This window comes from Lampetra planeri, chromosome 5 (assembly GCF_965212315.1).
Source record: "Lampetra planeri chromosome 5, kcLamPlan1.2.h2, whole genome shotgun sequence".
Taxonomy (NCBI): domain Eukaryota; kingdom Metazoa; phylum Chordata; class Hyperoartia; order Petromyzontiformes; family Petromyzontidae; genus Lampetra; species Lampetra planeri.
In genome coordinates, this window is record NC_136111.1 from 10,385,343 (window position 1) to 10,529,521 (window position 144,179).

General features: G+C 43.6%; 6 protein-coding genes across 9 annotated transcripts; all 6 read right to left on the reverse strand.

Moving 5' to 3' along the window:
• Positions 1–515: 515 nt before the first annotated feature.
• LOC144718831 (myelin and lymphocyte protein-like) lies at positions 516–11,471 on the reverse strand. The gene is made up of 4 exons (XM_078594391.1): positions 11,151–11,471; positions 8,371–8,544; positions 7,436–7,555; positions 516–6,309 (listed from the first exon to the last, which is right to left on the reverse strand). The coding sequence occupies exons 1-4, from the start codon at positions 11,454–11,456 to the stop codon at positions 6,175–6,177; spliced, it is 735 nt and encodes a 244-aa protein (XP_078450517.1). The 5' UTR covers positions 11,457–11,471; the 3' UTR covers positions 516–6,174.
• A 7,597-nt stretch (positions 11,472–19,068) lies between these two features.
• Positions 19,069–35,869, reverse strand: LOC144718832 (uncharacterized). Its single transcript, XM_078594392.1, has 5 exons — positions 35,787–35,869; positions 35,314–35,423; positions 25,666–25,836; positions 24,083–24,691; positions 19,069–20,438 (listed from the first exon to the last, which is right to left on the reverse strand). The coding sequence occupies exons 2-5, from the start codon at positions 35,413–35,415 to the stop codon at positions 20,364–20,366; spliced, it is 957 nt and encodes a 318-aa protein (XP_078450518.1). The 5' UTR covers positions 35,416–35,423; positions 35,787–35,869; the 3' UTR covers positions 19,069–20,363.
• A 7,101-nt stretch (positions 35,870–42,970) lies between these two features.
• Positions 42,971–55,026, reverse strand: LOC144718840 (myelin and lymphocyte protein-like). The gene is made up of 4 exons (XM_078594407.1): positions 54,797–55,026; positions 48,391–48,561; positions 46,974–47,141; positions 42,971–45,692 (listed from the first exon to the last, which is right to left on the reverse strand). Exons 1-4 carry the CDS (start codon positions 54,914–54,916, stop codon positions 45,618–45,620), a joined length of 534 nt encoding a protein of 177 aa, XP_078450533.1. The 5' UTR covers positions 54,917–55,026; the 3' UTR covers positions 42,971–45,617.
• Positions 55,027–57,877: 2,851 nt separating this feature from the next.
• Positions 57,878–71,029, reverse strand: LOC144718839 (tRNA selenocysteine 1-associated protein 1-like). 2 transcript variants are annotated; one of them, XM_078594406.1, is made up of 10 exons: positions 70,835–71,029; positions 69,264–69,361; positions 67,861–67,960; positions 67,336–67,388; positions 66,914–67,045; positions 65,063–65,182; positions 61,038–61,055; positions 60,383–60,557; positions 59,784–59,814; positions 57,878–59,513 (listed from the first exon to the last, which is right to left on the reverse strand). In XM_078594406.1, the coding sequence occupies exons 1-10, from the start codon at positions 70,856–70,858 to the stop codon at positions 59,368–59,370; spliced, it is 897 nt and encodes a 298-aa protein (XP_078450532.1). In that variant the 5' UTR covers positions 70,859–71,029; the 3' UTR covers positions 57,878–59,367. The 2 variants fall into 2 exon arrangements, with proteins under 2 accessions (XP_078450532.1, XP_078450531.1); XM_078594405.1 differs by lacking the exon at positions 70,835–71,029 and adding an exon at positions 70,737–70,824.
• Positions 71,030–74,191: 3,162 nt separating this feature from the next.
• LOC144718833 (serine/threonine-protein kinase MAK-like) lies at positions 74,192–108,636 on the reverse strand. 3 transcript variants are annotated; one of them, XM_078594394.1, is made up of 14 exons: positions 108,497–108,636; positions 94,689–95,033; positions 93,264–93,318; positions 88,364–88,485; positions 85,993–86,072; positions 84,046–84,178; positions 81,122–81,293; positions 79,940–80,107; positions 78,996–79,247; positions 78,201–78,391; positions 77,812–77,930; positions 76,934–77,065; positions 76,128–76,244; positions 74,192–75,021 (listed from the first exon to the last, which is right to left on the reverse strand). In XM_078594394.1, exons 2-14 carry the CDS (start codon positions 94,787–94,789, stop codon positions 74,864–74,866), a joined length of 1,800 nt encoding a protein of 599 aa, XP_078450520.1. In that variant the 5' UTR covers positions 94,790–95,033; positions 108,497–108,636; the 3' UTR covers positions 74,192–74,863. The 3 variants fall into 3 exon arrangements, with proteins under 3 accessions (XP_078450520.1, XP_078450521.1, XP_078450519.1); XM_078594395.1 differs by lacking the exon at positions 108,497–108,636 and adding an exon at positions 103,038–103,126 and having other exon boundaries at positions 76,128–76,235; XM_078594393.1 differs by lacking the exon at positions 108,497–108,636 and adding an exon at positions 103,038–103,126.
• Positions 108,637–120,009: 11,373 nt separating this feature from the next.
• On the reverse strand, positions 120,010–141,584 carry LOC144718835 (chorion-specific transcription factor GCMb-like). The gene is made up of 6 exons (XM_078594396.1): positions 141,429–141,584; positions 136,737–136,854; positions 135,976–136,228; positions 126,905–127,017; positions 125,543–125,674; positions 120,010–124,078 (listed from the first exon to the last, which is right to left on the reverse strand). Exons 1-6 carry the CDS (start codon positions 141,506–141,508, stop codon positions 123,113–123,115), a joined length of 1,662 nt encoding a protein of 553 aa, XP_078450522.1. The 5' UTR covers positions 141,509–141,584; the 3' UTR covers positions 120,010–123,112.
• Between the last annotated feature and the right edge of the window lie 2,595 nt (positions 141,585–144,179).

A 144,179-nucleotide genomic window follows, 5' to 3' on the forward strand; every position in this document is an offset into this window, starting at 1 on the left:
GGAGAGTGGGGAGGGGCTGGTCACCCCGTGGTGCCCTTATAAAACTCAACGTTTAACCTACTCACGCCGGCTTGTGCCCGCCCTCACAGTCGGCCGTATTTGCGGAATACACCACGCCGCCGTTGACCCTGGCCATTTACCGAGCAACCCAACGTTCCTACCAGCTCCCTCCGCAGGAATGTGTTTTCTTGCTGAATTATTTTAAAAAAAATGTCTCATCTTGTTATTTCGGTTGGGGACCCCTGATCCGGGGTAACAGCAGGGGAAGCAGCTTGGATAAAACAAAAGCACAGAAAATGCATAACGTATATAAGGTAGGCTGTAAAACCACGTGTATTGTTTCGCTCTGTCGAATGCGGGTGAAGATAGAGGATGTGTGATCTGTTATTATTGTTCATTCAAATGTTTACTTGCCGAAACGTCTGCGCCCATGTAGTCACCAACCCACAGACTCAAACAACAAACACATAATGTTTCATCAGAGCATGTGTGATAGGCAAAAATAGCACAGTTAATGAAGAGGTATCTTTCGTTTATTGAGCCATCTCACTGCTTTTAATGCAACACGTTAGGCCAGTTCAGATCTTTATGGAGCAATACATACAGTATATTTCTGGTAAAAAGAAAAACTTTTTAATTACAATAAGATTAATATTTTATAGCCATTTGTCAATCCATTGCTGGATGAAGTCTGGGAATAATAACATTGCCAAGGGAGTACGGTGGCACGGTCATTATTCAGGCAGTGCGCTATGAGCTCAGCAATCTGAGTATGATTTCCAACCATGGCTATAGCATCACCGACCCACATTAACCAGGGTGGTGAAGTACGGTCAAACAACCCTTGTGACTAGCAGAGTGTGGCGAGGCCTTCAGCAGAGGATTGACAAATGGGCTGTAACAGCAACATTTCACAATAAGGTTAATGGAATTATTGTAAATACAAGTTTTCAGAAGAACAATCCTTTCTTGGCTAAAAAGCATAGGCAAAGCATAGTGCAGAGCAGTGCTTGATAGGTACTGCCTGCCTTAGACAATCTATTATTCTCACTACTGTACTGTGCCAAGCTCTCTGGATCAGTGGTTGAAACTGATGTCACATCACCAGACCAACTGACCATACAAGATGCATTGCAAGCACGTCCTACGCAGCATGCATGCAAACACTCATTTGCACAATGACGAGTGTGATGCAATAATTCACGATTCCCGTACAACGGGATGGAGAACTTACGGCTTGGGTTGCCACCACTTTCCACAGACCAAATCCAGACATATTTCTCAGTTTGCCACCTGTGTGGGTTTGACACGGACAGGTGGTAACCATACCTGTGGAACCTCGAGTCATATCAGCCCGCGCGACTTCATTTCCAATGGTAGGCAGCCAAACGATGCCTACCACTTTAAAAACGGCAATCAAGCAAAAAACAACTACTGGGTCTGTATGTATGTTGAACTTCTTTCGCACCGTACGTAGCCAACCGTGCTAATCGGGAGGTGCGCGGGAAGGACAACAAACTAAATATAAAAAGCAGTTTTAAAGAAATTAGTTTTCAATCTAGATTTAAAAGTGCATAGCTCCAGTGGCTTCCTAATATCGGAAGAAAGAGCATTCCACACGGCCGCACAAGCGCACCCAAAAGCGCGATGCAGTGACCGTCTTTGTTCTATGGCGAGCCAAAAGCGAGGATGACTGGAGTTCGCGTCATGGTTTATGTTCCTTGACGAGATCAGCAAGGTATTGTGGTTCATTTGTGGGAAGCACTTTGTGTCTACTTGGACACTGTGACCAGACATCAACGTTTTCCCGAGAGGAAATCGTGAGCGGGCATGGTGTTGTGTTTACTGCGGTAAATGCATTATTATTATTGTTTAACAACAAAGAGACAGAAAAAGCGTGTTTAATGTGGGGTCTGCCAAAGGTATCTGAAAGTCCTATGCAGTAAGAACAACGTTCCTCACCCCTGCTGTAAGCCGTGGCTAATTCTGGCACTGTACAAACCCAGTTTGGCAACCCAGCAGTGCATTCCAAATAAAGCAATGCCAACAGACGTAATGTCTATTTGTTTGATGCTAAGGCCACATTCATATATATACACAGTGCACTCAATGGGGCGTTGCCCATCCTGGGCTTGAAATCTATCCCGCTTTTCCCAAAAAGTGTCCTTTTTTCTTGAGGCGATAGCTTGTCGTGGGAAAACCGCAAGTCTTCTCGGGACTTTCATTGTGCCGGCGTCCACTCAAAAAATGCATTAACGTGTCGTTCTCCGCCCTTCTGTTATTCCGAGATATTATTCTTCCCGTGAATTGCCCAGTTGTTTTTGTACCTCAAAGGTGGCAACCCAGCCTCGTCCCCAATGGTGGCCCTCAGCCAATTGTGACAACTCCACGTTTCTATAGAACGGTAAAGTCTCTCCACACAACAACCACTGCTGACTTTCCACAAATTGGTACCCATTTTATTAACCTCAGAGTGACGCTATAGCCATGTTAACCCCCCACCCAGCCAGGTTTTGTACTCACAACCTTCTCACAATTGCGAGTTGAACATCCTACCACAATGCCACCCAATTAGATGGATAAAATAAACAGGGCTTCATTTCAGCCAGGTCTGTTTGGACCAAAGGACCTGTAAAATAGTTCTGGACACGGAACATCACATCCAGTATGCATCATGCCATGGCTGCGGTTACTAGTGCCACTCGCTAGGCCATTGGTGATGCGGAAAATATTTGTTTGATAAATCTAGCACTGAATATAAAACACACACCGTTAAAAGTGTGTGCGTTAGGTATGAATGCACGTATGTGTGTACGTACGTATGTGTGTGCGCGTGCCTCCCTATTTGCATGGTTGACACGCCAGTGAGTGTATTTCCACCCACATGCACGAAAAGGCTAAAACACAACCCTAGTGCTCGTGCACGCTGGGGTCAATCCACCTTGCCAAGATGCACATGGCGAATGGCAGGCCAGGTGTTCACATCAAACAATGCACACACGGTAACGCCCGCTGCACAGACGACTCTTCATGGGTGACATTGGGTGCTGCCTGCTCAAGCGAGCACTCGGGCGGTGTTCATCTCCATTGGTGCTCCTCAGCCAGCCGTGGGTCCACTGTCCTATGGACATGGCCAGATAATTATCGACGGGAAAGCAACTGTCCACTTTGACTTCAAACGACGTCTTGTATACGCTTTGAATTCCAACACCAAACATCGTTTGGAGAGATCCATCAAGTGAAATATTCCTTAAGGGGCAATGACGAATTGAATAATGGATGAATAATGATTCTTAAGTTCACAATACAAGCATCAAATCGTGTCTGTAAGAGTCAATGTTTTTCCATCCGGATATATTTTGTTTGTAATGGGTCCACGTGTATCCTCCAGCCACGAGAGGCCGCATCAGTCACCGCAATGCAATAAAAACAAATCTCATCTTGAGTCGCATTGAACATTGCGAGCCAGGCGAATCGTTACAGCCCTACTTATTAGCGAGTTGGGCCAATATAGCCGTGCAAACATGCGCACAAGGGCACGCCGCTGTTGCTTTTCAGCGCATCATACGAAGTACGCCGCTAAATACACGACACACGAATGCATGGAAACGTGCACACAAACCATTCTTCCTAAAACCTTTTACGCACCATTACATTCCAGCCCGACTGTTTCTATAGGACCGACACAAAGCTGCCTACTGAGCTCAGTATGCCGAAGGCACCTGGTGATTTATATATATATGGCTCTTTATAGAACATGGCGCTTGGCCAACAAAGATCACAAAAAACCACGTGACTTGGACCGCCCTCAACGTCACGGTAGAAAATATGAAAACAACTTGAAGAATGGTGCGATTCACGTGTGCCAGGACATTGGTCTTCATAACACCTCAACGCCGATAGCGCTACAAAGTTCCAGGATGTTTGGTTAAATCTGAAAAGAAAAGGTCATTTAAAAATACAAAAACAGAACTTATCGTGCAGTAAACGATGTTTCACTTTGATATCGCAATGTGTGTGGTATGCGGTGTCGGCTGTTTAAAAATATTTTACCATGATGAGGTCAAAGCACCCATTCTTGTCAGATTAGAGTTGGATTACGCAGATTTTATGGTGTTATATAATTAATACAAATTAGAACGTAGCATTTATGTTTCTATAATGATGTCATACCAAAGTATGACTTTATAGACTGTGTAAATTACTTTTGTAAATTACTTTCGCAAGCAAACACCACCACTGGGTTAAATAATAATAATAAAAATGTCACAATGCATAATCACCCTTTGTCAGTCCACTGCTGGATGAAGGCCTCCCCACGCTATTGGCTTCTTTGACCATATTTTAACACCGTTAGCTGCATGGGATGATGAATGAAGGATACCCAGGCCTGCTTCAGATTATCACCTGCCACCAATGTCAGCAGTGGACCGGAATCAAATACTGTACCTCGTCTCTAAGGACAACCAATTTGAGTCAACTCGAGTTTACCTGAACTGAAAAGACAACCTCATTTGGTTAAAAAAAAAGTTGTGCTACCAAGATTTTCCAATACGTTAGCTGGGCAGGTCTTTTCCCAGAAATAAGTAACGGCTTTCCCAGAAATACTTGCGAGTGTAAGGTCAAGGACTGCCTACGTGACTTTACCGAAAAAACCTAAGAATAAGGACTGCCTTGTTGACAAAATTAAATATTTAATGTTAAATGTTAAACTAAAGGTTGCTGCTACCTACAACATTTTTGAAGTATAAAAAGTCCAAAGAGGAATATTTGCTCAGCCCGAATTCAAGTTAGCCTGTAAAGCAAAATGATAAACTATTATAATTTTTTTACCAGGTAAGGCCCACTTAGCTATCTAGCTCTTTTACATAAGCGACCCGACCATAAATGATAGCTCAACAAAGTGGCTTATCATGTGGAAATTTATAGCAGGCAAATACTCTAAACGCATGATTATAAATGTGGAGGGAAAAACCGGAGTACCCAGACAAAAATCCACGCGACCACGGGGAGAACGTGCAAACTCTAAATAAACAGGCGTCAGGGTCGGGATGAAACCCACAACCTCCTGTATACCAGCCAACTTGAGTTTACATAAAACAAAAATGGAGTTCTGTGGCATAAGGGAAAGCGGTCAAAACTCAGGTCGCCGGGTTTAGAGCACTCGTTGCACGAACCATTGCATGACCACTCCCTCTCGATGTTTAACAAACAGGGTACCAAGGGCTTAACGTGCATGCCAGGACATTGTACCCAAGTGCAAAGGTTTGTGTAGACGAATGGCAGTGTTATGCAAGCCCAATATCAGAGGAAGGATAATTTGCTGGAAACCAATGCATATAGCGATTATCTAATTGGAAAAAAAATATTTTTGTTAAAAAATATATATCCGTACGACAGGTGTTAAGGTACTGAGGGTTTTGACATCAGCTGCCTTTAAAAGTGACTAATTATTAAAAAGTTCATGAAAATCTTAGATTTTGCCAGTTAGTGCCATTCGTGTACATGAACCATTTTTCCCACACGGCTACAGAGATTGAACATCATAAGGGGGCAGAGTAGTAGGGCATTGGTTCGCAACGCTGCACTAAACTCCAGCCTCCCGAGCTCAATTTCTGGCCATAGCTACCAACATCAGCAGCGGGTGGTGATATCTGAACTGGGCCTGCCCCCCCCCCACTCTCTCCACCAGCCAGCAGTGACCACATGCAGTGAAGTGTGTTCAAGACAAATCAACATGCTGGCAGTGCACGAGGAGACCATCACTCTGCAGTGTATTCACAGGAATGTACTTTTTTTTTAAAACCTGCAAAACACGAGTGGTATTCGTCGATAAGGAGCACAGATCTAACTCTGAAGGAATTGCGGGAGGGAGTGGGTGAGTGGGATTTTTTTTAGCAGGGACCTCTGTGCGATGCTTTGAGGAAGCCTTGGTGGAGAGTTTTTTCAATCCCTGTGCCAAGGACAGAGAGGAGCACCCTTGAGTCTGAGTGTTTGGGAGAGGTGGCTGCTGGGAAGAAGAGAGTTATCTTGACAGCGGCAACAGAAAGATGGTGATCGGGCACACCTATGGGCGAGACTGTGATTAATGACGCGGCAAGAGCTTCCGAACATCCTACAAGATTGTCGATGGAACTTAACCAAAGGTAAGAGTTTATCCGCCGTTTGTGAGCGTCACGGCTTGGCGGGGCTCTCCGAGGCTTGCCGCGCCGCTTTCATCGCGTCGGTGCCTGCCCTTGTGTCTTTCCACCTCTTGAGGCTGATGAGGAAGCTGAAGCCGTAGAGGGTCACCACCGCAAATATAAAAACCTGTGCAAAAGAAAACGGCAACATGAACACAGCATTAACCCCCCCTCCCCTCCCCTCCGCCGCTACACACACAAAAAAATTCGCATTCAAATATACATCACTTCATATGTCCCAAGCGTCACATATCCGACCTGGCCAATTTTGCCACCCACACTCGCTGCAGTATTTGTCCGTGGCGAGACAGTCACACGTGGGTAATGTGACCCCGTGAACATTCACTGCCCCGATAAAGGTACAGTACATAATGTTTTCCAATGTGTAAAGCGATCTGCATTTATTTTTTGTTTATCGATATTTATAACGTCGATAAGCATGACAATGTTTTGTTTTTTATCAGGTTTGCTAAGTACAGGTCCACATGGCTCTAACACTAAGCGCCCAGCAACAAACAGCACTATTGCAGTTGTCATAGATAAGAGTCAGAGGAATTTGTTTTTGAATGGAACAAGTTTACAGCAACTTTGGAAAAGAGACAATGGGAAGGAATTACAAAGTTGAGCAGTGTGAGCAAAGGAGCAGAGCGAGAAAGAGAGGTGTTTGGCTGACGATGTTGATGTCCTTTAAACTATGAGAATGTACCAAGGCCATAATTATAATATATATTGGGGGGGGGGGGGGATACCCCCCCCCCCCCAATATTCAAATATGCTCAAAATGTCCCCCCCAATATATTGCTATAAAAATATTTAAAAAGTAATCATAATTGCTATCCTATGTAGATAAAAACAACAATTTGCTAAATCTTGGTCACAATATCTGGACTTGTCTTCATATAAATCAATGAATAGATTTCTCTTTATATGATTGTGGTTATGGTTGTACTTTATTAATCCCTAATCTAAAACATTACATTCAGTGAAACAAGAAATGGTAAAAAAAGTAAAAACAAAGCAATGTAATACAATACACTATTAGACATTATTGTAATAAATAAATAAATAAATAAAAAGTCCATCCTATGTGTTAGTGATTTTTTAAAATATTTTAGGCAGGAAATGGCAGGAAATGAGTTTTCAAATTTAGATATTTTTCTGGGTTGGGACCCCCAGACCCCCTGGAAGATTTGGTTCCCCCCCAATGTTGACTCCATGACTACGGACTTGGAATGTACCAAGGAGATACTTACAGTTGCTGCGGTATTGAGCCTCAACCGTACATCTTGTGAGCTCCCCGATGCAGTGAAATTCGCCTGCAGAGTTGCTGCACTGAAGTAAAGAGCAAAAGCTGCTCCGTAGTAGGCCGTCTCCTGCACGAGACGCGTTATAACAATGTCAGATTCAGTATTGTGGCAATCACTCGACAGCCGACTAATTCCACAACAAGTATAACCCGTAAAAACTCAGTTTTTCACTATAAATCCTTTATATGCGTGGCGGCTAGAGTCCTCTCGTCCTCTGGCTTGAGATGGATGCCACCTATGGGTCAGATGATTGCATGGCAGCATTAAGCAATTAGTAATTAAATATAATATTTTTGTCCTAAAAAGTGTAAAATTTAGGAAAAAAATTTTCACGAACATTAATCGTCACGCACAACGAGTCTGTGTGGAAAATGTCAGCTCGATTGGATCACGGGAAGTGGGTTAAAAAACGAACGAAAGATTTGCACGGTCCTAAAAAAGAGTTTGTCTTAAACCATTGTGAATATACTCTTGCAAAATCATGTTCAGGCCTGCGGCCTTTTGTCAATCTACTGCTAGGCGAAGGCCTCTGCACTCGGGTTGCCACCTCTGGACATGTCATGGGAAGAAGAAGAATATCTCACAATACCAGACGTATGGAGAACTACATGTACAGTAAATGTATTCACCATTTTCCTACTTAGTTGGAAATTAAAAAACAATTATTTCAAACGAATAAATGCCAGTCAACCAGAGTTTCTAATTTTAATCATACAAAACACTTAATTACATTGCAGTAGGACCGCAGTGTGGTTAAATTGGCGTTCGTAACCGAAAAAAAACTCACAACTATGAACATTGTGGGGACTATCTTGCGTCTCCTGACACCGTCATCATCTGGAAAACTGGGTGAGTGAAGCGCGAGAAGGCGAATCGCTCACCAGGCACACCCACGCGGTCGTCTGCTCGGGGATGGCCAGCAGATAGAGGGTGAGCTGTGCCATGGAGCACAGGAACACGGTCACCGACACGAACATGACCCAGCCCTGGCTAAGCCGAGCTTCTTGTGGGATCCCTGTGCCCGCTATGAGCAAGCACACCAGCAAGCCTAGCACCTGCATGAAAACCAGCGTTAGTTCTTTTCTTTCTGCCGCTCATTTTGTGTGTATTGTTTGATGCCACAATCTCGTTCAAGGGCTCTAGGATGCCTCTGGGACCCATTGGTGCTGCCCCCCCCCCAGCCCCCCCCCCACCGTCCCGTACCCGTGGATGACCTGGGGTTCGTTGGTGCTGCCCTGGCTGCCCAGGCCCGCCCACAAATTCCCTGGGACTCGTTGATCCTGCCCCAGATACCTCTGAGAATGATCATCATTGATGCTCAGCGTTGGTTCCTTAATCCCTGGTTGGGACACATTGTTGCGCTTGCACCTCTCTCCCAGATTTACTTGGCTTGACACCCGCCACGCCTATCACCTTCTGCTCTTATTCAGTTTCTTCTCTGCCTCTTAAGATGCGGTTGCATTTAGACACAATATCAGTCAAAATTATTGTTTTTGTTGGTGTTCATGAAATCTCAGCTCCTTTAAGCGAGTGGAGATGACATTTAATTTCCATGGATCGTCAGGATTCCTGTAATTTTTTGCTTTTGTAAGGCACAACTTTGCGTATATGTTCTCGCAAGCGCTGTCAACAAGCCAAAATACCACGATCTTTCAGTGCAGTATTGGACTGCACTCCTCACCATTGGTGACCCAATATTATGGTCATTTAAAAGGGTTGATAATCCACATTCCTACAATTCGAGGCGACAGTGACAAAGCAAGACATTGTGGAACCCACATGGACGATGGGCTTTGCAAACTCCGGACAAGGTCATTGCGTGGTTGATGAAGCCAAATGGGGAATCCAGGACAGCTCAAGCTGTGAATGCGGACAGGTCCAGATTACGATACATTGTGGTGGAGGAGGGGAGAGGAAGGGGAGGAGGAGGAGGGAGTAAGATTGCCCTTTGACTCGACTGGATGGAGGACAGAGCACTGAACAATGCAGATGACGTACTGTCGTCACCTGGCTCGGCCAAGTCGAATACGCGAGAAGAATTCCCGACCGGGATTTGAACTCTCGACCTACCGCCTATCAGCCAAACGTCCTTGCCATCGTGTCATTGGTGTCACTCGGAGGAATAATAGCGTGGCGCCCATCAGTTCACCTGCGCAAATACTGCCTGTGTGAGCCCCTGCAAGGCCTATTGTGATGGTTAGTTACAAACAAATATGGGCGGCGTTAAAACGACAAATGTTCAGTGATAAAGTAGGAGTTATTATATATTGACAGTGTAGGTTTATAATCCAGCTTTGTAAACGCTGTAGCTATTGCTCTGTGTGCTGTAACTTCGTGCCATATACTTATATGAACACATAACAGAGCCTTCTGATCAGTGGTACACATGCCCTTACAATTGGCCCTGAACCCTTAAATTACACAAAAGGGTAAAGGGGAGGATCTGTCGCAGCTAGTGTATTACACACTTTCAGACTAAAGATACGTTTCATTGCCACTTGCAAAATAACAAATATCAAATATATCATGTTAACTACCTCGCCTGGTATACAGGTTGTCGTGAGTTCGATCCCATCCCTGATGTCTACTGTATTTTTGAAGTTTGAATGTTCTCCCTGGGTTCACGTGGATTTTTCTCTGAGTCCTCCAGTTTTCCCCTCCAAATTTAGAAACGTACGTTTAGAGCATTTGCCTGCTATACATTTCCACATGATGAGCCACTTCCTTGAGCGATCATGTGTGGCCAGGTCGCTTCTGAAAAGAGCTATATAGCTCAGCGGGCCTTACCTGGTAAAATAAAATAAAAATGGTTTCGTATTTATCGTGGCCAGTGATATAGACTCCGTCACAATTGCTTCCTTACTTCTACAAGATCCAGCAACTGTCGCGCAGCGAACAGCTGACCTTCAATGACCGCTCGTGCAATCTCCTGCAAGCTGGGCTTTACGTCTTCCCCCTTGGCTGCTGATTTATCGGTGTCACTGCAGTGACCGTCTCGGTAAGCTGCCCTCCCCGGTTCTGCACCATTGTCCCACTCGTCCTTTCAAAGAGCTCAATACAGGAGAACACCTCTTCCTCTTACCAGCGACCTTATTGCCCAAGAATTATATTATCCATGGCAGCTCTTGCAACCGTGAAACGACTATTATCAGCGACCATAGCATCCAATTAGCTGGGCATTTTCCCCCGTCGATAAGTGGAGTACATTCGCGGGTAACCCGTGGATAATGGGCACCTCTGCCCGCCCAAAATGCTGCGGATAAGTGGCGTTCGCCTTCAAGATTGCAATACCCCGTGAGACATTCAAATGTTTATTTGGGAACCTGTTGCGAAATAAGAAACCGTCCTGCATCTCATTGTCACCAACTACTGTGCTGTATGTAACTTTACATTTTGCACGAATTTGTGGTGTAAACACGTTTAATATGCACACTGATTAGACATATGCTGTAGATGTACTGGAATTCTGTTGGGAAGATTTTTTTTGTAATTGTAACATATATTCTATGACAATAAAAGGCACAACTGCACAATTTACTGTTTGTATTAAAATGTGGATTTTAGTATCAAACGCTCAAATATATATAAAAACGAAATATACATATTTACTTTACAGGATTTCAATTCAACTCATTATGATGCTTCTGAGGTGCATGCTTACCAGTTGTGGGATAATAACCAGTCCTGAAGTCCTTCGGAATAACTCACTTGTGCCAAGAGGCAGCTTAGGAGACACGGAAATCGAAAATGGAAGCAACATATTTGCAAACTTATTTATGCCAAACACCAAAAAAAATAGGTTTACTAAAGTTAGGTCAGATTGACTTACAAAGAGAGAAAGAGAGAAATCTTGGATCACGAAGAATTGACGGAGTCGAGTAAAACTATTTTCTGGGCGGAGGTGGAATTTAAACGTATGGCAACAGATTCGACTACTCACAGGGACAAAGCCACACGTAGGAGCCATGGCCACAGAAAAAAAAATGGTACAGTTTCCGTTCCCAAAAAAACCACACACTTCCCCACATGACCTTCTATGTGTGGACTGTACTTGTTTGCATAATGTGAAAACACTCCAGGTATTCACAATTTCCCCCGGAAAACAACAATGAGGTAGAAAACGATTGACAACCCCCCCCCCCCCCCCAAAAGAAAATCAGTTGTACAACAATGGAAAGTCTATATGCTACGAAAAGAATTTACAAATTTGAGATGAAACATCGGGCAGCACAAATACGAGGTGGGGACATGCTCATAAAAGGTGCATGCAGTATGCGATATTTTAACCCAGCGCGTCGAATAATTTCTGCAACACATTGAGATTTGTCCGGCACTATTTTTGTATAGAAAGGCAAAAGCTTGTGGTCTCATGCCACACACGACGTACACATTCATGGTGCAGTCAGCACGGAGGAAGGAACCAATATTTAAAAAATGCAAACCTGGACAAGCTTAGTAACCATTTCATGATCTGTGAACCCACCAGTAAGTATTCAACAGTATTTCACATTGTGGCATGCAAATAAAAGTATAAATTAATAATTCATGATTTGACAATGTCAGTCAGTTGTTGTAGTGAAGGCCTCCCCGTGCAATGTCAATCGTTGGGCTCATGTCACCATGCTTAGCCACATAGGCTTGGTGAAGAGGCGGGAGAGTGAGGATTGGTTGAAATACCATGATTTGCCGCTGATGCCATCTCTGGCCGGGAATGGACCGAGATTTGGCGGATTAATTGCCAAGCGCGCGAACCGCTGTGCCGCCACTCCCCTCCCAGATTAAGTGTGTGCCAGCTTAACTTTCCAGCTCAGTATACTCACCACAATGAGGAGTGCTGACAAATACCATTTCATTGAGCAATACAACAACTTACTCAGGCTGTTAAATGTTCACTCTCATGCCTTTTTAATTCTCATGAGTCACTCCCATTTTATATGCTGTATTACCATGATTATTTAAACCTGATAATTATATAATTGATCCATGCAAAAGGGCAGGGATTTAAGTGGAGTCCAACGATAGCACAAACTTATTTTTGTATACTATTGTCACACTGTTTTAACATCTACATCATCCTCAATCATGATCAATCCGCTGCTAGATGACGGTCTCCCCAAGCCATCGACATTTCTCACGATCCTACGACGTAATGAATCCATCTAGTGCCTAGGCACGAGCTGATTTCATCGTTCCATCTCCCTGTTGGAAGCCCGGTTGGACCCATTCCATTCATTGGTTGCCACCGTCATTATTATCGGCCATTGCCCCTGGGAACGACGTGTCTTGCTCAAGCCCGCTTCGTTTGAGTAACAATTTGAATAGTCTTTAACATACCTTTATAACCAACATTGTCATGAAAATTACGAAGCAAACAAATAATGCAAGCCACCTATAAATCTCTTTTTTAAAAATATATACCTTTAACATGTCCACAATAATTGTGTTGTCTGATACTCTTCATATTATTTTTTGGCATCAGAACTAAGTAGTTAGCAGAAAGACTGGCCAAACCGCAACCACCCTCTTCACATTAATGCCAAGTCTAGGAAATTACTCATTCACATTTCCTTGTACTGTACGACTGCCCACACGGCATGTAGGCGAATGTTAGTTCCGTACATGTAGCTTACATGGTAAGTAGCTTAACAAGTGCACGCAAAAGCACTAACGATTCGAAATAAATGAGACACACGCGGAGGCCAGGCTCCCCGTTCGTGCTCTTTAACCATTAGCGTCGTATTTTATTTTTATTTTACGTGGCGGGACAGATTATATGAAGAGTATATACAGTCTGCTTATTTGTTTCGTTATGTAAATACTGCAGTTAAATTCGATCATTGGGGAAAATATGGTGTGTTCACACCTATTGCATACAGTAGCTTTATATTTATTGGGTTACCAATTCAAATGTGATGTCGGTTTTTGGGTTCGATCGCGTAAGCATGTGTCGTAACTCTCCACCACCCGACACAGCCAATTAGTAAGGGAGTTGTCAGTGATGACGTAGTCCTGCTCTGTTTAAGATCTTTAGCAGGTCGATGGCTTCACTATTCTGGCAATTCGCCCGATGATGCTAGATGTAATTACCAGCGAAACGTCGTATTACTCAAATTGTAAATGTGGATTTATTCTCCAACACACCGGTGGGCTGAAGTAGTAACTGATTGGCGTTTTGTTTACGTGACATCCCTTACTAATCGGCTGTGTCGGGTGGTGGAGGGTTACGACACATTTATACTTACGCGATCGAACCCAAACCCCTTCATTGTAAATTATATTGGTCGAGAAAGCCTGCTACGTATTAAACCAATTCTAATGTATTGCAATGTGCCACTCTCGCACCGGCTACCCACGCAAAACCGTCATCCACGAATGAAACCTCCCACCTCCAAACTTCAGACGCTGCTCCTCCTATTACATTCACCAGCTGCCAAGTGATGGCTCTGCCGTGCGCTGCTCAGGACAGCGACGTTGCCCTCTGGGTTTCCCAACGTTGACTCGACGTCTTTCGAGGTGGCTCAGTGTGAACGTTTCAAGCGTAGCGCTCGGGATATTCCACCGCACCTCCGATTAGCACGGTTCGCTAGGTACGGTGTGAGAACAAGTTCAACACACATTCTCCCCCTTCACGGTGTATGATCACACATACATACGCTGTATAGCAAGGTGTTGTAGGGTGCCGTGCGGATACATTATCAGCTGAGGGCAGTGCTGCAAAATTCCAATTGTACTGAACGATGCTTCGACGCCGATGTTTCCCTTGCAAAGAAACATGGAACAAAAGCCGAGTACTGAAAAATGTCTAACGAGATGCATGTTGGAATTACGCTGGGAGATGAACACGTGGTTCAGAGAGCAAACGCACAAATTAGATGCATCACATATTATCAATTAAGAATAAAGTTGGGCTTGGCCATGGCGCATTGCTTGAAGGGGCTGTGGTTGACGGATGGACAAACACAAATTGTCCGAAGTTTACGAGGTGTAGTGTTCTATTAATTTCACGACTTCCTTGCTGGTTGGAGAGTTCCTTGGAATTGGAAACCATTTGCAAATTAAACCACAGCTTTCCCGCATACCGATTTTCCCCTCAACATTTCGTTGCCAAATATCAATAAAATGCAAACTGTGCTCAATTTTAAAACGACGCACACGATGTTGCACCACACCATTCAGTATCACGTGTACAATTCACAGGTACTGTTAATTTTTTCCATAATATTGTGGGGGGGGTTTTCTTTTGGCGGCGGGGGGGGGGGAGGCAGAAATGCTTTCCAAGAAAACTACAGTACTTAACAAAAAGTTAATTTAGGGCAGTTGTACATTTAGGGTGCTATACGCGCCTAGCCATTACAGCAAAGACGCTGCCACGATGTAATTGTTAGCAAACTGGACTTGCCATCCAGAGGTCGCCAGTTCAATTCGACCTCTCTCGAAATTTAGGGGTGGGGGGGGGAGATCTGTCCTCGTAGAAATGGGTTGAGCAGAGCTGGACATGGGAATAAATTACTGGGGGAACTCACACACGATTGCCCCACCCCCACAAGATCTGAGGAACGGGAGGAAGAGGATATTTGCTCCATGTGTGGGTCTCTGTGCGTCTAGGGGTCCATCTGGTAGTCAAACACATCTAAAGAAACATAATAATCCTTGATTCTTTCCGGAACGCAGTCGGGTTCAGTTTTTCACTCCCACCGTGTGGCGTTCTGGCCCCCATTTCCACCACTGACCGGTTCAGTCGATCAGCAGGTCGTGGTGTGTGGTGGGATGTGGGTTGCTCCCACCTCTTACAAGACGCCTGGCCATTGTGGAAGAGTAGACCAAATACCCTGCAGCCTCTCGACAGCTTCTGCTATTGTAGGCCCTTCTGCCAGCAAGTGAGAGCAAGACGTTGCAAGGCTGCACCTTTAGTCTGGAAGTTTTACAATGCTGTGTGATAGCATGTACGGGCACAACAAACCCACACGCTTGCTCGTCTCAACAATTGCCCCGTTTCAATAATTATGATGTTTAGACCTACACGAGTAGTTCATCATTTTTGTTATGGAGGTCCCCTACAATCAAGACCACTGGTACCCACCCCTGCAGGGCATTAAAACATCCATTATTGGCTGCACGAGTTGCTCCAACTGACAGCCGCCGCACATGTCTCTAATCAACGCGATGTTTCACGAGGAATCGGTGTCATATTGCCGAGCGTGTTGTTAGCAAGGCATGCGTCACGTTGAGCGTTTTGTTGCCCCAACATGGTGCTGCTGTTCTCCCACGCACATTTCTCCAGCACGGTATCCACGCCGCAGTCTGCGCTTCCTCTGCAAGACATTTTGTGCCCAATAGGGTAAGAACTGCTTGGCCGACAAATGTACAATTTCCTTTCCAGGACAAAATTGGCTTTCCAAAATGGTTTCATAATTTGTTTAGGCACGAAATACTTTTAAAAGGCCCCCCAACTACCTCTACGGTTAATACATGAACTCAAGGTTCGTGATTCCATTGTACTGCAGAGTTGTACAATGCAGAGTAAGCCTGGATAAGTGCTTAAAATGGGCCACCGCTATGCGCAAAAGGTAGAGGGCAGTGCGGCAAAAATTCGGTTGTATTGTCCTGTACGGTGATGCCTTTGCACCCCACCACCTTCATCCACACGCACTGGCAAGGGTGCAGAGGACCAAATAACCCCCCCCCCCCCCATAACATACGCAGCCTGAAGAGGCTCTCGTCCAGCAGTGGATTAACACAACCAACGGCTATTGCATCAAGTTATTGAAAGCAATGGTCCAGCTGTACCTTGCAGCAGCACATAATTATTGAACGTATATTATTATTATTCATGGAACGCCACTGTCGTGTTAACAATATCGTACATTCAATCTATTATTTTTTTTATATAATACAATGGGAAAGAAAGAGGCCATTATTTATGGATTATTTTAAAAAAAAAATGTGTCTTTATAATATTAACACACGAATGACCGAGGCAACATCAGCAGGCGTAAGGGAAGCTCAAATAAGCAAAGGGAGTTTTGATCACAACTGTTGCCAACCTGCATGTAGGGCAGCGAACTCGCGCCTGACTACCAACAGTTGGTTCCCGAACCTTCGGGTCACTTTCAACCTGAAACTAAAATATGCGGGCAACTGTGTAGAGTCAATAAGTAAAAAATTAACCCGTAAAAACAAAGTTTTTCACTATAAAAATCCTTTATATGCGTGGCGGCTAGAGTCCTCTCGTCCTCTGGCTTGAGATGGCTGCCACCTATGGGTCAGATGATTGCCTAAAAAGTGTACAATTTTGGAAAAATTTTTTCACGAAAATACATTGTCACGCACAACGAGTCTGTGTGCAAAATGTTAGCTCGATTGGATCACGGGAAGTGGGTTAAAAAACGACCGAAAGATTTGCACGGTCGTAAGCGCGCAAGCAAGTGAACTTAATATAAAGGATTTAAAAAGGGATTTTATGAAAGAAAAACATTTGTGTCTGCAACAATTTGGCAGACCACTACCCACGGGGTCTTGTCAACCACAGGTTGGGAACCGCTGATGTAAGGGTCGCAGATATGCACACAATCTCCCCAATGAGGTTTCACATGCAACCGAGACATGCCCAATCGTGCTCCATGGAATTGTGTGCCTTCCACAGCTAAATTTTGTCTGCATAACCCCACAAATCGATGCATTGTAATAAAAAAATTGCTCAAGTAAAAAAACAGACCATTGTTTTCCAATGCCTACTTAAAAAACACATTTATGGTATATTTAGTTTTACTAATATTGAATCCTAGGTTGGAGATAACCAATTACAACTAAAATCAGATGTTATATGGCTAAATTATTGATTAGGTTGGACACCAGCAATTAATGGTGTAGTAAAAGTGGAATGTATAGAGCATGTTTCCAAATTGTCAGCCGTTTGCGCAAGCAAATACACCTCGACTTTTAAAAGTTTAAACGTGAAAAGGCATTTCAATACAAAGAAAAGCTTTAAACAATGAAGTAGGAACGGGAACTGAAATAAGGCTTCAAATGGCAACATACAAGCAAAGGGATGAACACCAAACGTAAACAGGATCGTTTAAAAGGGCAGGGCAGAATGCAGGCGACCACTTGCACAACGGCAGTTAAGTACAGGTCAGACAATGCATAGACCCGAACAATCTCTACATCTGGGAAGGACGTTAGCCCTTCTGTTAGCATGTTCATTCGACGATACTGACAGGTAAGCAATTGTTGTTAAAAGCGGTGCAGACTAAAAATGTCATTGTTGCGTAAACCTAAAAATCCGCATTAAATACGTGCATCAAGTCAATCTCCACCATCGCTTAAAAGCTTTAGGTGTTAAAGTCTACAACCAATGGAATAGTTTCTCATTTGGACGACAGAAGGTGGCGCCCAAAGAGTCCACAAAGCAATCAAACGTGCTTCGCAATGTTTTCCAAGAGGATGTATTGCAAAAAGAGTACAAATTGTCAAAACCAAGCCGTGACCAAAGCGACAGATTCTTCAAAAAACACAGAAACGGTGCTTGTCGTCAACAGTTGAACGTTTTGCATCTTTTCACCGTCAAGCCGGCAGAGCGATGCGGTTTAAAAAGAAAGTAAAGCCTGTGAAAACACGATATGAACACCACCATGCAAGAAGGACAACAGTATCTCAGCCGTCGGGAGTCCGTGACGAAAGAAGAAAAGTAGGCGACGACCCGTAAGACTGGAGTTCGCTTTCATACGATGCGAGAAGCGTGGCAGAGGAAACGAGAGCAATTCTGGGAACCGAAGAAATTTGCGCGAGCAATAAAAGGGAGACATTTGCCACAACTAAAAAAAACAGCCAAAAGGTGCAATTTATTTTTAGTTAAGCAACCGGGTAGCAAGGAGCAGAGGACCCATCAAGTGAACACCACGCAACTGTTCTGGGTGAAGATAATCTGTCGGTTGCCGGATTTAAAAACATGCAGTATACTTAATATAAACCGATCACTGCAGACAGCAGAGGAAGCCAGTGCGGGACTACACCCGGAAGATAACTCCAATAAGTATGCGGGTGATGTCATAAGCGCAGAGATGACACGAGGCCCATTCATCTGGGAGTGTTGGCACGGTTGGCTATGTAGGGTACAAAATAATTTCAAAAGACAAAAAGACAAACCGCTTACGGCCCCAAAATGGCTCAAGGGACCCCATATTTAAATGAAATGTAAATTTCAGCAACAGGTTAAAATTCTAAAAATGGGAGAAAATTAAGATAAAGACAGTTAATGTATTCTGTTGTCTCACTACAGTCTCATGTCGACATTTCACGAAGAGGAGATTGGAAACAAGAGCCCCGGAAATAGTCGTCTGCTTTTGGACAGCAGCACCTCTGCACCTACTCTAATTAAGGGCATAAAAGCAATGTTGAAGAATGCAGCAGATTTTATTGCTTAGATCTTTTTACGTGCATCCATTTCGTCAATTCAAGTTCCAGAAGATAAGACACATTACAACTAGGTAATGGAATGCCGGAAGAGATGCCCAAACTCTAGTGGTCAGTGTGACAAAGGAGCTACGTTACTCAAAAAACAGCACATGTTAAGGGAGAAGCTGTATCAAACCATTTATTATTTGAAAAAAAAATCATGAAAAACGGTACAGACGGCAGGAAAAACATATTTAAAATATAGACAAAGGCACCCCCGCACAAAGTTCGGTATAGCACCCAAATTTGTATAGCATTGAAGAACAGATGCGTTTAATGTCATTTGACACCTAACAATGATTTGAAGCTTCTTGGGAGACAACTGAAACTCACTGCTAACGAATTGAAAAAGGATTTCACAAAGCACCAGGTAAACCACATGTTCGGCCTTGTACAAACTTATTTTTAAAAAAGTATTTGTGGAATGTAATGCGTTTACTAATGAGGGTGTGGTAATGCTGCAACTAATCCTGCGTGCAAGATAAAGGTTTAGGCAAAAAGGTCGGCCAAATTGTTTTGGAAGCAAGAGATGCCTGCAGAGATACATGACAAAGTATTCTACACAATTGACTACAAAAAGGGATTAAGGGCTCCAGGACAGATTGACGTCTGGAAGCAGCAACATTACGAATGTATTTCACTCGTGCGCAACTCCGTTTACTTTTAAAACAATATTTGTCAATTAATAGTATCTGCTCTGTGCATTACTTTGCAATGTTATGTATACCGATATTAGTTAACAGATTATCCACCCCAAACATCGTGGAACAAGTCTTAGTTTGAAATTACTGGGAATTACAATTTGGACCATAAAATCAGCTCTCAGCTTGCTTTGTAACGTCCAAACATTAAGTAAAATAATTCCTTTCAAACGTCTTAATAATCACCATATTCTGCAGATTAGACCCTACACATAAAGATGTATCCAAAACTTATAATTTTATTCAGAGCACAAATGTCGTCACACACACCCAACTTTTCCTTTAATATACAGGGTGGGGAAAAAAAAGTTGATTGTTATAAATCTGGAGAATAGGGCGTTCATGTTTTCCAAGATAAATAACTATATATTATTATTAATATTACTGGTCTTGTAAAAATAAAAACAGACTGTACCGCAGAAGTCCATCTGTTGGACCTATAGGATCTACCTCAGTCGAGAATGTTCCTGTTGTTAAGCTCCCTAGCTGCCTCCTTCAGTTGTCATAACTGCTTAAAATGGCAAGGTAACATGGTAGGAGTGTCGTCTACGAATGTTGCTATGCTGCACATTGCAAAAGTTACTGTGATGGGCCCTTGCTTGTAACAACTGGTAACACTAACATGTTGCCAAGAAACCAAATGAATGTTTTAAACAACAATGACAAAAGGCGGCTTGTTTTTCATTCTTCACCACGACTTCGGAGAAAATTCTTATTCGCTAGTGGTCCTTCCACATGCCCATTCCAACGTAGGCATTTATCGCGTAGCAAAAGGTTGTGAGGTAACTGAAGACCTGGAAAGAGAAACAGTGGATCGGTTATTGACATGCCAACGAGTGCCAGGGAGGTCCACAAAGTAGGAAACGTGTCATTTTCAGAATTATATAAAAGCACATATGGGGGGGGGGGGGGGGGGGAGGTCTATTGAATGCAAGCACAGTATATTTTAAAATAAATATTCCAGATCATTACAAGTTCACCAATGGATGAAGTCCTCTCCATGCTGTGTTAGTCATGGGAGGGTGGGGTGCGTGTTAAGACTACTTTACCTAGCTGGTCAGTGCAGATTTAGAGAAGAGGGTAGGGACTCGACTATATTAGAATTTGTCAGCGGTCAGTCGTATCTGGGAATTGAACTTGATACCAAATACAACATCACAGTAGATGAAACGTTCTTCAGAGTACGTCTGGCAGTATTTTGAGCATTTCGCCTTCATCTAGGAGAGGTGTACGAATTTCTTCCTAATTAATATGCCTCTCGCATGTCCGAGGTCGTGGAAATGTCCAAAGTTAACGTTTGTAGAGCACTTTCAATGTATTACTCTTTGGGTCTTTCGGTAAAGACCCAAAGAGTATGAATTCCTGCAGTCACGAAAGCTTTAAGTCAAGGTTTCAATGTATTTTTTAAAATAAATAATGTTTACAGCAGAAATAATTCACATTGGAGGAAATTACCATTCTCTAGATAAGACGGAGAAGCCGCACCCAAAACTTAGTTGCCGTGTCAATAAAGATATCCAACTCGTCATAAACACGCACCTGCTGTAAACTAGTGGAACAAAGGGGGGTCTTGCAAATCAAAGAATGCTCAAGATGAATTCCTCGTCAAAGATGAATCGATATGGCGGCTTTGTTAAAATGACACTCGAGTTGCGTGAAAATCTCCACGTGCGCTCTGGACAGGGAAGCCAACAGCTGCATCGATGCATGGTGGCCTCTGGGGTTTTTAAAAAGGTGGTCACGCCCCTGCCATTGAACGCGTCACCCATAGCCGTCAAAGACTTTTGCTTATAGAATCTGGGTGCAGAGTTCCCCCTAGAGGCGGTCACAAACGTCCTCGCCCTCGGCAATACGGGCAGTCCACAGACTTACGAACGGGTACAGTTTCCGAGATCCGTTTCGCAAAGTCGGAACAATCATGTACTACATTTAAAATGCAGCGTCATAAAAAGTAGTTGCGGTTCAAAAGGGAGTAAATGCAACTCCACGCCAAACCTAAAAAAAACCACACCTAGCACTTTTCATAATGCAAAAGAACAAAGATTAAAACGATTGAATGCTAAATAATGTTCGTTTTACCTTTTCCGGGAACCCCTAAAGATCTGCGCATGTGGGAATGATCAGAAAGGTGATGTGCAGGCGTTACTGGTGGCACTGAAGGGACACGGGACGCTTTCGCGGATGGATGACAAACCCTCCCAGGTGCTTCTTGCTTGACGATCTCATGGCGAGTGCCGTGTGAAATGTCGTTCACGCGGAAACCATTTTTATTTATCGAAAAGTGTCCATAATAATTTGTTCAATACGTTTAAGGGACATTTCATAAACAGAATGGTCATAAATCGAGGGATATCCGTAGTTGCTAATGTGATCATTGATGAAGGTACAGATGGGGCAACAACCCAGTAAACCATGGAACGTTGACCCAATGTCAGTCTAATGGGTCCCACCCACGTGTCAACGTTGGCCCATCTTTGCCTTGTCACTGGAATAATGGTGGATGTCGGCGATGTTATGCAGGTGGAGGAATGAGGTCCCGTACATTCCCCTTTGACGTGCTTGGTCACGGGCAGGGTTATAATTAAGTTTCAACCTTGGTTGCCTTGTGTGCTGCCCACATAGTTTGCCCTATTCCCCATTGCTGCATAAGGACCAATTAAATTCAGCTTTTGGCTGCATTTAATGTCTTGATTTGAAGCTTTTGTGACTGCAGGAATCCACCTCACGTTTTCGATCGGTTCGATTGAAACGTCGTAATCTATTATTTTTCTACCTACGAGATTTTACCGAAAGAAACAAAAGAGTATGCCTTTAATGTGTTTACAGCGACACCTGGCCAGGCGAATTGACACGACAGTACACAATGCGTTTTGAATGTATCAATTGTCGATTAATTTAATGTCGAAAAATAAAAAGGTAATCAATTAAAAACTCTGGCCGTTTTAAAATAGCAGACAGGGCAGTGGGATTGCAAAATGCTTGAAACGCAGAGTGTGCCACGGTAATGAGGGACGTCATCTTCAATCCCAGTCCACCTCTGTTGGATTCAGCACCATTGGGATACTCTGGGCCAGAGGTTTAGTTATGCAAATAAAAACCACGTTGTATGGCCATTTTTAGTTCAGTAAATCTAGACGATAACCAGGATTTTATTTCAAATATTTGTCCAAGGCCACAGGTAGACTGGAGTAGGCACATTACTTGGTATCCACAGCCAGAGAGGGGCATACCAGATGTGGCGTGCCAAGTGAAGAGCATTTTTTATGTCGCCAACCTGGGACGGCCTAGCTGAAATGAAACCCTGGCTATAACTGATTAAGTCAGTTTACTTAAAATCTAAACTTAAAAACAACTTTTATTTAACAAGGCCTATCGAGCTACGTAGCTCTGTTTTAAAAGCAACCTGGCCACAAATGGTAGCTCAAAGTGGCAGTTTGTGGAAATGTATCGCAACCAAATACTCTCAAACGCATGCTTCTCAATGTGGAGGGGAAAACCGGAGGACCCTGAGAAAAATCCAGGAAGAACATGCAAACTTTAAATATACAGGCGTCAGGGTTGGGACCAAACCCGCAAATCACCTGTATACAAGGCTAAAATAGTTGACATTATTACCGTGGTGCCTGTCTATACGAATGTTGCAGCTCTAGAGTATAATGCAGTTGTAAAGAAACATTATACAGTGTTGTAATGAGCAGGTGCCGAGCAGTGAGCAATGTGAACGTCAAAAACAGTTACTCTACTGTACGGTGTTTGTTTTTAGGTGGAGTAGGTGTCGCAGTGGTTAGCCCACTGCATTACGAACCCAGCAACCCAAGTTCGAATCCAGGCCATAGCCGAGTGGATGGATATTGGAACAGATCCTGGGCCAGCCCTCTGCACCAAACTCCCATTGACCAGCGTGTTGGAAATGTGTTCAAATGTCCTGGCCACGGTTGAGTGGCGAATTATTTCAACTGGCCGCAGGGTGGCGCAGTCGGAACACTTTTGCCTCACAGCAAGAACGTTCTGGGTTCCAATTACCAACTCTGGTGCTTGTGTGTAGAGACTTGCATTTATCTCCATGTTCTGCATGGGTTTCCTCCGGCGTTTCCAGTTTCCGCTCAAGATATAATGCAACTGGTTTTGGCCAAACATCACAATGTTGAAAAATTACGCACAAACTATTTCATTGGGGATTACAAAGAAACATTGGCAGGACCTTACTTCTTAAAAAAGTGGTACCGAGACTCCTGGAACTTATTCTGGATAAGACAAGCACAATCAAATTATAAACCAATTTACTACTTTCACCATACTCACACCAAGCACGGTGTGAAGTACGGGTGAAACATCACCCATAACTGATATGGTAGAGAGGTCTTCACCCAGCAGTAGATCCAGAGAGGCTGCAAACTCGCGTTATTGTTAATCTACTGTTACTATGCATGCTCATTACCGTCGCCGCCACGTTTATGCGGTACGTGTCGTTGTCGGTGGGACTCTTGGTGGTCACGACGGAGCTCGTGTTCGTCGTCGGCATTGCCATCGTAGAGGACTCATTGGCACGCACGCTCCGCTCCCGCACCGATCTTATCAGCAGCCGGATCAGCTGGGCATTGGGATACCCCAAGTAGCTTGGCTCGGGAACTTCACGGCGCTTGCGACTGCCAGTAAACGGAGTTGTCAAAACTGTAGTTGTCGGAGAGGTCAAAACTGTAGTTGTCGAGACGCTGCTCGACACGCTCGTTGTGAGGGTCGACGAAGGAGTGTGGTTTGCTGTGGGGCTGCCGGGGGAAGACGAGGTGACAGGCGTCAAACTCGACGTGGGCACAAAGGAGGCCGTGACCGAGGAGTTCGGAAAAGGGGTCGCAGTCTGGGTCACCGTGGACATGTTCTGGTTCACCGTGGACACTGTGCTGGGTGCCATGGTGGTGGTGGCAGCAGTGGACGGCGACTGCCCAGAGTACATCAGCCAGCACTGCTGCTGGGTGCATGCGGTGACATTGGCCTGTAGCACAGCGGCGCTCAGGTACAGGATGAACGCTGCCAAGTTGAACCAGGCATGCTGATGGTCAAAAAACACATACGTACACACAACAGCACATTTTATGGTTACACAGCCAGAGATTGTTACAAATTTTATGTCAATATACACAAAGACAAAGACTTCCAGTCTAGGTTTTGCAGGCAGTTCAGGCAGGTGCTATTAGCAAGCACCTAAGAAGGCTGGCACAGTGCACACGGGGGTGGTATGGCCAGAACGACAACCTGGTGTGAAGTTTCCACACCAGGTCTGTCTTCGAAGGTCCATTCAAAGTCATTAAAGACCTAGGAGCAGTTCAGATATTGGCCATAGAGAATAAAACTCAGGTCGCCGTATGTGCGCCGACCACTCCACTCACGGTAATGTCAATGCATGAACAACCGCAGGCTTCAAAAACAATATCCGTCACCATTATTTGGACATCCAGAGTAGTGGCGAGTCAACTATTGCACTAAAGCAAACACGTTAAATAAAAATATGCCAAATAGTGCTGTGTGTTAAATCTCCCTGAACCAAAGTTTATTTTATTTCACAAATATAGCAATTGTCTATCATTAGCAAAAACTATAAATCCCAGGTGATACAATTAAGCAATATAGACTACAAACCACAAGCAGGTGGAAAATCAAATGCCAGTGGCCCAACTGTTGGGCTATTTTCACCCCACTTAAGTGGGTTTAGATTATGTTCCTTAGCTCAAACATTGTGTAAATGTGGCCTCTTAGGCCTCTCTGCTACGATACAAAGCCGCACGCACCAGGGTTGTGGGAAAGTCAGCCCAGTGCAGCTCAGGGAGGCACCAGGCTGTTTTACAACTACGGAAGCACAGCAGTGCCCACGCAGAGCTAGACGACCTGGAGCAATTAATGACGAACAAGATTAACCCCCCCCCAACCTGGAGTGAGATTCAGAGGTCTGATAAGGCCAGAAAATCAGGAGCTGTATGCCTTCGTGACTGCGCGGGTGTTGTGTGCCTTCAGGCATACGAAACGTACCAGAGAGACCCATCCTGCTGTCTGGCTGGGCATGGAGATTATGTAGAGCACAAACTGGACAATGGTGAAGACAAAGAATGTAACGGAGACGAACATGACCCATCCCTGGCTCAGATCGGTGCCCTTTAGGTTTGTGGAGGCCACCAGAATCCACACGAGACCGCCAAAGACCTGCGAACAAAATCGACACCGTTACAGAACAAAAAACTACATTTCAAACTAAGTGGTCATCAGAATTACTTTTTAGGAGTATGGCTGTTTCGTAAAACTACTATAAAAGTAGATGTAATAGAATGGAAAAATATCAGGCTAATAACTTTATATGGAAACAGGATTGATAGCTCACTCCACTTAGAATTACAGGAGTCCCAGGCCACACGTGATAGTCCAACAATGACTTGCAGCCCCATTGTCAATCCATCACTTCATCCAACAGTTAATTTATTATGGCTTATGATGGAAATGACATTAACAGTACAGATGATAGTAATAATTGCGAAATAAAATCACCGTGAGTTACTTAAAAAAACAAATCGCATTTTTCTCAAGGGTCACAACGCAAGGCAAATTTCATCACGAGATAAAATCCCCAGCCACACCCGCTCTCTGCCCATGGCCACTCCTAAAATGCTGCAAAAGTGGACATTGGATTTTGACAAAATGGACACATGCATCACTTCCTAGGACTATCGTGCGTGTGATCGATTTCAGAACAGGAGCAGGTTTAAGCCTGGATAGTATTTGAATAGGAAGCCAGTCTGGAAAAAAAAACAGCAATAGAGAGAGTATTGTAGCCTTGAGCTGCACACTGGCCACATAACGGTACAGCAATGGAATGCAAATTTAAAGAGAGACGCTTTTGAGGCTACTTCCCCCAATACGCGTGGGGTTTCTCCAGTCACCTCGGTGTCTGTGCCATTTACCTCCAAGGAATTGACCAAATATCCCAATGTAGGACTCTGAAAGAGTTTAACACGTAGGCCTTTCGCGACCAATATCATCCATAGGTTTTTTGGGTTAGATCACGTAAATGTAAATGCGTCGTTAAAACCCGCCACCACCCGACACAGCCAAATAGTAAGGGTTGTCACGTAAACAGAACATACCCATTCGTCACTAGTACAGCACACCGGTGTATTGGAGAGCCAAGCCACAACATTTTTAAAACTGAAATAGTCTCGTGGCTCGGCAAGCCATTCCAAACAAAGTGCATTATTATTATTATTTGGATTTCAGAAGAAAAAAATGTCATGGGTGGCATTTGAGAAGACACGCATCTCTTTATGATAGAGGAATAACTTTTAGAACACCACAAGTAGATGATTTGCACAATCTACACGGCTATCCTTAAGTTGCAAGGAATTAAGTTCTCAAATCCAAACAATGCATCAGGTCTCAAATCATGGAGAAGGGACTGAAGGGCATTGGACCACCATGACTGTAGCTTTTGCGACTGATCTTATTACAGTGCAATAGAAGGATGCAGTCTCAATGTTGTAGTTAACATCCTATGGTATTTTCACCACACGTATTATGGTTAATGCAGACACGATCCCTTGCAAAAAGGTTTAGTTTGGCATTTTAACATGTTAACCTGTTTTGTTGCCAGAAAAAAAAGGGGAAAACCTATTCTTATATCCTACGGACATGACTATAGTTACACTGCCACTTGTGAAAAGAAACGAGTCATGATCAAAATCTCCTGGAAAGCAACAGATCTTGTTTGATCAACGAGGCTGGATAGGGCCGTGCATGGCACACCACCATACTCAAGAGCTACTCCTCAGGAACCATTCATTTAAAAAAAGGCATGCGCTGGGTAGGATTTTTTTATTTTTTAGTAAAAGTAGAAAGGCCTCCCATTAAATCGAGTTGTTGATCTGTTTTAGGGGGCGCATTTGGCCTATTGTGTGCTGGCCAAAAATCTTGGAGGTGGTGGTAGTTACATCTATTCCACTGGATTTGGTCTGCCGATGAGTCAACTGTGATGAACCCATTTATTACTACTTGGAGACAGGGCAGTTTAAGAAACGTGGACCAATTTCAAACCAGTGTGGTGGGAGATCAAATTGGTGACCTCTAGATTACAAGTCCAGTGTAATAACCATTAACACCATGGCAGAATTCCTGGAAAATGTTTAGTAACGAGTAAATTCCTGATATTTTTCAATCAACCAATGAATGAAGGTCATAGGGGTGTTTTTTGTTATCATGCTTCACCACCCTAGTAAATGCAGGTTGACAAAGATAGGGGAGTGCAGGAACGATTCCAACTATCACCTTCGCTACTTGTGTTATCAAAGGCCAGGAATTGAAGTCAGAGTGTTAGGGTTCATAATGCTGTGCGAAAACAACTTGGGCACCATTCCACCCAAATATAAATGCAAGTCCACTGTTGAACACACGGCACGAAACCACACACTGAATGCAACGTGGACACATCGTTTCACATGGCCAAAGGGCAAAGACAAGTGACAGATAATAACCGCACTAAAAAAATTCCTTGCAGAGTAAATACTGTGTTGTGCAAGAGACCAATAACTCTTGGATAGAGAACGTCGAAGGAAACATTTGGATTGATTGGGGTAGAAGAGGAAGTCCATTGGTTAGCACACTCCGCTATGAACCAAGACACCCGAGGTTTGAGTGTTAACAGTTAACCATTATTGGACAAGTGTCACCTCAACGGGTATTGGGCCTCATCCCCCTTCAACACGCAGAGGCCAGGGTGGTGGAGTATGGTCAAATAACCCTTGTGACCAACACGGAATGGAGGCATTCATCCAGCAGTGGATTGACATGTATGGATTGTATTAAACATCTCAGCGCTATCTGCTTGCATAATCCTTGGCTGTAAACTTGTATGGCTAGGTGTGGCTTGCACCACAAGCACAAGGTTTCAGTCATGTGATATTTACAGGTTTATTTTGGCACCACATGTACAGTTTCGGTGCCCACTCTAGGTATAATGAGTTTTGTTTTATTGTTATGGTTGTTTACACCAGAAGTGCCTCACCGAGCCCGACTTTCAGGAAGGTTCTGCCAAGTTTTCGCAGAAGGGAGCAACATATTGCCGTGCATATTACAATCGAGCATTGCAAATTATGGGCAACGTCTAAAATTATAACCAGGATGCCGACACAAGAGATGGTCGTCCGTCGCGAATGACAAAGCCGAACTTTTTTTACGTCCCCTGTGAAAGCAGGTTGCAAGAAGCTCACGAATGGTTAGCACACTCGCAGTAGGAACAAGGGCAGCCACTGGATCGAACTTCCAATGTCTTCAAATAAGGAGGTGGTTCTCATTTAAACTGCTGGGAGAAATTTCGATTTAAAGGTTTCGTGACTGCAGGGATTCATCTTCTTGGTTCTTTCGGTAAAGTCACGTAGAAGGGAAGTAATAAAATGATAAAAATAAAACACCTCGCCAAACCTCCTACGCATTTCACAAGTAGTACTAATCGCATATCTGCATTTCCCATAAATATGCCAAATTCCTCTTGATATGCAAATTATTTTGTCAAGACGTTCTTCGCCCCTCCTTCCCAGCATAAATAGTCGCTCCAAGCTTGGAGCGTGCCATTCAGACTGTCTACGTGACAGACCTGTTCTCCACCTGAAGACGGCTGCTTGCGTTGTGGCCGAAACGTCGTGAGAATTATTTTATTATGTTTTATTTTTATTATTTTATTACTTCCCTTCTACGTGACTTTACCGAAAGAACCAAGAAGATGCTGGGAGAAAGTAATTAAATTATCATCCTATCGTCAGTACAAACAGAGCACACAACTCCATCACCACATCGAACACCAAGACCTCCAATCGCACATTAAAAAAATCGATTGCAATTAACTGCGATTATGGGCCATGGCTGTATTCTACCTTTCTGCTCTCTACCACAAATGTCGATCAATAGGTAGGGGCATGGTGGGGGGGGGGGAAGCGGTTGTGCCATGCTTATCCACTGCGTTTTGAAAAATCACGTTCAATTCCCGGCTATGACCAACATCGGTGGCGAGTGATATCTGAACGAGCTATTTCTTGCCAGGTGACCCGAGTCCGGTTTCCAAACAAAAATCACGGACGTGGGTTTTTTTTGTTGTCAGCCAACACAGAACTCATTCACATCAACACGCAAGCAAACTTGGCCACTTCTTCATGGGACACACACATTAACCAACCGCCACGGATTTTCCATTTACCGATAAGGTCTTTCAAGTACCGATGCATTTGCAGCACAAGTGTTAACTTGTGCAAACTGGACCTGCCACTACCAAAGCACCACGCGGTTTTGAAACCACATTTTCTGCATTCTGCACTCAAAAAGGGCATTCGACGTCGCATGCCAAAAAGCAGCTCCAACTTGCACGGGAAGAGGTGTGAACGACTCCAGCAACTAGACGCTCTTCCAACGGCTGCATTTCTCAACTGGCGCGCACGCACAGCCACACTACAGCACTGCGTTGATCACTGGGCACAATGTTCATTTAGTTTATCACACAACCACGTAGTTTTTTTTTGCAGTGGTTGCCACAGTTCTGCGATAAGTTTTCCTGCTGTGCGTTGTTCGACACGATATCCGGTGTCGCTTTCAAAAAGATTTCCCAGCGAGTGGAGAAAACGAAGTCCCTTATGCAAAACACCACTGTGCAAATGAAAACATCTTAGGGAGCGGTACACTCGCCAATTCATAGATGGTATTTATTTCCACAGGAAGGGCCCAATGAGCTGCCAAGCTATTTAATGAGCGTCCTGCTACGGTACAGACGTTATCCAGTACTGCACAGATCTTATTCACACAAGCATGTTTACATGTGTGCACAGTATATACATGCATCCTCTAATACTAAATCACAAGTGTGCAGTGTTGCCATTAAATGGGTGCTCACTTTGCTCGCAATTGTCACCAGCACCGCATTTGGTATTAGCAACTATGGAAACTCGGTACGGCAAATGGCATGGGGTGATAAGAGGTCTATATATGCATTTTATACCTACGTGACTTTACCGAAAGAAACAGAGTACGAGACACCAATTCTTTTTCTAAAAAGTTGTGCCGTATACCATTGCCTTGATGATAAGAAGAGGGATGTTTGTGCGCGCAAGAGGCTACCCATTTAAATGATCAAGTTGGAAGTAGAATGACCACAAGTAGGTTAAAATAAAATAACATGACCCGACTGAACACAGGACATGAAGGTGCATCTGACCAATGTTTGGCATTAAACCAACTGTGGAAGCATGGCAACACCCATATCATCCCAATGTTAATGTATCGGTTGAATAACTTCCGTCATTTAACTACTGTACTTGTTTCCAATACAAAAGGCAATCCGGTTTCTCTCATTGGACAGGGCTTTCGGATAAAAAAAAAATCACAAGGCACGTTCAGACACTTTAAATAATGTTGGTCATAAATATGAACCGAATTTTTATTTGGGTATGCTGTAGTTATTCAACCAATTAGGACAGTCATTTTGATGTAAATAATTTGTCCACCAATTTTAACAATGAGGAATGCTCATAAAATACCACCATCGACCATTGACCTATCTCTAAATAAATAATAGTAACCAAAACACAGCAACAGTAAATTGCCTTTAAAAGAATTACACCCGCAAGTATTGAGCGTGCTTTTGAAATTTGGAATGAGAGCTTGTTCAATTTAAATGGAACCGGGCCTACCCATTCAGTTAATTATACCAATGACTGCCCATCAAATGACCCTGCATGCGGCCCACCTCGGCAAACCTCTAAGATTAATCTGGGTTGAGCCTGTATAGCGCTCCGATGTGCGACCACCAGACAAACAGGTTGTTGTTATGGGCTGTGCGGATACTTGACAGATAGCAAAATGGGAGCACAGCAAAATGCATTATTGTACTGTACTTCTATGCTCCTAAAACTATGCTGCCTTGACCAGCAATTAACTACATTAGGTGTGGCGAGGAAATTGACACGTGTACACCAATGATTGTACCAAAGTGCGGAAAGGTCTGCGATTGTACCGCTTGCATCATCTCACCCATGATCAAGGGCAGGACTGGGGTTGGGAAATACCAGCTGCGTTGCCCGCATTGCTACGGTGTGGGAGTAATATAGAATCAATGGGTGTTGGAGGTGGTGCTTGGAGGGGACACTGGGCTTCCTATGAGATCCACCCCTTCAGCCTTCCTCAGGCTCATGCGTGTGGTTGTAGGTCACCGGGAACACACCACATCAACAATTAAAAAAGGCACACAGTAACAACCAGTGGTGCACATTATTTGCAATGTATTCACTTGAATATGCAGAGCCCTTTTAAATCCTTTATATCAAGTTCGCTTGCTTGCTTAGGACCGTGCAAATCTTTCGGTCGTTTTTTAACTCGCTTCCCGTGATCCAATCGAGCTGACATTTTCCACACAGGCTCGTTGTGCGTGACAATTAATGTTCGTGAAAAAATTTCCAAAATTTTACACTTTTTAGGACAAAAATATATTTAATCACCAATTGCTTAATGGTGCAATGCAATCATCTGACCCATAGGTGGCAGCCATCTCAAGCCAGAGGACGAGAGGACTCTAGCCGCCACGCATATAAAGGATTTATAGTGAAAAACTTTGTTTTTACGGGTTATACTTATTAATCACTCCACTGCCGTACTGGATGTTTGCTTCCCAAAGTTTTCTGGGATTTTGACCATGCTTCACACCATGCCGGGCAGTGCAGGTTAAGTGTGAAGGGGAGCAGCATAAACGTGGGAGCAAGGAAATTTACCGATTGGATTTCAGGTGCGGTATGGGTGCACCGAAAACCATTTGAACCGTTTCATGGTTCAATATGCATTTTAAAGGCTTGGTTCCAGTTAACCGTTGACAAAAAACACATTTGGGACAAGTTAGAATTTGCTTAAAAATTGTCCAAAGACCTTCCGTGTCACTTACATTGCAGGCTGCGATGTAGGCTAGTCGTTTTACTACCCTTTGAGATCTAGCAAATATGCACTGTTATAGCACAATGGAGACAGACGTGTTAGAATCTCTTCAAAAACACGGACCATCCAGTTGCGGCAGTGACTGGATCCTTTTTTCTTTCTGCCATCAGATAACTCAAACCTCAAGGAACCAGTCCAAGGTGGCATGTTCACGCGGGAGGCAAATCGCTTGGTTCACGGGTAATAGGAAGACTGCAGTAGATGTAAAGTGTGCAGCAAAACGTAATTGTTAAATATTTATAACTTTAGGCAGACCCAACCTTAGGCGTGAAATCAATCTACCTCTGGCCTGTAATTTTGGGGGGGCTTTGATGTTATGGTCCCTTCCACCTCGTACTGTATTAATAGACTGGAATTTAGCGACATGATATTTACTCAAATTTACGCTTTCTAGCCCCCTCTAAAAGTTGTATTAGAATATACACCACTTACAACCAGCCAAGATCGTCTCGATACGTGAATTATAATAAAATTACGGTTTAATGACCCAAGACGCCTAGGCATCTATGCTCAAAATGAACGTTTGGAAATTAACGTGATGGAAATTCCACATTCCTATGTTAGGGGACAGTCTACATGTAAAATGACCACAGTCGATTTCCCACAGAGTGGTAATTATTTTAAAAACGGCGCTGGAGAGATGCACTAAGGCGACACTCTATGGTCAGGTTTGGAATGCGTTCAGTACCCGGCAGAATTTAGGAAGTTATATTTACATAAAGTATTAGGAAGTGTAATCGTATGCCTCATTCTGCATTTAAATAAAATGCATAGCCTGTAAATATTAACAGTTAAGACTAGGGTTGTTAAAATTATTTTTACATTACCTATAACTGGCTTGCCACATATATACATGTTTAGCATTAACATGTTTAAAACATTTTAAACCGAGAAACCAAGGGTGATAGTGGTGCAATGGAGGGCCTGCAATCCAGAGGTACTCTGTTCAATCCCAGGTGAACCAATGGTGAACGTTCATCTAACCCAGCAGTACAAGTGGGCACACCACTGCTAGTGCAGTGGGGTAAAGTGTTGGTATGTTCACCTCTTCCAATGTGTCTGGTCGGCGTGGAAGAGTAGACAAAATACCCTAAAAAAAGTATATCCCTCCAATCTTGATTTGAAGCTTTCGTGACTGAAGGAATCCACTCTTTGGTTCTTTCGGTAAAGTCGCGTAGGTAGAAAAAATAACAGATCACGATGTTTCGATCGCAACAAGCGACCGTCACCTGAAGACGGTTGCTTGTTGCGATCGAAACGTCGGGGTCTGTTATTTTTAAATCCTTTATATTAAGTTCGCTTGCTTGCTTGCTTGCTTACGACCGTGCAAATCTTTCGGTCGTTTTTTAACCCACTTCCCGTGATCCAATCGAGCTGACATTTTGCACACACACTCGTTGTGCGTGACAATGTATTTTCGTGAAAAAAATTCCAAAATTTTACACTTTTTAGGAAAAAATAAATTATATTTAATTACCAATTGCTTAATGGTGGCAGGCAATCATCTGACCCATAAGTGGCAGCCATCTCAAGCCAGAGGACGAGAGGACTCTAGCCGCCACGCATATAAAGGATTTAGTGAAAAACTTTGTTTTTACGGGTTAATTTTTTTCTATCTACGTGACTTTACCGAAAGAACCAAACAGTATATCGATCCCTCCAGTCAGTGGAGGCTTTTCCGACAGCAGTGGCGAAGCGAGAAATAACTGAAGGTTGTACCTCTTATTAAAAAACACACACGTCGGATTTCACGACCAATATTAGCCAGAGGTTTTGGGTTAGAACTTTACCTGTTAACCGAGAACGGAGGGAAATTGCACCACGCGGCCGCGGCGAGGTTTGTGTGGTCAGGCGTGCCGATCTGTATACCACTCAGTACTACAATTTTCACTGGGTCATGAAAACGGTTATCGGTTTAGCAGTTGTCGTTTAACCCCGATTAAGAGTAGGATTATGGAAGGACATTGCCATGCTTTGCAAATGAATACTCTCCCTACAGGGGAGGTAGCATCTTGTCATTAAATCTCATCTACACAGAACACCAACCCACTTGCTGTACTGCATTCTCCTGGCCACCTCGTTAGAACCTACAAGAGCCATTAGTGGACCAACTATTTAAAAGGCCGGCACTGCGCACTGTAGGAGTAGTGTAGCCAGCACCATGCCCGATCGTCTTTAATCTCTCCCAAGTGCCCATATCGCACGCGTAGTCATTCAAGGGCATAGTCAACCCTTGCCACCTGGGGAGGTGGTGCCCGCGACCGGTTCGCATACAGCGATCGCGACTGACAATTAGCCGTGGCCCAGAATCTGACTCTGGTGGTGGTGTTTGTCGCGCAGCGGCAGCCTCCCTACACCAATCCCAGCACACACACACACACCCCCCACACTTGCACTACTACAGCCTCTATACGCGCATAACTTCGACTAAAGCAACATTTCACTGCGACATCGGTCAGATGACGCAGCTTTGCGGTTGTTGGCGCGATTCGGGGAGCGCAACGTGGAAGCGAAATTTTCGCTTTTAGAGATTCGTGCGCGCGTTCTCGCCTCCCTCCCTCTCCCCCCAATGAGAGACACGCGCCGAGCAGAGAGAGCGAGAGAGACAACGATTGAGACGGCACACAAAACGGGCAGAGTGAGATGCCAGCCAGGCAACCGTGAGAAACTCACCATTTCCGCGACGATAAGCAGACCCGACAACGTCCTGAACAGTTCAGCTCCCAAAGGCAGGAGGGCTCCCGTGCCCGCAGTCAAACTCCCACCTCCAGCCATCGCCTTCCCTTCTCGACCGCCGGACAAGCAACAATGAACTTACAAACTACAATAAACCCCACGGCAGCCTCCAAACCACGCCTGCCAAATGAGTCTGCGGTGCGCGCGTGTGTGATAGTGGTGCTCGGCAACAGCCCCACAGAAAGTTACAAAATAAGTACAGTATCCACAGAACGTACTATCAAGGTCACTTTGAGAGACAGCCCTACAAATAACTATGGGTTGCTTGTTTTTGTTTAACCAGACAAGCGGAGATGGTGAAGCCTCGATTATTGCTTTCGACGCAAACAAGGCAATTCTTATTTTTTTAAGTTTGCCGTTCGCGACGTCGTCTTCTATTATGGAACAAGCCTGCGACCGGCCGGTCGTACCGGTGATATATCCGTCGATCCGGTTATTCCTCCCAGCCCAGCCCCAAAGATTCTCACTTTTAAATTCTACTCCAGCCCGCACGTCCGCCCCCACCCTCACCAATCGCTCACCCCCCCACCCCCACGTCCCCTCCACCCACCTCCACCCACCTTTTGCGTCCAGCCACTAAGTGGGAGGTTCCGTGTGCTGTTGTTCAATCAACCCGGGGCGCGTGTGTGTGTGTGTTCAATCACCCCGGTGTGTGTGAGTGTTCAATCAGCCCGGTGTGAGTGTGTGTGTTCAATCAGCCCGGTGTGTGTGTGTGTGTTCAATCAGCCCGGTGTGTGTGTGTGTTCAATCAGCCCGGTGTGCGTGTGTGAGTGTTCAATCAGCCCGGCGTGTGTGTGTTCAATCAGCCCGGTGTGTGTGTGTGTGTTCAATCAGCCCGGTGTGTGTGTGTGAGTGTTCAATCAGCCCGGCGTGTGTGTGTTCAATCAGCCCGGTGTGTGTGTGTGTGTGTTCAATCAGCCCGGTGTGTGTGTGTTCAATCAGCCCGGTGTGTGTGTGTGTTCAATCAGCCCGGTGTGTGTGTGTGTGTGTTCAATCAGCCCGGGGCGCGTGTGTGTGTGTGTTCAATCAGCCCAATGTGTGTGTGTGTTCATTCAGCCCGGTGTGTGAGTGTGTGTTCAATCAGCCCGGTGTGTGTGTGTGTTCAATCAGCCCGGTGTGTGTGTGTGTGTGTTCAATCAGCCCGGTGTGTGTGTGTGTGTGTGTTCAATCAGCCCGATGTGTGTGTGTTCAATCAGCCCAATGTGTGTGTGTGTTCAATCAGCCCGGTGTGTGAGTGTGTGTTCAATCAGCCCGGTGTGTGTGTGTGTTCAATCAGCCCGGTGTGTGTGTGTGTGTGTTCAATCAGCCCGGTGTGTGTGTGTGTTCAATCAGCCCGGTGTGCGTGTGTGAGTGTTCAATCAGCCCGGCGTGTGTGTGTTCAATCAGCCCGGTGTGTGTGTGTGTTCAATCAGCCCGGTGTGTGTGTTCAATCAGCCCGGTGTGTGTGTGTGTTCAATCAGCCCGGTGTGTGTGTGTGTTCAATCAGCCCGGTGTGTGTGTGTGTTCAATCATCCCGGTGTGTGTGTTCAATCAACCCGGCGTGTGTGTGTGTGTTCAATCAGCCCGGTGTGTGTGTGTGTGTTCCACTCGAGCTGGGAGCGTGACGTCGTCATCATTAGCGAGGAGGAATGAGGAGGAGGAGGAGGAATGAGGAGGAGGAGGGATGAGGAGGAGGAGGAATGAGGAGGAGGAGGAATGAGGAGGAGGAGGAATGAGGAGGAGGAGGAATGAGGAGGAGGATGAATGAGGAGGTGGTGTGCGCGTGTTGGGATCGGCGTGCGCGTCGCCTTGCGGGGTAGAGAGGCGGCATGCTGGGAGGAGATCGACTCGGTTTCCCAGCACGCCGGCACAATCGTGATAATTGTCAAAAGAAAGAAACGTGCAGCCAACCCACGCAATCTCGTGACTAACTAGAGCCGAAGGGACAGAGGAATAGTAACTATTCAGTGCGGCTCGTGGTGCCAATTGTTGTTTGTATGTGTGTATGTGTGACTGATAGCAGTGTCTGTCAACTGCTGTTAAGGGTGGATTGCTCGATGAGCGGTCCTTGTTAAATGAAGAAGACAGCTTGTTTGGTGGCGATGCACTTGGCAGTGGTGCACAATTAATCAACAACAAAAATTAACCCGTAAAAACAACGTTTTTCACTATAAATCCTTTATATGCGTGGCGGCTAGAGTGCTCTCGTCCTCTGGCTTGAGATGGCTGCCACCTATGGGTCAGATGAATGGCTGCCACCATTAAGCAATTGGTAATTAAATATAATACATGTTTTCCTAAAAAGTGTAAAATTTTGGAAAAAAAATTTCACGAAAATACATTGTCACGCACAACGAGTCTGTGTGCAAAATGTCAGCTCGATTGGATCACGGGAAGTGGGTTAAAAAACGACCGAAAGATTTGCACGGTCGTAAGCAAGCAAGCAAGTGAACTTAATATAAAGGATTTAAAAACACTCAAAAGCCTTCGTCAATAACCCCGTGAACCAATGTACAGTTTCCAGGCGACGGCCACGTCGTCTGTTACCGTACATATACTATTTGTTTCCGTCTGAGACAGTGGTCATAAACAAGGTTATTGATTCACTTTTATGGGCGATACAAAGATATCGCTACCGACCAGTTAAATCTGCGCGCGATACACAAGCGGCGTAGGCCGATGTGGGCAGCAGATGGCACTGCAGCGACATGCATCGTTGTGCTGTACTATGCCACTGCGTCTATGCCCCCCCCCCCCGTCTTCACGACGCCTGCGCTGGTGAGCGCGGTGGAAATGTGGTCAGACGCTTCGCCAGGCATGGGATTGGCACGCTGGCTCTGATTCGTTTTTTGTTGTTGCTCTTTTCATCACGTCTCTGGTCTCACTTGAAAGCACGCATCGACCCAATGGTTAGTGTCGGTGTGCCCTCGACTCATTTACAGAGACGCATTTTTGATTGATTTGGTTTTCTGTGAATAAATTTGCATCATGTCTCGCAGCGACGCCGCTCCGGCAGTGTGCAATGTAAATGTTGTGGATTTACTCTCCAACACACCCCGTGGGCTGGAGTCGTAACTCACGTTTTGTTGACGTGACAAATACTTTCTGGCTGTGCCGGGTGGTGGAGGGTCACGACACATTTATACTCACGGGATCTAACCCCCCCAAAAAACTTTATTACGAATAAATGTTATCTCATCGTCAGCCACGATCCATTCACCGTTGGATGCCGGCCTCTCTCCCCCTCCTCCCCCAAGCCATCACCATCTCGACAATGCGATGTAGCAAGCCACCTTCAGCAGCCTGCATGCACGCGCGCTCATCTTATCGCTCCATCTCCACGGTCAACGTCCTCTCGGGCGGGTGGCCTCCCCTCGGTTGCCACTCTCTCGTTATTGTCGATACTCTCCATCGATGTCATTGACGCCAGATTAGGGGGTGGGGGTGGCCGTGTCCGTGAGGGCATTCACCGTGGAGGTTTGATCGAACCCGTCAACTCGTGCGCAGCAGGAGCTCAGATGGGCGTCCGGTGCGAAAGAAGTTCAACATACGGACATCCAGCTGTGGATAGATCATGGCTGATGATAGAGACATCACTGGGTCTTCCCTTTGCACATGCGCTTTTTCTGCGTCGCATTAACTCGTGTCGACAGAGTTAAGTCGATTCACCTAACTTTGCGCGACACCACTTGATGTCGACATCACCGTTTCGCTTGAGAAATTAAGGCGACGACCTTGCATCGTTCGGTGTCACATTCAACGTCAATTCTTCGCACGTGAAACAGCCCATTAACAAACAAATAAGATGCTCTACCGCAATTGCCCGACACCCAGTGGCGTAGTGACCGCATGGGGCGTTGAAAAGGAACGAAATGTGACCCCCACCCCGCGCCATCCCCCTCCTCCCCCCCGCCACCCCCCATCACCCCCCCGCCACCCCCCATCACCCCCCCGCCACCCCCCATCACCCCCCCGCCACCCCCCATCACCCCCCCCCCCGCCACCTCCCCCCCACCGCCACCCCCCATCACCCCTCCCGCCACCCCCCATCACCCCCCCATCACCCCCCCCCATCACTCCTCCACCCGCCACCCCCCATCACCCCCCCGCCACCCCCCATCACCCCCCCCGCCACCCCCATCACCCCCCCCCCGCCACCCCCCCATCACCCCCCCCCGCCACCCCCCCATCACCCCCCCCCCGCCACCCCCCCATCACCCCCCCCCCGCTATCCCCCCCCCCCCGCTATCCCCCATCACCCCCCCCCATCACCGCCCCCGCCACCCCCCATCACCCCCCCCCCGCAGTCTATCGCCTGGGGTGCAGTGAGACACGGTCTGCATTACTCGATAAGCCTCGGGACCCAATCGTTCTGTTCCGAGCTTGTGCGAATCACGGCACGCACGGCGCGCACAGGTGGCATGGCACTCATTGTGTACTCTGCCGTTCTATTCATGGCGCAGGTGCAAGGAATTAATCCACATCCACTTTATCTCACAGCCGGAATCAAATGCGCCGCGCGGGCGAACTTGTCTTACGTGATTGCAGGTCCGTTAAAGATCTTACATTCTTCTCCCCTTTACTCAGAATGAGCAATTACCTTTGCGACACAGAGCCATTGTCCAGTATTGACAATTCCACATTCCATATGTTAAGGGAGTCAGTCTGTCCTTTGTAAATAAATGTAGTGTTTCAGGGCCTCGCAAATCCTGCAAAACGGTGATGTTCGTCATAATGGATAAACTTTAACCGTCATTTTATTTGCACTCACAATGTTCATATCTCTAGGACCAGTTTCACCGGTATCAAAACGATGAACAAAGAATAGGCTTTACCCTCCCCGGCAAGAATGCAGGAGGTGTTAAAACGTTCAAACGCAAACGAGACACCTATTGCAAGGCATCAGGTCTGCATTAAACCACACATGCTTGTGATGAAACATGCAAACAAACGATATTGATAATATGGCAGCTTTCTTGCCAGTATCAAATTATAAGAATAGGTTTTACCCTCTTCACCTAACGTAAGTGTGGTTAATGCAGACACGATTCCTTGCAAAAGGTTTCTGTTTGGCGTTTTAACATCTTAACACCTGTTCTATTGCCAGAAAGGGTAAAACCTAGTTTTTTATGTCCTTGATAATGTGTGCAGAGACAGACTCCTTCATGGCCTTGTCACACTGTGTGGCTCATGCAGACCTGATGCCTTGCAATTGGTGTCTGTATAATTGCTGAGAAGGGTAAAGACTATCATTGTTTTTGCACTCACAATTTAGCATAACTTTGGGATTTCCAAAGCCCTTGTAAAGGCTTCCATCAGTCTCTGCCCACGTATCTTCATTGCTTCAACGTTCAAACTCTTCAGCACAATTTCAAATCAGACACAAAGTTAGAACCAATACCCCTTGCTCCTTACCACAGTGTCCTTTCCAAGTCCCACCAGGTCTGTTTAGATCTGGGGCTTGGGGTCTAAACAAACAATTATGGAACATCGCCTGATGAAGCTGGTTGTAAATGTTGTGGGTTTACTCTCATACACACTGGTGTGCTGATGTAGTTATTAATTGACGCGTTTTGTTTATCTAACAAACCTTACTAATTGGCTGTTGCCGGGTGGTGGTGAGTTAACGACACATTTATATTTATGGGATCGAACCCAACAAACCTTTATTATGGAGATCTCCCTTCTCAGATCTCCAACTTGTTGTCATTCATACTCTTAGGTTTTTTCGGTAAAGTCACGTAGGCAAAACATAAATAAATAAATATTAATAATAAAAATAATAGAAGAAATAATAGAAATAAAATAAAAATCACGACGTTTCGGAGGCAACAAAAGCTTCTGTCTCAAGGTGGAACCGTCACAGCACGATTGCTGATACAGCTGATAGAGCAATCGTGCTGTGACGGTTCCACCTGAAGACGGAAGCTTGTGTTGCCTCCGAAACGTCGTGATTTATTTTATTTTAATTATTTCTTCTATTAGTTTTATATTTTATTATTTATTTTTTATCTACGTGACTTTACCGAAAAAACCTAAGCGTATGAATCCTTGCAGTCACGAAAGCTTCAACTCTAGAATTGTTGTCATTCTTAAATCCCCCCCTTCACCCCTCCAGCCTTCCCACAATGGAAGCCTATTCCAACCAAGTGAAAAACGCCACAATGCACAGTCAACACAGTGGTTGATTTAAAAATTAAACTCTCACCTTTTGTCCTCTTGCTAACAGAAAACAACTTCCTTCCTCCACAGAAATTGATGCCTGAATCACTTAAATTAGCCATTGTCTGTAAAACATTGTTTTCTGCTGAACAGCTCTTCAGCAAACCAGAGCAACACCTTTGAAAACACGCCAAAGAAGCAGACTTTTTTTTACCATAATCCCCGTACACAATAGCCTCACACTATACTATTAGTTTCAGGAATTAAGATAAGGAATACCCTACACAGCCAGTACACTGTATTGAAAAACAACGGTGGTTCACTGCAAGTCACATACAAGGCTCCAAACAGACAAACTTAAGAAACGGATCAGATTCTAAGAGAAGCATTAGAACGGCCTTAAACAGTGCTGCACAACTACCTTGTGTTTGATAAAAGCCAACCGTCCATACGGCAGAATGCAAGTTTTTCTTCACAAGAGAGATAATGAACCATTGATGGGCTCTCAGCTGCGTCGATAAAAATTTAGTGAGGGTAACACACACGTTACTAAAAGCATTTACAAGTGACCCGCGCAACATTATGAAAAGCAAAGATATAAAAAACTAAATACATTGCATGGGCGTGCGTGAAAGTAAAACTCAGCAGAAAGTAAGGGTAAGAATCTGCCGAAGAGGAGTGGTACGAGTTTAACGCGTCAAAAATCAAGTGTTGAACCTAAAGTGAAATGTCATGAACGTAAACTAAACGTATAGCCTTTTATTTAAAAAAAATCCATTGTTGGATGAAGGCCTTCCCCAACTACTAGTCTTTAAATTTGTTTGACCATAGTTGACCACGTTGGTTATTGCAGGCTGGTAAGGGGAGTGGGGTAGCACTGGTTCAGATATCACTCTGCACTGATGTTGGCTGTCGTTGGTAATCAAACTCAGGTCGTTGGGTTAGTCCCACAGTGCTAACCACTGCAATGCCGCTCCCCAAAATTGTCTTCACTATACAGTGCATCGCATCGCTGACTAAATATATATCCGCATGTAGTTTAACTGCCATTTTCTATGGATGTTTACAAATCTTTAGACTTTAAACTTTCGTGACTGCAGGAATTCATATTCTTGGTTCTTTCAGTAAAGTCACGTAAATGGAAAACCCACGACATTTCAATCGCAACACAAGCGGTCTTCATCTCTTCGCCTGATGAAGACTGCTTGTGTTGCGATCGAAACGTCGTGGGTTTTTTGCTTTATTTCTTTTCTATTTACGTGACTTTACAAATCTTATCTTTTCACACTCAGGAATGTATTCTTAAACTGGGGTACATTCACTTCAAAAGCAGTCAAGCATTTGTCTATGGTTTCAAGAAGTTCACCCTTTTTTGTCCACTGACATATTTGTGTGTGCTGCAAGTGTAATTTTCTATGCCTTTTCGCATATCCGCCAAAACCTCAGTCCCAAGCAAGTTGGAGATTTTTATTTGCATAGCAACAGTGGAGATAACAGTTTGCAGTACAATATTTACAAATAGTTAATATCACATGACAAAACAATGTCATTCGACTAGGATGTGTATTATTTCACGCATGGGGAAAAAAAATCATTCGATATTTCTACACGTGTGAAAGGTGAAAATAAAAAAATAATCCGAAAAGAAAACAAAACGATAATCCTAGTCTTATCATTCTCAACCCCGAGCTACTACTTTGTATAAACAATGTTGCCATTGTTCAAGCGGAGTTTGCTTGGCACGAATATCGATCGCACAAAGGAAGGAATGGAACTTTCCAAGGTTCAGGGCTCCCTGATAAAGAATGGTGCACAACAAATTACTCGGGGCACGATTAAAGTCACCAACACGTCTTGGTTTTGGCCGGAACAGGCCAAGTTTCAGAACGGCTGCCTTGGTGTGCGAAATATTTTATGAAAATCAGGACATTTAGGCCAGTTTAAAATGTCCTGGGTCCCATGCTTGTGGCATGGGGGAGAGCGACACGAGTAGTGGGTGGGGTTGATAGTGGGCAGGGCCTAAGGGCAGTAGGCGGGGCCAATGTAAGAGGGAGGCCACTGAGAGTGTGGGCAGTGCTAGTGATGGAGTGGGCGTGGTTATGAAAAAGTGGGCGGGGTTAACAAAGGAATTAGCTGCCAGCTCAATATGTCCCAGTTGAGCCTCTAAATACATTTGGTCGATTTAGTTGTAATACAGCAATTAACCAATTTATATTCATTCTTATGCTCATGATATGTGCATTAAATCACACGTGAAGAATGCTTTTTTTTAATTCGGGTACTTTGTATGTAATCAGTTCACTAACTATTCGATCCACCAGAGCCCACTTTATTTATCTATAAAAATCACGATAAAAATAATCCAATGTAAACCTCAGATTCCTGAGAATTAATTGAATCATGAAGGGGACAAATCACGACACACCAACAAATTATCCCTTATAAAATGGATTTTTACAATTTGCTTCATAATCACAACGTGCATCTGTATTGCCTTTGCATACATCAGCACACGGAGCCAGAGTGTGCAGGCAGTGCAACTGCACTGGGGTCCACAGGAAAAAAGGCCTTCGGTTCTGGGCTATGAAGGGGGGGGGGGGGGGTCGTGGGGCACCCCATTTCATTCCTTGCACCCGGGTCCATGCCAACCAGGCGAAATTGGAAGCCCCAGCTTTAAGTATTGTGAAAAATTACTTCTCAGCATATATATGGCAATATCTAAATATGGGGTGAAATTTGGAAGGTTGTACTAAGACCAAGTCTGACAATTATACACATTTCAGTGTTAAAATATTCATCTCACCTCTTGTGTGAATCATAATACTACATAAATATATTCATTGCCAAAATGTTCAGCAGAATCTCAAGGCATTTTCAGTCAGGTCCTCCATTGGTATCTTTGTCAATTCCTCAACTCTCTAACGCGTCGTGTTCACTGTGGTCGACCGCTATGATATATATATACACGTGAAAGCTATTTAATCATACGGAACATTTCCATCACGTGTCGGAGGTTCCTGTGCATGTGAGGGTTAATGATTAATTGCACATGGGAGGACACCTAGATACTTGGAGAAACCTCACACTAGTACCAGGAAAAGACTTTGAGCAGCGATACTGACAACCTAATTATTGTCCTTCATGAAAACTCTCTCTATATGCTGTGGTGGAGGCTCATAGGCAATGTCTATTGAATAGCCAGGAAGTCCACCTCTCCATATAATCAATATACATTTATATACAGGATATAGAGCCAGTAGTTTTCCGGTTTACATGTCGAGTTATGCTTGCTATCTGTTTATTATTTGTGTGTCACTCTTTTGCTCCTTGGGGGATTGGTGGTGCAGTTGTAAGTGAACTGTGTCACCGGCCACATGGTATATGACCAGCAGCGCCTGACATCTGGGTAACACTCCACCCTGCACCTTTACTCATCATTTCAACTTACAACACGCACAGTGTTTGCTTGCTCTCCAAGAGAAAGAATGACTCGGAGGCGCGAGGGACCACAGACAAGCGGGAAGGCGATGCCACAAAGTGAGGCGATGCCAACGATTGCCCAAGCTCTGCGGCCGTCTATATAAGAAGTTTTCAGCCAATTAATTTAGTGTTTACACGTGCGAGAAAACCGGAGCACCTGCAGAAAATCCACGTGTGTGAGGGGACAATACTCGATCCCATACAGATAAAGCAGGTGGAGTTTCCATTTGCTGTATCTGCCTTCTCCTGGCAAGCCAGGGCATGGCACCTCGACACCCACGCTTGATTAGCGTACCAAAATAGTTAACACAACCCCCATGGCAATACGTTGTGGGTATGCAAAGGGCTGTAAATAAACATTGTTTTTATTATTATACTATTTATTGGTAAATGTGTAATCAAGCAGCCTTGGAGTCCCACGCAGATGGTGACATCAGCATGATCCACCATGCTAATATCACCCTCTGCATGGAACTAGAGTACTGGATAACACGTGGACAATACTACGCCCAGCCACAGAAACATTATGCCAATGCAATTGAATACACACAAAGTATGTAGAATAGGCTTGCTTTCGAATTAACGATAATGTTTGGAGCAGGCAGCTTCTTGTAGACGAATCAATTCAGCTTCCACCGCTGGATGCTGATGAATGCGCTGACCGCGTACAGGCCCGTGGTCAAAAACGCAAATACCTGGGAAGGAAAAAGCAGAAGGAGAAATTAAAACATCTCGACTTATGAATTATCTGTTTGATGTGAAATGTCTGGAGAGTATTGATTTGAAGCTTTTGTGACTGCAGAAATCCATACCCTTTGGTTCTTTCGGTAAAGTCACGTAGAAGAAAAAAAATAATAGATCACAACGTTTCGATCGCAACACAAGCAATTGTCATCAGGTGGGACAACCATAGTATAGTGTTTTAACTTGCACTAACTATTTGTTCCCCTTTGTGATAATGTTACGAACAGTTAGTGGGATTTCAGAATCTATTACTAATTTGTTATTAAGTGTAGCACTATAGTGCCAGTCAACCTCAGGAGTCATGTGAATAACATACTGTACATATGAATAACACAACTATTAATACTCACGTGTAGGATTCAATACATGTGTCATAAGTGTCAGAATGGACGATTAATAGATGACCCAACACATCCTTACAGCCCGAGTTAATAACGTTTTTTTGTCGCTCAATGTGTGGAAAAACAATGTTACTTATTTATCATTCTGATTATTCTACCACCATTTCAATATCTGGAAGTAGAAAACATGGAAGCACTTGGGAAGACCGAAACATGGAAACTTAGTAAAAAAATACAGGTCGCACCACATTAAAGTATTCTTTTTATGTAAGACTGCCAAGTGAATAATAGCTAATCCAATTGAACAGTGCATGGTGTGTACCGTGGGATGTGTCTAAAGGACATTCTGATGCACACAATGGAAAAGCCTATTTCCAGCTAAATGAATGATAATACATTTAATTATTTAGGGGTGGAACTAGGGCTAAATTTAAGCCAGAAGAGTTCTGAAAGCTGTTCTGGAAATGTCACCTTATGTTCATTAAAAAAAACCTGTTCATAGTATATTAGGAATGTAAGGTACAATAATATAGCATTGTTATGGATAAGTGCACCGTGTACTCTAGTGGTAGTACCTTACACCAATAATCCCTACTCCAAACCAGCTGAGCAGTGTTCTGGAAAATATTGATTGAGAAATCAAGATCTGGGTGGAACAATTTACCTCTCGAGCAATTTCATTAATTCTGATGGTTCAGGCATGACAGTGTTTTCAATGTTCTTATTTTCACCTTTGCGTTTAATGGCAGTACCTCTAGTGGCTGCAGGGGGTGATGTTAACTCAATACATACCCCATATACAAAATAAAGAGAGAAAAAACATTCACACGCGATTAATTGAATTTCCATCAAAAGAGGCATGTAGCAAAGGGGCATGAAACCCCACAGTACCGTTGCAGCGAGATTAACTCGATACAAGTGAAGGATTGCTTCCTTAATGTCCGTATTGCCGAGACCGCACTGTTCGATGTACACGTTGAACATGGCGATGGTGGCGTTGACCTGCAGCACTGCAGCACTCAGGTAGAGCGTGAACGCGAGCATGCTGAGCGCCAAGTCCTGCAACGCGACCATCGCAAGCAAAAACAAAGGGGGATGCATCGGCAGCGCGCGGTGACCATGTGCGTGCGACACAAAATAATTACAATGCCGCCATTGTTAGAATGCACTACGCAATTAAAATAGGACAATGCAGGTTCTTTACTTACTCAGAGATCCTCAGATTCGTGGTAATAATGATTAATAATTATATTTACACCACAAATGAGTCAAGTCTCAAAGTGCACTGTGAAATGACCGCAAATTAAAAACGTAACGATGCACACAAAAACATGGAATTATGGAGGCCTAGAACAACAAAACGACAAATCCCTGTATTATAAACTAATAATCATTCTGGAAAGACTGTGCCTGACGATTTTCAGACAGCAACACTCCTGAACTTTTTGGTGCGTATAGGCAGTGAGTTCGAAAGTCCTGGCGCCGCACGAGCCAACCTCAGGATTGTCCCACCTTGAGGGGCTTCGTGGAGAACATCAACCTCAGACATTGTTTGAGTGCAGAGTTCTTGACGGGCTATAGTGGTAATAGGTTTTTACCCTTTCAACTGGTACAAAAACTGACACCTTTATACAAGGCATCGTGTTTGCAATAACCACAACACAAGCAGTCAAAATGCAAACAAAAAGAAACAACTCTGATAATGATAATGATATGCACTGTCCTTGAAGTTGATTGGTCCACACCTGAGACAGCTTTTCTTAGAGCCTAGTACGCCTTTTGGCGTCATCTGGTCCAACACCAATGGAGACTAGGCTCTAAGAAAAGCTGTCTCGGGTGTGGACCAATCAACTTCAAGGACAGTGCATATCATTATCATTATCAGAGTTGTTTCTTTTTGTTTGCATTTTGACTGCTTCTGTTGTGGTTATTGCAAACATGATGGCTTGTATAAAGGTGTCAGTTTTTGTACCAGTTGAAAGGGTAAAAACCTATTACTAAATTTTGCCACTGGTAAAGGAGATGTCTCATAGGGCTATAGTGGCTTCAACAGATCACAGCTATATAGAGGTTCCAAACTGTTCAATACTTTGTACATAGCCAATAACAAAAAAAATACATATAACAACCCCTGTAAACTGTATTAAGAATTGGTGTAATATTTTTAAATCGCGATTTGACCGATTCAATGCTTCCCCTCTCTGTCCCCTATTACACACACACACACACACAGTTTATTGCTTATCACGAGAATGATCACCCACCAATAATTAGTTCCTCAGAGCCATAGCAATGGAGATATTTTTACCAGATGGATCCAAGTGCTGCTCTGCTTTGCTGTCCCAGTGAGGTAGAGCACCAGCTGGATGATGGAGAGCACGCAAAACGTGACGGAGACAAACATCACCCATGCCTGGTGCATCTCGGTGCCACGGAGTTGCGTCGAGGCCACCAGGATCCATACGAGGGCCCCGGACACCTGCCACCAGCAAAGAGACCGACGTTCACACGATACCCACAGAACTTGTGCTTTCATGCTGAGAATACTGTGGTTATTGCTTCCAAGAAAAATCATTGTCCTCGCTTAATAGAAATAGATGGAGACATCAGTTTAAAACGTAGGCTTTCGCGACCAATATCATCCATAAGAGGGTTTTGGGTTAGATCGCGTGAATATGTAAATGTGTCGTTAAAACCCGCCCACCACCCGACACAGCCAACTAGGAAGGGTTGTGTACAGGATTAACTGCACGTGTGGTAAATGTTATGTTGGGCAAACAGGACGAATGATCAGCATGAGACTAAAAGAACATCAGAGAAATATTAGATTCTCCCAAATGCAACTGTCAGCAGTAGCAAAACACGCGTGCCAACAAGGACACTCAATTGATTTGGATAATGTTGAAGTGTTGTGCAAAACTAGCTACTACTGGCCAAGACTAATTAGAGAATCTATCGAAATTGAAAGAAATAAAAATTACTTTAACCGTTCAGATAGCTACCGTCTTAGTGCTGCGTGGAATCGAATCATCAAATAATACATTATTTAAATGCATGCCTACAAGGGCAGCGTACTTCAATAGGGATTACCGTTGGTCGGACTATTTTAATAAAGCACAATAGACAGGAAGGACAAGTTCAAAGGGCTCCCGTAATGCGTAATGTACGTTGCCTCAGTAATCCCCCCCACATTGTGCAAGAGCGCAAAAGGGTGGTCAACACATCTACCCCTCTATATGAGGAACGAAACAGTAAGACTTATCCACAAATTTGGCTGTCGCCTGATGAAGCTAGTTGTAATTACCGGCGAAACGTCGTACTCAGATTGTAAATGTTGTGGGTTGGCTCTCCAACACACCGGTGTAGTGCTGTACTAGTGACGAATTGGCCACGTTCTGTTAACGTGACAACACTTGCTAGTTGGCTGTGTCGGGTGGTGGCGGGTTTTAACGACACATTTATTTACGTAATCTAACCCAAAAACCTCTATTAGAGATGGAGGCGTATTTTAAAAATAAATTAATCAGTGGAACAGTGACACCGAGACGACATAAAGTAACGAAATACACATCGCAAGGGGATGGCGCACAAGAGAGACGGCGCTTTCGACGATGTTATTCACAGACACATTAGACGATGTTTTCCCAACATTTTTATGGGATAATTAAGAGGCATGACCTGAATGGAGCAAAATTTAAACCATCTCACATTTCCTCATGACACAGCCATTTGAACAATCAATGGTAATGAGTTATGGTAACTTACTGAAATATGTAACAAAGAAGGCAGTAAAGTTGGGCTCAAGATAAATGAGCTCAACTTAAAAGTCATGGAGAAACTTTGCTAATTCAAAGATGCTATTTGTCGGAGGGACAACTGAAAACATGCCAGAGTATCTTTACTCGTGTCAATTATTGAAGATAGACTTCAATTCTAGTGAGGAAATAAACACGCAAAGAAACAGGCAAGCGAAAGCATAATAAAGCGCTTTTGGGAAAACTGATTATGAAATGCAACATTTCAAAGTTCAATCACTCTGTAATTCGTGCAGTGACACGAATCGGAAACATAGAAACAAAAACAGTGACAATTGCAATGGAGCAATATATTCCAAGTGCATGAAGAGGCACGGACAGAAGTATGTGGTGGCATTATACTGGAACTGAAAGGGGAACAAATGAAAACAAATTCGTGGCAATTGAAAATGGTTCAAGATCTGTTCCAAGTGATATGCATTGCTAAATAGTAAAACATTCCATTTTCGTACAGTGGGGTACATGGGTTGCACAATATGGATACGAAAAGGTCAAAGGTTGCCTCTTGGTCCAAGGTCATATTTTACAAGTGCAGTCGGTGACGGCGGAGCCAGCTCTCGTTCAGATATTACTCGCTGCTTATTTGAGCAGTGGACTGGTGTTGAACCCATGTTGTCGGGTTCATTGGACAGAGTATTATTCATTGTGTCAATGCTCCACAATGCAATTTTTAAAATTAGCACAAATTACCTATTATTTTGTTGCAAGGAGGGATTTTTTATTTTATTGTTTTTTCTTTCATTTCAATAACCTATTTCTTCATGCGACCTTGCTTTTTTCTTGCCACTCAGATCTTCCATGGCGTAAATAAGTGATTCGAGTAGAATTAACTGGGAAGCATCCAATGTAAATAAGGAAATAGATAAGCAGCCGATGTCTCCTTCATAATACTCGACATCAACATATTTCTTACACAACACATTGGCCCCACGGCATTTTGGGAGCGCATTATTTTAGCAGCATCTAGCACGAGCAAACTCTGGACCAATTTTGAGGCAGTGTGTCATAGCAGCAGCTATTATTAGGGTAATGTAATTAAACATGATTCTTAATTCCGATGACGAAAAATGCTTTATTTATACATTTTCCATAAATGTAAGACCTTCATTAACGCATTGGGCTTAAGGTCTTTGCAATGGTTTCAAGGTAAACATTTACACTAACAGTACGCTTTTAATATAGCTACAAATGCTATAAACTGTAACAGACATTTAACCCTCATAAAAGTAAACGGTGTGGAAAATTGTATTTACTTCACACCCAAAGACAATACGGACGGCCTTAGCAGGTACTGTGAGCGAGGATATATTCAGTCCAGCCGGGAGCAAAAATAATAGGGAGAAGACGGATTGTTTTTTTTTTAAAGCATCTGCAGGTTTCCAACTAATACACCGATTACATCTATGACTTCTGTTCTCTGTCATATATGGAACCATCGCTTTGACAATATTTAACGACCTGTTAAGAAGATGGTCATTAAACATTTGTAGAGTCTCTATAAATAGATCACACCCGGCATTACGCACACACATTCACAGATTAGTTCTAAATACATGTTATACCGCAACTGGCGAATTAGATCATCCAGTGGCCCGAGAATACGGAATGAGCTCAGTATCAACCACTTTTAAGATAATGTCAGACCACAGAAAAAATTCCACATTGCGACGTTGATTACGCATGTACGTTGAAGTTTTGTCGCACCCATACGTAGCCAATTAGGCGAATCGGATGTGTATGTATCGGACGAATACAGTTAACTTCCCACTAAGTGGCATCTATTTTATTGACCTAGGGTTTATTATAGGCTTGGTCAACTCCCATAGGGGGCGAATCGAGTACTTGAGTCAGATTTACCACCCAGTTAATCAGCAAGCATTTTATAATTGCGAGTAAATTTAGTTTAAATACGGAGTATCCGGTGGAGTGATGGCGCAGTGGTTAGCGCACTGGGTTCAATTTCCGACCATGGCTCAACGTCGGTGACGGGTCATCCCTCCCCCATTCACCAACCCGCACTGACCAGCCTGGTGAAATGTGGTCAAACAACCCGCGACAACAAAGCAGTATTGTATAGCATTGAAATCAAGTCTTGATTTCTAATTTGATGTTTCCGTAACGCTGCTCGGCTGGCTTGGAAGGCACTACTACCAATGGAGTACAAAGAATGCCCATCAAAAACAATCCTCGATTATTGTCCTCTACCTGCTAGATTTGAAGATTTCGGGACTGCAGGGATCCATACTCTTTGGTTCTTTCAGGAAAGTCACGTAGGTATAAAATAAAACAAATTAAATCACGACGTTTCTGGCGCAACACAAGCGTCCGTCATCAGGTGGGACAAACACAGCAAAACGCAGTTGCTGAAATGTTACCATCAACTCTTTTGCCTATTTCAGCAACTGCTTTTTTCTGTGGTTGTCCCACCTGATGACGGACGCTTGTGTTGCGTCCGAAACGTCGTGATTTAATTTATTTTATACCTACGTGACTTTACCGAAAGAACCAAAGAGTATGTCCTCTACCTTTTATTATCGTACCCTATGGGGCCGTCCATAAATGACGTCACGTACCTAGTGGGGGGGGGGGGGGTCAGACATTTGTGACGATGTGTGACGAGGGGGGGGGTGTTTGAGAAATGTGACGTCACATCAAAATGCGCAACTTTAAATAAATATAGACAAGACGTTCTACTTAATATAAAAGACGTTTAAATAAATGTTTCTTCCTACAACATGAGAGTGCAACGCCACATTAAATACGCACTACAATGACAATAGTTTAAAGCGATTTGAAGCATGTTTTATTTTTTTTTGGGGGGGGCAGAGCTTTGTGACGTTATATTTGAGGGGGGGGGGTCTGACTTTTTTTGACGCCGTGTGACGAGGGGGGGGGGGGGGTCAAAAATCGTCCAAAATCGCGTGACGTCATTTATGGACGGCCCCCATATTCCAAGAACCAGAGGTGGGACAAAGTCATTGTTATGCAAGTCCAAGTCGAGTCGCAAGTCATCAAATTCATGACTCGAGTCTGACTCGAGTCCAAGTCACATGACTCGAGTCCACATCTCATAGGTGGGACAAAGTCATTGTTATGCAAGTCCAAGTCGAGTCGCAAGTCATCAAATTCATGACTCGAGTCTGACTCGAGTCCAAGTCACATGACTCGAGTCCACACCTCTGCCAAGAACACAATGACACACCACGGTAACCCCAATTCCGGACTGAACTTAATCCACGTCGCATTCAACACCGTCAGTGTCATTCTCCAAAACAACACCTGTTATATACGTGCGTTTTGTTCACTTTAAAGACGTTTTATTGACGAATGTGTTTAGGTTGTTTGCTTGTTGTGCTGGTCAAAGTGCAAAAAAGTGTCCTGACGGGCTACGTGGCATGGAGGCGATGTGTGAAATGCACCACACGTGGAGGTGCAGTTTACATGGATGCCCCTCGATTTCGGGGAGAGATAAGCTCCCGAAAAAGTTGTCCATTAAGCGAAATTCCACGGACGGCATTGAGTTGGCCGTGCCACTAGGGATGATGACTGCACTGTAGAATTCTGCCCTTTCCACAAATGCACACGCGGGGAAGATGAAACTGAATGACAGAATTCACTGGAATGTATTGTGAACGTACATACACCCTGGAAAGCCTCGCCGAATCTAAGTACTCAATTCGGATTACGCGTTGCCACATTACCTGGGAAAGACTCACTTGAGTCTCATGACCGTCTTCCACGAGGACCCTGCCACATTTACGTCGAAAAGGGGGCGAGATGGTTGCGATTATGCGTGCGTGCGTGCGTACGATCTGCTGTTTGAATATCCCATAGAGTTACCAGCTCGTGTCAAAGTGATTTGCTGTGCAAGCCCTTAAGATTTCCAAAATCGCTGAATTGCGAGTGCGCAAAACGCAAAACACACAGCGCAAAGCACACGCCTGGCCACCTTGATCTCACCAGCCCGGGGCATTCACCTCGACAAGAGCGAACGCAAGGCTGAGTAGATCGAGTTGGGTTCCTACGTAGTCTGCGGCTTGAAGCTTGGCGGGCCGCCGTTCCACTCTGTGCTATGCTGCAGCAGTTTCCCAGGTGCTGCTGTGCTCCAGACCATGGCCACGGACAGAGAACTCGACCCGAGCGCAGCAAGGGCACCGTATGGCAGCGCGCGGAACATGATGCCACCGCTAAACACAGGACATGGGTGTCCCCCGCCAATTAGAGTCAGCAAAGGCTTCATCTTCTTGATTCTTTCGGTAAAATCACGTAGAAGGGAAATAATAAAATAATAAAACATAATAAAATACAATTCTCACGTTTCGGCCACAACGCAAGCAGCCGTCCTCAGGTGAAGAACAGGTCTGTCGGGAAGACAGCATCTGAATCTACGTGACTTTACCGAAAGATACCAAGAAGATGAATCCCTGCAGTCACGAAAGCTTTAAATCGAAATTTATCCGCAAAGGCTGTTTGGGGGCAAGTACGGATTGGTCGTTAGCGAGCACCGATCACGAGACCCGAATGGCACCTCCGATCAGCGCGGTTGGCTACGTACGGCGAAGAAAGAAGTTCAACGCACAAACGTGAATGGCTGGCCGGTAAACGCGCGCGCGACCTGCCTGTCTCTCCCAAGTGGCGATGTTGACGCTCCGCACCCAGTTGCGTTTGAGTCAACCTCGGGGTATGCCCAGACGGGCCGGTTCAAATATTCATCGCTGTTGGCCGCGTTCGCAGCGCGTTTCATTGGCCACTGCAACACTCCCGCTGGGCCACTCGTGCTACCTACCGCTGGTACACGCAAAGACCCCACACCCCCCCCCCCCCGTATGTCTGTGGTGTTAGCGAGCACCCGTTTACGCACGGACACACACGCGGAGGCGCAAACACGAGCAGACTCACCAGCTCTGGGATGATGATGATCCCCGATGGGCTCTTGATGGTGTCGGCACCCAGAGGGAGCTCCGCTGAGAGCGTGCACATCTGGCCGCTGCCAGCACCTTGCCCCGCTCCGGCTGCCATCGTCAAACACGTGGCGAATGTCAGGCGGGGTGCGGGGCGTGCTGGCACGCGTGGAGACCAAGGAAATCGCGGTCGAATGTGGTTGGCGAAGAGGCGGTTGCCAAAGTTGTGGGCCCCCACGAGCGGAGATTAGGGATAGCCTTGGTGGTAATCCGCAAGCCAACAATCGTGCCGTAAATACGCGACAGTAGTACTATACATGCACGGTGGGAAACGCCTGATTTATCAGCTCACTCAACTGGCTGTAGACGGCAATTAGGAGCAGAAGTCTGCTCTGCGTTTTACGCACACACACACGCGCGCGCGCATATATATTTTAGTCGATCGGACGATTGGGTGGGTCGCGAAACTTATCCGGCAGTAGAGAAACCCCGAGAACTGGTTAGTGCGGTTTATTTTGTGCGGCGTAGCAATAGCCTAAAGGGCTACTTTGTAGTTGCTTAATTTATAGGGACGGATAATAGTTCATCCGCACCGCAATGTGCCAGACTGCGATTCCTGTTACCATAACCGATATGGAAATCAGTCGACTTTAACTAGAATTGTGTCCTTTGAAAATCATCTAATTGGTAAGCGAGCAGTGGACCTGACAATGATGGAAACTGACAATTAGTTGAACGCGAGACGGTATGTACTTTTTCGGAAGGGTAAATAACACCCTTTAAGAAAGGTATTTTTATAGTCACAATTTGTATGATACGCTATCTCGGTGGCGATTGTGCAATGTACATACGGCAGCGACATTTGTAAATGTGTCAGCACAGCTATTAAAAGTGCTCGTTTCAAAGAAGGGGTGGAATAGAGGTTCCAGAAGCAAGACAAAATGCGTATGTAAACCCAACTAGGAGCGCTCGTTATACATTAACTCGGCGCACATACCGTTTATACAATGTGAAAGTTTACTGGCGCCTAATTATTAGCCAGTCTGTGGACAAATCACTCGGAATGCGCCCGATCTCGTCACACCTCCGAGGCTCTGCAGGTTGAGCCTGAATAGCGCTAAGGCTGGGCGACATACCAACGACCTTCCGAGTGGTCATTCGGCGGCTGCGCAGGGAATGGTGCGTTGTACATGCTATGCCCCCCCCCACGTCCAAGATCTCCCTGCAGCTCCACCAACCTACAGAGCAGCGTGGTGAACGAACGTTATGTAATGTCTGCTACGACTCGCACGGCAAGGGGAGTGGATTGATAAACGAGCCAACAGTGAAGCGGCGATAATTGCTTTTAGCTGGCCGATAATTAACGAGACGTCGGTTGAAGGACACGGGGATGCATTGTCTTAACCAGCTGTCAGAAATCAGAATGCAAGCGGAGTCACAATCAGCCATGATCGAGCCACTGGTGAATGCAGGTCTCCCCGCCCGAGAGGACACCATCTAATTTGCAAGAGCTAAATGGATTGTATCGTGAGAAAAAAAAACATTGTAAATGTTCAATGCCATTAAACTATGCCAACGGTTGTTGTGGCCGCTGGGTGATTTTACGTGCAGTGTAATCCGAGACGTGGATTCGAACTCGCGTATTTTTCAACGTCCGGCTCATATCTCCTGCCCACCTCTACCCCCCCACCAACACAAGTGATGATTGTGTTCTCCAAACTTACCCCCAAAGTGCTACATGTTTATGATTTGTCAACCATGGAATAATTTAATTCGAGAATAAAAATTGTCAGCTGCGAAGCATATTCGTATCGATAGCAATAAAATGTACAAATTTACCCTGCCGTTTTAAATTCGGTGTGGTTTTCGACCTCACGCATGCATGCCAAAACATGAATAGGAATACTGATGTACCAGTCAGTTTACATTCCTTTGCTCAGGAAAGGAATCTCTGCGCGTCCTTTCATTGTTGTGCAGGATCAATTAAGGGATGGTACTTAAGTGACAATCAAAATAGTTTTGGTGTGAATAACTGCGAAATTTCTGGAAAATTATAGCTAGAATCTTTTAAAAGATCGTTTCGTACCACAAACAGGAATGAGGGGTTGGTGTAAATCATTTGTTTTTGCTCGAGAAGTATACATTTTTATGGCGCAATGCTAGTTAACTCCATAAACAATGGATGAAAGGTTAACATAAAAGTTATAAGCCAAAACAGTACAGCGATGGCAATGAATACATTTCACTTTTTTTTTTACTTTTCTCTACAAGCTTCTTGGCTCGGTACTCGCTTCAAAATTACAATCTTTTTATTCGTCACCGACTTGTGCAGTCGACCAGGCCAGCAGTAATTCCGTGTCCTCACCGCAACGCGCACACAATCAACTGTGCATCGTGAGAGTAACAATGCACTATTTTGTAACAAAGCTAAGTTCCCCGTCGTATACATGATCACATTGCAAAGGGACAAAGAGAATGGAACGATACTTTGTTTGACACAAGCAGCTTTACGGGCCGCGTATTTATGTATGGAGTTCAAGCAACGTCGATTCAGGAACCTCCGACAAAGTGGCATATGCGCCGACAATGACACGACGGCCATGGACTGTGAAGGCTTCGCTTAGGGCGTAATGTGGGCGAGGCTAAAGCTTTCTATGGCTCTTTTTACTACAAGGCAAATCTCCAGATAACACTCCACACGTTCCCATATCCACCATTGCTTGATTGGCAATGTAAAAGGTCAAAGTGCCTACAAATATATCTGCAGTAGGATCAGCAGACTTGGCATATATGCGTTTATGAATGCATATGTATTTACAATGCAATGTGTTCCTTCATAAACAAGGCCTTGTCGATGATTTGGGTGAACAATGTCATTACGAGTGCAGTCCTCTTTCCCCTGCCCACACCCAAGGGTGATTATCAAAGACAAATAATTTAATATGCTCGCTTTTTCCCTTCAAGTAAAACCAATTTCAATGAAACAGTTTGGCTACACGTGACATGAATGAAAATTAAAGGATCTCAAAACACTACCACGACCTGCCTCGAAGAGGTGGTTTGTGTTGTGAAAAGTAGGTCATGTTTACAATTTATTTCCCTTCAAGTAAAATGGGGCCAGTTACGACACAACACCCTATCAAAATAAACTGAAAATGTATGCGATTATATAAACACCTATAAAATAAACCAACAGAAAAAGTACTTTGAAAATTTTAAAGCTTCTTTTTTTGTAAAAAGGCAGTGAAATTTACAAACACAATTTGCGAACCCAAAATCTTCTGCAAGGAATTTTTATCCTGAAAATACATTTCAGAAAAAAATACACAAAAGTCTATGTAAAAAATTTAACATTTTACTATTTAAATTGAACCTTTATAGTTGTCATCCTTCTGCATCACTTACAACCGACTTGCAAATCACAGCTGCAACCCAAAACCCATGAAAACTTTTCAGTAAAAAAAATAATCACTTTGGTATTGCTCAAACACAATGACGGAAAACTACTTCACTGGGATTACCCCTTTTTGAATAATCACCCCCTATTCTGAAAATTTTGCAGGACCCTCCTCAAGAGTGTTGACATTTGGGTGAGGCTTTCCTGGGTTAAAAAAAAAGAGTAATAACGAGCTTTCAGAGTTCTGAATGTTTAGTCGCAATTTTGCAAGATGTCATTCTGTGTGCACCAGGATGTGGATAGATCATGATAATGAAAAGCAACATCTCAATCTTCCCAAAGACAGTTTTTAGATAGTGTACACATGTTGTGAAATGAATCAGAAACATGGACAAAGAAAATGGAACATCTGAAGAGAGTGCAAAAATGCATGGAGAGGTTCATGATTGGACTTGCATTAAGACGGCAAGAGGAACATGAGGATCAGAAAACATATAGAAGTTAGAGGCATCATATTGACCATTAAATGTGTTCAGGCAGGACATGCTGCCATAAAGGATGGTGGCAGGTGGTCATAACTATTGGACTGTGTGGGAGCCAAAGACCGCAACATGTCCGATTATGCAACCACCTAGTGGAAAGAGCAGTTAAATCACTTTGCATGCAAAAGCTTTTATGGATTGTGGTTTCGTGAAGCGAAAATGAAGGACAATTACTTGGGTAGGCCTTCATTCAGCAGTAGATAGATCATAGCTACTGCCCGATGTTGGATAAAAACATGGGCTCAAATTGCTCCTGTAGCCATAAGGAGGCACCACCATTCACCAAAACGTAAAGAAAAACTTTATGAATCGCGACCTCAAATCGTTACAATTCAACAAAATGCTTCGGCGGTGAATCGTTCTACCCACAATTTTCACACAAAAAAAAAAACCTGTGCTTGATCGTCAATCAACACCCAGACTAAAGCAAACGACTCAATAACAATGAGCATTGTCAGAAGGGGAGGGGGTAATCACAAAAACATTCGTTCATCACGTTACTAAAAAATAAAACACTCCCGCTGCAACCTATAACACACAACGCCGTACGGTTAGGTACAAGAATAGACTGATTTTCCTGTGCCGTGTTGTGTTGCATTTGGATTGGTGTTGAGCCCAGCCAATGCACGGTCAAGTGTCCAATCCAGCTGCCGTTCGCTTGCTTGGGGCAAAATCCAATGGCTGCCAGTGACAGCTCATGAGGGAGTCAAACAGCTCCTCACTGTGCTCCATCAGTTCTCGGTTCGCTGCTTCCACATCGAGAATGGAGTTGTGGTCTGGAGAATGGAAAGATAAAAGCCACGCGAACGTGAACATTAGATTTCCGTGTTTGCTGTAGATATAGCAAATACACATACTGTATGCACACGTACAATGGACTTGCAATCCAGAGATTTTCCTTTGTCTTCCAGGCACAGCGGTTGAAATTATGAAGATGTAATCGAACCGGCGACCTCTGGATTGCAATGTAGTTTGCTAATCATTACAACACAGCCCACTCCCTCGTCTCAATATCAAGCTTTAAACAGAAAATGACTAAAACTTACCTTCAAGTGTACAATCATCTGCATCATACTCCTGACAATGGAAAAAAAATGTAGCAGTTAGTAACATGAATAGGTCTGTACGTGTCAATATTTGTGCAACTGTGGTAATGATAGATTTGTACAAACAGTTATCTAGATGTGTTTATACTCAAAATGTTTGCGTACAAAAGCAGTTCACAATTGCTAATTTAAAAGAATAACAAATTTCCACGTGATATACCGGAGGTCAAAACCCTATGAGCCGCATACCAAAATCTTCATATGACCGAGGGCCACAAGGCACCTAGCGTGGTCATGTGCACGCTGGCACTGGTTGGCTGTGCAATTTAGAATTTAGACATCTAGGAGCAGGACCCTGGGCACTTGTGGTCTGGGTATGAACGGCAATGGGCAAGTGCCCTGGGCTGCTCCCACTTCAGAATATTTACCCCGTTTCAAAACAGTGTGTTGAAACATGAAAATAGCAGCTGCATCTCCGTCGAGCCACGGTCAAATTTCCTGGGAGCCGTAGTTTGGCAACCCCTGTTCTTTACGCCACTGAAGTAATCCTTCACACAGCCCACAGCTTGGTACAATGCTCAATCAAAAAAGGTACACACCTGTAATGTAGATTGAGTGTATGTGTAGTTCAGCTGGCTGATATTGGTCGGACGGTCCCCCTTGCTGCTTATTTTATTGTTTCCGGATGAAGGGTGGCCATCTGTTGTCTCAAAGGGCACTTGAAATTGGCTGTTGCTTTCCAAACCTGCATAAGACCTTGGGGATTTCCCCATGCTTTTCATGATGGACAAGAAATACAAAACAGTGGTAAATTTAATCACGAAACATTCAAATTCTGCAACAATAGTTTGGCCAAAATGCCCTTTAGCATTTTCCAAATGTTTTCAATTTTAAGAATTGCATTATTTTATAGTGCATTCATGCTCATGTTGCATTAATCTCAAATACAATATTGAAGAGTAAAACAAAGCATCTATTTGAAATTGCTAATTATTAAATAACTACGGTCAGTCCTCGACTTACTAACGGGTTCCATTCCCGAGACCCGTTTGCCTGTCAAACAGTTCCTAAGTCAGAACACAGTAATGTACTGTATTTAAATGCACAGTCTTTGTAATAAAATGTGTTTCACGGTTCAAAGGGAAGCTTTGTTAAACTCATAAGAATTATTGTACATTTGCATGTAATACTGTAATAAATACTGTATAGTAAATCAAACTAATTAAAGTAACAAATACTTCTTAATTAAATTACCTTGAGTCCTGATACTGGCTTGCTTGTTGGAAGGGGCATTAATGAGTCCCCACAATTGCGCACATACACACACACACGGGGGCAAGCACACGCGCGCACACAGACACACACAACAATGACAACGATCCCCTGTATAGACTTATGAATAAGAATCTTTATTTATACTGGAGGAACCCGATGACCTATAAATATCTGCTTCACAGATGTCCAGTAACAGACTGTTGGGGCAAGTGCTGTTAGCAAGCAGTGGCTACGAAGGCCGGAAAAGCACACGAAGGGAGTGGGTAGCCAGCACCACGGCTGGCCACCTTTGTCACCCCAGTGGGAATATTAACATACCGCATTTAAGGCCGAGTTGACCTAAGGGAGGCCCAGGACACGTCTGATAATCGTTACTGGTGTTGGTCGTGAGCGAAAACCGAACTCGGGTTGCCAGGTTGGTAGTGCAGCATGCTCAGCATGCTGCACTACCGCTCCCCACACACTCACGGGAGCACGCACAGCATCACACACACTCACGGGAGCACGCACAGCGTCACACACACTCACGGGAGCACGCACAGCGTCACACACACTCACGGGAGCACGCACAGCATCACACACACTCACGGGAGCACGCACAGCGTCACACACACTCACGGGAGCACGCACAGCGTCACACACACTCACGGGAGCACGCACAGCGTCACACACACTCACGGGAGCACGCACAGCGTCACACACACTCACGGGAGCACGCACAGCATCACACACTCAGGGGAGCACGCACAGCGTCACACACACTCACGGGAGCACGCACAGCGTCACACACACTCACGGGAGCACGCACAGCGTCACACACACTCACGGGAGCACGCACAGCGTCACACACACTCACGGGAGCACGCACAGCATCACACACTCAGGGGAGCACGCACAGCGTCACACACACTCACGGGAGCACGCACAGCGTCACACACTCACGGGAGCACGCACAGCGTCACACACACTCACGGGAGCACGCACAGCGTCACACACACTCACGGGAGCACGCACAGCGTCACACACACTCACGGGAGCACGCACAGCGTCACACACACTCACGGGAGCACGCACAGCGTCACACACACTCACGGGAGCACGCACAGCGTCACACACACTCACGGGAGCACGCACAGCGTCACACACACTCACGGGAGCACGCACAGCGTCACACACACTCACGGGAGCACGCACAGCGTCACACACTCAGGGGAGCACGCACAGCGTCACACACACTCAGGGGAGCACGCACAGCGTCACACACACTCAGGGGAGCACGCACAGCGTCACACACTCAGGGGAGCACGCACAGCGTCACACACTCACGGGAGCACGCACAGCGTCACACACACTCACGGGAGTACGCACAGCGTCACACACTTAGGGGAGCGCGCACAGCGTCACACACAGACTCACGGGAGTACGCACACCGTAACACACTCACGGGAGCACGCACAGCATCACACACACTCACGGGAGCACGCACAGCGTCACACACTCACGGGAGCACGCACAGCGTCACACACACTCACGGGAGCACGCACAGCGTCACACACACTCACGGGAGCACGCACAGCGTCACACACACTCACGGGAGCACGCACAGCGTCACACACACTCACGGGAGCACGCACAGCGTCACACACACTCACGGGAGCACGCACAGCGTCACACACACTCACGGGAGCACGCACAGCGTCACACACTCAGGGGAGCACGCACAGCATCACACACACTCACGGGAGCACGCACAGCGTCACACACACTCACGGGAGCACGCACAGCGTCACACACACTCACGGGAGCACGCACAGCGTCACACACACTCACGGGAGCACACACAGCGTCACACACACTCATGGGAGCACGCACAGCGTCACACACACTCACGGGAGCACGCACAGCGTTACACACACTCACGGGAGCACGCACAGCGTCACACACACTCATGGGAGCACGCACAGCGTCACACACACTCATGGGAGCACGCACAGCGTCACACACACTCACGGGAGCACGCATAGCGTCACACACTTAGGGGAGCGCGCACAGCGTCACACACTCAGGGGAGCACGCACAGCGTCACACACACTCATGGGAGCACGCATAGCGTCACACACTCACGGGAGCACGCACAGCGTCACACACTCAGGGGAGCACGCACAGCGTCACACACTCACGGGAGCACGCACAGCGTCACACACACTCACGGGAGCACGCATAGCGTCACACACTTAGGGGAGCGCGCACAGCGTCACACACACTCACGGGAGTACGCACACCGTCACACACGCGAATTCACTTTCAGTACACAAGTGCGTGTGCGCACACACTCAGTCCCAGTGGGATACATCTAGCAGAGGAATGCTCCGCTGAACAAAATAGTTTCCGTGATTCAGTACCCAAGTGCGAGTTTGCGTTCACAAGCCTATGTTAAATAAATACATCTCATGGAAGCTGGCTCATAAGTGCGGATCTTCCTAAGTTAGTTAGATTCTAGAAGCGTTACGAGAATATGGCTAAAATGCATTAGTCCGCATTTATAGACTTTTAATTATTGTTTATTTGCAGAAATGTTGCCCTAATCATTGTCCCTAAGCGTGTAACCAGTGTTAAAAGGTGAAACGAGTGCAAAAAGGCCAATAAAAGTGATGTCCTTGGAGAAGAAATTGGAAGTGCTTGATCAGCTTGCTTATGGCAAGCGAGACAGTGGTGGGATGCTTAATGGGGTCTAGAACATCTCCTATTTAGTTTAACACGTAGGCTTTCGCGACCAATTTACTCATCCTCGTAAAAGTCGTCACCATGGACTTCAACCCTCAGTATTATAGGTAAATAACATTATTTCATTGTTTTTTTATTATGGTACTTGAACGTTTTTTTACATATTTATGTTTCGCGATGGACCAGGCAACTTAGTTAGGCTTTGACAGGTGTGACCACGGCCGTGGTTGCCCTAACCCCCTATTCCCCATATGGTTTTAGAATGGCCAAAAGTGGTTGACAACCACGGCAGTTTTAAAGAATGTAACCCCCGCGGACATCGAGGGATCGTTGTATTGTACAATGGATTTCGCTGCACTGCCCTCTGCTGCTTTTTACATAGAAACCACTTCGTACACTGCAATTGGTATTACTATTTTAACAAATTGACGCACATTATCTATTCCCATATCTGCGTACATTGTATGTACAGCAAACAAACATTCGTTAATTTTATAGCATGACTCATAGGTTGCGGCAAAGCCCGAGGTGAACAATGAGTCGTGCTGTTGTTACAGTGTTGCCACACCTATTTTCATGACATCAAATGTCACAAAATGATGATTATCACACTATCAGTTTATCTTAAGCGAGTAATTGTATTCACATTTTAATTGTACCGATGTTGTGCTTTGCTCCACTGCCAAAATGCAAACGATTACTGAAACTTTCTTCAACTGAAAAATACTCACCTTAAGGCTGCCACAAATATTATTTTCCTTACAACTTTACAATTTATAATACTTGTAACGCACACGTGCAGTCTGTTAAGCAAGGAGTAACTACATTAAAATGGGTTGCAAAAGTCATATTGGTGTATTCCTGCCATGTGCTTTGAAAAACATGAGCAAAGCACAAATAAAGAAGAGCTATTTTAGTTATCATTTTAATTGCATTTGGAATCAGGAATAATGAAATCAGTAAATACAACATAAAAAACCAAAGGAGTAACAATAATCAAGATTCTAGATTTGAAGCTTTCGTCACTGCAAGGATTCATATTCTTAGGTTTTTTCGGTAAAGTCACGTAGGTAAAACATCAAAATTAATAAAAAATAAAATAAAATAAAAATCACGACGTCGTGATTTTTATTTTTATTAATTTTGATGTTTTACCTACGTGACTTTACCGAAAAAACCTAAGAATAATAATCAAGATATTTCGCAAAAGCGATTATACACTTATCATGCACCTTATATGATACAAAAGATATCAGCATCTCCCCAACCCGAGTGGTTACCTGCGCGGGATGGAGAGGCTGATACGAATCGGATTTTGTCCCAGTCCCCATGCTCCCTGTTGCTCTTGCAAGGCTTTCGTCATGTCCGCCTCGTCCCCAAACTTGAGGAAGCCAAAGCCCCTTTTAGTGGGCAAAGAAAGACCACACGACCACAAGTTACTTAACAACTCACGGCATTAATATGCAGATTGTATTTTAATCATCATTCATCACTGGGGCTGTAAAACACGTTAAAGGGGAATTCCTTTGGGTTACTGAAAAACGGGGGTGAATAAAGATACCGATGAATTCTTTAGGGTTATATATTTTAGTATAATTACCAATGCCTTTCGTTCAGAAAAACAAGTGTTTAACCAACACTGTTTAATCATTACCTAGCCTTCATTTGACCTGGAAAGGTATGTGTAGTACCACGAATGCACAGGCAAGATTGGAAATGTTTTAAGAATCAGAATCTTTATTTCGACTGGTAGAATCCGATCAGCTATGATGTCCAGTAAGGGCAGGTCAGAAAGTCACAACAACACAAAAACCGATAGGAGTAACGTATAGGAAAGGTAATCGAGTTTAAATCTTGCTGTTGTACTTTCATGCACTTGTTTCAACAATGCTGGCAAGACACCAAGACAGTTGGAGCACAATTTAGTAGTGCCCACTTGCGGTTATGACAACACAATCAGTTAATTTGCATGCATTTACACCCATATGTAAATGATTATCATGACTACTATTTAACAAGCTGAAGAATAAGTAATTTACCCACTTGGCTACACACTTTGGAAAGATAAGTTTGAAACTAGTACAACTCCTTTTGTGAGGGAGAAATTAAATAAATATCCAAATGCAAGAAGCCAATTATAAACACTTCCTGCAAATTATGAGAAACTAATTTGAAGCAAAAGTCGACACATGCTGGAAACATGCAGTATGGTGATGTCATATCGCACAAGGAAGACCGAGCCAATGATCAAAATTGTGCCTTTTGCTGTAAAGAAAAGACCTTATCCCCGTATTGTTGCACTTATCCCAATGCAAGATTAAATAAACACTTTGTTTCTCCTTTAGCCTGCGCTGGGAAAACCATGCGTCACCATATCTACAATATAATAAACAGTTCTTTCACATGTATATTTATATAGAGTAATTATTACACAAGCTTGCAAGGGCATCATTTGATGCTTGTTAATCAACATAGGAAATAATGGCTGCAAGTCTTAAAATACTTCCAGATTCGCCCTCAAATTGTTAGTTTTTATAAAAAAGGTCAATGAACGTGTATTTTTCTCTACATGCTTTAAATTACCTTATTTATTCTAGTAATGGATGAAGTTGAACGCAGATGAGCTAAGCCGTACTCGTCAATTAATTTTCAACATTTAATTAGCTCTAATTTGGTAGTCAAGGAAGACCACGCAGCTTGGGCAATCATTGGCAGCGGCTTCAGTCTGCCCTCCAGCTTGTGTGGTTTCCTGCCGTAACGAGCTAAATGGACCCAATGCCGTCACCCCCCCCCTGTCCCCTTGTTAGTAGTAACCTTTCGGACGTTAATGCGTATATTGCACGGATACCGTGACATTGTCACGGATCGATGACACGGTGTCACGAGTCTGAACTCATGGCACCTTGCCGTGTGAAATTTCGTTATTAGGCCAAATTCGATTTCGTTCATGTGTGTCCATAATTTGTCAATTGCGTGAACGCAAACTTTCTTAAACCGAACGTTTGGAAATCGAGGGATTCCTGTATCCGTTTACTTTAGAAATGCCACTTAACTATTGGCACCCTTCCGTTGCCAGCTCACAGACCACGCAGTGCCCCGCTCACGTGTGTAAACTCGAAATCCACACTTGCCTGGATTGACCAGAGGCATCTGTCGAGACCTTGGCTGCACTAAACGACGGGTAGCGTGGTGAAAAATAATCAAAGAGCATTCCGTCGTCCACCTCCGGGCTGAGGTCTCCCAGGAAGAGCGTGTAACCATGGCTGCGATGACAAAGGAACTTTTTTTTAGTCACAAAACAATGGATAACATGGTCCTTCATGTGCATGGAATTGTCTTTTTAAAATGTATACGACGTTGTGTTAATAAGCATTACAAGTTTTCATTTAACTTGGAACCTGGAATTAACACATCAGTCTTCATGTGCACTGTGGATAACGAGCATAGAGGCACATGTCAACAAAGGGCAATTTATCTGGAAAGCAGATAGAAAATCAGAATATTAATGACATGGTCTATGTGGTGAAAGTAAACACAGTTGCAGACGTCATACCTATGATTCATACTGTTTCCATAAGTAGAATAATTTAATTTGAACATCAACACCTGGTAAGAAAATATACGAAGTCATTATAAAGCAGAATTGTCTCATTGATTCCATCATACATTGCTTCATGTCGCACTCCGCTGAATGCAGTTGACGTTTACTTTATTGATTTTTCAAACCACATTCCGAAATGTCTAAAAAGGAAAGCAGACAAACATATCTACAAACAAACTTATTATACATCCTAAAAGATAAGTACACGATTCTTATTTACTTTTATACAACCATGACATTACACTTCAGTGTGACTACATACACAACATTGCGTCACACCATTACAATGGGTGCAGAATCCATTACACAAATTGAATTAAGAGTTATGAAAGACAATGTGTTTCCAATACAGTAGAGTCCTTGGCCATAAAACCGCTATTCAGTATTCGATTATATATGTATGCTAAACATATGGTTACAATTACTGTAGTAGCATAATTATAAAACACGGCAGGTGAAAACATGTGTGTAACCTACTGGATAGGAATTGGGCACTGGTTTTCCATTTAACTTGTGCAGACATTCCATAGCCTTTTCTTTGCTTGGGAACTCAACAAATCCATACCCCAGGGGATTTCTGGAAAGAGAAAGAGGGAATGTAAGCTCGGATTAAAATGTTTCTTAATATGATGTACAGTATGGATATAACAAGCTTTGCGGGCAGCAGTGGCGCAGATATGAATGCACTAGAAACCTGACAAAACCTCAAATTGATTGCTAACCATGGCTGATAACTGAACTGGTCCTGGGTAACCTCAACACTTTCATCATCCCACCAGCGTGGTGCATTATAGTAAAAATTGAAAAAAGCTTCAAAATAGTGTCATGAAAAATTGTTTAGTGAACAATTTCACATTTCAATGACAGGGAAAAAATCTAACCAAAGCATAACCACCTTTGATCTCCCGATAAGCGATGCTCATTTTATTTTTACAATCTTATAGGCAAATCGGCTGTGTGGACTTTTAAGCTAGATTTTAACTCACAACCTGATTGTAGAGCAAAGCCACTATACTTTTACCATCCAGACAAAATAGGATAACAAATAGCAACAAACTACGTGGACATTATTTATCTAGAATAATGAATTGGACAACCGACCAGCTCTTGGAATATTTTGCATTGGCTGCAGACCAAGCGCTGGCCTGCCATGGGGGTGGGAACATGGGAAGGGGTGTGTGATTGGGGGGGGGGGCTATGGAAATGTGTGCGAGAGGCGGGCAACCTGGGGGTTGGCAGGCGGGGGTGTTGCGGTTGCAGAACCATCGTTTGGGTCCTTCCATTAGTTTATATACAATTCACCTTTTCCACTTGTATATCCAAGCCGAGCCAGTGTGGGGGCCTCATGGCACCAGTGAGTTTTTTTTCCCCTACAGGGTATTAGCGCTGTCAAACACGAACCAAACTGCGATATGCTGGCCTCAAGACATCAGAGTCTACCTCGGGGTCCAGCAGGGCCAGGGGCGGGACCAATTGAGCTTTCACTGCATGTGACATCAGTACAACAGAAACGCAGCGTACTGCATACTTTACATGAGTCTCGACTTGTTCAATGGGTTTGACGTCAGTGGCGACTCCTGAGCCATATCCGACTGGCTCCGTACAGTACAACCGTGGTGGAAAATAGGTATAAGAGTTCCCCAGTGACAGTGGCCAAAGTTAGCACACCACTTACCTTTGAAGCAATGAGTTGATGCAAACATTGGAATGCACACTCGTGGGAAAAATATATATTTACACACCAGAGTTTCAGTCTCATTATGCATGAAACTATTGTTTTTATTGCAAGTATATAATTTTAGCAAGCTACACATTGCTGAATAAGTTTCCGAAAACTGATCTCGATAGCGGTTTCCGCAGCATGCTTTTCGACAACTTACTTGGACACTTTGTCCTTGATGATTTTCACGCCAGCAAGAGGATGTGCCGCTTCGGCAAAGGCACGCATGAGAAAATACTCATCCATGTACGGCGCCAACTGTTGCAAGGGAGGAAACAATTACAGAGTTTTGGATTTCATCTGCCTCTCACCTCGCGCACGCTGCAGGGACCAAGCTTAGGTTGATACTCTCAATCAGATGCAGACGAGCTTGCCAGGGCCACATGACCAGGATATGCCACAAGATCAATATATTCGGGAGCAACACAGCTCAAGATGGCAAATGGTATTTTGGTTAGAAGTGCAATGTACTCGTGATTACAAGTTCCCAATTTTACATTCCAGTCATGGAAGGCAGTCCATCATCACTTCAGGGTCACTAAAGAGAGCAGGACCTGGTTACACTGCACCACTTGGGGATTTCTCGATACAAATCAGACCCGTAAAAAGTATGATGGAATTTTCATCACCCAGTGGGAAGTCAGTCCATAGTGATTGCAGTGCAGTATTAAGGTTGGACTGAGCTTTGACATAAATGTAGAATTTCTCAAAGATAAGCGAATCAACAGCAGTGGAGGTACAAATTTCAGCGAGCGGAATATAACTTCCAAGAGTAAGTACGATAATTAACTAATCACGATCAATCCACTGCTGGTTGAAATCATCTTCCACGGTTCTCCAATTTGCATTTATTGGACACGAATTCCCCAGCATCTCAAAACCACCTTACATCAACATCTCAATTATTCCAATGCCCAGCTGCAGTTCTTTATTTTAGCCGAGTGGACCCCGTGATGATAGCTGCAGCTGTGCGACACATCAAGCACTCGCACGCCACAGGATTGCATAGCTCCATCTCCATAGAGGACGTCCTCTCAGACAAGTTCGCCAACTTGGGTCAGCCAACGGAACTACGTAGGAAGCACGCCAGATGGTCACAGGCGGCTGTTGAGGTACACGATTGCACAAAGGTGGGCTACACACAATCCAGCTGCACCGGTTAACAAATGCCACCTAGTCTGCAGAAACGAGCAAACAGGCCTCACGATGCAGGATCGCTACTTGCCAACGCGACCTTGAAGCCACATGGCAGGAGGCGAGCTCCAGCAGGGATAGCAAACAAAAACATCGAAACATCAAAAACATCCATGTTTTCATTTCAACAATTTACTTTCGATTACAAATTCCTGTCGATGTGCCTTAAGAGACAATGTCCGAGGGACATACGAGCCACGCTCAGGGCCCTCTATAATCGTGAAAGGTTCATTATTAATGATCGCGGCTCCACACCGCCAGAAGGTGATGTCCAAGCGTTTCAGTGTTAACTGTCCGAGGCTCACAGAGCCGGACCATGACACACATAAATAACGCCCGAGACTCGCAGAACCTGGCCAAGACTCACACGGAGAGACCACACACCCCAGATCTCCTCAACATCGCACAACGCCGCTCGCTGACCAAAAAAAATCCTCACCCGCCACACCGCTAAGGGGGACCACGCCGTGCACTGTACGCGTGGTACTTGTGTGTACAGTGCACACATATCCCCAAGCGGTGAGGCCGCGCACTTACGTTCCCGATCCAAAGGCTGTTCATGGTTGGCCGCCGGCGTTCTCCACGAGACGTTCAGTGGCAAGAGAATCGCTCGCGCCGGGGCAGACGCGGCAGGAGTTGTGGTGGTGGCGGTGGTTGTGGTGGCGGTGGGGAGACAGCGCAACAAAAAACCGCGACCCGGCCCGCGGACATTGAAATAGGCGCCCCGACAATGACGTCATCGCCGCCGCAGCGTGCGGAGGACGTCATGACGCAAACGCACGGAGGTGGGGGGGGGTTACGTGCGTGCGGGTACTGACCAACGCGGTGACGTCACGCTGTGACGTTCGCCACGAGCCTATGGTGCCGCTCATTATGCGCGGTGACGTCACGAACGCAATCGTGCCATTTAAGAATCTCACAAACGCAACATTTCGCTGGAAGTTGTAAATTCCGAGCGTTGAAAACAACGTCGTCAGAATAGTTACTTTAATTAGCTTTCCACGCAAATAATCACGCAAAAAAACAAACTCGCGTGAAACGTAGCTACCCATAGCGTAGCCGCACGTGCGCTCGCGGTAGTATATATAACGGAGGGCGCACTAACAGTTTCTGGATGTGCCGGGCGATTTGGCAGCGACACCTTCTCACCATCCATTGATCGCTAGGGCAAGTTCGGCTGATCTGGCTGCATAGATCGGTGTCCCCTCATCGGCGCTCATCCGTGTTCGTCCCTCCCGATGCTCTGCGCTCGGTGGCAGCGGACTCCGACCCCCGAGGGACCGGCAACGGCTTCTTCGTCGAGGTCGCGGGTTTAGGCGTAGCGACGGCTCCCTGCTAGACCAAACTCCACGGGCGAGGCGAGTAGGCGAGCTGGAACTCCGACTACAGCATCCACATCCAGATCGGCACTGCACGTGGCAGTCTGCCTGTTTTTTTTTTAGTCCGGCTGTTAGCGAGCACCTACGAAGGTCGGCACGGCACAGTGGCGATGTTGACACACTGCACCAGGTACTCATTAGAGGCTGAGTCGACCTAGGGGAGGGGCATTAGAGGCTGAGTCGACCTAGTGGAGGGGCAGGACCGGTTCAGATAATCGTCACCGGTGTTGGCTCCAGGCTACTTTGGGCTCGCCTTCCCATCAACCAGAGGCGAGGAGTGGTGGTCGTGATGCCTTCCTGTCACAGGTGCTGGCTAAAGTGGGTGACTTCAATGCCCGAGTTGGTCATGATGCTGGCACCTGGTCTGGAGTGATTGGAAGGCATGGGCTTGTAATTACCAACACGCTCTGCCCTCTGACCATCAAAGTGGGGATGACCCTGCTGAAGCTGCGGTGCCTCAAATATTGTGAGTGGCTGGCTGAGGTGGTCCCCCTCTTTAAGAAGGGGGACCGCACAGACTGTAACAACTATAGGGGCATCTCACTCCTCAGTGTGCCGGCTAGGCACGTTGAGGAGAGGCTTGCGGAGCCTCTCCTCACAGATGCCATATTTTATGTCCGTCTGTTACAGCAGAGATGTATGGAATTTCAACAAGACCTAAATCTCTGCTTTATTGACCTGGTCAAGGCCTATGATACCATCAGTAGGCCTGGGCTCTGGGTTGTTCTTCGTGCTTTCGGAGTCCCTGACCCTCTGCTCACGATCATTAAGGACCTTCATGATGGTGAGCGGGCCCAGGGATGTCCTCTCCCACATTATTTAACATCTATTTTGACCACGTAGTTCGTGAAGCCTTCAATAGCTGTCCTGGGGGAATCTCCATTTGGTACAGATATAATGGGAGGCTGATCGATGCCCGGGTGCGATCAAGGGACGGCTCCCTATTGGTCAACCACGTTAGAGGGAAAAACATATTTGATCCCCTGCTGATTTTGTACATTTGCCCACTGACAAAGAAATGATCAGTCTATAATGTTAATGGTAGGTTTATTTGAATAGTGAGAGACAGAATAACAACAAAATCCAGAAAAACGCATGTCAAAAATGTTATAAATTGATTTGCATTTTAATGAGGGAAATAAGTATTTGACCCCTCTGCAAAACATGACTTAGTACTTGGTGGCAAAACCCTTGTTGGCAATCACAGAGGTCAGACGTTTCTTGTAGTTGGCCACCAGTTTTGCACACATCTCAGGAGGGATTTTGTCCCACTCCTCTTTGCAGATACTGTATTCTCCAAGTCATTAAGGTTTCGAGGCTGACGTTTGGCAACTCGAACCTTCAGCTCCCTCTACAGATGTTCTATGGGATTAAGGTCTGGAGACTGGCTAGGCCACTCCAGGACCTTAATGTGCTTCTTTTTGAGCCACTCCTTTATTGCCTTGGCCGTGTATTTTGGGTCCTTGTCATGCTGGAATACCCATCCACGACCCATTTTTAAAGTTTGTGCACAAATAGTCATGAAACTAACAATTCCCTTTATAAAAAATGTTAATAATTTCATAGTATTTAAAACATGTCAACCTTACCAAAATTATACATTGTTTGCAGTATTTATATACCACCATGTTCAACTTTAAAACCTGATGGTAGTCAACATAATTTTCGCCCAGTATTTTTTAATATTTTATTAAGAACCTTATAGTGGCACATCTAAGCAATGGAAAGCGCAACAGATGTCTGTATGGGGATGAGATTGGGGATGCTACTTGGATAATATATCGATATGGGTAGTTCTCGACTTACGAACGGGTTCCGTTCCTGAGACCAATTCGTAAGTTGAACGGTTCATAAGTTGGAACACAATAATGTACTGCATTTATATGCACACACGGTAAATGTTATAAAATTGTGTTGCTGTTCACTGCCGTTGCTCATTATGAGACAAGTCGCGGACTGCGCCGAACCAAATATTTCCTCGGGTTCAGTTCGCAAGTGCGACTTCACAAGTCGGATTGTTAAAAAATAATTCTCTTATGGAAGCTCAAACTTGATTTGAAGCTTTCATGACTGCAGGAATCCATACTCTTTGCAGCCGATCTCTCCAGTGCTGCCGCGGTGGTCCACTCTACTCCAGTGACCCGCCTCCCCCCCCCCTACTGCCGAGACCTATATAACCTCGTGCCACGGAAGATCTCTCTCCTACTTCAGCAGTTTGTTCTTGCTGTGGTTGTCCCACCTGATGACGATTGCTTGTGTTGCGATCGAAACGTCGTGATCTATTATTTTCTACCTACGTGACTTTACCGAAAGAACCAAAGAGTATTATGGAAGCTCATTCGTAAGTGCAGATATTTGGAAGTCGGTGTTCTTAAGTTGTGGACTACCTATACTTAAGAATGCAGACACCGTGCCGCGAATAGTTTTTCTGGTTATGAGTAAATGGAGAGAGAAGTGTTGGTGACCACATAACCATTCTCATGCATTTTGAAGATAATGAAATTAAGACGCAAACATTGTGTTCAATTTTTTTTAATGAACTAAATATGTTAATTCCTACTCCAGATTAAGGAGTATTGTCAAATGTTTTTTTCAGAATTTGAAATTAAGTTATAAACATACAAACATTGTCCAGTATATTTATATAATTGTATGGTATACACTTTATATATTTTTACATTTTGAATGTATAACCTGTCTGTATCTATTGCACAAAAACAGCAATTTAGAAAAATCTGTATCCATTTATTATGGTAAACAAATGTTAAGTAGTTAAACATAAAAAATAGTATCATTATTAAAAACTACCACGTAGGAAAATCTATTTTTTCTTTAAAAACTAAATTAAAATAGCAAATTACAACTTACAGGACAAAGTTGTCATTTAATCAAAAGTTTAGTTACAGGATTATAGGCACATTCATAACATAAGCCCATTGTTGGAGTATGCACATCAGGGTTAAAGAATTGTAGAAAAAAAAAGTAGCTTTACATTCAATTACAGCACCACTAATGTGGCAAAGTTGCAATTAATAAAAACAAGCATATCATACAAAAATAAAACTCGTAATAAAAATTAACCAACAGACTGAAACGGCCCAGTCACAAGTCCACTTCTGTTGGCCACATGTACGGTGAGACCGAAAGGAAGCCGTCATTCCACCAAAGCCGCGGAGGTCTCCCGCTCCTATCTGTGGTTTCCGTATTTGGAAGCCCAGTCCGTGCGTCCATGGACAGGTTGCATTGGCTGTGTGCGCTGTATCAGCCCGGCGGAGGTTTTGGCTGCGGGGTTGTAACTCGGCCCCACCACTTGTTGCCGGCCCGTAGGCTTCCACGCTCCATAGTCTGATGTGGGTGCGGAAAGACATAGGGAGACATTTATTTTACCTCTTGAATAAAACAACATTCAGGTGATGTACTTTTTGTCATGCTGCTTGAAGGTGTAATTACAAAATACAATTGAAGATAATATTGTAGAAAAACAAGGCTATGATTTAGCACAGCGTTAAAAATAAATGCTCACTACCGAGTGAAATTACTACCACTTTCCATGTTGGGTTGTACATGTACAGCCGTTTGTCAATCTATGTCTGGATGAGGGCCTTTCAATGCCATGCAGGTCGTAGGGGTTATTTGACCATACGTCACTGTACTGGCAAGTAAGTGTGGGCTGATGAAGGCATGTAGCATATTAATTGGGAGGACAAAAGAACATACAATGGATTTTGCTACACTGTCTCACAGTCTATGACCTGTATTTTACACAGTGGTCATCCATCCAAGCACAATGTAGGTGTAGTGGGCTCCACGGAGACACACTGAATCTGGAGGCACCATGTTTATTACACAGTCCAACTGCTTAACACTACTCTCGGTTAACTAGACCCCAACTGGGTCACTACGTAACTGGGTCAGGACTGTAAATTTCCTGACCCACGGAACCTAAATATAACTCAACCCAAGACCAAAAACCGAAGCGCCGACATACAGCGAGTTCCCGCACACAGACTACCACGATCGCTCTGCCCCTATCCCTCTTGTCCTCTTGGGCGTGGCCTCGCTCCGCCTCCGGCCACGCCCCCTGATCGGTCTCTCCCGACGGAACGGGGCCAGTGTCACGTGTCCCTCAAGCCCCCCTTTTCGGGCCCCCTTCACGACCCCGTGCCGGTAACGTCCCCTCTCTCTCTCTGCGACGAGACCCTGCCCTCTAGGGCCCGCTTCCCTGCCATGTCTCCGCCGGTGCCAGTGGGAAGTACGTAACATACACATACATGCCATAGAGGCTCTATTTACGTCTCTACACAGGCTCAACCGGCTTGGCCTCTGAGATATAAGATCGGGTGCATGTCGGGTGGTTTAGTCATAGGCTGGGTGCTATCCAGTTATATCTTGCTCTGAACAGCATTTTACTCTGATGGGAGATGCACTTTGACAAATGGCTTGGCACGTACTGGAGGTTGGTCCTGCGACTGGTGCCAGCTGAACTCTTTGGCCTGCAGATCCCACTTCTTTTTTTTGGAACGATGGGATGTAACCGCTTACTGCATTGTAAGAAGGACCTGCAAATGCTTAAAAACACAACAGCCAGTCACGTGAGTTGTGGATATAATTTTTTTCATTTTTATAAGCTTAAAAAAGGTAAAATGTATAATAACGGCAGTTTTTTTTTTAACCAGAAAATCCTCAGTAGTCATGTTTACTTATCCGGAGGGTGCAGAATCGATGCTGACAACAATGAGCAGTGCCAGCCGACTAAAACACAGCAAGCTACCAGTGGGGAGCACAGGCGGTGCATCTGTCAATCATTTCAGCCATTTAAACCTTGGGTCTGTGCACATGTATTCTGGTTTCATCCCACTCACAAAATATTCAATAAGGAATTGGCCAAACATACCAAAAAAATATCTTCAAACCAAGTGAGGCTTCCGGATTACAAAACAATATGATTTAGCAATACATTGATTAAAACTGGTTAAGCTCACATTCTATGCATCACATTGTGTGGGAATTGATAATATATAACGATACATATTGTATGCTAATATATCACACATTTCAATTAATAAATTAATAAACACAATTTGTAAATACTGTGAATATTTAAACAAGTTGCAGCCTTACTCAAAAGTTAAATTGTCTCCATACTCGAATTGGTACTGTAATGGGCAATTCTCATTTCCATGGGTGGGTGTGAGCCACTTTTTAAAGTTACACATTTCTACGGCAAGGGCGTGTCTAAACAGTCCACACGCATCACCTGCATTTGTCCTGTTTAAGTTCATTCCAGCGACCACTCCCATAGGCTTGCTCGAGTAACCTCTGTCTTTACTCCACGGGCTTTCCACATCTCGATTCAGATTTCCATTTGCTCCCGTCTTTGTGTTTATACCTGCAGGAATAGTAAATGTCAATTAGAAAACCAGCCTCTGTCATATACATTGGCAAACAATTAAACAGTTCTCGTAGTTAATGTGGCAATATGGGAAAAGTATCACATCCAATCATAAGCACACACATACAAAGAAAAAAAAATGTCACTTCCCATTTTATGACTGAATTTATCGAAACAAATTCTGCTAATGTTTACAGTAGAATGTACCTTTCTGATATGTAACATTGCATTTTTTTTTAGAAAAATAAAGCTACGATACAACGGGTAATAATTATTTCAATTGGGTCATCCAAATTTTCTTTTTGGAACGTTGACCTAAACAAGTGAGTTATGAGAAGGTTATCAAGGGTGCTGAATATAAAGATGAAAATAGTATATATTGTAGAGAACTGACATTATATGGTACTCTTTGAAAGTGTGTAAGCAGTAGCCCATAAGATATATATCAAATTGTTTTATTCAGGCAGCTTATATTGTCACAAATATATCTAAGTATGAGCTGAAAACTATCAAAGTCAGAAAAATAATAGTTTTTATATCAGACCCCTTAGTAATGAGTTGCTAAATTCGTTTTTTACCTCTACCATGTTTGATCCCAGGCTTACGACAGTTTGTATGCAATTGTAATCAAAGGCAGTGATTCAAATATGATGTCATATAAAAAAGAAAAGAAAAACTAAATTCTGTAAATTTGTATTTTAAACAATAACAAAGTAATCAGCATGTAGACGTGTGTTTGACACCTGGAAGGTAGCGTGACTGGCGCAGGTAATGCTGTCTGGCAGAAGATGCAGAGTCCAGTTGCTTCGCGGTGTTCTTGCTGCCAACTGGGAAAGCGTTTGGGGGCTTCTGTTCTACAGACCTGAAAAAAGGCATTTCACACACGCTTTATGGAATTGAAAACATTAAATTTGATAGTCAATGTAAAGTCAGTATTTCCATGCTGAAATTAGCAACCATCACGTTTCAGGAAAGTGCCGCACGAAGTAGCATATAGACGGGCCATCATCTTCAAAATGTGTAATTTATACTACCCCGTGCTCAGAAAGACTGTGCTGCTTAACTTCCCACCCCAGATAATAAACAATAAGCAGCAAAAATCTAATTTTTATGACAAAGTATATCACATTACCCAAACAGCGTGTCCTCGCCAAGGCTCTTCTTGTTGTGTGGGAGAGACGGCTTCCTGCCGAAGTTGATGGAGAAGTCCAGGTCCTCCAAGTCATCCCACTGCTCAGCATTCTTGAGGTTGGCCTGGCCCCAGCGTCTCCGGCCACCCTTTAGCCCCACTGCTCCCATGTTCTCGTTCCCCGGAACTGGGTTCTGGTAGGAAGCAAGTATTCAACACTTCTAAACTTCCAAGCTAACCTTAAGAGTTCACTTGAAACAAGTTATGTGGCATCAATCGGACTGGTGGCTACCTTGTACAGTACAGCCCTTTGTTAATCCACACAGGATGAAAGAAGCCTCCCTACACAGTGCGAGTTATGTGGGTTGTTTGACTATACTTCACCACACCTGTCAGTGCTTTGGTGAAAGTAAAAGGGAGCCAGGATCACTCATTACTGACATTATTTGTGGCTAGGAATCAAACTCAGATCACTGGGTTCTTAGTGCAGGTTGCTAACCAATCAGTCACGACTCCACTCGTGGGCGGTTGGGTGCTACCTTACTGATATAATAAATGGCAAAAATGTAATAGCTGATTAACTAATAATTCAATTAATTACCTTGTAGGGTGTATGTATGTTTAGCTTTTTTTGCACCGTACATAGCCAACCGTGCTAATGGGATGTGTGGGCTTGACCAAAACCTCAAGAGTCTTCAGACAAAACCCTTTGCTGTGTGCAACTGCCTCCAGGCCTCTCTCGGGCAACTAAGAGGCAGGTTTCTGTGACAAGCAAACAGCCAATCGAATACCACTAACCGGATTAGGATTATTGTTGACGGTGGGTATGAGGCCCAGCCCAAGATTCGGAGGGTCCGCCGTGTAGGTGGGTGGTGGTGGGTATGCGGGAGCGTGTGGAGCGACAGCTGGGAGCTGGGATGGCTGGATGGGCTGGAGTGGCTGGGTTGGAGCAGGCGGCTTTAACGGCTGCTCCGAGGGTTGCGCCTGGTGCTGTAGCAGCTGTGGAGGTCCCAGAGCTTGTCCCACTTGGAAGTACGGGTACCGTAACGACTAGGTAAAAAAACAAAAGCACAAAGCCTGAGTTTGAGTGCACAGCAAATGGTGGCAGGTTCTTCTGGAATTAATCAAATTGTAGGTGAATTATGCAAGCAACATATAATTAACTTTGCAAATTATTAGATAAAACATGCATGACTATCAATTACAATTGATATTTACACTCATGATGCACGTATCAAATTGTTTGTGGAGCAATACATTATTTTAGATTCTTATACTTTTTACACAAATCGGTTCACGTGATCCCTGTTGTTAGTGAAGGCTGCTATATCCACTGTCGTAGAATATAAAATATTTCTAAATCGAAACATTATCTCAAAGAGCAACTATTCATTGAATCTTGAGAAGGATAGGTAGATACTGGCCAAACAGGCACAGTCCTACCTTTGCCTACTAAAAAGTGCAAATTACAAAAACATTTGATAATATTATGTATAAGAAATGTTAACAATGCTTTTATACCGATATTTAATTAAGAGAGTACACAGTGCAAAATGACAAAATCCCGAGTTGACAAATGTGCTCAGATTTGAAATGGAAACGTAATATACGAATTTTACAGTAGAGGGCATGAAAGCGTTGTTATGAGCCACATTACTTAACCACAACATTAAGAAAATGTTTATGCAGTCAAACACACACTATACATCATCACAATCTAGGTTAACATATGAATAACAAACCTGCACAGCATTTGGCCTCTTCTTAGGTTCCCAATGGAGCATGTCACGCATGAGATGAATGGCCTCGTTGCTGGCATTGGGTATAAGTGTTTTCAAGTTGGTTGGGACACACTGAGGCCAGCGGAAGTTCATGGCTGCCGCCAACTGATGTCCTTCCGACCAGTCAGTCTGTGAAGCGAACAAAACAGAAAGACTTTGTGATATACATGGATAATAAAAACAAATAGTATTGTACAAACAAACAAAAGTTTGTGCAATAAGCTTTGAACTCTACTCGAGTTCCATTCGAGTCATGGCTAACATCGGTGGCAGGAGAAATCTGAACTGGTCATGGGCCCCCAATTGTTCACAAACCCCATACTGTGAAGTTTGAGAAAACAATCCGCATAGCAGTCGTGGCGCGGGGAGGGCTTCATCCAGTCACTGACTGACAATAGGGCCGCATACTATTATTGTCTTACATCAATGTAGAACTCTGCAGTGACCCTGTGGCAGTGCTCATCTCCGTTGACGTTCCTGAACTATTGGTGTAAATTCCATATTCCTTTCTTGGGAGCAGTCTACATTTGATAATCGGACAACCATAATAACTTAGCTATTTTTAATATACAAATATCAATTCACAATAACTCTCACACTGTAAAAGAAGATAGCGGTATAACCATGATATGTCCTCGACAAGTCACTGGTGGCGCATGGGCCTCCATTAGAGCGAGCTCTAGAAAGCCCCTCTGGAAGGTATTTGGCTTTGCCTTCCATGCTGCCCAGACTTACTGGAGTTTTTGGAAGACGTCGGCAGACCTACACTTTACCCACCATGCACAGCCTGCCATGGTGTACCCATGCATGCTGTTGGGTGGACAGAGGTGGTACGGAGGACTGAATAAACTTGCCCCGGTTTCACCGCTGCGCCGGGAGATACAATCAATCTGGTGACCTCTGGAATGCAAGTCTAGTGCACTAAGTTTTACATCACAGCAACATCCTCTCAGGCTCTAGGCAAATGTAAAAGTGTTACATCTAAAAAAGTATCACATCCCAAAATGAAGTATTTACATAAACATTTTCAACAATAGATTACAGTTGAAAGTATCAAAATAAGTAATGGTGCAAAGAAGCATGAAAAGTGTATACAGCAAACTCAACAGCCCCAAGCAGTGCATGACATTAACAAAATCTCACCTTTTTAGGAGTGCCAAGCACCTGGCATATCTTGAAGATCTGGTCAACCTCGCTTGATCCGGGAAAGAGTGGGCGTAACGTGTAGAGTTCGGCCATGATGCAGCCCAGGGCCCAAATGTCGATAGGCGAGCTGTAGCTGGTCGAACGGAGCAGGACCTCTGGGCCCCGATACCTGCAGATAGAACACAGTGTTATGACATCGACACATCACATCTTAGGCCGGTGGAACAACAAGCAGACAGAGTAAGGACAGACCTCTCACGCGTACCCCCACAAACAAGACCACATCCAACGAATACTCAAACAAATACGTGATTGCTGCACTGGCTCCAATCCCAGACTAATTTAAAGATCACACTTACGTCTTCAAGATTCTCCGTGGACTAACCATTGCCTCTATCTCCCTTATAATCTCCTCCACACACTCTCCTATCTCTCATCTTACGACTTCTACCCTTGCACTCTCCTTTGTCTCCCCTCTGATTTCACTCTATTATCCTCCGCACACTTTCCTACCTCTCCCCTTCCATCTCACTCTATTCCCTTCCACGCATTACTCTGCTCCAGAAAACCAAGACTTTAGAAGTTTCCAGACAACCTTTGGTCAGTGGGAGGTCACTAATTATCTTATTCTGCCCCAAAGTAAATAACTTTTATTTCCCCTGCCTCTCAATAGAAAATCAATACACCAAATATTTCCGTAAGATTTTTGAAAATGCGGTTGCATGTAGATGCTGTAGAATCGTAGCTGTATTTTAGTATTGTAATGTATTAAATGTATCACATGCACAAGGGATTTTTCAGCACATGACTATGTGCTGTGACCTGCACATACAATGTGCGTCTCAGAGAAAATAAGGTCTTGAATTATATTGAATACATGTGGGGGAGGACTTAAAAATATACTCATTAACCTTTATGCTATGAGTGGTGATGCATGGCTGTAATGCAGCACTTTTCATGTGATGTTGGTGAATTACACATTTCAATTGCAAGTCTATGAAGTGGTCAATAGAAACGGTGCATTAAGTGAGTTGCTGACCTACTTGTATGAATTTGAGTGCTTCATATTCATGTTTTTTCATTCTACACTCGATTTCCTCCTGCTTACATCATATTCAACAGGAATTGACTAAAAAAAAATATTTTACGATAAAAGATTATTGAGAGTATGTAGCTAATGTATGTTATTATTACAATATCATGAAGTGAAAGTGGGCCTTCACAAAGTAATACGTAATTAAAGCAACACAGATGGAAAAAAAGTACCCGATTTCAAGGCTGCCATGACATTTCGTGATTTATTCTTAACGTTGGACACTTTGTACCCTCCCAATCGTTCTCACGATCGGGCACGCATTTCACACTGCATTAACTTAATTACTTTTTATACTATGTACCCAAGATCCAATAGACGGGACATTACACTTAGTAAGCCTTACACTCCGATTACACAGAGGAATAATTGGCTACAATTGAACCGAAAATAAACCATCTGTCAAGGGAAAATGTATACTTTAAGGCAGTAAGAATATCAGGAAAAATGGGATCGGATAGGGCAGGACGCGTTATCATGTGCACCAACAGGTGATTGCACACAAACACGTCCACGTACACCTCTTGTTCTCTTTTAGCCCCGTCCCCCCCCCCCTCCCAATACGTTCCATTCATTGGCTACCACATTCAGATAAGCTTCCCCCCCCTCCTCCCCCTTAACTTGTATTTAAGAACCTGCATCTTGGAATCCCTGCCTCACTTGATACAGCAAATCTAGCTGCGACGGTCCCACCTGATGACGGAGACTTGTGTTGCCTCCGAAACGTCGTGATTTTGATTTTGATTTTATTTTTATTTTACTTTTATTAATTTTAATTTTTTTACCTACGTGACTTTACCGAAAAAACCTAACAATATGAATTCTTGCAGTCACGAAAGCTTCAAATCTAGAAATGATATAGCAAGCAGACCATAATAACAAGCGTGGCGGCCAAAAGAGAAAACGCGCCCGCGAGAGGAGGTCCACCACAGAGATAGAGCAGTAATGAAATCAGCTCCTGCAGAAGTGTTAGGTGGATTGTTACATCGCAGAACCATGATAGATGGTATTCTTAGGTTCTCATTTCCTGGCAGCGATTTCAGCCGCATCATCTCTACATAACAAAAAAAGGCTCAGTCCCTTTTACACGCACCTGTACATCATCCGCACCTAGTTTACACAACAAAGGCCCATTCCTAATAGCGTGCTTCAGCCGCACCGAACCTCACAAAAATAATATTCAGGGCCTACCTTGGCTCCTCCCACCCTCAACCAGTATATATACAAATACTGTTTCTTGGAATTTCTCTCACTTGATACAGCTATCGTGCTGTGACTGTTCCACCTGAAGACGGAAGCTTGTGTTGCCTCCGAAACGTCATGATTTGTATTTTATTTTTTATTTTACTTTTATTAATTTTAATTTTTTACCTATGTGACTTTACCGAAAAAACCTAAGAATATGAATCCTTGCAGTCACGAAAGCTTCAAATCTAGAAATGATAGATGGTGACAGCTTAGGGAGGCCTTTATCCAGCAGTGGACTGATATTTAACTCAATGTAATAGAAACACAAACAGCAAAAAGAAAACCAATGAGGAATGACTTCTTGAGTTTATTAAGTTGTCTTTACAAAGTTTCCCAGTATCATATGACAATGAAAAATATAAAAGAAAACCCTCAAAAGGTATTGAAAAAAAAATTATTAACAATGAAACTATGCTTTCCTGGATGTAATTATTGGAAAATTTATTTCTTACATAAAAAAATGTCAAAATTAAAGACACTACGTGCACTACAACAACCTTTAAGAGTACCAAAAAGCAAACAATTAGTATTTATGCTTGGCGCAGTGGGCTCACATAGCATGGAAATGGTCAGAGCTCACCATCTGGTGGAGACGTAGTCCGTGTAGGGAGGTCGGGAACGTATTTCTCTTGCCAGTCCAAAATCAGCAATCTTCACGAGCTCCGGCCCCATGCACAGCAGATTCTCAGGTTTCATGTCACGGTGAAAGAAGCCTTAAAAAACACAATGACATTATTGATAATGAAACATAAATCCTTCCCAAAATGAGTTTTTTGCATCTGCGGTATCTATGTATCCATGGTTTTCCTTTGCCATACCAATTTCCACACTGCGGTATGGAGTTTTGTGTAGCTGCAGTTTAGCACGGCTACCGGCACTTGAAATTTCAAATCACCCACATCTGTGTTCCATCCGTGCATCATCCCACCTCCCGGCTCCCACCACCGCTCTCTTCCCACCACCAGGTGGAGGTAGAGGGTGGGTAAAGCCCCTCTTCCTTCTTACATTACCTCATCACCAATGTCATCGTCATCACAATGGACTTGAACCCTCAGTATTAAAGGAAAATTACATTATTGTATTGTTTACAATTATGTTAATTGGACATTTTTTTTGTTATGTCATTGTGTATTTTATTTGTGTTTAGTGAAGGAACAGGAAACTTAGGCTTTGACGAGTGTGACCGCAGCCACGGCCTTAGTATTGCCAACCACGGTTTTGCCAACTGCGGCGGTTTTCAGGAACGTAACCCCCACGGTTGGCGAGGGATTGTTGTATACATAATAAGTGTTTAAGCTCTATCCGTGCACTCACGCACACCTGTACATTTATTTTACGTACAGTAGTTCATCATCTTTATTGTTGTTCCTGGTCATGTGCAGCTGAAATCCATTTGCGCACGCCAATCAAATAATCAGTTTATCTATGGATTAGGAACGTGGAATTTTCACAATTGGCTCAGGGCTGTAAACAGGAGATGAGCATACAGGTGAATACATCACTTTGCATTGGCTTGAGTGTAAGAATACTAACGTTTAGGTCATTACTTTCGTCATGCAGGTCTCCCGAGGATGTTTTGACATCTCCAGTTTTGTCTGTTAATTTAAAGCATTACTCTTCTACGGTCAGGCCATATATGAGCCAACTTTCATCATTTGTAACAATATGATCCTGATGGATTGGATAAAATGTTGTCTACTCTATAAGTAATAACATTCTTTCTTTTTTGATAAATTCCAAGTGAGTGTCTTCACACAAAAACATGAAACAAAAATCCCCCTTTTCAACTCTTGGTGCATTACAATTGGTACTTGGTGATATTATGCAATACGTAGAAGTGCAGGTGCAAATTCAATGTGGATTTTAAAAAAATCCATCCCCTTTCAAGCTCTGGGGACCTTTTGCTAATTGTTGTTGTGGAGGGTCTATTATTGGCTTTATTCGTAAAATAGAAGCTGGGGACTCGTCATGACACCGTTGCCTCCTGGTTACTTTTGTTGACAACAATGGACCAACATTTACTTTTTTTTGTAAGCATAGTTAATTGAGGGGGTCCACACCAAGGAAAGGTATACATTTCCACTGATGTCTAAAGCTACAAATTGAGTCAATTGAAGCTCACGAAAACACAACTTCTTCTTCCATTGACATTTCCGCTGCACTACACCCAATGCATGGCTTTCATTTTCGATGTTAATGTAGTTGTGCAAGATGGGCAGTTTATGTGAATGTTATGTAGCTGTCACAGCACAGGCATAAAACACATTACATCGACATTTTATGATTCAACATCCTCGTCAAAGGATGCTATTTGTGCACATCGCCTCCAATGCACACATCCCTAGTGATTATTGGTGGTGGAGCAGTGGAAATGTTGACAGCACATTAATACAGGGGCATAGGAGTCAGAAGCTGTGAAAATACATAAGCCACCTGTCTGTTCAGGTTTTACTCATGTACGAGTTTATATTTATTTTTATTGTGCAACTACTACACACTTTACTATGTTGTATTTGTAATTGCATACCATGCTTGTGGATGAAAGCCAGTCCTTGTAAAATCTGGTACATGATGTTTCTGATCATGGACTCAGGAAACAACTTGTTTCTGCAAAACAAACATAAAAAACACAGCATCAGCCAACATCAGCCAGCCTGAAATGATCTCAATAACCCAGTGCAGTAGCTCTATGCACCACTCCAAAAGCCTGCAATGGAGTGATGTTAACATAGATATTCTACAATATTGATGAATGTTTCAAATTCAAACTTGCGATCTAATACAAAATGGCACAAACTCTACAGAATGGTTGTGTTCAACATTAATCGTCACAATAATTAAAAAAGAAAATCCTTTTGCTCTGCGAATACAGTGTATAATAAAGTGAAACCTACTGGGTAAACTCTTAATTATTACAAGCTTTTTATTAACTCACTCTGTCTGTGGTTGTTGTCGTTGTATCCTCAAATCTTGTAACTCAATTTTTACTCACTTCCCAATGTGGTATCGACTACAAACTTGGTATACTGATGTCATACTGATGACAATACTATATTCTATCATAAAAAATAAAAGCCATACATTTTAAAACATTATTTTTGATATGTTATGTTTCGGCTTGGCTCTAATTGTCCACGGTAAACTGACGTTGGCTGTAAACGACCACGGTCCCTTACGTTATGGCAAGCTTGGGGGGCCACTTCCTGGAGTCGTGGAGTTCTGCCATTACTAGTACGGTACATTTCTTTAAAGCGTGTTTTTAAAAACTTTTTTAAAATATTACTTATTGTGTTTCATTGGCATGGCTTGCGCCGCTGGCCCCACCCTTGGTCAGGGTCGTCACACCCCTCCCCTACTCCAAGTCCCACAAAGGTTACGCACTGCACATTCACACCGAAGAGTCATTCACTCCCAGGAATGTTGCACGCCACTCGTGTTCGGAACGCCACAGGCAACAGCCTCCGTCGCCAAACACAAGCCACAATGGGCACCGTTTTGGCAGCTCCCCTCTTAATATGATGACGCGGTTTCACTAAAAGGACAGCTAAATAAAACATGAAATTTAGAAAACAGCGATATGTAATTTTTCACGACAGAATGAGCGTTAAAGTAAGTTTAGACTTGAAAAACAGCAAGCTGTGTGCATATTTTATGAATGTACACACAAGCTTCATCAAGCAAAATTGATAATTATATTGATTTCAAAACAAGGTGAGTGTGTGCCGAGAAAATAATTATTTTTTTTACAGCACAAATTTCACTGTATACACAATAGAATGTAAACAAAAATGGGCAGTGCAAAAGTCACCAGAGCATGTTTGACACCACGATATATGAGCCTTTTTTACCGAATCAATAAAGTTGGGCAACGTATTTCTATCTAGAGTACAGTACTAATTAGATCACACTGTGCTCAAGAAAAAGTCACGTGAAAATGTTACCAATGATGAGCCATCATCTTCAAAGTCTCTACTATATCTGAAATGTAGAACTACCTAACTACAGAACATACATTTGTACTGCGTTTATAATATAATTGTAATGAGTGTGCTCATTATGTTTTTAAATAATAATAAAAATTGGCTCTCCCTCACTCTCCACCTCTCCCCAATGATCACACCTCTTTGGACTTCCCCCCACTCTCTGCATGCAACTGCCACCACTGCCTGGGGACTGACTGACTCATTTCACTCTGGTCATCTGCCTAAATTGTGTGATTGTGCAATTAGCCGTTGCAATTACTCCTATCCCAATGTTGTCAAAATACAGCTCTCTTTAATCATACACCAGTGTTGCCCTGCACAACTGTTATATGTAGGAACAATGTATATGTATGTAGTATTATAATTGCACACTCCAACGATAATACTATTGCATAGAAAGCTACGCACACTGTTCAAGAGGTTTATCCATTGACCCCCTTATGGTTACACTTTTCAGATTCAAGGTCACTATTCAATAATTGTCATTAACATGGTGGTGAATATAGATAGCTTGAGTGGCTACAGGGGTTTGCAAGAACCCACGAAATACACCACACGAATAAAAAGAACAAATTCTTAAACACACAATTTGATGCATGTAAAGGGTATTCAAAAAGCTAATGTACCAAGATACGGTGTCACTTTTTTGTACAATTATCTTGATAATAGTTTCAACAAAAAAAATGGGCCTTGATATTTGATGCCGATTCTAATAATTTTGACATAAATACTTGCGATACAAATAAAGGTCAAACAAAAATAATATTACGTAACTATTTTGGAACACAAAATGTAGGCAACCCCCATGTTATCAACTTAAAAAATTACATGAATATATGCATCGCTGCTCCTCGACTGCTCCGCCTTGTGGCATTGCAGTGATCAGTGGTCAGGTGAGAGTGTTTATTCACAAACCTGTCTTTCATCAGCTGGTAGAGGTTTTCCTTCATGTATTCAAACACAAAGTAGAGGCAGTCGTTTTCACGAATCACTTCCTTGAGCTTGATGACGTTGGCATGATTGAGCTTCTTTAGTGACTGCCCATTGTGAAAGAGCAACATGAGCCATTAGACATTAAAACACTATACGCTTAACGTGCTAATTAAAGTGGAGATTCGGTCGCTCATTCACCGCCCAACTGGTGCTATTCAATTCCACTGGCTGTCTGCCAAGAGCACAGATGGACACACTTTTATGTGTCCAGCAAAACATGGATTATATTTTGAAGCTTACCTAAGGAGGCGACCACAGTGATCACTGTGCACAGAAGCCAACGACATGTGCATTTGTTTACAGTTTAAACATTTGATTGATGGTTACTATTAGACATGCATAATATATATTTTTTTAATTTTCCAACAAGAATGCACTCCAGGCGTTCTAGAAGGCCCCAAGCTTATAGGGAATGCTAAAAAAGTTGGCCTCAAAGAATGTGTCACACGCATCAGTGAAAAAAGAAATGCAAAAACAAATGTGTGCGTACCATTCTCTGCTTTTCAAATAAATCATTGTCATCCTTAGTATGTGTTTCAGCACAGCACTGGTTTTAGCCCCAAGGGATTGGTGGTGGCTCATTAATTCTGTATAATTATCTTTGAGTCTAACATATGCATTGCATAACAACAGAACATACATTATCACATAATAATAAAAAAATCATATAATACTTAACAGAGAAAATATATTGTATGTCATACTGATAATCATAATTTAAAATATTTCAGAAAATCTTATTCATAATCAAATGACTTTAACAAATATTCTTTGGGTCTTTCGGTAAAGTCACGTAGGATGGTTCAAAGAAAAGAACAAAAAACTACGTTTCAATCACAACACAAGCGATCGTCATCAGGACGAAAGACCCAAAGAATATAAATTCCTGCAGTCACGAAAGCTTTAAGTCAAGATTTGACTTTAAAAAAATTACACTAAAACATTTCATTTACATTGCAATTAAATAATTGTCATTTGTAAAAACAAACATTGCTTATCCTGGTTATAAACAACAGGTACATAAACCTTTCTATCCAAGTTAGCATCCTTTCAGCAGACATGTTAACATTGACTGTACAAGTATTCCTAAAATTGTATCTGCCAGCTTCTTAAATGCAACAAATAAAAGAACCCATAACCACAAATGTATTTGCAGGTTATTTTGACATTTGCTCTGGGCCCTCTACTTAGAGCTTTACCCAATTATATCGTCTGGATGCACTTGGTGTCTTGGCTCAGAAAGGAGACATTCTGTTAGCATCATGCACAGACAGCTTTATTCCACATCCATCAACTTTAGGATCAAATCTCAATTAAAAGGATGATAATGTTGGCTTCATAATGGAACAATGGAATTGGAGTATAGCTTCAAAGTCACTATGTTATAGGCCTATGAGTACTTTATACATACACAAATTAGCATTTTTCCAGGTCTAAATTATATAAGCCTCAACTCTCCATGTATGTTGTAGGTGGCCTGACACTGTCCTCATAATGAAAGCTCTGTAAATTCAGTTGATGGAAAGTAGAAGGCATGACCAATTGATGTTCCACTCCATGTAGTAAGGAGCGACTGGATTAAAGCCAACACAGTAAGCGTTGCTTGAACCATCTGCTCTTTGCTAGTACCCTTGAAAATGAATGAAGCGAGCACTGCTGCCATTTGCTTTTAGGTACTAAACAAATATCTACAGCAAAAACAAGATAAATGTGAAATGTTCAAACACAGCTTGGCTAGTTCGTACGTCATTAACTGTAGGTCAGCCATGCCACTTATCATTCCCCCAGTTTTAGCTGCGTTGGATGCACAAATTATTCCCTCCATTGCACCACGATAGTTTTATTCACACACCGGCCAGAAACCGATTCCAGAATAGGGATATCCAACTATTGTAGAAACAAAGTAGTGAATGGAAAATGTGAAGCTGCAGGGAAGAATTAAAACTGCTATTTTAAGGGTGGCACAAAGGGCTTCCTTGTAATCTCTGGAATTGGATAACTGTATTAACATGACTTTATTCCACAAAACTAAAAAAAGAAATCAAGATATTTTAAGACATACATTTATCAATAATTTAATTTACAACTTCTTCCTTACATGTGCAACCTTTGGAACATTATATTAAACAACTGTATTACTGCGCTTGTTTACTCAAAAAAAGCCTCACTGAGACTTATGACTCTTATTCAGGAGGGTCCTGCCAAGTTTTCGCAGTCGGGGGCGATGACTGCTATGTATATTCCAAACAAGTAATTACATATACTATACAGGCAGTCCTTTCACTAAACGAAGACCCGACTCATGAACACCCATACTTACGAACCGGCTTCCAGGAGATATTTTTTTAAGATCGACTTGGAAACTCGCACTTGCGAACTAAACCTAGCAACTATTTTGTTCAGCAGAGCAATCCTTCGCGAGATGTAATGAGTGTTTGTGTGTGCCCGCACGTACATGTATGTGTGTGGAAATGAGTGTGTGCCCCCGTGTGTGGTTATAGCATGCTGCGCTACCAACCTGGCAACCCTACTTCGATTCCCACTCATGATCAACACCAGTGACGATTATCTGAATAGGTCCTGGGCCTCCCCTCGATTGACTCAGCCTCAAATGAATATCTGGTGCAGTGTGTAAACATCGCCACTGGGGAGTCAAAGGCGACCGGGCGTGGTACTGGCCACTCACCCCCCTTCATAGGTGCTGCTCGCTAACAGCACTTGCCCCAACAGTCTGTTTAGGCTATCGTGGTGGGTCATTGGCGTTGTGTGCGTGTGTGCACGTGCACACGTGCCCCCGTGTGTGTGTGAAATTGTGGGGACTCATTGCATCCCTTCCGAGAAGCAAGCCAGCATCAGGGCTCAAGGTAAGTGAAAATAAAACGTGATTTTTTTTATATTCATGTTACTTTATTTTTTTTTATTTACTATACAGTATGTATTACAGTATTAAATGCAAATGTACTATATGTATTTATGAGTTTAACAATGCTTCTCTTTGTTGTTGAACCGTAACCCATTTTGTTTTTTAACACTGACCATATGTGCATTTATATACGGTATATTATCGTGTTCCGACTTACAAACAGTTCGACTTACGAACGGGTCTCGGGAACGGAACCCCTTTGTAAGTCGAGGACTACCCATATAGTTTCTCGTATAGCACAACCAGGTAAATACATTCAAACTAAAAAGCCTTGTCAAACAATACATCGCCTAAGATGTCTATGAGTTTCCAAATTTGTACCATTCCTCACAGTGCCTCTTCATACAATACGTGTATACCGGGGTTTAAAAACAAACCCTACAATGTTTAATGGTCTGTTTGAATGAAGGCTTTCCTGAGCTACTGTGACCCACACTGGTATTGACTACAAACACGTAAAATGGCCTTTCACGCAGTACAGTAGAGACAGGCTGCACCAGTGAAATTGGGGAGGAATGCACTACCTCCCCTGGCTGCAATAAAACCTATATCGCCAGCAGCTATATCAGACATTTACAAGCCTGGGCTTGCATGGCTGGAAAAGAAATATTGCAAGCTTCACTTCCTCGATTTGCTGAATGCAGAAGGGCTTGCTTGGAAAACAAAATGGCCACCTTTTAGACATTGTTACACAACTTTAGAAACATTTCACATGGCTGACATAAGTTATTGGGAACAAATCACATGAATTTATAATAACGTTACCTTCACTACCTATTGCAGCCAAATATTAAAAGTTCCACTTAATTCATTGCACTAATGAACTGTTTAACAACGCAATATTGCTAATTTTCAGCTTCTGCATCCTACAGAAAGGTTTGCTGTAAAAAGATACACTTTAATTAGTTTATAAATGCCTTTCTTCTTTATATATATATTAATTAAAATATGTATACATACTTTTTGGGTCTTTCGGGAAAGTCACGTAGATAGAAAAATAATATATCACGACGTTTCGATCACAACACAGGCAAACCCAAAGAGTATGAATTCCTGCAGTCACGAAAGCTTTAAATCAAGATATGTGTGCATATTACATATCGTGTAACGTACGGTTTTAAAGTTGCTATTACATTATTATTGTTAAAAATCACTGGTAAATTGCTTTAAAAGTGCAACTGCCCAAAATACATTTGACCATAATCAAAGTAGAATGTATATCTATGCCAGTTACGAGAAGTCATAAGGCAGAATGATTGTTGTTTTGTACATTTGTGAACAATAAAAAATACTATGCAAATATTGTATCAAGAATTCAAGTAATTCAATTCATGATATTGTAGCAACTCAAACACCCTGATCCAGTAAATGGATACAAGGTAGACAGCCAAGTACATTTTATGGGTCACAGAAGGCTTACAATGCCTTGCTTGACTTATTCGCTTTCAGAGCGGATTAATTGGTGCTCACATGACTTGCCTTCGCTTTAACAGGATGCTTTAAGTAACAATCGCCTCAAAAGACTTAGTTTCAACAATGCACCAGAGCTCACTTTTAAAATGTCAAGAGGAATGCATAATTGTGTATCTTTTTTCGACTGCACAGCTCCACAGACAAGCCATAATAAATTGCAAACTATACCATTTGGTTGACATTTGTTCAGTAGGTGCGCCGAAATGCTCCATAATCAGTAATCTGATTGAGTATAAAAGATAAGTAGTACAGCCCTATATAAGCCCTATATAATCCAAGGGCATGGGGAAGTTAATGACGATTAAGGTAATCTGGCAAAGAGTGCACAGTTGAATACACAAAACAAAAGTAATAAATGGTAATGTCATTTAAATTCTGATACAAATGAGTACAACATTCAAAGGTTTAATAAAAATGCCATCATACCTTGACTTCCCGCAGATTCATGCACTCATCCCAGGAATAAAACTTCCTCTTCATTCTGGAAGGTAAATATGCCCAGCGCAGACACAACAATACCTTATTAATGTGAAACATGAATGTGCCAAACGGATATTGCATTTCCTCCCCATGAAGATGAATAGTAAAAAAAACATCGAGTAGTTATTTAAACACTGTACCTTGCAACAATACATTCTTGACGATATAAAATTATGGCAAAGAGCATTACATAAATATAACATTCCCTGAAACAAAACAAGGATTGCAATTTGTAAAGATATTTAATGGAATAATGTAAAGAGACATAATGTATTAAACATTAATTATATTAAAATACAAATTACATGTAAGATAAATACTAGGGAGTTTAACACTATTTGCATTGAGGGTGGTGGGGGGGTGCAGTGGTTAGTTCACTGCTATATGAGCAAGCGACTTGAATTTGATTCCCAGCCATAGTTAAAATAAGTAAAACAATAAAATCTGAATTGGCCTTTTTCTATCGCGCAGGAGGCCTTCATTCAGCAGTCGATTTACAAAGGGCCGTCATTGATTGCTATTATTATGGTTTCAAAACAAATGCCTCGTATTTTCTTTACTCTAAGAATTAAAGGCATTGACGGGACACTTAAAATGCCATGCAAAATGCTCGATCTCCAACTTAGCAGTCAAAACGAACGGTGTGCTTTAGCCACGCGCCTTACCAGCTGCATAGAATGCTGTGCACTGGGATTAATGCAATAATGGGGCACACCCCTTCCATCACTACTGCCAATGTCACAGCCAAAGTCAACATGGCCATTTTCCCCTTATATTTTCCAACGCTCAATATTTCCGGCCTCAAACCCGTGTTTTATTCACAATGTCGTGAGTATATGGATATACGTTAACATCCGATGTTATAATTTCAAATGTGATATTTTATCATTACTCAAAATATCCTATTAGCTACATTCTTCTTAGCGTCTGTTCCTCGTTTAAAATAGAAAATTGTCAACCAAATATGTATTATGTTGTAAGTCTCCAGTATATCAAAACTGTCAAAATCGAAATTCAATGGAAATTTAAATGAACAATGAAAAGGTGTAACAAACACTTGTATTGTATTTATATTTTTAAACCACATTAAGAAACATCAAAAGCAGTGTGGTGAACACAAAAACAATAACTTGTCCTCATAACAAAAGAGTCGCTTGTACAGTGCTAGACTGCCTGTGGCAACTGCCTATTTGAAATTCAAGCTGACGCTTTATCCGAATGTCATTTTTCACACGAAGCTTGAACAGCTGCTTTGAAAGATAAATAAAAAGATATATTTAAAACCAACAATGGCAATATTTATTCCCACAATTATAACCAAAATACAACATGCAGGGTTACAAGCATTACGATTTCCAACAACACACTTACTTTTTGATGGCGACCAACTCCCCAGTCTCATTGCTTCTTCCCATGAGGACAGAGCCGTAAGTGCCATCTCCGAGCTGCTTTATTGTCGTGTACCGATTCATTGCAGCGCTTTTGAACGCAATCCAATATGGCAATGTTTATTCAACTAAGTTTTTCTTCTCCTCCTTGCACGGGTAAACTATAACTAAACACCAACTGCTGAAAGTGAAGTACAACCTTTAAGTCTTCTATTTGCGAGAATAAAACGATCTATGCCAAGCAGATCCGCTTCCATTTCAGCAAAAGCAATCCCACTGTCGTCATAAGCGCCTTATCCTCTACATCATCCGTGGATCAGCCAAGAACCTAAAAAAGAACACGAAAATTATGATTGTTAACAACACTCTATTTAATTGTTTTTTTTTATTACTTTGCACAGTATTATTGAAATTCTACATTTCTATGTTTCTACATCTACAACATTTAAATATTTGCAACCACTCTATGCAATTAAAAAGACAGCATATGCCATTGCATGTTATTCACTATGGGTCTTGTGCAATGATGAGATATGGAGTGACCTGGATCCAGAGACTATGGCAAACCTGTCTTGCTTATGTAAAAAAATTTACCCACAAAATGCCTATTTACTTAAATTACAGAATAATTTACATTGCATCATGTGTGCCCCACCTTAGGAATTAAGTACATTGCAATGAACAAACGTACACAAATAACTGGCAGAATAATAAATATACAATTTACCATATATGCCTACACACACGCACTCCAATTCTGGCGTAGGTGTGATGGATTTAGGTTTATAAAGTTTTGCAAATAACTAAGTACTGCTTTATATAAAAAAGACATACCTTCATAGTTAACCAATTCCACGTGCAAGTATTTTGTATTTGCACCTCCGATTAGGATGGCTGGCTACATACGGTGCAAAATAAGTTCAACATACATACATACTTTACATGTTACCTGTGGTTTCTTACATGTAAGTATGTATGTTAAACGTCTTTCGCACCAACCGAGGTGGGGAATTAGCTAGCTTCACTACATTATAATCATTCCTTCTGGTCCAAGAGTTTAAAATCTTTTCATACATCAACGGGCAGTAGTTACTTCAAGTATGACATCTGGAAGCCCTTCCTTCCCTGGAACAATGATTTGTCTTCTGGGCTGTGATTTGTTTGCTGTACAGATCTGTATACAGTTTCTCTATTTTATGGTTCTGTCTCATGCAATATGGTTAAATCTTGCTCTTTACACTATTTACGATTCACCAACCATCAACTTAATTATTGCTTTCATGATACTGTTGATGGTTATGACATCTTCAATCACACTTGTGTAGTTCTCTGATTTAGATATGCATTGTTTTCCGAATGGATTTGGACAGTTCTGTGATTATCTTTTGTTTGGCATTATCAACAATTTTCATGCAACTCATGTTCTTCAACATTATCTGTTGTGCTTTCATATAGGTTTGTTCTACTTTAGCTTCACTTTCCTTCTGACTTTCAGTGTAATTTACATTACAATGCCATTATTTAAAGCAATTACATTCATATAATATGGTTTTATAAAGAATATTTTTCTTATATATTTTTTCATAATCGGCTTGCTGTGAATTTGAGGACAGAGATATCTCTTACCATATAAAATTTGCACGTAAGTCTATTTATTTTCTGATTTCTCAATTAGAGCTCCTCCACGTCCAATTGGTGGACTAATTTTAGAAAAGAGTGTTTGTTATCTTCTTGCCTCTGCTTACATATGCAGGAATCCCTCGCCAACTTCGGATTTGCCAACCGCGGTTTCACGTATACACGGTTTATTATTTGTATACCAATTTACTAACCGTGGGCTGGAAATCTGAGTATATGCGGGTAAGTACGGTGCTAAAGAAGCCACATGATGTAGGTATTCCGTTATTGCATTACAGCATGACATCACTGTGGTGCGTGACATAATTGTTACAAATTTCGCGGAGTCGTGGTTCTCCTCCGCGCGTAGCTGTCCATCTATTTTGTTGTACACACTGTACCGTAATTGCTGCAGCGCATACACCGCGTCGCATCGGAACCACATTCTGGTTAATTTTGCCCTTAATCATGGACTCGAAGCATGCAGCGTCTAGTGAAGGTAGAGTGTTGCGTCTGTGGCCCGGAGGAAGAGGGTGGACTGAGCCCTCCTTCCTTCTAAGCACTCCTTCTCCCATCATCTCATTGTCCTCGTCATCATCATCGTTTATATTAAAGTTAATGTCATGTTTATTTGTTTTATTTTCGTTATTGTGTAATATACCGTATTTTATTCGGTGTTTAGTTCACAAACAGACAACTCATTTAAGCTACGACGAGTCTGACCATGGCTGTGGTTCCCCTAACCCCCTATTTCCCATAGGGCCAAGACTTTACCAACCGCGGATTTGCCTACTGTGGCATTTACCAGGAACCTAACCCCCGCGGTTGGTGAGGGATTGCTGAATAATAAACATTCTCCTCTCTTAATCCTCACTCTGATGCCATATTTACCCATTAATTACTCATCTCAATGTATTATGTCCTCAGTTGGTTAAATTATTCATGCATGCATTGTCTTATTCTACAGATGTATGGCTTGTTGTTGGAGCAAATCATTGAATTGCCTTTAACTTGTAGTTTTCCAGCCTCAATGTGTCACGCAAAAGTAGGCTTCATAATGTATTAGAATAGAAAATGGTAAGTTAAAGTGCAAACATTATGACTTGTTTGAAAAGTAAATTGACATGTGAAATGACTCAAAAACATCGCGCGATATCATGCAGCTTTTCCTGCATTGTCTTCTCGCTTACGCGTAAATATCAGGAGGTTATCATTGGTTAAATGAATACACACTTTGAGATTGACACATGTCAAAACTACTTGTGTAGATGGAGAGTTTGCTGTTTGCAGTTGTTTCAGGCTCAGAAGTGTCATAGCGGTAGGGTCACTGCAAAGACCCAGGAAAAGCAATATTGCCTTGGAGAACAGTATGTCCCAACACTGTGGTTATCTATATTTTATGTGTTTACGTAAAGACACAGATACGTAACCAGTAAGCAGGGAGCTTCTACTGTTTAAAATGTGGTTTTCAAATTACATCCTTTTCTCCCCACTACAATCTGGGCTAATCATGTATCTCACAACGTACCCTCACAATAGATGAATGGAAGATATGGGAATTTGGTAATGGCTCGTGTCTGTAAAAGGCATTTGTGAATCAACGGCACAAATATGGACAGAAGAATCGAAAACCTGTGCTGCATGCAGCAGCTGGGGTTTACTGATCACAACTGTTTACCCAGCTTAAGGGATGTCACTCAGTAAATAGTCACACCATACCATGTTTGTACAACTTACAACAATACACAAAGCTGTTCCATAATTATACACGAGGTAGTTGCCAACCAGGATGACCCACCATCATTTGGCGTTCATGTCTACCAATTCGAAAATAAATGCAACACAGAATAGATTAACTGTAAATGTATCGGCAACTATTGTTGATATTTTCCCCAATTTTAACCCAATTGTGCTCTCGATGTAATAATGTAATCAGTCAAAACATACATCTGGGAATCTCCCTGAACAGTGTCCCTTTATGTAAATGTGGATATAACAGAGAAACCCTCTGAGATCCCTTCATGTGACCTCTGGTCTATGAAGTGCGAGACAACGCTTTCTCCCTACCATAAAGAGTAGTGTTCATCCCAAGACAGTCAAATCAATATTTTTAATTCCCAGGGCTGGAATTTAACCAAACAAAGTGCAGAACCAAATAATGTTTTTTTCTTCCAGTCATTAGTGTCCAGGCTGAGACTATTAAATCACTATACTTGAGCATCCAGTTTCATTACATTAGGGGGTGCACCTTCCTTCACCTCTCTGATATGGTAATGGTTTTGGGCGCATGACAGTACAACAAATAACATAACTCTCAGAACTTGAAATGTATCCAAAAAAGTGAAAACCAAACTTTCATGCGATAGTTTTTTTTTTCGTGTAGTCATCTGGTGACTGAGTTGAGACAATGAGGTTGCTATACAGGGAACCGAATTTACCACGAGTGGCTGCCTGCATTCGAACCCAGGAGCTCAGTGTTGTGACCTCTGAGCCAGCTGCCACCTTCGGTTGACAACTATCAAGTGAGAGAGACGCCCTATCAGGGCACTGGCTTTACACCCAGATTTGAACCAATGACTCGTAACAACTAATACATTTTGAGAGACGTTTACATTATTTGAAGTATGTTTTTACTATTAGTTAATTTTTAACAAATGACTAATATCAATGTGTCAGTTGTAATGTGTGTTAGATAAGTAGATGTGTGCCTCACGTTTTTAACTCATTATTAGGTTTGCTAAACAAACTATGGTTCAGACTCTTGTAAACAGAGATCACATTCTCTCTCTCAAGCAGTACTAAAACGATTGCCCCGCATGAAGCATATTTAATGATTTATCTTTTTCAATGTAATTCTTCATGCACTATTATCACCCAAAGCGCCACTACGTGACTTTACCGAAAGAACCAAAGAGTATGGATCCCTGTAGTCACGAAAACTTCAAATCTAGATCGCTACTACATCATTAAACAAAACAATTCTATGCAAGTTAAAAAAAATAAAATAAAAGCAAACTGTGGCTGTCAGCTAGTTGTTGTGTGGCTTCAATGCAGTACAACCAATAATTTAACTCTCAGAGCTGCAAATTAGATTTTAAAAAGTTGAAGGAAATGTTTTATTGTGACAGTTTGTGTGCATTCATCTGTGACTGGGCTGAGACCATGACCTCACGACACAAGATAACTCGGTTTAATCACGGTTGGGTGCCTGGATTCAAACTCAGGGTCTCAGGGGTACTGGCTCAGCACTCTGTCCCGAGTCACTCCTGTGTGTGTAAATTTGACATCTTCATGAAATACACAGGAAATTCTGAGACTGGACTTTCATTCAATTTGACAGAACCGATTACACCGTATACTCTGTCAAGTCAAGTAGTTCCAGCAGTACAAACTCTTTTTTAAAGTGTGGAAACAATTATAAATTCTGATCTGTAACCTTTACTGACATGAAAATACGGTGGAAATTGTCTCCGTCTAGTATATGAGAAATCTTGACTTAGAAAGTAACTTTGTCCTACTAGTAATTTATCAGTTGTCACATACTAACACAATAGAGCACTGTATACAGTATTTAAGAGTTAATATACTATACTGAATATGGTATATCCATTGCATGTACTGTACACAGGACTGTGCAAACATAAATGCGTATAGACAGTACACTATAACCTTGCAGAATGACTAACACACAACTTTACATTTCATTTATCTGAAAAAACATGGGCTCTTACAATCCACTGATGTCACACAGCTCTTGATTGTAAAAGTTAATCCAATATCTCACAACAGTTAACAGACAACTGTGCAAAACCAAACAGCAGTTCAGAATCAGAATATGTATTTATACAGGAGGAATCCGATGAGCTATAAAGCTCTTTTTCCACAGACTTCCAGTCGGGGCGGGTAAGAACGTTACAACAACAACACAAAAACACGATAGTAGTGCAGAGTACAAGAAAGGCAATCAAATCACCCCAAAATATAAAACTAAACTATCCCCCATCCTACCAGGCAAAGCCCATTGAGGTATCAACTTGTTTTTCAGAAGAAGTGACCTGCCACAAATGATAGCTCAACAAAGTGGCTTATCGCGTGGAAATGTATCGCAGAAAAATAATGGAATAGTATCAGTCTCTTCACGACTTTGCAGCTATTACCACCCATGAAATGTGATGACTAATGAAGATTTTGATAGGACCTGCAAGATGTGTTATCAAGGAAAACAGGGCAGTGTGCTACCACGACTACCGGCCAAAACATAGCAACAGACACACACCGCACGTGAGACAATGCATTATGTAAAGGAACACGGTCAAGAGCAACTGTACACAAAGTAACCCAAGCCACTCCGACAATTGCCGATAAAGCAGCCCATTAAGCACCAAGTTAGTTCATGCGATGTCTATTCAAACACTATTGAAGCATGCTGGCGGATGCTATTTTGTTAGTCTTAAGATGTGCAGAATTTAGCATAACCTGGACATATGTACGTGCTGAATGACGACGTTTTTGAAGTACTTTTCACTTTAACATTCAGAAATGGCAAAACACCAGTTCCGTACAACTAAAATACCAATGTATTGAAATATGTAAGAGGAATGTTGAAGCATTTTTTTAAAAAGTAACCAACCACATTGAATTATACAAGTTTACACCGAGTTGTTTGCTGTATATCCTGTATATACTACACATTCTAAAATTGTCTTACAATATTTGTTAAAATTGTCAGCCTAAAATTCAGTAGCTTTTGAACAGTAATTAATTCCTAAAAACATGGCACTCCCATAAATTATTCCATTTCACCACCACCAAGTGAGACAAAATCACTTTACAACCCTCGTTAAGCAAGTAGCTAAAGATCTGAATTTGTACAACCACAATCAACAACAGTATAGTGCTGTAATCGCGTTGCTACCATGCTTTAGTTTAAAGTTACACGCAGCGATCAGGATTATCAGCACCGATGTCATGGACAAATCGTGACAGACTAAGGCAACCCAAACACGATCAAGGCACACTCCTTGATAATCATTGCAATCCAACAATATAAACGACACGATACACTAACCAAAAATCGTTACAAGCGAACTTAGTCTTTTCACATATAAACTACCAACAACGTAAACTATTGAAAAAAAAACAATTGTATGTTACTTGTAGAGCAGTGGAAAAATATATTAAAAGAAGCACTTACTCTCCAAATCTTGTATGTTGTGAAATTTCCATTCTACAGTTATTTAATGGCGTTATTTATAGATGTTACATTAAATTTGCTTTGCCCGTTTTCTTTAAATATAGTGTGCATTTCCATTTGGAACATGCTATTTGGTGCAGAGTAGATATATTTCTGGAGCGCTGGTGCATTGGCGCTTTGAACTTGAAATCCAGAGACCTCCAGTGTGTTTCGCCATTCATCCAGCAGTGGATTGACAAAATACTTTACATGTTAACGAAAAACAACACGACGTATCGTCTTATTGTTTCCATTTTCAGTTCGACTCTTATAAAAAACAATTTGCATCATGAACCTATTTTTCACCACTCTCCATTTAAACTCGACTTCTGGTACGACAAAATAATCAATCCACTGCTGGATGAAAGCCACCCCTTCAGCCGTCTCTCTCGATGCTAGAAACCACTTAGCACCTGAGCTGGTTCCATTCATCGCTCCATCTCCACGGTGTGCGTCCTCTTGCACGCATTCCATTCTGTGCCTGTCATCCTGTCATCACGTTTGACAACTGGCCACCACGCCTTCTAGCGAGGCGTCCTGCCCATGAATGTACTCGAATAATTAACACAATTAAACTACGGAACATTTGTTTTATTTTACCAGGTAAGCTCCCACTGAGCTGCTATATAGAAGCGACCTGGCCACGGATGATGGCTCAACGAAGTAACTTATAACGTGGCAATCTACGTCGGTCAAACACTCTAAACGCATGCTTTTGTAAATGTCTAGGGGGAGGGGGGGGGGAACCGGAGGACTCGCGAGAAAAATCCACGCGACCACGGGGAGAGAGACACCGCAGACTCCAAATGTACAGCAGCAGGCGTCAGGGGTCGGGCACGAACTCACGACGCGCCGCATGTCACGCCAGGTAGTGAACGTCCTCTTTAACCAGTCCGAATTGTGTATCCAACCTCGGCAAGTTACTTTGAACAATACCTTCAACTTTCTGCTCGGTTGCCATTCCAAATCACGCACCTTTCCGTGCCTCTTTGCGCCGTTTTAAAGTTTAGTTTTCTGATCCAGAAACACAAATTCTAAAATCACAGCGTGCCCGAATGTCAGCCACGCAAACTCCTGACCCACCGCGTTATCCACGGAAGACGCTCGATCGCGCCTAGCAACGCCGATAGCTACCCCCCTCCTTATTTAAACACCCACCACCAACCTCCCATAACGCGTTAAACTTTAAATCCGCTCAAGGTACTCCACCGCAAAGGATAAAAAAAAACACCCCCAGTAAACAAAAGCCGCGGCCTCGCACACGGCCGAGCCTACGGTCTTGCCTGCTCCGGCTACCCGGTCACCGCGGGGTACGACGGCAGGACGGTTGGAGGGTGGGGGACGGTGGTGGCGGTGTAAAGAAGAGCGAGCCGCCAAAGGTGCAGAGAAAGACGAGACGAGAGAGAAGAGACGAGAACAGAGAGAAAGAGACGTGGTGGGAGTTGCGAGAGAAGAGAGACGGAATCGAGGAAGCGGATTTACCTGCTCGGGACGCGGCGTCGTCGCCTTAGCGCTAGCTCGCTCGGCGCGGACACCCCCAACACCACCACCCCACTCCCCCCGTATCACGGTAACCCGCGGTGACGTCACCTTAATAGACGCGCTCATTTGCATACGCGATGTGACGTCACTCGGTGTGACGTCACGCACACCGCGTGCCAACTGGCGTCGTTTTTCGCGGTGCTGCTGCTTTCGTCGTCGTCGTCGACTGCTGCGGTCGACAGGCAACACGACCGTACGCAACGGTCTTGTTGCAGGCAACTTTATTGGCAGGCACGCAATAATGTTGCCTGCAACTTTATTGGCAGGCACGCAATAATGTTGCATGCCTGTCAACACGCCTGGCTGTCCGCCTGACGGTGCTAGTTGTAATTGGTGGCGAAACGTCGTACTCAGATTGTAAATTTCGTGGATTTTTGTCTCCAACACACCGGTGTGCTGTATTAGTAACGAATTGGTATGTTTTGTTAACGTGACAAACCTTACTAATTGGCTGTGGCGGGTTTAACGGCACATTTATATTTACGCGATCTAACAAAAAGAAACATTATGGACCATACGGTGTACAGGGAAATTGCGTTTTCGGGTCCATACGGCGTACAGCCGTTTCAATAGGGGCACATTTTTTTGTCTATTTGTTTGTGCTTCTCCCTTGTAATGTGACTTTCTAGGATGAACGTTGAGATTCATAAGGACACAGGGTGACCAATGAAGTCTGAATTGATAAGGGGTTGACAGGTATGATATTGGCCCGATCGACGAATACGAAAGAGACGTCACAGCGGTTAATCTGGCTTTGACCACCTCAATGTGAAATTGTAGTTGTTGCTCTGCATCGACATCAGCCGTCGTACAAAATAAGAAAATGCTACAACTCAACGCGTTCATCAATAAGACTTTTGTCGCCTGAAAAGGAAAAGTATATATGATAGGCAACTTTTTATGGCAATGGCCCCTCTTCTTGATGTGCTCTGACTTAAGGCTACCACTTAAACGTCGCCCTCGTATTTTTCCTTTTATGGCCATAGTGTTATTGACAAACGTGTTGAGTTTCATGTACGGTATAGGTATACAGGTGAAGGTGTGGCCTGAGATTTCAAGCTCACACCACTCGCTGCTGGTGGAAGGGCTTCTCATCGGGTATTTGTGTCTACCTTTCTACCCTGGACAGACGTCTTGCAAAATATGGGATTCACATTCTTGGTTCTTTCGGTAAAGTCACGTAGATAGAAAAATATATATATATATACGTGGGATATGGGATTACCAACACTTTACAGCACCTCATTCGATCGACAAACTGGTGCACATATATAAACTGCTGAGTGGACAGAGATCCTGTCATACGCGGTTTCGCCATACACTCTGCGATGGGTTTCGCGCCAACGAAGTGTGCCGCAAATTATGGGAGGAAAGAGCCAAAGCAAATCCTATTTGTGAAACATTGGATACGTCCACGGATTCCAGGGGAAGCATGACACGTGACTCGCGGCTAGACGAATCCGCGATGAATACACAATATACACACATTACGAGGTACGAGTTGTCGATAGGCACAAGTGTGCCAAATCTGCTATATGGGTTTATGATTTAAAAAAATGTTTGCATTTTCAAAGGCTTATTATTCCATATTTAAAATTAAAAAAAGCAATTTCCTCATGAACAAACCTCAGCACAGTCAGCTGGTTTTCATATACAAAAAATAATATTTGCAAAATAAAATAAAACATGATGTCAGCGTTTCCCTGCAGCTGCGCTCCTGCAGTTCCGCACCCACCTCTATGGACGGACAGCGGTCCGCAAAGCGTTTCGACTGCCATGGTGTGCCGCGGATTACGGGAGCGGTCGTCAACCTCCTATAATCCGCGCTTTACAAGTGTAGGGGTGTTACGGAGGAGCTGTATGTGTAGGGGTGTTAGAGAGAGAGCCGTTATGCATGGCAGCTTATGGGAAACAAACACAGTGGGCGGGGCTACGTGAGTGCACGGGGGGGGGGTGCTCTCAACGACGTCCGCACCAGGCAGCCCGGGGCCCCACCCCTCAGTGGGGGTGGAGTATAAAGGGGGATGTGTCAGAGGGCTCGGGGCAGAATGTTTAAGTAAACTCTTGAAGACCGAAGACTGCCTAGCTAGAGCCCTGGACTCCCCTGGGACGCCGCCCTTGTCAGGGCCGCGCAGGACCGAGCCAGCGGCGTGGTCCCGTGAACCAGAGCCAGGACTCTGGGACTCCGGGTACCGTAGCCCGACTGACCAGTGTCGGGCCAGACAGCCTCCCCTAGCCCAGTATTTGGAGGATTAGGAGGCAGGCTAGGGGTAGCTAGCCGTGTGTTCCCAGCTATCCGGGTGAGGGGGCCGATACCCCCTCCAGTACTGTATGTCCCCAGTGACTGTTGTGAAATAAATACGTGTGCCTCTACTCCGCTGTCCACGCGTCCTCAACGGTACTACACAAGGATTCGCGGTTTATTAAATAATGTACATCGGCATTGCGGGGTTAAGTTGTGGTGGGCAGTGCCGCAAAATCCATGATTGTACCGTACGGCTATGGTCCCAATAACCAACCTGCACTGACCAGCGTGAAGAATTTGCCAAATAGCCTCCACGACTGGCACATGACGTGGGGAGGCCATCACCCAGCAGTGGTTGAACACAAAGGCTCTACATACACAAGCCGATGGCTCTTCTGCACGGACATCATTTATTTAAGCGGGGAAACAATTGACTGGCTTCAGATATTGAGATTCATCAACAGTTAAGCTTGTTAAGCAGCTGCTGCTGGTGTTGCCGGAGGTTATAGGCAAGGTTATTGTACGAATTTTGTGAGGCCCGTTTATGACAGTACAGCAAACAATGTGCGTAGTGCACTCTATGATATATTGGTGGATTGTGAATCATCAGTATACACTTCACAACTGGATGGGAGCATCGTGGGAGTTATTGGATTATATTCCCGAGTAATGAAATAAAAGCTGAGATATTTTAACTGCTGAATTTTTGGTTTTCACTTGAACTACCTTAAAATAACTTTCGTTGTTTGTTTCGTCATTGAGAGATGAGCCACATGGTATATGAACATGGAGCAAATATGTGCAACTGAAATTTTCCAATAAACCATTTTTTTATTACCATTGCCATTTTTATTGCTATAGTTTCAAAGCACTCTACTGTTATGACTCATTGCATCCAGATAAAACATGGGTCTAATAAAAAATGTATATAAACAGTTGAAATGTATATGCATTCATGTTAACATACTGTATGCTGCACCTGGATTGCATTAGCTATTGTTATTTTATTTGGTACTGCATTGGGCTTCTGTAATTTCCTAATTCTATGCAACATTCAACGTCTCCCAAAGTGCATCTACATTGATGCATTGAAATATTAACAAAATAACAGCCCTTTGTCAATAAACTGCTGAATGAAGGCCTTCGCGCGCCGTGTCGATCGTTTTGGATGTTTGATCGCGCTTTAGGGGCCGTCCATAAATGACGTCACACGATTTTGGACGATTTTTGACCCCCCCCCCCCCATCGTCACACGGCGTCACAAAAAGTCAGACCCCCCCTCAAATATGACGTCACAAAGCTCTGCCCCCCCTCCCAAAATAAAACATGCTTCAAATCGCTTTAAACTATTGTCATTGTAGAGCGTATTTTAATGTGGCGCTGCACTCTGATGTTGTAGGAGAAAACATTTATTAAAAAGTATATTTAATTAAGTAGAACGTGTTGTCTATATTTATTTAAAGTTGCGCATATTTTTGTGACGTCACATTTCTCAACCACCCCCCCCTAGTCACACATCGTCACAAATTTCTGACCCCCCACCCCCCTAGGTGCGTGACGTCATTTATGGACGGCCCCTTACCACACCGGCAAGTGTGGGTTGTTGGTTCGTATATCACTCGCCGCCAATGTTGGGCGTTACTTGTAATCAAATTCAGGTCGCTGGGTGAATGGCACCGTCCGTTAACCACCAGCTCCACTCCACGTAATTGATTTTGCCTTGTAAAATTGAAGAACGGAATTTAATCGGTAATCAAACAAGTATGAGGGCATCTAGCAATCACAGATAAAACATGATGTCAGTCTGCAACATAAGGTATGCGTGCTTGGTTGGCAGGCACACACTTAATCACTGCTAAATCTAACCATATCCAAAACCCCTAATCCCTAACACTAAACCCTAGCTCTATCTCCTAATCCCAACCACTAACCTTCACCCTCGTGATGTCATCTCATTGTTTTTTCATGAGTGTTGATGCTCCAGGCAATTTGAGTGTTAATGCCACCTGCACTGTGAAAATTGCCCTTAGCGAGCAGAACATCTCGCCATGGAGTGTGCACGCGGTGCCATTGCACTGGGGTCCAAAGACGGAAGGGGCCCAGGCAAGTGTCTACAAAGACGTGGGAGGGCGGGGGGGCATTTTATAACTTGCACCACCACCAGGGCATATACCAACCATGCTACACCCTTAATAACATACTACACCCTGCATAAGCAAAGTCAATGACGATGGGAACCAAGTATAGTGGAACTCCGATTAATCAATTTGCTTGGGGAGAAACATATCATCCGTGTTTGTCTGCATTTTACTCCATCTGTGCAAGTGGTAGAGTGTTGATATACATGACGAATATAACATCTGTGCCACCACTTCCACGTCACGGCTCTCTTATCCGCACTAATATGTAGATAAGGAGATTAATGTAATCCTTCTAGGAGACTAGTCTCAGTGACTCTTTTAGAATAGTATATAAAAACTAATTCATGAATGTAACAGTACTCTATTGATTCTAATGTAATGTCTCTAATTCAAGCCAAGTGTCTCTATGCCCCGATGAGCACTGGGCGGTGCTCATCTTTATTGATGACTCTGAGCCAATTGTGGAAATTCCACGTTCCTATGACAGAGAGGCTCTCACTCGGCAGTGGGTTGGCGAACAGCTATACTATATATCAGAATCAGAAACTTTATTTAGACCGGAAGAATCCTATGAGCTATGAAGCTCTTTTTCACCACTGTCCAGTCGAGGTGGATCAGAAAGTTACAACAACAAACAACACAAAAAAGCGATAGGAGTGCAACGTATAGAAAATCTAAGCAAGTCACTGAATGAAAATAAAACAAGTATATAAATACAAATTGAATAAGTACGTGCAGTCCGACTTACAAACGAGTTCCGTTCCTGAGACCCGTTCATAAGTTGAACTGCTCGTAAGTCGGAACGCAACAATGTATTGCATTTAAATGCACATACGGTCAGTGTTATGAAATTGTGTTGCGGTTCAACAAAAAATGAAGCATTGTCAGACTCATAAATAAGAAGAAATATTGTGCATTTACATGTAACAATGTCATAAATACTGGATAGCAAGTAAAACATTAAATAAAGTAACATCAATATTTAAAAACATATCCGTTTTATTTTCACTTACCATGAGTCCTGATGCTGGCTTGCTTGTCGAAAGGGACGCAATGAGTCACCACAATTGCACACACACGCGGGGGTACGTGCGCACGCACACGCAAAGACACACAACCGTGACAACGATCCCCCATGTAGCCTTTACAGGCTGTGGGGGCAAGTGCTGTGAGCGAGCAGCACCTATGAAGGGTCCCACGGCATACGAGGGAGTGGTTGGCCAGCACCACGCCCCAGCTACCTTTGACTCCCCCAGTGGCGATGTTTACACACCCGACCAGGCACTCATTTGAGGCTGAGTCGACCTAGGGGAGGTCGAGGACCCATTCAGATAACGTCACTGGTGCTGGTCGTGAGCGTGCTAACCATTGCATTACCACTCTCCCCTCCCCCCCCCAGTGTACACGAGGGTACGCACACGCACAGACACGCGCATGACACACGCACACTCACTTTCACACACACACATACGTGCGCGTATACACAGTAAAACGTACTCCCAGCGGGTTGTTGTGAATCATTACATCTCACAGAGGATCGCTCCGCTGAACAAAATAGTCCCACGGTTCTGTGTTCGTAAGTCGATGACCACCTAAACATCTATTCCTGGATATGTTTCAACACAAAATGCAATCTTGTGCAACGCAGCAAAAAAAAAACAGTCCCAGACCACACCAAGACAACACACAGTTCGTCAAAGAAATTGAACATAAAAATGTTTACTATCGATACATGAGTAAGGATCAAAGTTACAAATCACATTGGCAAATATAGTTGTATGTCCAGCACGAATATTATGCTTCAGAAGGGAGGAAACAAGATTGTTCCAAAACATTGGTGCTGCAACAGCATCGGCTTTGTCAGCGCTTCCAATTCTTGTTCTTGAGATAGTTCAAAGGCAATTAGATGGACGTCTTAGGTTTCTTGGATTTGACAATGTATGGGGCCGTCCATAAATGACGTCACGAGATTTTGGACGATTTTTACCCCCCCCCATCGTCACACGGCGTCACAAAAAAGGCAAACCCCCCCTCAAATATGACGTCACAAAGCTCTGCGCCCCCCCAAAAAAATAAAACATGCTTCACATCGCTTTAAACTATTGTCATTGTAGTGCGTATTTAATGTGGCGCTGCACTCTGATGTTGTAGGAGAAACATTTCTTAAAAAGTCTATTTAATTAAGTAGAACGTGTTGTCTATATTTATTTAACGTTGCGCATTTTGATGTGACGTCACATTTCTCACCCCCCCCCCCCCTCGTCACACATCGTCACAAATATCTGACCCTCCCCCCCCTAGGTGCATGACGTCATCTATGGACGGCCCCTATAAGCTAAGTACTTTATAGCACAGATTTTCCAATACGGATTTTGTGAATGAATAGGGCTCAATGTCGATGTTTTCTTTCATCGAGTGATTTGAGAATTGTATTTTAAGTAGAGGCCGTCACAATGATGGATCCTGTATGGTACATCCAGTGTAAATTGAAGAGCAGAATGATAAAGCGTGTTTAGTCTGTTTAGTGACTCATTTATAGCTGATCGGTAAGCAGTGTCACAGTAGTCAAAAAGTAATCGAATGATAGCTTCAACAATTTGTATAAACCATCAAATGGGAAAACGATGTTTGTTTCTGTACAAAAACCCCTATTTTTATTTGATTTTCTTTAAGATGGGATCAATATTGGGTTGGAATGTAAGTTTTTAATCAATCAGTAATTCGAAGTATTTGAAGCACTCTATTTTTCCAATGATGTTTCTGATATCTGTAATATGTGAAGAGAATTAAACTGTATTTTTGTTTGATGAAAATAGCATGCGCTCTTTTTTTTGGGGGGACGGGGGGGGCGGATTTAGAAACAATTTTATTGATGACAATTGAGATTGAATTACGTGGAAATACGCGCCCGCTCTTGGAGCAATCGATTCCTTTGCCTTTATGAAGTGAACTCCATGCAATTCTCGAGCGCGCACAGCAGGTGGCGATGTTGGACAAAGTGACGCGGATCGATCTCGGCGAGCAAGAAAAAAGCAAGAACAATTGCTTGTGTTGCGATCGAAACGTCGTGATGTTTGATTATTATTTTTTATTCACTTTATTTTAATTTTAATTATTTTAAATATGTTGCGATCGAAAAGTCGTGGTATTTTTATCATTTTTTTGATAGCTCAACGAAGTGGCTTATCAAGCAGAAATTCATGGCCGCCAAATACTCTAAACGCATGTTTCTAATTGTGGAGTGAAAACCCGGAGGATCTAAATGCTACTTAAATGCAGAATGAACGTTAATTTGACATATTTTCAAGTTTGAAACTTGAGAATCATATATATTCCTAATATAAACTATTGTACATTTGCTAAATTTAAAGTAAAGATGCCTTTTCAAACCCAACAAAGTTAGGAGGAGCCTGTGAACGAACTGGTACTTCATCATAGCACATCAATGAAAGGTCCAAAGGGAGTGGATAAGGGTTGGAAACTGCACTCCACAACATTGGGCCTGATGATAATTGCTTCCAAAGTTTTTTAATTAAAAGTTTTTAATTGGTATACGAGTAACAGGGCATTTTAGTCATGAAAAAAATATAAGATTACATAATCAACTCGAGGAGTTAGAAAGCATTAACTATTAAAAGTTTGGTAGACTAATAACGAATAGCGAGGTGTTCATGCGTATCACTCTGCTTCGAGGTCTAATAATCAACAACAAATAATCCACCCCGAGAGTGTGTTCCTGGGCTCAGCTTTAGCCGGTATAGCACACGGCGTGTGAATACTATTACTGCGCCATTAACAGCGTCAGGACACCAACAGACCGATGCGGGCACATCCATCTCCTCCGTAAACTGAAAATTAAAGACAAGCCACCGTGCGATTGCGCCCATGCAACTCAAGCTATGAGCGGAGGGATATCATAACGACACCAACTCTCTCCCGAAAGCCCTCTCGTGGCGAGCAGACCTCACTCAACGATGACATTTAACTCATGGGAATTGTGTCATACGCGAGAACATATGCCTATTATAATAGCCTATTGATCGATCATCTGGAATCTGCCATGTCTCAGAAGTTAGGCGGGATTGAACCTGGATAGCGCATGGATGGATGAACAGGTGCCGTAGGCAGAAAGAGAGGTATATTAGGCATTGTGGGCAATAGAGGGCAGTGCAGTAAAGTTCATCTGTCCTCTCCCCCCAAACCACACACCGTAAACAACCCGCACTGATTCAGCGTGGTGAAGTATGGTCAAAATACCCGTCACCGCCCACAAGATGTGGGGGAGGCCTTCGACATCCAGCAGTGAAATAACAAAACCTGGCTGTACTTTTACATGATTTATTTTTATCAACACAATCCTGCAGGCGAACTGGGGGGGGGGGGTTGAAAGAAACCCCACCGTTGTATATTCAACTGCAAAGAACCACAAGGCTGTATGACTTTTTTTGTTTTTAATCTTCTTGAAATCAGGCAGACGCGATGCATGGCTGCTGTTCTATTCGCTGAAATGTCAAGGGTGAGACAGGGCCCTGCGTGCCACTTAAACCGCGCAATGCCACTCATTGTGCGGACACACTAACCACTTAGAACGTCGCTAGCAGACGCGGCGAAGGCTCACGCATGGCCGATGCCGAGACGCGAAGGCACGGCGGCTGCAGTGGTAATGCGTAAATGAGAAGAGGTGTAGCCCCTGCAAAGTCGCCTACTCGCGCCACTTCTGGCGGAATGGCCTCTTCACAGTTCCAGAGAGCTACTCTAGAGAGCCCCCCGCCCCGCCCCCCAGAGAGAGGGCATCTTGGCCTACTCTTCCACGCTGCCCGGGCATTGGGAGTGATGGCAGTAAACCACAGTTCACCCCCCACCGCACGACCCCGACCTTACGATTGATGAACTGTCATGATGCGTTTCTAGATTTGAAGCTTTCGTGACTGCAAGGATTCATACTCTTAGTTCTTTCGGTAAAGTCACGTAGGTAAAAAATGAAATAAAAATTAATAAAAACAAAACAATAAAAATCACGACGTTTCGGAGGCAACACAAGTCTCGTCATCAGGTGGGACCGTCACAGCCAGATTTGCTGCATGATGCGCTCCTTTAGGTTGCCGGGTGGCGCAGGGATGGGGGTGGTTTTCAGAAATGTGTCAATTGTTTCAAGGATCCACGTCGGGAGATCGAGCCAGCCAACTGTTGATAATACATCCGGCGCGCTAACCGTTACACCATCGCAGCATCCCTTGGATGTACTGACAGACCATTCATTCTTGCAGCGTTCTTTTCTATTTCTGTTCGGGTTTTCTATTTTTATTATTTTACCCGGTAAAGCCCACTGAGCTATTTCGGCCTTTTTTCAGGAGCTACCTGGCTGCAAATGATAGCTCAACGAAGTGGCTCATCACGTGGAAATGTATAGCAGCCAAATACTCTAAAGGAATGTTTCTAAATGTGGGGAGAACATGCAAACTCCATATGTAGGGGTGTCAGGGTCGGGATCGAACCCACAACTTGCTGTGTACCAGCTGAGATAGTTAACATATCGTTCCCGTCGTTCTTCCCGATCCAGCCCCGCTAATTAAATATTTATATGACTGCTAAGGAAACATATCAACACATTTCGGAGGTTCATTCGGCTCCTGAAGTCATATTTCAATCATGTTTGCCTTTGTATTAGATGATTTGTATGTGAGTTAAATATTATAACCTTTTGCAACTTCTACTAAGCTCCGTCAAACTCGCTGTATACGTGTACACGTGCAGCCCTTTTGTTAACCCACTCTTGGATGAGGGCCTCCCCATGCTGCTGGGGAGTGTGGGTTAGTGAAGGTGAGGAGCATAGTACAGCACAACAGTGGATGTTGCTGTACTGCTCTTGCACCGTAGCAGCCTACAACACCCGTGTCATGCACAGTAATCCCCAATCCAAACACTATCAACGCTCAAACTTCCTTAGCCTCTGAAATCTCCCTCGACCGGTGCTTTCCAGGTGAGTTGATCATAGGCACTGTTTAATTTAGCAAACAAAAAAACAATAACCATGTATCTATGCGTATAGAATTATAATTATATTGTAACTTTGTAAAGGTTGTATGATTTTATCGACCCTCCCCCCTGGTTGAGATTCCATTTGTGTGTCTAACTCTCTGCCACAGCACTCTACCTGTCTGGATGAGTAGCACTTACTTTAATGGGAAGTCACTCGTGATTTGCCAAGTAATAGACTGGTCCTTAGCATTGGAGTGTAGAATTGTCACACAATTTCACCAGTAGACATGAACACCGCACAAGAGTCATTCGGGAAGGGAGACCTCGATTTTTAAAGGCACTACACTTCGGTGTTGTCTGGAGTTCACGTCTCAAAAGAAAAACCAGTTCTTACCACACGACTGTGGAATTTCCACCACTTGCTCGGGACCACCAATGGAGTTGGGCATCGCCCACTGCTCACTCGCATATCGTGACACATTTGTCATATTCACAGAGTGTAGAATACATGCACTGGATATCGCAGAACAATAGCTCATTCTTACAAGAATTCTTTGAACTTGTGACCCTCTCCTACCAAATGTATGCATTCCAGCCTAGCCACAAAGCCAAGCATCAGGCTCTCAGCGGATAGCTATTTGGCACATCAGAATGCCATGGCTCATTTGTACACCGAGGCCCCTGTCTGAGCAATGAAAGCACTGGTTGCTGGTGGCATTTGAGCCGCAAGGCTAACAGGCATCGCAAGATAGTCCCCATTATGGTGATTTATGGTAATAAATGCATTCACGTTTCAAAATAAATTCCAGTCATTCGAAGTCCACCAATGGACTGAGACTTCCACACGACATGTCGTTGTTTTGTCCCATATTTCACCACGCCGGTCAGAGCAGCTTGGTGAACAGGGGAGAGCAGGGACAGTTTTGATAACACTCACCACTGATGTTAGCCTTGGATGGGAATCAAACTCGGGTCACCAGGTTCATAGTGGAGGGCCTTAACGACTGAACCGTAGCTCTACCCTTGTCTGAATAGCGTTGGTTTAAATGACAAATTGTGCTCCAATAGGAGTCGATTCGAGCGTCATGCAAATGAGGAAGTTATCTGGATTTGTACTTCAGCAGAAGTTTCATTAAACGTACATCCACGGACGAAGTAACAGCTCATTTTTGGTGTTATTTTTGTTCAAATTTGTAAAAGGACAGAAAACCCCCATCAAAACGGAACTAGAAGTTTATAACAACACACAAACTTACGTAAAAAATCACACAGCCTCTGTTTATTGTGCAAAAACAACCATCAACATTTCTCGAAAAAGTGCATTGTGGTCCTCTTGTTTTAGGTCTTCATCAAAATAAAATGTGAGAAAATGTGACCGGCTGACAGCAGCAGTGATGCATTGATGATTAACAACCGGGGACCGGTTTTTTTCTATTATGGTGATTTTTTTCTCGTAATTTACAGATTTGATTGAGCATTTATCAACGCACATAGTGGGAGTAGTTGATAAGGAGACACGGTATACAATGAGGCCTGAAAACACACTCCTCATGTCATATGCGGTGCCAAAATGCACATACTGTTTACAATAATAATGTACAGCCCAGAATCAATCGACTGCTGCATGAAAGCCTCCACATGCCACGTCGGTCATGGGGGATGGTGTGACCGTACTTCACTCCGCTGGTCAGTGCGGGTTTGCGCGATAGGGGTGCCCAGCACTGCTTGATGTTGGGTGTAGCTCGACATCAAACTCAGGACACTGGGCTTAGAGTGCAATGCTTTTTTATGACCACTGTGCTACTGCACCACCCCACTGTTTACAATACACATATCAGAGTGATTAATATATTTTTCATTCACTGCCCAGCTTATTCAATGGAGAAGGGGGCTCCTACAACGACATAACGTCCTCACATGTGACCGTGACCCCCATGCTCTCACTCTCTTTTTAGTTTTATTTTTGGCTAAGATGTAGACCCCACCAGCGTTGAGATGTAACATCATCTGCCACTGTAAAAGCATTAACTTTTTTTGTTTTAGCTCCGGAAGCTGTGTTGGATATGCATATGTTTAAGATGACGATTCTGACAGCTTCCGCGATGCTGCTGGTAGGCTGCATAGGAAGCACATTAGCGGGGGGGGGGCTCATGCTCACAACATAAACCGTGCCTTGGTGTCATCTGCCCTTCAAATCATGGACACTCGCTTGCAGCAGATCACATTTACAATGCGACCAACTAAATGGGGGAAATGCAGATTTAGTTTTTTTAAGTAGGTGAATGTGAAATGAGACCCATGAGCTATCATTCAATTGAGACCTGTTACCAGTATTGGAGTTGTCCGGTGTGCAGGCGGTACAACTGCACCGAGGCATATGGCCTGGAGAGGCCCAGGTGCCGGGCGACAAATGGATGGGGGGATGGACAGGAAGTGGTCCCCAATTTTATTCCACCAGTGCCCAATGCCGACCATGCTATCACACTTCCTATAAAATAATGTTCCTAATTTACCCAGGAAAGCCTCTCGGAGTCTCAAGATTCTACTATCAGGAGGGGCCTGCACCTGTTCAGCATGGTTATTTAAGAACATTTATGTTCAGAAGTTAAGTGATGGGCAATTGTTATGGTTGAAATTTGGGCTGTGGTTGCCACACGATAAGTTAAATTTGCGAATGCTATCCCAGAGGCTTTATATTTCGATGATACCACAGCAAGAATTGACTATCAATTCCCAGTAGTTATTGGGAGGTAATTGCAGGAAAATAAGCATGTGTTGCATTTGATAATGCTGCGTTGACAATGGTGAGCAAGCGCCGATATCAACAAATCTGAACGCACTGATCAACAGCACTGCCTTAAAGAGGAAACGTAGAAAATAGGCAACGTTTTGGGTAGTGGCCCTTCTTTATTACACATTCATAGCGAGGATAGAGAGCGTGGATAAGGGTGGAATACTGCACTGTACACTATGGCGCCTGATGATATTTCAATGAAAAAAAGGTTCCCTGACGAACAGTTTTATTTTAATAGACTTTTGAATAGTTACCTCTGAGTTGCTACGGAGTAAAACACCCTTCAATAATAATAAAAAAAGTATTCCTCAATATATACTCATTGCTATTGAAAGTTAATACTAAGTTGTCCTTCCCCCGCACCTCCGATTAGCACGCGGTGTTACGTGCGGTGCGAAAGAAGTTCAACATTCGTACAAAGTCAAATTATAAAGTGTTACTGGCACATTGCATTCTGGGCGGAGAACTGTTGTGGACGGAGTGGATGAGAGTCGGAGACTGCACTTTACACCGTGGGGCCTATCTTGGGCACTTCCCATAGCGGTAGGCAAGTGCCAACGGGGCAGCTGCCAGCGTTGGAGTACGTGCGGCGAATGGCATACACTCTAGGGGCTCGATGACAGACGGGATTCAGTGATGCCCTCGGGCGAGATGCTATCATGATTCTGGGGAGGTAGCTGCCTGCCTGCCTGCAGAGCCTGTGATCTTCCACTTGTTTGCGTTTTGGCTCGAAGCAGAATTAAAGCTTGCGTTCAACGTGGAATTAGAGATGTCTAGGGGCAGCCAAACAGCTCCCAGTTTTGTGGGAAGTAAAAAAAAAATGCTCCTGTCGTTGATGGTGTATCAGTAACACCTCTATTTTTATTACTACGTGTATTGCGCATATATTAGTCACATCTTGGAAGCCATGGCAGGGTTGAGTCTGGAAAGAGCTTGGATTAATGCCCATCGTGCACAGCAGGTTGATGATATACGCTGCTGTGGTTGGCAGTCGAGGAAAATGCAATGGAATCCATTGTTGTACTGTGCTCCCTACCTTCACCAACTCGAACTGACCAGCGTGGTGAAGTATAGTCAAATAACCCCCATGCACCGCCTGATATGAAGATACTCATTCAGCAGTGGATTACTATGGATGACTATATTTGCAGTACTTTCCTATTTTTCACAAGTGCATAAAGGTTTCACAAAAACATTGTAAGATTCTTTCTTAGGTACTAAGTTGTAAAATACTGAAACATTTTTTTTCCATCAATACCATACTCTCGATATCGTTATGGAAAACATCCCCACGAAGAAACTGTTGAATGCATTCTTGAGAATGAGTTGACGCCTTTTTTTAGCGATTAACGTCATCATATTATAACTAGAGTATTTGCTTTGTGGCCTAGAGACAATGCTTGTGATGGCCGCATCCTCCGTAGTTAGTAACACGTTGATTACGCTCAGTCAGATCTCACTTCTTAATGCTACACGTGACTTGTCAGGATGCTATCCCTACTAACAACATCAATTATGCCACCTCTCCAGTCTGCTGTAAAAAAATAAAACATCCTTTAAATCTAAAATAATGTACGTCTTTAGTAGCCAAAAAGTAGTGTGAGAGAGAAAGGGAATCTCCAAAGCGTGGATCATCACTGTGATCTTTGCAACCAGCATTTAATATCAGTTTAGCAGATTGCTTATCACCAAATAACGCTTAGAAGACGCGGGGCACATGAGTTACCCAGACGTTACCTCTTACAGCCTATCAATCTCAAACAGCTCTTGCCAGGACACAAAGAGCTGCTGTCAAAGAGACGATATCGGCCTTTTGTTTTGAGATTACACTGTGTCTGCGGCGAAGATTGTCTGATGAATGTTACAAGCAGCGAAAGATTAAAGAAGCCCATCTTTTTTTAGTTTTATCACGGAGAGATGGGGTGGTTGCAACAACAAAAAAAATCAATGCACGATCGCCCTTATTTTTTCCTCGTTTTTTTTACACCATCGCTATCAGCCTGGGGTTGTGTCGCGATCGCACCGCGTGGCTCTCCGGTGCGTTTGTGGGTTGTGCCGCGTGTCACTTTGGCAAAGACGTCCGACGTTTTCTCCGCGCGCTTTGGCAGCGATAAACGCTGGACATCCAGAAACATACACTCACACACATATATGTGTGTACGCATGTACGCGTCGCGCAGCCGTTGTGACAATCAGGCACAAAACAAGAAGCGTACGCTTTATGTTTCCGCAACACAAGCGATTCTGATTAGTAAACGCTGCCACCGTGGTCGTTCTGTGCGTCGCGTTGTGAAGTTGAATAACGTGACGTCTGCGCGTGTGTTCTCGGCTTGGCTTTGCAGTGAGACGAGCGGTCGGTCTGTTCGTTCGGTCGGTGGATGTGAGGTCCGTTTGAAGTGCAGGAAAGTATTTATCGCCAGTGTGGGCGATGCCTGGCCTGCATGTCATGTGTGCATACGGGTGCTGGGGGAAACTGTTGTTGAAAAATGATGTTTTGGTTTCGGCAAGGATTCCCAGCAAAGGTAGCACAGGAACATCCAAAAGAAAATCCTTAACCTCCTCGAACAGACTATCAATAAAACGTTAATGGCAGAAGAAAAAAAAATCTGCATTAAAACATAGTTCATAAATAAAAAAAACACTGGTGGTATAAAATTCAGATGAATACTATTGTTTCAAAGAAAATATAAAGAGTAAAATAAAAAAAAATTACAGCCCTTTTTCAATCCACTGCTGGATGAAGGTCAGGTCGGTCATAGGGGTTTGTTTGACCAAACATCACCACGCGGCTCATCGCGGTTCGGTGAACGGGGTGGGGACCCAGTACTGCTTCGGATGTCATTCACCACTGATGCAAGAGCTGTGGTCGGGAATCAAACTCAGGTCACCAGGTTCATAGTGTAGCGCATCACTGCCTCCCCTCTGTTCACATTATTGTGAATAACTGCAGTGCATGGGCTCGCAGCGTGAATTGAATACCAGGCAAAGGTGCGTAAAGGTACAAGCGCCTGTCCGGGGCAAAGGTTCATGACCAGCGCTTGCACCCATGCATGTATGACAGCACACACTGGGCACCGGAGATAGTTTACAATGATAACTGCCACAGGAATTGCACACGGTCTTGCAAACTGCACTGAAGTAGGATACTTACACCATACAGGCGTTGACAGGTCAGCCGCGGGAAAAGAAAAAAAAATGCGCTTTTGGCAGAGGGCTGAGCTTCACCAAAGGCCGGAGCAAATTGCATTGAGGTTGCTATAACGGGGGACTGTTGTATTCTGTGCTCTTGGTGTCAGTCAGCGGGAGATGTCCAGCCACCTGTATTCATTGCAAGTCGCGAGCCTTAATTGGGTTTTGTAGAACTGCAAGCCGTCCCGTTTGGTCACGAGCAAGCCAACGCGACCCTTGCGTTGAGCTCCTTATTTACGAGCTCCGCTAGAGACATGTGCTTCGTCGCAAGAGTTGGCGAAGTGCAATTCTGCACGAAAAAAAAATGTGTAACATCAAAGACGGGGGGGAACCCGATATACTTAGATATAAGGTTGGGGTTCAGCGGAGTGTACAGGAGAATATGTGTTGTTTAGACTAGCCGGTTCCTTGTCGCGGCGTCCGTTCCGCGTGCGTCCTAGACAGCGTGCTCAGGGTTGTGGCGGCAGACGTGTGTCAAACCGCAAGTCCGTTCTCTCGCTGCCAGGTCGTCCAAATAATAATAATATTAATAAAAAAATAGAGAGGTCACAAAAAAAGTCCTACGCTTGTTTGTTCGACACGTTTTTAATGAGAAACAGCAATGCGCGGAGAGAAATGCCACTTTCTACAAAAGAAACCACCACATCTTCGTGTTAAGAGGAAGCCCGATCACGTTCACCTAAGTCGGCAGCCATGTCCGTTTAAAAAAAAATGAACTGCTCTCCGATGCTAACGCTACATGGGTTGATATATTATTGATACACAACATACGGATACGTGATGTTAAGTAATGTGAAGCGCGTGTGAATGTTGAGCATGATTATTGCTTATCCCACCTTCAAAGTATATGGCTTACATTTTAAAGCATATTTTGTTTTACAAGCTGTAGGATTGTCGATAATGCCAAGCAAGCACGTTTTAAAACACATTTCATGAAGAACACAAGTCACAGTTTTGGGTTTTTGGGTCACATAATACAAGTGCAAAACATGATGACACTATTAACATCTCAAATAATAAATCTAATACAAAAATAACTCTACTTAATTGTTTCTTCCCATTTTTGTTTACATTTTTTCGTATAAAATACTCATGACTTATTTACAAGCAAAGTGAGCCCCATCGAACACAATGAGCCCCGTGTAAAAGCTAAAGGCACAGCCCTGGAATTGCTTGCTCACACGCCTGCTGGCAGACGAGGCCTCCACTGGAGGGAGCTCTAGACAGCCTCTCTAGATGGTATTTGGCCTACTCTTCCATGCTGGTCAGGCTACCTGGAAGAGATTGAAATACCCACGACGCGTGATCTGTAAAATGTTGAAATTCATCGTGACTTAAGATGTATTCTGAATATCAAAGCTACCAGTAAATAGTACACGATCCACAAGTAGACGATTGAATATTACAAGAAGACGGGTTCGATAATAGGAAGATATTGTCACGTTTTAATTCGGAATTTCTGCGAGACATTTCTACACTTGGGTCAGGGCATAATTTAGCGATCGTGTCAAAGAAAAACAAAGCTAAACTCGCCCGTGACAACGAACGGCACCCGTTGATGTTGGCACATCGCGCCCCTTGTTCCGTGACCTAACTTGCAATGCGCGTGTGTGACTGAGACAACGTACAGTATTAAGCGTTGTTGGTTTCTTTTGGTTGCACAGATTATATTTTCAAGTTTGTTTGTGGACGACGTTTTGAAGGATGCGCACATTGCTGCCTGAGCGCGCAACATTCTGTACCACCATTTCAACATTACCGTGATTACGTAATAACTTATTGATTTAATGTTAATACATCAGACAAGTGAAGCAGTGAAATATATCTGCGAAACCTGTTTTTCTTTCAAATCTAATGTGCATGTCACACGGTACATCTGGTATAAATTGGTTGTGAAAACATTTGAGAAAAGTCAACTTCCCTCTTTTGTCAATAAGCTGGTTGATGAGAGCCTCCCCTTGCCGTGTGCGTTATGGATTATTTGACCGTACTTCATTATCACATGACATTTGTTTGATTTGTAATGTATGTTAAATCGACAACATACTCAACAAAACATTTAATATAACCTCAATTATCGACAACGTATTAAATAACTTAACTTAATTAATATGTTTCTAGATTTGAATCTTTCGTGACTTGCAAGGATTCATATTCTTAGGTTTTTTCGGTAAAGTCACGTAGGTAAATAAAATAATAATAATAATAATAATATGTCCTTAAGTTTTTATACATCCTGAACATGTTGAATAATTTTCAAGAATTCCAAATATTACGTTTGTTGCCCATATTAAAACAACTAATAAATAATGTTCAATAATTATTGAGGACACATTAAATTAAACATATCATGTATTAGTTATTTTAATGTGCAACAAATAATAGATTACAATTTTTGAAAATTAAGTAATATGTTTCCGATAATTATGGCTGTATTCGTGAAGTTATTCAATACGTTTTTGACAAGTGAGGATATATTAAATACGTTTATTCAATGGTGTTGTCGATCTTTGAACGTATAAAAAACATAGCGACAGATATCATGCCATACTTCACCATGCTCGTCAGTGTGGGTTGGTGATGAGAGGGCCGCAGAACTGGTTGGATATCACACCCCACTATGTGAGCCGTAGTTGGGAATCAAACTCACCATATTTGCTAGGTTCATAGTGGAGTGCGCTAAACAATGCGCCATTGCGCTACAAATACCCGGTTTTAGGAAATGTACTTTTCATATTCCATTGCTGTCAATGATAATTTAACATATTTATTACAAACTACACGCTACGTTTAAAGTATCCCAATAATTTCAAGTTGCAGTCAGTGTTAAGTCTTCAGGTGCTACTACAACATTCCTTGTATATATACCACAGGTATATGCATATGGACACAAGTGTCTGTTGACATTGGGAGTAAATGACCTCAATCGTGTTGTATAGATCCACACTTTCCGCAGCACTTTGAATACAAGAGCTCTAAACACGAATCCCTGATTTTTGGCTATCGGTGTAATTGGAGGTTTCAGAGTAAGCCTATTACAGTAAATGTCAAGACTGTAGTTTAATGTGTGCAGAGTTGTAGAAGTACTTTAATGTGTTGACCATCCATCGTTCATATTCATTTCATACAGTCTTGCAAATATGAATCCACTATATATTATTCAATGAGGAAAATACGCGTTATCGTCATGGATTTCGTTACACACATTTTGTTCGACAGTCACGATCTTTCATCTTTGTTGTGAAAAAACATAGTATGTACACATTAAATTAATGACAGCAAAAAACAACAAAAAGACAATTTGAAAATACCCCCCGAAAGAAAATGACCATTTCTATATTTTCTCCACAGTTTCTTTCGAATATAAAACGTGGCAGTGAAACACAAACTCAAGTTTCACTTTTCCGAACTGTTATTATTTTTTATTCTCATCTCGCCGCCGGGGTTCATAGCCCAACAGCCCGTTAACAACCGCGCCACACAACCCCGTAGTGTGACCTTTGTCTAAAGGGGGACACGGCACGGTCGTTGCTAAACAAAGTTCAAGCACATTTTAATGTTAAACGGAATCGGGGGAGGCTGAACCTTCAACGGGGGAAGCTCAATCCCCTTCAGCACCCCCCCGCCACCCCCAATGCTCTGGGGATGGTCCATCTCACGATTAACCCTAGCAGCCCAGATTGTCGTATCTGCAGGAATGCAGGTTGAGGCACAGCCGGTCATTGTACGCGCCACTCAGCGGGCCGTACTCCTCCCCGGCTTCAGCGGAGACGACCTTGCGGGGCGACGAGTACACCTGCTGGTAGGGACCCGCGTACTTATTGGCGAGCAGGTACGGGTTGTCCGTGGGGAGAATACGATCAGAGTAGCCCGAGGCGTGAGCGCCAGCCGCGGGGTACGAGCCGCTTTCCACGGCTCTCTGCTCGAACGGCGCTTCGGCGCACTTCACGGCGTTGGCTTTGAAGGCCGCCTGGTAGGACACTTTGGTGGTCGTGGTGATGATGGTCTGGAGGGCGGGCGTGTCGCCACTGCTCGCTGCCGCACAGCCGACGTCCCTGTGCCTCGACGTGTCCCTGTAGGAGAGCGCCCTGCCGCTGCCGCCGCCGCTACTATTGACGGCGGCGGCGTCGCCCCCCTCGTACTTATCCCCATACTCGGACTTGCCGTTGCTCTTCGGCTGCTTGTAGCTCTGGTGCCGCATCTCCTTGGGCGGCTGGGCCACGTGCTCGTGCACCCCGTCCTGGCCGAAGTGGCCCATGGCGAAGCGGGCTCCGTCGTACGCGTGCGGGTAAGCGTCGCCGGCCTTGACGAGGCTCTGCTCGGGCTTGTAGTCCCTGTGGTCGCCCAGGAGGGCCGCCGGGTACGGGGAGGTGTGCGACAGGTAATTGGGGATGGCAAGCTCGTAGCTGCACGCCGGCGCCGGGAAGTAGAAACGCTCATTGGGCATCCTGGGGACGTGGAAGCCGCTGCCGACGCCAACGGAGGGCTCGCAGCGCGGTTGCGGGATAAGGGGCGGCTGCTTGGAGCTCCACACGGAGCCGATTCTGGGGTCGAGCGCCTGCCGGGCCTCCATGCCCAAGGACGACATGGAGGGCATCGGGTTGTAGCCGTTGATGTTGGAGTACCAAACGACCTGCGAATGGTAAAGCGGAGGCAGTTTGCGTGCCAATGAGTCGATGTGCTCCAATTACAGTTTGCGTTTGCGGCGACTGAGTGTGACCGCAATTCAAGATGCCGTACAGATGTCATTTTAAATGATGGTAGAAGTTCCACATTCCTCTGGCAGAAGTGAGTCTGTACGTAGGATAACCACTGGTGGCCTCTTAACCAATCAACACTCAGTGTATCAAACCCCAGAGGGATTATAGGCTAAGTTCACCACCAGCTCGAATTTTAATGAACAATCTTATTTCGACCACTCCCAGTGACACACAGCTTGATGTATCTCATAATATTATAATCAGTAATTTTAACCCTTTGTCAATCTACTGTTGCGTGAAGGCCTCTCCATGACTGTCAGTGATGGAGGTTTTCTGACCCTTCACTGCAGCACTGGTCAGTGTGGTTTGGTGAAAGAGGGATCAGGGCTGCCACTGTAAAAAGTTGTTTCCAGAATCAAACCTGGGTCGCTGGATTCACAGCACAGTGTGGTTACTAGTGTGCTACTGCTCCATCCCAATTATTTAATCAACAATTTGGTGCCCTTCCCCTGCACCTCCGATTTGCACGGTTGGCTATGTACGGTGAGAAAGAAGTTCAAAATTAAATAAGAAAAATGAGTTATCACTGTTTTTGGTATTATTTAATGTTCTGTAATCACAAAATCGTATTTACAAAAAAAAACAGCTGCACAATATTCAGTGCTCTGCTCTTTTCAACAATGACAACAGACAAAGTGGCGCTGACACTGTGTAAGTCAATGCCAACTCTCATGTCTGCGAACACAAATACCTGCCAATCAAAGTTGATCATACAGAGACATTCATTTGACCCCAACTCGGATACTGTTCAGGATGCAGGAGTGGCCTTTGTGGTAAATTCCTTCAGCATGCCATAATACACTTATGATGCAACCCTCTGTCTCACTGTCTGCCAACTCCCTAAGAGCGTGCGTGAAATCTGCCCACCGTATATGTATTTCATGGCTACAGAATCGCAAATGCAATAACAATACAACGTGTATTTACAGGGCTTGTACATGTGACTGCATCTCAAGACGCTGTACATGACCAACGAGGGGATATTTATGTTATACAGCGGAAGAGGCAGTCCTAGAGACACTTATAGAGCAAGACAGACTTACACAGAGATCCATACATATACATAGAGACCCATACACGCACGTAAAATAAAAAAAACTTGGATTGACGTAGCGTCAAAATACAACTGCAGCTCAAGATTCTGCACAGACACAATCGGCACGTGTGTTCCATATGCAGAGAACGAGACAGCCATTCATACGCGTGAGATAAAAATGCACGTCTCGAGCCTGTACTTGAGTATGGGCAGGGAGTCGACAGCATGGACGGCCGGGGCAAGGGGAGGTCCAGTCCGCGTGGGCGCCAGAGGCGACCGATCTCCAGGAGCCGGGGCTCACCTCTGGCGCTGTGCCCCGCTTGGACCTCTGCACGCAGCCACCCGCCAGCCCCAGGCGCCGCTTGCTGGAGCTTCTGCGCGCCTCCGCCTCCGTCTTGCTCTCAGGCCGCGGGTGGTCATGCGAGCCCTTGGCCTGCAAGGTCAAAGAAAAAAATGCTGTGACCGCGGGACGCGTCGTTTACGCCAGACGGACGTACGTGCGGCAATTTTGATGCAGGACTAGAGAAGGATGCTGAGTGAATTCACCGGGGATGATGATCGTGGTGGTGGTGGTGGTGGTGGTGATGATGGTGATCGTGAAAAGTATGGCGATCGTGTACGTAAGAACGTGGTTCCTACCGAATTTGCCAAGCCTGACGATGGTGTCTACAAGGGCAAAGTTAACTAAGAGTAACGATGATGATGTTGATGATGATTATGACAGCAGTATTTTAGTGAATTTATCATATTGATGATTATTGGCGTCCTGAATATTACAGGCATGATGATGATAGTGATAATGTGTAAAAGAACAGTCTTTTATGCGAATTCACTGAGGATAATAATGATGACTATAGCATTGAAATTTGATGTATTCACGAGGAATTAATTTGATGACAATGAAGGAGTGTAAATACAGGGTTCTTAAAACACCAAGGATGATGAATCTTACACAATTCACTAGGGATGATAGGATAGCATGCCATTATTTGTAACACTTTATTTTCTGATCCGCCGCTACTGGACATCTGTGAAAAAGAGCTTGACAGCTCATTGGATCCCTCGAAAATAAATAATTATTCTGATTCTGATATTTATACAACAACATTTTGGGCCCCACAATTTTCATGGAGGCACTTTTAAATATCATTCCCCACTTGGCTGGGAATTGAACCAAGATCTTTGGGTTCGGAGCTGATAATGATCATTAGAATTGTGGCACTACAAACGAACCACACTACCTTTCTGATCTCGTCAAGGAGCTTAAACCATCACGCAAACTCTGGTCATCCTCGCAGTGGTTTTTAGCTAACCAATAAACAAAGATGGTCACTGCATCGCACACTTTCAGATGCGCTTCTGCGGCCGTCTGGAACGCTCTTCCTTTTGATATTAGGGAGCCACTGGAGCTATGCACTTTTAAATCTAAATTTAAAACGAATTTCTTTGTAACTGATATTTATGTTTAGTTTTTTTTCTTCTCCCGCACCTCCGATTAGCATGGTTGGATACTACAGCGCGAAAGAAGTTATACATACATACATGCGGGCACAATATATCTCTTACAGAATTTCTAATTTCGTGTTTCGACTGTCGATCGTCTATCGGCTGTCAGATGTTAATGCCATAGTGGTCATCATTACGACGCCGCCCCGTGCCGCACCTGGAAGAAAATGAATCGCCCCTCGTGCCTCCAGAAGTTGGTGACGGGATAGCCGCTGTGGCCCCGGCATGGCACCAGGTCCAGCGGCGAGCCGCAGTTCGGACACAGCTTCTCTGAACGAAACAGAAAAGCACGAGCAGCGCAATGTGACGCCCATAGACTCACGCAGAGACCCCGCGGGCTTACGTAGAGACCTATGTATTTAGATTTTAGACAAGCCTACAATATACCATGTGGATTTATATATTGTCTAAATGCAGACCACATCTCAAGGTGTTCTACAGAAACAGTGGTCGTATGTATTTTGAATGCAAACCAGCATCAGCGGAAATATTAATTGCCAACGAAATAACTGGTTTAAAATATAATGGTGTGGATTTTAATTTACAGTCCTTTGTCAATCCATTATTGGCTGAAGGCCTCCACATTGTGTGAGTCACAGGCACTGGTTAACCATACTTCACCAACGCTGGTCAGTGTGGGTTAGCAAAGGGCGTCGGAGGAGCATGACCATGACCAGTTCAGACATCCCTCGCCACTTATGTCAGCTGTGACTGGCAACCAAACTCAGGATTCCTGGTTCACAGGGCAGTGCGCTAACCACTCGCACTACCGTTCCCCCCACCATGAACAGGATAGGTCTGATAATATTGCTTGATAAAAAAAAAACAATAAAATGACACTTACGCGTTTAAACATCATATCTTCCATCGAACCCACCACTACATATACTGTACGTTTTGATTTTGTAAACATTCAGGATTACACAGAGGAGTGCATTTGGATCACTGGTGCCATTGTGACAAGGAAAGGCATGGCACGTTCCAACCCCTATGGATTTTTTTTTTCATAAGAGCCGACGGATTCACATGTACGGACAATACACGTGTATGTCAGTAAGAGTGTGTCGATCACAGTTCGTCAAGCTGGGTGACAAAGAGTCATCGCCTATGCCACGCCAAGTTGGCGTACCACTGGGGTCAGTCCTCGGCCCCTTCCTATTTTCAGCATACGCCTCTCCTCCGATCGCCGAAGTCATCTCATCGCATGGCATAAAGTTCCATAAACATGCTGATGATATACAATTGCACACGGCAGTGAAGTCAAAGTTAGATACGGAGAGCCTCGGTAACCTCGAAGATTTGCAAGCGAGTGGTGCTTGTGTGGTTTTCACGAAACGAAATGCTGCTTAATCCAGGAAAATCGGAGGTTCTGCTGGTTGGCACTCGGTCTCAGGCGAAAACAATTGTAGTCGGACCGGGTGTGGCGGTCACAGTCTCCAGGATTCAGTTGTCGACTCAACGAAAGAGCCTCGGCACCACACTCGACCAGAATATGTCGTTTTCATCACCACGTGAATAATAGTCAGGTCATGCACATTTCATATCAGGGCTCTACGACACATTCGGCCACTATTGAGTCGTGACATAGCCAACACGTTGGCGTGCAGCATAGTATGGACAAGACTCGATCATTGCAACTCATTTCTTTATGGAACGTCTGGCAAAAACATGAGCAAGCTGCAGTGTGTACGAAATTCTTTGGCACGTGTCGTGACGGGGACGTCAAGATCCAACCATGTCTGTCCGGTGCTCACTGAGCTGCATTTAGTTTCTGGTTGCTGAGTGAATACATGATGAGGTTGCGCTCATTACACACAAAGCCACACAAATAAACCAAAATATCTTGCTCATCTCGTCAAGGAGCATAAACCATCATGCAAATTCCGGTCATCTTCGCAGTCGTTTTTGGCTAACCATTGGACAAAGATTATCACTGCATTACACGCTTTCAGATGCGCTTCTGCTGGCAATACCATCTCCCCGTGCGTAGTTATTTTTTACGGATTTAATAGGTGCTCGCTAATAGCACTTGCGACCAACAGTATCTTGTTAACGCCTATACGAGAGATCTTTATTTGTATGTCTGTGTGCAAATGAATTTCCATTTCAAAGGCAAAAAAGTTAAATTTTCATGTGAGTCTCAGTAGAGGTGAGTTTTACACGGAGATTATAGAAACGTTTTTTTTTTGTAATATATGCACGAGTTTACTTTACGTCTATAACAATGAACCTGAGATAGAGATGAATATACATTGTGGGCTAACTAAACACGCGTTCATATTTTATACACCACAGTATGTGTAAATATCGCACAGAAAATGTGTTTTGAATACATAACCGGTTAAAATATGAGCAACTCTGCGTTATAACTTAACGTGTCAAATGTTTCAATTCTAACAGGCATACATATATATGTAGTATATATACACAAAACTTTAAATAATCATAGCTTATTAGGTTAGCCGTTTTAATACATACTATTTAGGAATAAAAATACGTTGTCAAAATTGATATTGGATCTACTTTTTAAAAAGTTACAGATACATATGAATCATTAACTTGTACAATGCAATACAATATAAGCTAATGTAAGCGATATAATAATGTTGTATAGAGTAACTTCGCTCAGGCAGTAGATATAAAGCGAGGTTAGAGCAGTGTTTAGCGCACAACAACATAAACCTGGCCACCTGAGTTTGATTCCCACTCACGATGAACATCAGTGGCGAGTAATATCTGAACTGATGCTGGGCACCACTTCATCAACCTGCACTGACTTAACCAGCGTGGTGAAGTATGGTCAAACAACCACCCTAGACTGACCAGCGTGAGAAGGACCTTTACCCACGAGTGCATTGACAAAGGGCTGGAAGTGAAAATACTGTACGTTTGTGTTTTCCATCTGCAGTCACCGATATCTGTTCTAGATTCAAAGAATAACTATCCTCCAGTGCCGAATTTTATCCCGCAGCAGTCTGGAGCACTGTTTCGGGAATTATTTTTGACACCCAGCCACAGCCATCTTATGAACAGGTTTTTTTTTTTTATAAATGTGTTCATAAGAATAGAGAACTATAGAGTACAATAATGTAGTATTGTTATTAATAGGCGGACCTTTTCCTTTAGTGGTAGGTAGTGCCTGATGCTGATAATCCCTTCTGCAAGCCCAGCCTAGTAGCGTCCCGGGATATGTGGAGTGGCAAATGAAGTCCTGCCAAGCTACATCGATAGACACGTCTCGACACAAACGCTGCGAAAAAAAATTCTCACCCGCAATTTGACAACACGGTGGCCAAAGAGAGAAGCGTTACCAGCGTCTGCGCTCTCACCAAACTCTTACGTAAAGTCTGCATCAAGAACACATCATTGCCCTCCTTTTGTGTTTTTTTTACCAAACCTGTTTTGTAATCTAAATTGAATGCGCGTTTCGTCTCCAACAACACAGCCCACGCGCCGGTCTCACGCAGCGTTAGGACAATGCGTTATCCGTGTCAAGTTCACGAGTTCACGTTGCGTGTGTGCAAGGGACCTTGATTTAAAACACACAATTCACAGCCCTGCGTCAATCCACTGCTGGACGAAGGCCTTTCAACCCCGAGTCGCTTGGCCATACTTCACCACGCTGCCCAGTTGCGGGGTGGCGAAAGGGAGGGAGGAGGGTGTCCAGAATTGTATTCGGATATTTACTTTGTCTCGGACGTTATAGATGTGACCAGGGATCGACCCCAGGTGTTATAGCGCAGTGTGTTAACCACTGTTCCACCCCCAAGGATCGTCATCGTTATTACTAAAGGCAATGCAGACAATGCTTTTGAAGGTGAAAGCATTCCCATGTGCATTAGAACAATGAATAGGCAGACGGCACGTCGCCATTCATGACACGTAACACAAATTGTTACGCAACCAATCAGCCGCACACGGCCGTCTGGAAGTGCATGATTTGAGCAGCATCTACAATGGGCTAAATGACCACAAATGACATGCTTACACGGTTCTCTGCATTATACTAAATAAAACAAATACATTTCGATTTAAAGCTTTCATCTTCTTGGTTCTTTCGGTAAAGTCACGTAGAAGGGAAATAATAAAATGATAAAAATAAAACATAATAAAATAAAATTCTCACGACGCTTAGCAGTGTTCATTGGAGCGTTGTCTTTCAGACAGCTGTGTCTTCACCTGAGGACGGCTGCTTGTGTTGTGGCCGAAACGTCGTGATACTTTTATTTTATTATGTTTTATTTTTATTATTTTATTATTTCCCTTCTACGTGACTTTACCGAAAGAACCAAGAAGAAAAAACAAATACAATCTGTGCATTGTGATTGCATATCTCACTATGATAGTCTTGCGTGTGGCAGATATGTTCGGGAGCTTAACGCCAATGTGGAGGTCTGCAAGCGACGACGATCGGGCCTCACGAGAGAGTTCGTGTCGTCTTGCTCCGTTGAAGGAGCGCAGACGACATTGGTTTACAACACGCACATCTCACTTGCATAGACTCACGCCCACTCAATAGCTCTTGATTTGCGAATTTGAATACAGAAATATTCAATGGTTTATCAAACAAAGGCATGCGGCGAATGTGAAGTGGGATGTTGGATTAATACAACAAATTGTACAATGTTCCCATTTTGAATGATAGCATTCGCCGTTGGGATAATTGATTGTTTTTTTGTAAAAAGATATTTGTATATGTATATAGTACGCTGTACCCACTTACATGTTGTCAGGTTACTCTCCAACACAATGGTAATGCTTTGACGATACAATAAATTAGGCACTTTGATTCACGTGACACTTGTATTAATTGGCTGTGTCGAGGTGGAGGACAAAGACAAAAATCCTCCGTATAGCCTTAACAGACGTTTGGAGGAGCAGGGTGTACGACACACAGTTTTACACAGTCTAACCCAAAATAGACCAATTTAAACTCAGGTATACGATAGTAATGTTACACTTAGCAAAAACAAAAGCACACAAAATGAATAACATCTCAAAGTGAGCTTACACGTACATTAATTATAAGAACAATAATCCATTGAACACAAAGAAACAGCGGCCCAGGGCGCTGCGCTGTAATGCAAAAAATACAACCACAGCAATGACGCATTTCTACTCAAAGTGACAAATATATAAAGTCGGTATGTGTATGGACCAATGAAGGATTCATTACATTAAGTACCCAAAGTGTCACGTGATAAGCCCACAAATATGAACTAATGGTGGTCAACGTAAAAGTCGTAAATGTTTTCGCACCCTGCTGACGAGACTCATAAAGTCGAGCACAGCTCAGGGTTTGCTATTCTGGCCAGCTGGCTCACCACTTAATACGTGACGTGTAGAGGCGCATATAGGAGGCTACACACTGATATGTGTATAGACTGAGAGACAGAACGAGGAACACATGGATAGAGACATCATGTTGACTGTTACGGAGAGTAAGTGGTGTTTGCCAGGACACGTCACTTGCGCCACAGTGGCGAGATGTTAACTACCTCGCCTGGTATGCAGGAGGTCGTTGGTTCAATCTAGACCCTGTGGTCGCATGGTTTTTCTCCAGGTCCTCCGGTTTTTTCCCCTCCACATTTAGAAACATGCATTTAGAGTATTTGGCTGCTATGAATGTCCATACAATAAGCCACTTCATTGAGCTATCATTTGTGGCCAGGTCGTTTCTGAAGAAGCGCTGTATGGTATAGCTCAAGCGGGCCTTACTTGGTCAAATTAAAAAAAATATAGTTTAGTTTCTCGTTTAGTATGGATGATGGCCAGTGGTCGAGACTAACAACGGAGTGGCAGCCAAATACGGTAACACTGCTCAAGACGACGTCTATCGTGGAGATGGAGCGATACAATCAGCTCGTGTGTAGGTGCTAGATGCAGTGTTGTAAACTAACTCCACCGTTAAATAGTTTGGTGGATTTGGGGGGGGGGGCTCCATATAGTAAAATAATAAAAGGTTGTGAATTACGACTGTTGGGTTCTATTATTGCGTATGAAAATGTATTCATAGTGGAGGGTGGGAGATGATAGCCTTTTCACGGGCCACCTGTTACGTGTTTTCAGGTTACCTGAAACACAACTAATACCGTCATCTGGGCGAAATAAACTGTGCAAAACTAGCTACTACTGATTTGAAGCTTTCGTGACTGGAGGAATCCATACTCTTTGGTTCTTTCGGTAAAGTCACACAAGCAATCGTCCTCAGGTGGGACGATTGCTTGTGTGGCGATCGAAACGTCGTGATCTATTACTTTTTTTACCTACGTGACTTTACCGAAAGAACTCAAGAGTATAGCTACTACTGGCCAAGAGAAATCAAAATAACTTTAACCGTTCGGATAGCGACCGTCTTAGTGCTGCGTGGAAGCGAATAATCAAATAATACATTATTTAAATGCAATAAGGATTACTGTTGGTAGGGCTATTTTCATAAACAGAATAGACAAGAATAGGGATTACCGTTGGTAGGGCTATTTTCATAAACAGAATAGACAAGAATAGGGATTACCGTTGGTAGGGCTATTTTCATAAACAGAATAGACAAGAATAGGGATTACCGTTGGTAGGGCTATTTTCATAAACAGAATAGACAAGAATAGGGATTACCGTTGGTAGGGCTATTTTCATAAACAGAATAGACAAGAATAGGGATTACCGTTGGTAGGGCTATTTTCATAAACAGAATAGACAAGAATAGGGATTACCGTTGGTAGGGCTATTTTCATAAACAGAATAGACAAGAATAGGGATTACCGTTGGTAGGGCTATTTTCATAAACAGAATAGACAAGAATAGGGATTACCGTTGGTAGGGCTATTTTCATAAACAGAATAGACAAGAATAGGGATTACCGTTGGTAGGGCTATTTTCATAAACAGAATAGACAAGAATAGGGATTACCGTTGGTAGGGCTATTTTCATAAAACAGAATAGATAAGAATAGGGATTACCGTTGGTAGGGCTATTTTCATAAACAGAATAGATAAGAATAGGGATTACCGTTGGTAGGGCTATTTTCATAAACAAAATAGACAATAATAGGGATTACCGTTGGTAGGGCTGTTTTCATAAACAGAATAGACAAGAATAGGGATTACCGTTGGTAGGGCTATTTTCATAAACAGAATAGACAAGAATAGGGATTACTGTTGGTAGGGCTATTTTCATAAACAGAATAGACAAGAATAGGGATTACAGTTGGTAGGGCTATTTTCATAAACAGAATAGACAAGAATAGGGATTACCGTTGGTAGGGCTATTTTCATAAACAGAATAGACAAGAATAGGGATTACCGTTGGTAGGGCTATTTTCATAAACAGAATAGACAAGAATAGGGATTACCGTTGGTAGGGCTATTTTCATAAACAGAATAGACAAGAATAGGGATTACCGTTGGTAGTGCTTTTTTCATAAACAGAATAGACAAGAATAGGGATTACCGTTGGTAGGGCTATTTTCATAAACAGAATAGACAAGAATAGGGATTACCGTTGGTAGGACTATTTTCATAAACAGAATAGACAAGAATAGGGATTACTGTTGGTAGGGCTATTTTCATAAACAGAATAGACAAGAATAGGGATTACCGTTGGTAGGGCTATTTTCATAAACAGAATAGACAAGAATAGGGATTACCGTTGGTAATGCTATTTTCATAAACAGAATAGACAAGAATAGGGATTACCGTTGGTAGGGCTATTTTCATAAACAGAATAGACAAGAATAGGGATTACCGTTGGTAGGGCTATTTTCATAAACAGAATAGACAAGAATAGGGATTACCGTTGGTAGGGCTATTTTCATGAACAGAATAGACAAGCATAGGGATTACCGTTGGTAGGGCTATTTTCATAAACAGAATAGACAAGAATAGGGATTACCGTTGGTAGGGCTATTTTCATAAACAGAATAGACAAGAATAGGGATTACCGTTGGTAGGGCTATTTTCATAAACAGAATAGACAAGAATAGGGATTACCGTTGGTAGGGCTATTTTCATAAACAGAATAGACAAGAATAGGGATTACCGTTGGTAGTGCTATTTTCATAAACAGAATAGACAAGAATAGGGATTACCGTTGGTAGGGCTATTTTCATAAACAGAATAGACAAGAATAGGGATTACTGTTGGTAGGGCTATTTTCATAAACAGAATAGACAAGAATAGGGATTACCGTTGGTAGGGCTATTTTCATAAACAGAATAGACAAGAATAGGGATTACTGTTGGTAGGGCTATTTTTATAAACAGAATAGACAAGAATAGGGATTACCGTTGGTAGGGCTATTTTCATAAACAGAATAGACAAGAATAGGGATTACCGTTGGTAGGGCTATTTTCATAAACAGAATAGACAAGAATAGGGATTACCGTTGGTAGGGCTATTTTCATAAACAGAATAGACAAGAATAGGGATTACCGTTGGTAGGGCTATTTTCATAAACAGAATAGACAAGAATAGGGATTACCGTTGGTAGGGCTATTTTCATAAACAGAATAGACAAGAAAGAGAAATTCAAAGGGCTCACATAATGACATGCATAATGTACGTTGCCTCAGTAATCACCCCCCCCCCCCCCATATTGTGCAAGAGCGCAGAAGGGTGGTCAACATATCTACGCCTCTATATAAGGAACGAAACAGTAAGACTTCAGTTATTACAACTAGCTTCATCAGGCGACAGGCGACAGCCTGATGAAGCTAGTTGAAATTACTGGCGAAACGTCGTGCGCAGATTGTAAATGTTGTGGCTTGGCTCTCTAACACACCGGTTAGTGCTGTACTAGTGACAAATTGGCCACGTTCTGTTTGCGTGACAACCCTTACTAGTTGGCTGTGTCGGGTGGTGGCGGGTTTTAACGACACATTTCTATATTTACGCGATCTAACCCAAAAACCTCTTTTATGGATGATATTGGTCGCGAAAGCCTAGGTGTTAAACTTAGATAAACGTCATTAGATTCAAACCAGATATCATCAGTAGAGCTAAACACCGACAAAAAGGGCCCTTATAAGGGCCAGCATGCGATCAGACGAGGTCTTCGAGTGTACCAAATACATCTAATGACGGATTCTCAAGACCTAAATGTGACTTCTTTGCCAGAAACCTAAGGGAGAGTGGGGGGGGTGAGTGATGGGGGGGGGTAATGCTGTAATCACTGCATAGATCACGATCACGGCAACCACCGAGAGGGAACGAAACCCTCGGCACGCGCACGTACTCTGCTGTTTCTGGCGAGCCTTGTCGCAGATGGCTGGCCTCAGGTGCACCTTGCGGCCGTCCGGCATGGTGCAGGCCCGGCCGCACGCCACCACCCCCAGGCACGACTTCTTGAGGATGGCGCAATTGTGGTTGTTGGTGTTGCGCATGGCCCAGCCGCTCAGGTGGCGCTGCGCGTTTTTGTCCTCGGCGCTGAACACGAAGCGCGCGTATCCGTCGTTCCACTCCTGGAAGGGGTCCACCTGCTTCAGGTCCTGGGTTCATCGAGTCAAGAGTCCGAGAGACGCGGAGAGAGGAGGAGGAGAAGGAGAGAGGGGACGAGAGACACAAACAAACACAGATTCCCCTCTGTGTAGGCTGCACAGATTGTTGGGGTTAAGCGATTTTAGTGAGTAATGTATAACGTTACATACTTAGGCAAATATCCCCATGCAGCCAATACAGACTGTTGGGGCAAGTGCTTTTAGTAAGCACTGCACATATATATAATGCAAAGACATAGATCTTCCCGTGTAGCCACAAGTACCGATGTGAGTCGCGCCAAGTGCTGATATGAGGTATTGCCCGGGATTCGAAATTGACTCGTCGTGTTCACAGCGGAGTGCGCTGGCCACTTTCCCCATGTTCTACACGCGTACAGTACTCGCACGTATCCACATCGCATTCCTATATTTTAATGATTGAATCGATGTGAACGTCCGCACGTGTGCGTGCGTGCGTGTGTGCGTAGTGCGTTTCCGCCAATAGCGTGAACTAACAAACCTGTGGCAACTTGGGGTCGTTGATGTCCCAGGGCAGCTTCATCCCGTAGGAGAACGCTCCCTGCGCGTCTTCCACGTGCACCGCGCCGTCCGTGAGTTTCATCATTTTGACCCTCTGCCTTGCGGGTGCCAGACACGCCGTGTTCCCGTCAAGGATCGTTACGAACTGATGTCAGGTTTGATCCCTTTACAGTCAATTCTAGATTTGAAGCTTTCGTGACTGCAAGGATTCATACTCTTAGTTTTTTCGGTAAAGTCACGTATGTAAAAAAAATAAGAAATTAAAATGTATGAAAATAAAATAATAAAAATCACGACGTTTCGGAGGCAACACAAGTCTCCGTCATCAGGTGGGACCGTCACAGCCAGATTTGCTGTATTAGTCTGTCACCCCGCTAACAGTCACCCCGCTAAAAAATATAACGGGGGGGGGGGTGGGGGGGAATTATAGAGCAGTGTTTCTTAACTTTTACTGCAGCCTTGCACCTCTTTGGTTTTCGATCGTAATTTGTGTTATACAATGTTAATAAAGACATAGGTTTGATGAAACAAAGTAGTTGTACTTAAGTGCCCGTGCTTCATTTTTGCTTCGATGATTTACCGTCTAAAACAAATCTGGCAACGTCTCGCACCCCCACGAAGGGCATCTCGAAACCCCCCAGGGTTTGCGTGCACCCTCAGGTTAAGAGCCACTGGTATAGAGTAACCACCATTCCATGTCAAAGCCGTCTCTACATGCCTCTCCACCGATCCCAACACACGTATTATATCCTTTAGCACTCTCCTGATACTCTTTGTCCGACGTAGCCGGTGAGATTTGATGCGTACGCCGAGGTCATTAGAAATAAGAGAGCGATGATAGATCAGTGGGCGGGGGGGGGTATCTATGAATGGATCACACTTTTTGCTTTTGCTGTTTTCGCTGGGTAGGTGACTGCAGGTATCGGCCTCGGATCCAATTCGACTGCCCTAGGATCCAAATCGGCCGCCCAAGGATCGAAGTCGGCTGCCCTAGGGCACTCTCGCCGTGTCCTCTCGTGAGCCGTGCTCACACGAGATGACACGGCGCTTGGCGGCACGGTCACGACAGCGTTGAGCTGTGCCCATTGCCCTGCGCTGCTTCGTCATGTTGTTGCCTATACAGTACGGCGCTCACTTAAGTTGCTTTTTTCAATACTGTCCGCTCTATCTTCTGAGGGTGGATTTGAACGCGTGCTATATTTAAAATTGTTTCTACGTTTCGAATACTTTTATGAATAACTGTTGCGTGTGTTACGCTTTACTACGATACTTGTCCGCTATTTTCCACAACCGCCGTTTGTTTATCGTTGTCCACTCGCGCCGTTTGATGTTTGGCTTTTGCCGACACTCGCCTAATTTATTAATTTGCCCCTTCATCCTCACGCAGACTCCCTCTGTGTATAAACTCTTGTTGCAGCAGCTCTTTCTCCTGTGTCAGCAGTTCTCCTGCTGTGTCTGTTCCACCTGATGACAGTCGCTTGTGATGCGATCGAAACGTCGTTATTTATTTCATTTTATTTTATACCTACGTGACTTTACCGAAAGAACCAAAGAGTATGGATCCCTGCAGTCACGAAAACTTCAGATCTAGACTCCCTCTGTGTCGTTGCCTTGTTTTGTCGCTCGACTCGTTGCTCCGTATTCGCGAGCATCACGATGAAGCTACGCCAATTTGCGATTTTTGGTTTTGGTATCGAATAACATCGGTGTCATAGGTATACTATCCTCCTGGTTATGTTAACACTTTATATCTGTCCATCGTGGGCTCTGTTGACCTCTGTTTCTTTTTTCCGTCCACGTTAACAAACTATCAACAGTTTCTCCAAGTGTTTGGCATAGCCGTATGTCCAAAATACGGTGGGTTCTCTCTTTCTGTTATTTACTAAACAATTGCTTTTTTATTTTACCAGGTAAGGCCCACTGAGCTATATAACTCTTTTTCAGAAGTAACCTGGCCACAAATTATTTTTGGAAATTTAAGTATCCAAATACTAAAAACACATGTTTATAAATGTGGAATGAAAAACCGGAGGACCCAGAGAAAAATTACACGACCACGTGGAGAACATGCAAACTCCAAATATACAGGTGTCAGGGTCTGAATCGAACCCACGACCTTCTGTATATCAGGCGAGGTAGTCAACATCTCGCTACCGCGGCGCCCATGGTATTGTGGTGTACAACCTAGCTTTAACATAAATCACGCAGACTCCAGCACAACCCAAATCGGCCGGTGATGCAAAGGAAAATATCACTAATTGCAAGTTAAATAATAATGATGATGATCCTTAGTGAGTCTTGAGACTCTTTTTAATGAGGATCATACATTGAGAAGATTGGCCACTTCCTCATTGAATCATGGGATAACAAAGTTACAAAATCTAAATAGATAAATATATAGATAGGTCAGCAAGCTATTTGCATGACTGCCATATACAGGCCCTCTGTTTATCATTCACATTCGAATTATATAATACTTATATAAACGATTTAGTCAGAAGTGGGCTTTGATCTAATTCCAGCAACTTCTGCGTCTCACTCCACGAGAGGCAACTGCTTGGTAAATTTATAATTGAAGTTACTTGGGAAACGTGTGATGGAGATTGTACGTTTGTTTCAAGATTTAAGCAATGTAGAACTTTTGGCTGAGCCTACCCGATGAGTGAGACAAATTAAACATTGCGCCGTAAATTGTTGCTACCCAAAATTTCAAAAATGTGGTTTTATCAATTTTTTAAAATTATAAGCATAGGCTCAGTAACATGCCTAATTGTGGCACATTTAATCTTTCTTGACCCTTCGAGAACATCGTTAGATTCATGCCCTATAGTTTTAACATCTACTACGCGACAATATACAGCTTAATGTGTCGGCCGACATGCATAAAAATAGTCCGCAGCATGCGAAACGGTCAGATTTTGCCCTTGTGATGGTTCATCAGTTGGCCATACCCAGCCACGGATTGACACAGAATATTTGATATGGATAACAGAATACATGTACAGCCCTTTTGTCAATACACTGCTAGATGAGGGTCTCCCCACGCCAGAATATATATCAAGTACACTATATACATATATACATGGCATAGGGCGAAGAGTGAACACAAATATACGTACAGTACATACACCATGGAGCCATTTGAAAGTTACAGATATTTACTGGAAGAGACATTAATAACTTAATGCTACTTCAGATATGGTTACAAACTCAACTTTTTGTATCGCATCTTCATCATCAATTCACTGCTGGAGGATGAAAGCCTCCTCAAACCGTCGTCCATCTCTCGCTGTGGGCGATGCGAATACTGCTCTCGATCTCACAATCCACCTGGCGCACGAGCTAATTTCATTGCTCTGTCTCCTCTGTGTACACTCTGAGACGTGCACAGTACCATTTTCATTTACTGTCGAGAAAGAGTGTTCATTTATGGCACGTTCGATATTCATGTCGATACAAACTTTGAGATTGAGAAGGAAAATATATGCATCTTTTGCAAGACAAATCTGCCTTTAACTAGATACCATGCAATGCCACAATTATAAGCATATTTGTACTTACGCATTTACGGTAGTCATGGCAAACAGTATAACTAACGTGAACGTTGCACTGAATTTCTCTTGTTAAATATCACATTGAGAACATTCACAATAAGTATAGCAGTGCCAAAGATAATTAAATTACTTTACAACACTGGTGCCTTGCTCTTTTTTTTGATACTATGTGTTTAAAAAAAGCAAAATAAATCATGCGTACATAAGGATTTGGTAACGCTTTCCAATATGCATTTATCCACAGAATTATTTAAGAATCAAAACAAAAACGGCTGATTACTTTCGGCACTTTTCGTTCGGGCTAAGTCACTAATAGCGATGAACACAACTTTACGTAAAAGTTTTATTGACGTCGGATTATCTTTGCGAGCGTGACCCCCCACCACCCTTTCAACCGTAGATGCAAATAATTATTATCACATAGGAACCAGAATTATATTACAGTGCGGTGTATTTACGAATGTAAAATTCTGCGTCATCAGCTCACATTGTCAACCATGAAATCGCGTATTTTTTTCACGTGGTTTAGGCAGAATAATGTAAACGACTTCCACTTACCGCGAAATTAAATGCATGTATGTATGTTTAACTTCTTTCGCACCGTACGTACGTGGTGCTTCATTGACATCCGCCGAAAGAGGTCCCAGCCACATCCTCAATCAAGAACATTGACAACACGGATTGCTTGAAATCTCACACACAGATTGTCCCCCACTGACACCAATGTCTCGCAGGTTCAAGTCATGCACAGTACAGGTTTATACGCGCTCACGATAACAATAACAATGGTAAGAAGAATAGGAGTTTACAACCCTTCGTCAATCAACTGCTGGCCCGAAGGCCTCGCCATGCCGTATCGATCGTGAACGCTGCTTGAAGGAGCGTGGCCCAGGACCCAGAACCGATTCAGATGTCACTCGCCACTGCTGTGAACCGTGACCGGCAATCGACCGCAGATCGGCGGGTTCATGGCAAAACGAACACCGCCGCCACTCCGCTTCCATATACCCCCAGCTGCGCGTCATATGCGCGGACACGACTACGGCGTACGTGTATGTCGACAACGGGAAGGGCGACTGCGTCGTGGTGGTACCGATGACAGGGGGTCGCAGACTCACAAAGTTAGCGCCGCGCTGCTTGAGGCTTCGACGCGGTCACCTAAATCCAAACTCGCGCGCGCAGGTGAGCGGAGTCGCATGCGGCGAGGCTCTCGGCTGGACTAACACGAGCCCGGAGTGGACGCAGGTAAAGGTGTCTAGGACTTGTCGAGGGGCCCGCCCTCTACTCCCCTCCTGCCACCCGGCGACGTCACCGTTCGGAGTGTACATCTTGTGTGCCGTGTCACGGAGAGATCTTATCGAGGTCCCATCACCCCCCCCCCCTCCACACACACGCACGCACGCAAATGAATCGACTCGCACCGAAATATGGGACGTCCAGATCTTTTTTTAGAAACGGTGCCCGTTTGTTGTTGTTTGTTGTTGTTGTTGTCTTCGAAAATCCAGCCAGAGAGCCAGCAGCCGAAGCGTTTATTGCAACCAGAGGCACTTGGGCTGCAAGGGCACAAGAAAAGTTAAGCAGACAAACGTGACAACGTTCGCGACTACACTTATCGATGCAGTGGCATTGCTTGCAGTCGTAATTCATTGAAAATGGTACATGTCATGTGGGAAGTTAAGTATGTTCATGCGGTTTCAGTGAGGTTAGGAGACACGCTCGCTATTACATTGAGACAGAAAGAGGAAGACATGAATTCTAGATCATATACGCGTGTCAATGACATAATTCAAACTGTTAAAAAAGAGACGATGGCTTGGGGAGGCCTTCACCCGACAGTGAAGTGCTCCCCACGCCACTGCTGGATGAAGGCCTGCTCAATCCATAATCAAACAAAGTCATGATTGATCATTATTGATGATTTATCATGAGTATTGATTGATCATGATTGATCATGGCTGATGGTGATTATGACGGAAGGCAGTGTGAATTACGAGCGTGGTGAGTTTTGCGACGTATGCCTGTGCACCACCGCAAGAATGTGTTTATTATTATTTTCTTTGGTAAAATGAAATATTCTTTGCAATGTTGTATTCACATTGAGGAGCGTCTGTCGTGATAAACCAGTATTACTATGATTGTGGACCTATTTCTCGAGGAGAAACTAAAATGCTGAAAATGAATACATCCACTGACGGATGAATCAAGGAATGTTTTTTTTGTTTATCCATACTTCTCCACGCCATTGCGGGTTTGTGAAGGAGGGCCTGGGACTGGTCCAGATATCACTCGCCGCTAATGTGAGCTGTCGCCAGAAAGAAAACCGTGTCAGTGCGTAAACCATTGTGCCACTGCTCCACGTGTATCCACACAGATCCCTAAAAAGAACACATTCCGAAATGTGGATGGTATGTGTGTCATCAAAGGAAATAATTCCATTCATCAGTTTGTTCTTATAACAAATTGCAATTTCGTCGGTGATAATCAGAAAAACAGCCAAGTTATATAAAAAACACATTCCTGCGGAGGGAGTTGATAGGAACGTTGGGTTGCTCGGTCAATGGCCAGGGTCAACGGCGGCGTGGTGTATTCCGCAAATATGCCCGACTGTGAGGGCGGGCACAAGCCGGCGTTAGTAGGTTAAACGTTAAGTTTTATAAGGGCACCACGTGGTGACCAGTCCCTCCCCACCCAGCCCAACCCATCCCACCCCCCACCCAGCCCTACCCTCCCCACCCAGCCCTCCCCACTCTCCCCACCCAGCCCCTCCCCACCCTCCCCTCCAAACCCAGCCCCACCCTCCCCTCTCCACCCAGCCCCACCCCTCCCATTTTTGGATGCACGACGGACGGACGGACACAATAATACCCTGTGGGCTGGTGGAACCAGGAGGTTCCTACCAGTATAACCAAATACAGATATAAATGTACAGCCCTGCAATTGCTCGTTCATGCTGACCAAAGAGCCTCCACCAGAGGAAGCTTTTAGAGGCCTAGATTACATTTTGGCCTACTATTCCACACTGATCAGACATCTTCACACATGTAGGGAGTACCCAAACTCTACCCCATCACACTATACAATATTCCACACTGAACGGCTTTTTGTCTTTGGTTAGTTGCTCTTCCCCGCACCTCCGATTAGCATGGTTGGCTACGTACGGTGCAAAAGAAGTTCAACATACACACGTACACTAATAGTGCGGTTCATTTACTTCGACATCACCAATTGCAAAGTTATTTTTACTTAATCCACGCGTGGGGATCAAAGACGCAGGTGTAAAATTTCTCATGCAGACCTCACGGTTTTATATGAGCCTATCGACAACGTATCTGAATCTATAGTCATGTAATAGATCGGGTGCATTCGTGACAGTAGCAGGTCCACCGGCGACAATGCATTTCAGAGGCGGCAAATCTGGAAAACCACGCAAGGCAATCCGCGTAATGTAAACCGTGCTTCAATATTTCATGTGCCGCGTCCCAAAAGACCGTGTCACATCCTCTGCCATGTACGATGTCACTACTCACACGTGGACTATCATCACGTCTGCATTACAGCCAATGACGGCTCAGTCAGGTTTAAAAAAATATATCAGCTATTAGATTCCTTCCCTGAAATAGTCGACACATTCCAAAGCAGAGGCCCTCCTGAATAATAAACACTCTTGAGACACAGCGAGGCTTTCCCGGGTGAAACAATTGACGTTACTCCTACGATAAAAACGTGTCATCAACTTAGCCAAAAAGATGAATGCGGACTGAAACTCGAGAAATCGCTCAAGCCGTGCAGCATGCAGTACCTTTCAAATACAAAAAAAGAGAAATGTGGATTTCCGCCCCCCCACACACATCACAACTTGGTTTTCGAAT

What these genes read in the sequence shown, in the direction of transcription:
- LOC144718839 (XM_078594405.1), bottom strand. Translation starts at nt 70,805, where the DNA reads ATGTGTGCACTGTACACACAAGTACCACGCGTACAGTGCACGGCGTGG. An exon ending in CAGTGCCCAATTCCTATCCA is followed by an intron (nt 67,389 to 67,860) that starts GTAGGTTACACA and finishes TTTTCTTACCAG; the next exon opens with GTGTTGATGTTCAAATTAAA. An exon ending in AGATGATTGTACACTTGAAG is followed by an intron (nt 59,514 to 59,783) that starts GTAAGTTTTAGT and finishes TCCATTCTCCAG; the next exon opens with ACCACAACTCCATTCTCGAT.
- LOC144718840 (XM_078594407.1), bottom strand. Translation starts at nt 54,916, where the DNA reads ATGGCAGCCGGAGCGGGGCAAGGTGCTGGCAGCGGCCAGATGTGCACG. An exon ending in GCAGCACTTGGATCCATCTG is followed by an intron (nt 47,142 to 48,390) that starts GTAAAAATATCT and finishes GTCGCGTTGCAG; the next exon opens with GACTTGGCGCTCAGCATGCT. An exon ending in GAGTTAATCTCGCTGCAACG is followed by an intron (nt 45,693 to 46,973) that starts GTACTGTGGGGT and finishes TTTCCTTCCCAG; the next exon opens with GTATTTGCGTTTTTGACCAC.
- LOC144718831 (XM_078594391.1), bottom strand. Translation starts at nt 11,456, where the DNA reads ATGGCTCCTACGTGTGGCTTTGTCCCTGTGAGTAGTCGAATCTGTTGC. An exon ending in TGGTTATTATCCCACAACTG is followed by an intron (nt 8,545 to 11,150) that starts GTAAGCATGCAC and finishes GTTTTCATGCAG; the next exon opens with GTGCTAGGCTTGCTGGTGTG. An exon ending in CGACCGCGTGGGTGTGCCTG is followed by an intron (nt 7,556 to 8,370) that starts GTGAGCGATTCG and finishes CGTCTCGTGCAG; the next exon opens with GAGACGGCCTACTACGGAGC.
- LOC144718835 (XM_078594396.1), bottom strand. Translation starts at nt 141,508, where the DNA reads ATGCGACTCCGCTCACCTGCGCGCGCGAGTTTGGATTTAGGTGACCGC. An exon ending in GGCGATTCATTTTCTTCCAG is followed by an intron (nt 125,675 to 126,904) that starts GTGCGGCACGGG and finishes TTGACCTTGCAG; the next exon opens with GCCAAGGGCTCGCATGACCA. An exon ending in AGCGGGGCACAGCGCCAGAG is followed by an intron (nt 124,079 to 125,542) that starts GTGAGCCCCGGC and finishes TACCATTCGCAG; the next exon opens with GTCGTTTGGTACTCCAACAT.
- LOC144718833 (XM_078594394.1), bottom strand. Translation starts at nt 94,789, where the DNA reads ATGAATCGGTACACGACAATAAAGCAGCTCGGAGATGGCACTTACGGC. An exon ending in CTTAAACAGGACAAATGCAG is followed by an intron (nt 76,245 to 76,933) that starts GTGATGCGTGTG and finishes TGTGTTTTTAAG; the next exon opens with CATTTGCAGGTCCTTCTTAC. An exon ending in AGTCGCAGGACCAACCTCCA is followed by an intron (nt 75,022 to 76,127) that starts GTACGTGCCAAG and finishes CACCCACATCAG; the next exon opens with ACTATGGAGCGTGGAAGCCT.
- LOC144718832 (XM_078594392.1), bottom strand. Translation starts at nt 35,415, where the DNA reads ATGGCTGGAGGTGGGAGTTTGACTGCGGGCACGGGAGCCCTCCTGCCT. An exon ending in CAGCAGGATGGGTCTCTCTG is followed by an intron (nt 24,692 to 25,665) that starts GTACGTTTCGTA and finishes TTTGACCATCAG; the next exon opens with CATGCCTGGTTCAACTTGGC. An exon ending in GCATAAACGTGGCGGCGACG is followed by an intron (nt 20,439 to 24,082) that starts GTAATGAGCATG and finishes TTCTCTTTCCAG; the next exon opens with GTCTTCAGTTACCTCACAAC.